Genomic DNA, 144,179 nt, shown 5'->3' on the forward strand with positions numbered 1-144,179 from the left:
TCCTTCCTATGAGTTTTAACCACAATGTCATCAACATAGGCATGGACGTTGCGTCCGATTTGGCCACGGAGGCAATTTTGGATGCACCACTGATAAGTCGCCCCTGCACTCTTGAGTCCAAATGGCATGGACACATAGCAAAAAGCCCCAAAGGGGGTTATGAAAGCTGTTTTCTCTTGATCTTCCACGGCCATCTTGATTTGGTGATATCCGGAATAAGCTTCCAGGAAGCACAAACGTTCGCATCCCGCCACTGAATCAATAATTTGATCGATGCAGGGAAGAGCGAAAGGATCCTTTGGACAAGCTCTGTTAAGATCCGTGTAATCAATGCACATACGGAAGGTACCGTTCTTCTTGAGCACCAGGACCGGGTTAGCCAACCATTTGGGGTGGAAGACCTCTACGATGAATCCGGCGGCTAAGAGACGGGCAACTTCCTCCCCGATTGCCTTGCGTCGTTCCTCATTGAACCTGCGAAGATATTGCTGAATAGGTTTTGCTTTTGGGTCAACATTAAGATGGTGCTCAGTGAATTCTCTTGGCACACCAGGCATGTCAGAAGGTTTCCATGCGAAGATGTCCCGATTCTCACAGATGAATTCGATGAGCGCGCTTTCCTATTTGGGATCCAGACCCGTCCCAATAGTGAACTGTTTTGTTGAGTCGCCAGGGACGAAATCCACTGTCTTAGTGTCATCTGTTGGCTTGAACTTGAGGGGCGGCTCAGCGTCTGTCGTTGGCTTCTTTAAAGGTGACATATCAGTCGGATCAACATTGGCCTGGTGATATTTAAGCCCTTCCGCAGCACATGCGACTTCTGCGTAAGCCGCATCCCCTTCTTCACACTCTCTTGCAATCCTCCTATCGCCATCAACCGTGATGGGTCCCTTAGGACCAGGCATCTTGAGTTTAAGGTAAACATAGCAGGGGCGAGCCATGAACCGGGCGTAAGCCATTCGCCCAAACGGCGCATGATAGGGGCTCTTTAACTTGACCAGCTCAAACATAAGCGACTCACTCCTGTAGTTAGACGTTGTTCCAAACGCAACTGTGAGCCTAACTCGGCCTATGGGATACGCCGATTTACCTGGGACAATCCCGTGGAATACCGTGGTTGAGGGCATCAAATCTTTCTCCAACAGGTTCATCCTTTGGAAGGTGTCGAAGTATAATATGTTGATGCTGCTGCCACCATCCATCAGTACCTTTGATAAAGTATATCCTCCAACTTGGGGAGCCACGACCAACGCTAAGTCGCCGGGATTGTCAACTCTTGGCGGGTGATCCTCCCTACTCCATGATATAGTCTGCTCGGACCAGTGGAGGTATCTGGGGAGTGCCGGCTCAGATACACTGTACGCTCGGTGACTCACCTTTTTATCACGCCTGTAGGCATTGGTGGTGAAGACGTGGTACTGCCCATTGCTTAACTGCTTGGGGTTGTTGTGGTAGCCGCCATTTTCGTCCTGCCCCTGTGAGGCCCCCTGTGGGGGTGGTTGTTGAAAAACTCCAGGCGGGTTATACCGTCGTTGGTGATGCACCGGATACTGGACACTGCTTGGCTGCGAGCCACCCTGAGCCCCGGGTTCGGGGAAGCCGCCGAAGGGGTTCTGGCGTTGATTAGATGCGCCAAATTGTTCCTGCCGCTGGTCCGGGTCACCGCCTTGCCCTTTCTTGATCGCCTCCGCCCGAAACTCCCGCATCACGTAACAGTCTTCCCAGGAATGAGCCGTCGGTCCGTCTGCCATGGCGTGGTGCGGGCAGGGGCCTTTGAATAACTCATTATAGTTGCGCGGCTTTTTGCCACTGTAACCCCTATTCTTTTTCTGGCGCTGATTGCATTATTGGTGTTGGTGTTGGCGACTAAGTCTGAAGACTCTTCCTGCTGCCTTCTCTTGCCATTCGCTCCATGATTATGGCGGGCGCGTCCCTGGAACCGGGAATGATTTTTGGATGACTCGCCTTTCCTTGGCGAATTGTCTTTACCACCATCCTCTCCGGGATCTTTGGTGTCGTCCACCTCAGCGTACCTAGTGAGGGTGTCCATTAGCTCCCCCATGTCTTGGACCTTTCGCTTGAGTCGCCCCAACTTCTGCACCAAGGGCTCGTAGTGGCAATTCTGCTCTAGGATCAGCACAGCCTGAGCCGCCGTAATACCGTCCGACGAGTGAATGATTTCCGCGACCCACCGCGACCAGTGGTGGGCCGACTCATCCGGGCGTTGAACGCAGTGCTGTAAATCGACTATTGTCATCGGGCGTTTGCAGGTTCCTCGGAAGTTTTTGACGAAACGCTCTTTTAATTCAGCCCAAGTCTGGATGGAGTTGGGAGGCAAGTTCTTTAACCAAGTACGCGTCGTCCCTTCGAGCATCATTATGAAGTATCTGGCGCAGACTCCTTCGCTTACATCGAGCATGTCCATGGCGATTTCGTAACTCTCGACCCACGACGCCGTCTCGAGGTCCGGAGTGTAGTTAGGCACCTTTCTTGGCCCTTTAAAATCCTTGGGCATTCGCTCGTTTTGAAGGGCGGGGGCCAAACATGGCACCCCCACTTGTCTGCCGCTTCCAACAAGAGGCGCTGGGGCGACTTGGGTGTCCGGGTGATCCCGACCTGGCGGGTCTCGATGATCAGGCGAGTTGACCTGGGTAAAGGGTCGCGTCCGTTGGTTATAGCGGGTTGGTCCTCTGGCCGACTCCTGGTGCGGCTTGCCTGGGGAGTGGAGTGCAGCCGATCTAGGCTGTGTGAGAACTGGGCATTTTGAACCACCGCCGTCTTCAACATCTCAATGGTGTTCCTTGCCTCTATCTCGGCTGGAGTGTTGCCGTGAATCGGAAGGGATTCTAAATGGCGAGTTGCGGCAAGGACGTTGTCCACCGGGTTGGAAAAGTGACCTTGAGGTGTCTGGAATCGGGGAACGCGATCCACAGCTGGCTGAAACGGCAGGTTCGGTGGTTGGCCCGGCCCTCCCCCCCCCCCCCCCCCCCCCCGGGACGGCTCCTGCCCCGGGAGTTCGTGGAGTGTCGAACACGCGGGTCGGGTTGAGATCAGGGGGCAAACGACCTTGATGCCTCCGCTGATGGACGGCATCAGATGCGCGCTGATGCCTTTCAAGCCACCAGTTCTCGGTATTCAAGCGAGCTACCTCAGCGGTAATTTGAGCCTGCAGGGTCTCGATCCTGGCGGCCTCCGCCTCAGCGTCCCGCTGAGCCTTTGCCACCCCCACTCTTAGCTTCGTCAGTTCCGTGTTTACCGCGTCCTGGTTTTCCGGTGTTATGGGGGTCGCCATGAGCCTTGTTATTTCTGCTGCTAACTCCACCAAGATCGCGGCCGGGCTTCTAGACGTTTCGCCAGTTCCATCTTCGCCTGCCGGATTTGGTGAGGGTTGAGTCGCCCCTGCCATGTAAACGGCGATCTGGCGGCGAGTCCGGTCAAGAATTTCGGGGTCCATGGCCAGTGACAAGCCCCCAAGGTAGCACCCGTGTAGAGACTGGATTGAATCTGAATCGCCCATGGACGATTCGTCATCGGTGTTGACCGGCGTGGTTTCCTGGGTCGCTGATTGTTCTGGTTCCTCAGATCCCTGCGTGAACCCAACAAAGACCGAACGGGTTAGGTTTGGCGTTACGACAGGGCGGACGTACCTGGCCGGCTCGACGATGTCGGAGGAGGTGTCCGGCTTAGGCATGGGCGATCCCATCATGCCGACAAAAACGCTGATCTTGCCGAAGGGGACCCTGTAACCGGATTCGATCGAATCGGCCTCGGGCCCCCATAGCAAGTTGTTGATGTAGTACTTCCCACGGCGGCTCCGATTCATGAGCCCCGCTGCGTAGCTGCCTCACCCTGGTAGGGCTCCCTTTGAGAACTCAACTCCACCGTGCGCAGGCCCCACGGTGGACGCCAACTGTCGTGGTTTTGTCACGGCAGATGTCCTCGTGAAAGGACTTACTGTTGGAGCCATCGCACCTTGGTGGCGACTCAAAGGGGTTATGCGGGAGCGAGACAGAGATTTACCCAGGTTCGGCCCCTCGTGAGGAGGTAAAAGCCTACGTCCTGCTTGGAGTTTGTATTGATGATGTTTCGATTACAAGGGTGCGTAACTCGCCTGACCTAGCACTCGATGATTTCTAACTTGCCCTCTCCTTCCCTGGGACTCGCCTTTATATACAGGTCGAGTCCTTAGGGTTTACAAGGGTCCTTTCCTTTACACAAATCGTGACTCTTTCGATCTCTAAGTCGCCATCTTTCCAAGACTTGGAGACCTTCTCTACTATGGACTCCTCCCGAAGGTCCTGAACCGCCATACGACTTCTTCCCTCACTGGGCCAAGGCCAAAACCACTTGGATATGAGTCGCCAGCTTTGATGACCCGACCCAACTAGGGCGGGTTACCCAACAGATAATATCCCCAACAAGGACAATTCATGCACATCAAGTAAAGGCCAATACATAGCATAAGCAGTTTCTTGCAATTTTATCGTATTGGAAACATAGAGAGGTGGAGATGTAGTTCCTCTCTCATAATAATTGCAAGTAGGAGCAGCAAGCACATGCATAGTATATTCATCAAAATCATCATGTGTAATAGTAGAAGGCAACCCCTCTATGCAATCCCTAATAAGAGCAAACTTCTCCGATATAGTGTAGTTGGGAGAGTTCAAAAAGATAATAGGACTATCATAAGTGGGTGCGATAGCAACAATTTCATGTTTAACATAAGGAACCATAGCAAGTTCATATTCATAAGCATCATTCATATTGGCATCATGGCCACACGCATAGCAAGCATCAAGTTCATCAAAAAGGGATATTTCAAACGAATCCAAGGGATCATAGCAATCAACATAGCATTCATCCTTCGGTAAGAACAAAGGGAGATTAAACAATGTATGAGTTGAAGAGTTACTCTCATTAGAAGGTGGGCACGGGTAGCTAGTCCGCTCTTCCTCCTTTTGTTCTTCGCTCTCCTCGTGATCTTTTTCATCTAATGAGCTCACAGTTTCAGCATTTTCTTCTTCCATAGTTTCCTGCAAAATATTAGTCTCTACTTGGGCAGCAGAGAATTTCTCCATAAATCGATAAATATGGGCATTATATTCATAATTAGTATAACAATAACGAAGCATAACCAAATTTTCAGATCGGTAAACAACATCATCATTATCATCACACTTTTTAAACACAACTTCAATTTCATAAGCACCCATAAAAGCAACAAACTCTTCTATTGTTCCACATCATAGTAATCATATATACACTTAGCATAAGAAGCCAAGGTTTCATTAGCATTAAATTGACAAGAAAAGGGAAGGTGTTTAGCCTTCATCCTAGAGCAACAAGTAATATCATATCTCAAGCATAGATCCCAAGCATACCATTTCAACATATGAATTTGATCCCATAATAGTTTCCCTTTTTGATTCAAGCGATAATCACTAAAGTATTCACGTTGATCCAACGTGTCTCCCATTATATAATTGAATGGGGTTTTCTCAGGATTATTAAAGAAGTGCATAATATTTGCGACATAATGACCATCGAGGGTTTTAGGAGGTTCCCCATCTCCATGAGTAGCATGTACACCTAATTGTTTTGGTATTTCGTGTTCCATATCCATAACTAAAGATAGAGAACAACTTAGAACAACAAATAAATCTACTTAGTGATAAAGCAAACAAGCACACACGAGAATATTCACCCCACGCTATTGCTCCCCGGCAACGGCGCTAGAAAAAGGTCTTGATAACACACAAGTATAGGGGATCAATTGTAGCCTTTCTCGATAAGTAAGAGTGTCGAACCCAAGGAGGAGCTAAAGGTAGGACAAATATTCCCTAAAGTTCTATCGACCACCGATACAACTCTACGCACACTTTACGTTCGCTTTACCTAGAACAAGTATGAAACTAGAAGTACTTTGTAGGTGTGATAGGATAGGTTTGCAAGAAAATAAAGAACATGTAAATAAAAACTAGGGGCTGGTTAGATAAAGAAACAATTACGTTAATTTAACGAGTGTGGAAAAGTGGTGGTAGGAGTTGCGGAATAGTCCCTAAGCAATTGACTACGTTACTAGACCGATAGCAAGTCTTATGTGGGAGAGGCCATTGCTAGCATGTCATCCCTTACTTGGAATTCTATGCACTTATGATTGGAACTATTAGCAAGCATCTGCAACTACTAACGTTCATTAAGGTAAAACCCAACCATAGCAATAAGATATATTGGTCCCCCTTCAATCCCGTATGCATCAATTTCTATGCTAGGCTGAAGCTTCTGTCACCCTTGCCCTCCAATACATAGTCCTATCAACATACTACTAACCCTAAGGTGTGATCCATGCGCACGCTCATATGATGGGAACCAAAGGACAGCAACATAACCACAAGCAAATAAAACCAATCATAGCAATTCATCAATCACCGATAGGACAACGAAAATCTACTCGGACATCATAGGATGGCAACACATCATTGGATAATAATATGAAGCATAAAGCACCATGTTCAAGTAGAGGGTACAGCGGATTGCGGGAGAGTGGACCGCTGAATATAGATGGGGGAAGGTGATGGAGGTGTTGGTGAAGATGACGGAGGTGTTGGTGTAGATCGCCGCCACACGATGATGTCCCGGGTGGCGTTCCGGCGCCGCCAGGAGAGAGGGGGAGAGAGCCCCCCTTCTTCTTATTCTTCCTTGACCTCCTCCCTAGATGGGAGAAGGGTTTCCCCTCTGGTCCATGCTCTCCATGGCGGCGGAGGGGCGAGAGCCCCTCGGAGATTGGATCTCTCTCTCTGTGTCCTTCTGTTTCTGCGCTCCCAGATTCTGACTTTCATCGTTTCTTAAATTCTCGGAGATCCGTAACTCCGATTGGGCTAAAATTTTAACACGATTTTCTTCCGGATATTAGCTTTCTTGCGGAGAAAGAAGGGCCCCGACCACCTTAGGGATTGGTCACAAGCCTGCCAGCCGCGCCCTAGGGGGGGCGCCTCCTCGGCTTGTGACCCCCTCGGGTATCGTTTCGCGTTGATTCTTCTTCCAAAAAATCATAAATATTCCATAAAAATCACCGTAGGTTTTTTATTGCGTTTGGACTTCGTTTGGTATGGATATTCCGCGAAACAAAAAACATGCAACAAACAGGAACTGGCACTAGGCACTGGATCAATATGTTAGTCCTAAAAATAGTATAAAAAGTTCCCAAAAGTATATGAAAGTTGTAGGATATTGGCATGAAACAGTCAAAAATTATAGATATGATGGAGACGTATCAGCTCGCAAGCTGCCCGACCGCGTCGTCGCCCTACCGTCCTCGAGCCCGTTGACCCTCACCGACGCTAGACCTCCTCGCGCGTCCTCTCCATCATTTCCGTGTGTCAACGAGCCCCCTCCTCGTCGTCGGCGGCCTCCATAGCTCCATCCCCGCGCCCCAAGTGAGCTCCCCCCCTTTCCCAAGCCCCCCTGCTACCACTACTCTGGCCATGCTCGCCCGTGCTGCGACTGCACCGGCCATAACTTTTTACATGTGCTCTGTCTTTTTAGATAGAGAAACAAATGTTAAATTTTGCATATGCATGATGAGTTTTGAAATGAATATGTGAAGCTTCCATTTTGAGAAATGAGATGTTTTGTGGAAATGTGCTCTATTTTTGAAATGAAAACATGAAGGTAGTATTTTTGTTAAATGAAAATATGAAGCAAGTCTTTTTTTTAAAATGAAAATGTGAAGCTATGTTTGACAAATGCTTGGGCTTATTATTAGGGACCATGAGGCGTAAGACATGCAAGGTTTGCCAAAATTCATGTCTGGACAGTCTTGAAACAAAAGTACAGTCTTGGGTATTTTTGAGAAAGGGATTTCAAAAATCAGTGGTAACGGTCTTTAACTTGAATTTGTATTGAATTCTGATCATTTGTTTAACTATTTTATTGACTTTATTGTTGATTATTAACTATTGCATAGTGTGTTCCATGCAACATAAGGGAGGACTTCAACAATTCATATGGTAATGTGTTGTACTTTGTGGATGATGAGGAGTGCGAATTTGAATTTGATCTGCGGAAAGAAAAGAATAAAAGCATCATATATGGTGATGGATGGGAGCTGTAGATTGTAGTGAACAATTTTAAAGGAGGGGAACTCGTAGCTTTTTCCTTAATAGGAGAGGTGAATAGCTTAAGTACATTATATGTCCAAATCGATGATGATGAAGATGACCACGATGACATCGTCAGCCAAGATGCCCAAGATGACATCAATAGCCAAGATGAAGATGAGGACATCCAAGATAAAAATGAGGATAACCAAGATGAAGAGGAGGACATCAAAGATGAAGATGATGGTCCTATCCTTTTTGCATTTTTTTTCTCAAAGTATGAAGAATCTTACTCAGGATGATAAAGCTAGTATGAAATAAATGTTACCATCATCTTCGGCATTCTTGGGGAGGCCCTTTGTGCACCATCTCACAAAAACAAACATGGTGGAAAAAGTTATGGTGAGATGTTTTATATTCTTTCATCTCTCTTTGGTCATAACCAAGTAGGGTGAGATGTTGGAAATATGCCCTAGAGGCAATACTAAATTGGTTATTATTATATTTCCTAGTTCATGATAATCATTTATTATCCATGCTAGAATTGTATTGATTAGAAACTCAAAAACATGTGTGGATACATAGAAAACACAATGTCCCTAGTGAGCCACTAGTTGACTAGCTTGTTGATCAAAGGTCAAGGTTTCCTGGCCATCGACAAGTGCTGTTACTTGATAACGGGATCACATCATTAGCATAATGATGTGATGGACAAGATCCAAACTATGAACATAGCATTTGACCGTGTCAGTTTATTGCTTCTGTTTTCTGCATGTCAATGCATATGTTCCTATGACCATGAGAACATGCAACTCCCAGACACCGGAGGAATACCTTGTGTGTATCAAACATTGCAACGTAACTGGGTGACTATAAAGGTGCTCTACAGGTATATCCGAAGGTGTCTCTTGTGTTGGCACGGATCAAGACTGGGATTTGTCACTCCGTGTAAAGGAGAGGTATCTCGGGGCCCGCTTGGTAATACAACATCACAACAAGCCTTGCAAGCAATGTGACTAAGGAGTTAGTCGCGGCATCTTGTATTACGGAACGAGCAAAGAGACTTGCCGATAACAAGATTGAACTAGGTATAGAGATACCGACGATCGAATCTCGGGCAAGTAACATATTGTCATGGTTTTGTCACGGCAGATGTCCTCATGAAAGGACTTAATGAAGGATCCATCGCACCTTAGTGGCGACTCAAAGGGGGTGAGCGAAAGCGAGACTCAGATTTACCCAGGTTCGGCCCCTCGTGTGGAGGTAAAAGCCTACGCCGTGCTTTGTGTAAGATTGATGTTGGTTTCGATTACAAGGAGGGTGTAACTCGCCTGACCTAGCTCTCGATGATTTCTAACCTGCGTTATCTTCCCCAGGGACTCGCCTTTATATACAGGTCAAGGTCCTAGGATTTACAAGAGTCCTAGCCACGCTACAGATCGTGGTTTTCCCTATCTCTAAGTCGTCGTGCTTTCCAAGACTGGAAACCTCCTTGGCAGCCTATCCTCCGTATAGCTCCTGAACCGCCATCTGGCTCCTGGCCCCCCTGGGCCAAGGCTTGTATTTACCAAAGGATGGGTCGCCCCTTCAGTGACCCGGCCCAGTTAGGGCGGGTTACACCGCAGGTAATATCCCCAACATTAGGCCCCAGATTGTCTTGAATATTCACGCCAATGAACTTTCACTCATTTTGGGGCCACTTGTATTAATCCTATCTTTTGACGAACGCCAAGCCGCCATCCATCATGAATTGTTTGAGCCGCCAAGCAGTTTTTGATGACATCACCTTATCCCTCCAATTTCGGGACTTAATGACGCCACCACCCAACGGATCTTTCTCACCGCCATTTATTTATCCCAAAAATCCAGGCGCCATCATTGCAAATTTTCAGTTTGTCGCCTCTATTCCCGCGCCTGCCGCCTCGATTCAAGTACCTGGCCTTTAAATAACCGCATGGGGGAGTGGGGCAATGTCACCTACACCCACTTCGACTTCCTTGTCAACCTTCGTCTTCCTCATGCCAGCGCCCCCGTCTCTTCGCCGCTCCCGAAGATTCGTCGCCAGCCATCGCGGCCCGGACATCTCCAAGCCAACCGAAGGCGCAGGATCTGCCGCAAACCTTCCGCGTCCTCTTCCGGGGATCGTCCTCCTTTCTCAGGTAAGCATTTTTCCCCATTAGGGTTAGACCTTGCCGCCATGTTTGTCTAAGTTTATCTCCGGAATGCAACGATGATCCCCTTTTCACTCTAGATCCATCAACCATATCTCCGATAGATCCTTCGTAGTAGTAAAGCACGGTAGCATCCCCGCATCTGTTGGTCATTTTGATGTATTTACCTTATAGATTCATGAGGCACCCCTGTCGCTTTTGTCCGTTCGTAGTCTTCGCAGCTTCGTTTAAGCATTATCTCCTTGATTTGATCCACCTGTAGATCCGTATTTCATTGCTTGCTTTTAGAAACTTGTTTATCCCACTCCGGGAATATCCCTACGGAAAGAATCTTTTCTGAATCGCCACTCGCCATCTTCCACCACAGCGAGTTAGAACATCGCCAAAGCTACGCTTTTGATCGCCGAAGGGCGAGTCATAACACCTTCGTAGACATACCATAAATCACTCAACTTGCGAGTTAGAATATCCTCATATCCAGGTTTTTAGTCACCTAATGGCGAGTCATAGGGCCTTTACAGACGTATCGTAGATATCCAACTGGCGAGTTACCACGTTTTATAGTCCTTAATGAACCGCCTTCTTTCTTCTTTTTTGTAGTCATGGTTAGCATCTCGAAATGCGATTGGCTACCAACCAAGATTAATGATGCCTTTGTCGAGAAATTTGTCAAGTCGGGTCACCTTGATTGTAAAGAAGTTATTGGTTGGCGGACTGCTCCACGCGAGGTGATTCCCAATCCCGCCGAGGGGGAAGTAGTTGTTTTCATTGATCATCTTGAACGAGGCTTCAAACCGCCCGGGTCAAAGTTCTTTAGAGACGCTCTGCATTTCCTCAACGTTCACCCTTAGGATCTCGGACCCAACTCCATCAGTAATCTCTATCAATTCCAAGTATTTTGCGAAGCATACCTACAGATAAAGCCCATAGTTCCATTATTTTGGAACTTCTTTCAACTGAACCGCCAGACCGAATTTTCCAACAGGCCCAACTTGGAACTCGGGGGGGTCAACATCCAGCGGGGCCGCGAACGTGGGTTTCCGTCCGTCCTCCTGCCCAGCCATCCTAAAGGTTGGGCCGAGTCTTGGTTTTATTGTCGTGACACTTCTCCTCCCGGTGAGAACCCACTTCCGGGTTATAGAGAAGATCGCTTACCCATGGACTTCAAGCTGCCAGAGAAACTTAACGAAGAAGAAGAATCGGAATTCATCCTCATCTTCTCCGAGCTACGGTCTTTAACCAATAATGGGCTCACAAGGGTTGACCTATTCCGTTGCTGGGTGGAGTAGAATATTCTTCCTCTGAGTCACCGAAATGGTCTGATGTGCGAATACGATGGCAGCGTGAACCATCCGCAATGCTTTCATCATAAAGGACTCCCCGAGAAAGACATTATTGACATAATCAAGAAGTTAACCGGCGAGTCCTTGGAAAACTGTGCCAAGGTCGGGCTCAAGCCTTTCTGCCTCACCAACCCGGCTCCACCGGTAACAATCTAAGTCGCCTCCTTCTACCTTTTTCAACATATGTGCCAGTGTTCCAGGTTTGAATTTTGATTCTATCCACCAGAAAGGTGATCCATTTTGGTCTCGACGGCCAAAGGTGACTGTCCAGAAAACAACTAAGCCGCCGCCAAAGAAGAAGAAGAAGACGAGCAAGGGCAAAGCCGCCGTCAACGAGTCATCCGTCGTCGACGAGTCCCAAGCCGGTGAAGAATAGTAAGAGGTAAAAATTTACCCTTTTGTTTATCATCATTATGTTCCGACTTATGCTTATATCATGTTACCTTTATGCGTAGGACGATGGCTATGAGAGTCAAGATGACGCGGTCGAGGTAATTTCCATTTCTTCCGACTCAACTTCCTCTTCACCTAGGTCGGCCGGGCGAGTTTGTGGAAAAGTTCCCATGTCTCACCCAAATGCTTATTTGGACCTTGATTTCCCTTTGAAGAAGGCGAAGTATGCTGCCAAACGTAAAACCCGAAGTCGTTCTGGCGACTTAGTTTCTGGGTTACCAGAAAAGACAATCGGTCGGAAGTGCACAAGTGAGGTATACTCCTGTTGAACACACTCTCCCACTTGTAGAAAATATGATTCACAACTCCTTCACTCTTTGAACTTTCATTCTTTCAGGTCTCTTCTCCTTCATCTGGCGACTCAGTGATGTCATCGGTAGTGTACCGGGAGTGTCGGGAGGGTACCGGGGGACCACCGGGATGGGTGTGACGACCCTAAGGGCCCATACGGCTGGAGTGGAGGGATAAGGGAAAAAGCCTAAAGGTGGAAAGAGTTTCCAAATTAGGAAGGAGTCCTAATAGGATTGCACTTCCCTTGTGGGAGGTGGATTCCTCCCGTGTTCGGTTCGGCCGAACCTGCTTGGAGTAGGGGCCAAGGCTGCCTCCTCTCCCCTTCCACCTATATATATTGAGGGATTTTGAGGGCAGCCCCTAACCCTAATTGCCACATGCTCCCCTCTTCTTCCTCTAGATTTGTTCGGTATAGCTTAGCAAAGCTCTGCCGGATCAACTTCACCACCACCACCACCACGCTGTCGTGCTGGAAAACTCATCTACCTCTCCGCCCCTCTTGCTAGATCAAGAAGGCGGATATTGTCATCGAGCTGTACGTGTGCTAAACGCGGAGGTGTTGTCCGTTCGGCACTATATCGGGATGGATCGTGATGGGATCACGGGACGGATCATGATGATATCGCGAGACGGGTTGTGATTTGGATCGCTAAGATGTTACACTACATCAACCGCGTTATATACGCTTCTGCTTAGCAATCTACAAGTGTATGTAGATTCACTCTCCCCGCTCGTAGATGATCATCATCATGGATAGGTATTGCGTGTGCGTAGGAATTTTTTTGTTTCCCCTGTAACGTTCCCCAACAGTGGTATCAGAGTTAGGTTCATGCGTAGATGATATCTTGAGTGGAACACAAAAGAGTTTGTGGGCGTTGATGTTCAATTTGTTGCCCTCCTTGGTCTTTTCTTGATTTAACGGTATTGTTGGATTGAAGCGGCCTGGATCAACATTACTCGTACGCTTATGAGAGACCGTTTTCATCAACTAACATGCAACTTGTTGCATAAAGATGACTAGCGGGTGTCTATTTCTTCAACTTTAGTTGAATCGGATTTGACCGAGGTGATCCTTGGAGAAGGTTAAATAGCAACTTCCATGTCATTGTTGTGATTTTGCGTAAGTAAGATGCGATCATACTAGATACCCATAGCAGCCACGTAAAACATGCAACAACAAATTAGTGGGCGTCTAACTTGTTTTTGCACGGTATGCATATGATGTGATATGGCCAAAGACATGATATGATATATCGGATGTATGAGATGATCATGTTGTAACAGTTAAATATCGACTTGCATGTCAATGCTATGGCAATCGGCAGGAGCCATAGGGTTGTTTTTAATTATTTTGCGCTTGGAGATGCTTTGCTTTATCGCTAGTAGTAGCTTTAGTAGTAACAGCATAGTTAGCACGACAACCTCGATGGCAGCACAATGATGGAGATCATGGTGTGGCGTCGGTGACGATGGAGATCATGCCGGTGCTTTGGTGATGGAGATCAAGAAGCACAAGTTCATGGCCATATCATGTCAGTTATGATTTGCATGTGATGTTAAGACTTTTCTGCACCTTATTTTGCTTAGGACGATGGTAGCATTATAAGGTGATCCCTCATAATTGTGTTCTCCCCGACTGTGCACGTTGCGTTAGTTCGTGGTTTCGATACACCACATGATGATCGGGTGACTCTACGTTCATATACAACGGGTGGAAAACAGTTTTCCACGCGGAACACTCGGGTTAAACTTGACGAGTCTAGCATGTACAGACATGTCCTCGGAACACAAGAGACCAAAAGGTCGAGCATGAGTCATATAGTGGATATGATCAACATAGATATGTTGACCATTGAAGCTAAACTCAACTCACGTGACGATCGGACTTGAGTTAGTGAATTAGGATCATGCGACGCTCCAATGACTAGAGGAATGTCAATTTGAGTGGGAGTTCTTAAGTAATATGATTAATTGAACTCATTATCATAAACATAGTCAAAAGGTCTTTGCAAATTATGTTGTAGATTGAGTTGTCGCTCTATTGTTTTTTATATGTTCCTAGAGAAATTTTAGTTCAAAAACGATAGTAGAAATTATGCGGACTAGGTCCGTAAACTAAGGATTGTCCTCATTGCTGTGAAGAAGGCTTATGTCCTTAATGCACCGCTTGGTGTGCTGAACCCCGAGCGTCATCTGTGGATGTTGTGAACATCTGACATACACATTTTTTATGACTACATGATAGTTCAGTGCATAATGCTTAACCAGCTTAGAATTGAGGCAGTAAAGACGTTTCGAACATCGCGGGACATACGAGATGTTCCAAGAGATGAAATTGGGATTTCAGGCTCGTGCCTGTGTTGAGAGGTATGAGACCTCCGACAAGATTTTTTGTCTAAAAAGTAAGGGAGAAAAGCTCAATCCTTGAGCATGTACTCAGATTGTCTGAGTGCTACAATCGCTTGAATCGAGTGGGAGTTAATCTTTCAGATGAGATAGTGATGGTTCTCCAAAGACACTGCCACGAAGCTACTGGAGCTTTGTGATGAACTATTGCATATCGGGGATGAATATGATGATCCCTGAGTTATTCGTGATGTTTGACACCGCGAAAGGTAGAAATCAAGTAGGAGCATCAGGTGTTGATGGTTAGTAAAACCACTAGTTTCGAGAAGGGCAAGAGCAATAAGGGATACTTCATGAAAGGCAAACCAGTTGTCGCTCTAGTGAAGAAACCCAAGGGTAAAGCCAAACCCGAGACTAAGTGCTTCTATAATGAGGGGAATGGTCAATAGAGCGGAACTACCCTTGTTACTTTGTAGATGAGAAGGCTGGCAAAGTAGATAAAAGTATATTGGATATACATGATATTGATGTGTACTTTACTAGTACTCCTAGTAGCACCGGGGTATTAGATACCGGTTTGGTTGCTAAGTGTTAGTAACTCAAAATAAAAGCTACTAAATGAACGGAGACTGGCTAAAGGCGAGGTGACAATGTGTGTTGGAAGTGTTTCCAAAGTTGATGTGATCACCATCACGCGGTTCCTCTACTTTCGAGATTAGTGTTGAACCTAAATAAATGTTATTTGGTGTTTGCACTGAGCATGAACATGATTATATCATGTTTATTGCAATACGGTTATTCATTTAAAGAGAATAATGGTTATTCTATTTGCTTGAATAAATACCTTCAATGGTTTATTGAATCTCATTGTAGTGATACACATGTTCATGATATTGATGCCAAAAGATACAAAGTAGTAATGATAGTACCACTTACTTGTGGCACTGTCGTTTGAGTCATATTGGTGTAAAACGCATGAAGAAGCTCCATACTGATGGATCTATGGCTCACTCGTTTTTGAAACATTTGAGACATGTGAACCATGTTTATTGCTATAAACGCATGAAGAAACTCCATGCAGATGGATCATTTGAACTCACTTGATTTTGAACACTTGAGACATGTAAATCATGCGAAATGGGCAAGATGATTGAAGGCCTTGTTTTTCCAGTGAGATGGAACAAAAAAGTAACTTGCTGGAAGTAATACATTTTGATGTATGCAGTCCAATGATTGCCAAGGCACGCATTGGATATCATTATGTTCTTACTTCATAGATGATTTGTGTAGATACTGGTATATTTACTTGATAACACGCAAGTCTGAATTATTGAAAGGTTCTAGTAATTTCGGAGTGAAGTTGAAGATCGTCGTGAAAAGAGGATAAAATGTCTATGATATGATCATAGAGAAGAATATCTGAGTTACGAGTTTGGTACACATTTAAGACAATGTGGAAATTGTTTCACAACTAATGCCACCTGGAACACCATGTTGTGATGGTCTATCCAAACATCATAGCCGCGCCATATTGGATATGGTGCATATTATGATGTCTCTTATCGAGTTACCACTATTGTTTTTGGGTTAAGCATTAGAGACAAGCGAATCATTTAAATAGGGCACCACATAATTCCGTTGAGATGACACCGTATGAACTATGGTTTGGAGAAACCTAAGCTGTCATTTCTTAAAAGTTTGGGGTTGCGACGCTTATGTGAAAAAGTTTTGAGCATGATAAACTCGCACCCAAAGCAGATAAATGCATCTTCATAGGACACCCAAAATAGTTGAGTATACATCCTATCTCAGATCTGGAATCAAAGTGTTTGTTTCTAGAAACGGGTCCTTTCTTGAGAAAAGGTTTCTCTCGAAAGAATTGAGTGGAAACTTGATGATGTTATTAAACTGTCACTTCAACCAGTGCGTAGCAGGGCGCAGGAAGTTCATGTGGCGCCTACACCAATTGAAGTGGAAGCTGATGATAGTGATCATGAAGCTTCAGATCAAGTTACTACAAACCTTGTAGGTCCACAAGGTCATGTGCTGATACAAAGTGGTATGGTAACCCTATCTTGGAGGTCATGTTGTTAGACAACGATGAACCTACGAGCTATGGAGAAGCGATGGTGGGCCTAGATTCCGGCGAATGGCGGGAGGCCAAGAAATCCGAGATAGGATCCATGAATGAAACAAAGTGTGGAATTTGGAAGAACTACTTGATGGTCGTAAGACTGTTAAGTACATACGGATCTTTAAAAGGAAGACAGACGTTGATGGTGAAAATTCACCATTAAGAAGGCTCTACTTGTCGCAAAGATATTTCCGTCAAGTTCAAAGAGTTGACTACGACGAGACTTCCTCACCCGTAAAGATGCTAAAGTCTGTTGGAATTATGTTTGCAGTTGATGCATTTTTCAATTATGAAATCTTGCAGATGGATGTCAAAATATTGTTTCCTCGACGGTTTCCTTGAGGAAAGGTTGTATGAGATACAACCAAAAGGTTTTGTCGATCCTAAGGATGCTGACAATTATGCAAGCTCCAGTGATCCTTCTATGGACTGGAGCAAGCATCTCGGAGTTGAATATACGCTTTCATGGGATGATCAAAGCTTTTGGGTTTATACAAGGTTTATGAGAAACTTGTATTTCCAAAGAAGTGAGTGGGAGCACTATAGATTTTTGGATTAGTATATGTGATTGACATATTTTTTATTGTAAATGATGTAGAATTTCTGGAAAGCATATAGGGTTGTTTGAAAAGTGTTTTCCAAAGGAAAACCTCGATTAAGCTACTTGAACATTGAGCATCAGGATCTATAGAGATAGATCAACACACTTGATAAACCATTCAATGAAATGCATGCCTTGACAAGTTTTTGAAGGAGTTCAAAATAGATCAGCAAAGAAAGAGTTCTTAGTTGTGTTGTAAGGTGTGAATTTGAGTAAGACTCAAAGCTTGACCATGGCAGAAGAAAGAGAAAGTACGAAGTATGTCCCCTATGCCTCAGTCGTAGGCTCTAAAGTATGCCATGCTGTGTACCGTACCTGATGTGTGCCTTGCCATGAGTCTGTCAAAAGGTACAAAGAGTAATCCAGGATTGAATCACTCAACAACGGTCAAAGTTATCCTTAGTAACTAGTGGACTAAGGAATTTTTCTCGATTATGGACGTGCTAAAAGAGTTCGTCGTAAAGGGTTACATCCATGCAAGCTTTGACACTAATCCGGATAACTCTGAGTAGTAAACCACATTCATATAGTGGAGCGGTCATTTGGAATAGTTCCAAATGGCGCGTGGTAGCATCGTCTACAGGATGGCATAGAGATTTGTAAAGCACACACGGATCTGAGAGGTTCAGCCCCATTGACTAAAACCTCTCTCACAAGCAAGATATGATCAAACCCCATGGGTGTTGGATTCATTACAATCACATAGTGATGTGAACTACATTATCGACTCGAGTGCAAGCGGGAGACTGCTGGAAATATGCCCTAGAGGAAATAATAAATTGGTTATTATTATATTTCCTTGTTCATGATAATTGTTTATTATCCATGCTAGAATTGTATTGATTGGAAACTCAAATACATGTGTGGATACATAGACAACACACTGTCCCTAGTGAGCCTCTAGTTGACTAGCTCAATGATCAAAGATGATCAAGGTTTCCTGGCCATAGACAAGTGTTGTCACTTGATAATGGAATCACATCATTAGGAGAATGATGTGATGGACAAGACCCAAACTATGATTGTAGCATATGATCATGTCAGTTTATTGCTACTGTTTTCTGCATGTCAATGTATCTGTTCCTATGACCATGAGATCATGCAACTCCCGGACACCGGAGGAATACCTTGTGTGTATCAAATGTCACAATGTAACTGGGTGACTATAAAGGTGCTCTACAGGTATGTCCGAAGGTGTCTGTTGGGTTCGCATGGATCAAGACTGGGATTTGTCACTCCGTGTGACAAAGAGGTATCTCGGGGCCCACTCGGTAATAAAACATCACAACAAGCCTTGCAAGCAATGTGACTAAGGAGTTAGAGTCACGGGATATTGTATTACGGAACAAGTAAAGAGACTTGCCGGTAACGAGATTGAACTAGGTATAGAGATATCGGCGATCGAATCTCCGGCAAGTAACATACCGAAGGACAAAGGGAACATCATATGGGATTAACTGAATCCTTGATATAGAGGTTCAACCGATAAATATCTTTGTAGAATATGTGGGAGCCAATATGGTCATCTAGGTCCTACTATTGGTTATTGACCCGAGAATATCTCAGGTCATGTCTACATAGTTCTCGAACCCGCAGGGTCTGCACACTTAAGGTTCGGTGATGTTTCAGTATAGTTGAGTTATAGGTGTTTGTGACCGAAGAATGTCCGGAGTCCCGTATGAGATCATGGACGTCACGAGGAGCTCTAAAATGGTCCGGAGGTAAAGATTGATATATGGGAAGTCCTGTTTTGGTCTGTGGAAAAGTTTCGGGCTCATCGGTAGTGTACCGAGAGTGCCGGGAGGGTACCGATGGACCACCGGGATGGGTGTGACGACCCTAAGGGCCCATGCGGCTGGAGTGGAGGGATAAGGCAAAAATCCAAAAGGTGGAAATAGTTTCCAAATTAGGAAGGAGTCCTAATAGGATTCCACCTCCCTTGTGGGAGGTGGATTCCTTCCTTGTTTGGTTCGGCCGAACGTGCTTGGAGTAGGGGCAAGGGCTTCCTCCTCTCCCCTTCCTCCTATATATATTGAGGGATTTTGAGGGCAGTCCCTAACCCTAATTGCCATGTGTTGCCCTCTTCTTCCTCTAGATCTGTTCAGTATAGCTTAGCGAAGCTCTGCCGGATCAGCATCACCACCACCACCACTACGCCGCTGTGCTGGAGAACTCATCTACCTCTCCGCCCCTCTTGCTGGATCAAGAAGGCAGAGATCGTCATCGAGCTATATGTGTGCTGAACGCGGAGGTGTCGTCCGTTCGGCACTAGATTAGGATGGATCATGATGGGATCGCGGGACGGATCGTGGTGAGATCGCTGGACGGGCTACGATTTGGATCACGAAGATGTTCCACTACATCAACTGCGTTATATATGCTTCCGCTTAGCGGTCTACAACGGTATGTAGATTCACTCTCCCCTCTCGTAGATGATCATCTCCATGGATAGGTATTAAGTGTGCGTAGGAAAAAATTTGTTTCCAATGCAACGTTCGCCAGCATGAGATGCCTAATATTCTGTGCTCTCTATTTTCTCATGGGGTCTTCAGAAGTTACCTTTGAAGATGTTTTACGGAGTGGACATTGATACATCCATTTTGCATCATGCTTTTATGTTGATATTTATCGCTTTATGGGATGTTATTACACTTCACCGTACAATAATTATGCCTTTTCTCTCTTATTTTCTAAGGTTTACATGAAGAGGGAGAATGTCGGCAGCTGGAATTCTGGTCTGAAAAAGGAGCAAGTTTGAGATACCTATTCGTCGCCATCGTCATCACCAACACTCCTCTCATGGAGAGGACTCATCATCATCAACATCTTCATCAGCACCATCTCATCTCCAAACCCTAGTTCATCTCTTGTAACCAATCTCCGTCTCGCGACTCCGATTGGTACTTGTAAGGTTGCTAGTAGTGTTAATTACTCTTTGTAGTTGATGCTATTTGATTTACTCGGTGGAAGATCATAGGTTCAGATCTCGAATGCTATTCAATACCTCTCTAGTCAGGAACATAATTATGCTTTATGAGTAGTCACTTTTGTTCCTGAGGACATGGGATAAGTCTTGCTATAAGTAGTCATGTGAATTTGGTATTCGTTCGATATTTTGATGTGTTGTATGTTGTCTTTCCTCTAGTGGTGTTATGTGAACGTCGACTACATAACACTTCACCATTATTTGGGCCTAGAGGAAGGCTTTGGGAAGTAATAAGTAGATGATGGGTTGCTAGAGTGACAGAAGCTTAAACCCTAGTTTATGTGTTGCTTCGTAAGGGGCTGATTTGGATCCACTAGTTTAATGCTATGGTTAGACTTTGTCTTAATTCTTCTTTCGTAGTTGCGGATGCTTGCGAGAGGGGTTAATCATAAGTGGGATGTTTGTCCAAGTAAGGGCAGCACCCAAGCACCGGTCCACCCACATATCAAACTATCAAAGTAGCGAACGCGAATCACATATGAACATGATGAAAACTAGCTTGACAGAAATTCCCATGTGTCCTCGGGAGTTCTTTACCTCATATAAGAGTTTGTCCAGGCTTGTCCCTTGCTACAAAAGGGATTGGGACACTTTGCTGCACCTTTGTTACAATTGTTACTTGCTACTTGCTACGAATCATCTTATCACACAACTATCTGTTACCGATAATTTCAGTGCTTGCAGAGAATACCTTGCTGAAAACCACTTGTCAGTTCCTTCTGCTCCTCGTTGGGTTCGACACTCTTACTTATCGAAAGGACTACGATAGATCCCCTACACTTGTGGGTCATCAGACATCCTCGCCGTCGGCACTGCTGAAGTAATCCTTGGACCAAGAGGGCTTGTCATGAACGTCCAATACAAGACAGACGACGACGGGCGCATATCATTCCACAAGGTCGGCTGGCAGGAGTTCATCAAGGAAAAGACAGAATTAAGGGTGGACACCCTTGTGGTAATCACTATAAGGAAGAACAATCGCAAGGTCTATCAGATGATGGTTGTTGTTGACCATGTTTAGAACTATCATTTGGAGAAATGTTAGTTAATTAATTAGTATGTTAAGATGAATGTGATACATTGATGTTATTTATTTCTTAAGTTGAACAACTTTCAATTGATATTGATGGTTCTTATTATATATTGATCATAATGCTGTTGTATAATGGTTCTTTCATTGCTATATGTATAGTAGGTAGCGAGTTGAATCAAAAGCATAAAATAAAATGGTAAACACCGAAATAAAGGGGGAAGCACAATATGAAAACCACCAGAGCCTGGCAGCTGCTGAGGCGTGGCTGCCTTTTAGTCCCGGTCGGTGTTATAAATTGGGACTAAAGGTCCTCCTGCCAGGCGTCCCAAGGCGACCACGTGGAGCTCCTTTAGTCCCGGTTAGTAAGCAAACCGGGACTAAAAGTATTGGGTATTAGTCCGATAGTTTTGTCCCCGATGCAGAACCGGGACTAAATGTCATCTGAAACCGGGACTGATGCATGTTTTCCACTAGTGACACATCATAATCTTACTCGAGTTTAACGAGCTTTTAATGAACATGGTCAAATTTTATATTTTGCTTGTTAAGCTTAACAAGCTTAATGAGCCAAGCCTTAGGGTTTAGGTCGTGTCAAACCAAAAGTGGACGCGAAACGGACGCTTTTCGGGTTTAGGTCGATGCGTTGGACATTCACTTTTGTCCGCGTTCACCCAAACAAATACGGGCGAACGATTTGGGTTGCTGCGTTGGAGTTGTTCTTAACTACCGTGATCTTATGGATTGTTGCCTTAACAACCGTGAGCAACTCGTTAATCTATCCCTGTATGTTTTCATTGTATAAATGAGCCGGCTCGTATCACGTATAGTTGATTTATCCTTTTCTGTGAAGGAACAACACTTTGATGCAAAACACGTCATATAGGAAATCGCCGCAACCCTCGGAGAGACAAAAAAGAAGAACAGCATACACACCCCATCATTACTGGAAAACAGGGCTTTATGGTCTTTAGTTCCGGAACACCAACCGAGACTAAAAACATCTCCACTCGCCCTCCCCTCCAATCCACCATCAGCCCCCCCAACGGGGCTTTTTTTGCGCGGACGGCAAAAAATCGGTCCAACCACGCCCCAACTTCACGTTTATCATCGGATTTAACTAAAATCATCCCGACGACCTCATTCCAAACTGGGCCTAAAACTGTTATTAAAATGTCCCGAGATATTCTTTGTAATGTACTTGCAATTATCTAGTAGTATGAGAGTGAAATGTTAGACTATGTTAAAATTAGGAACCCAGGATGTTGCACGGTGTTCTCTGTTCCAAAGTTCTGTCTGCTATTATCAGTGATCTGAAGTCTGAACTGGCTAGTGGTCGAGCCTGAAGTTGAGCCTCCTGAGCCAGACGGAGTGCAGGATCATGTGGAACATGTCGAGCCTCTCCGGCGGCTGCCGCAGCGTGAAGTGCCGCTTCACCAGCCGCACACCTTCCCGGAGCCGCTCCACCTCCGCCGTCGGTATGCCCTCCAGCACCTCCTTCAGCCTGGGGATGTCAACGACGGGCACGGACACCGAGAACGACTCCCACCGTAGCACGTCGGCGAATGGCGGCGCGTAACCTTCCGACACCAGCACGGGCACGCACTCGGCATGGATGGCCTCCACCACGCGCGGGCTCGCCACCTCGTGCCCGCTGGGGCACAGGCAGAAGCGCGAGCGGTGCATGTATGCGAAGTAGTCGCTCTGCCGGTCGCGGCCTCGCCGGTTGTGGCTGCCGCTGCTGTTGCCGCCGGTGGTGGACGGGAGGTCGTACTCGTACACGGGGAAGGTGGCCGGGTCGCGGCCCTTCCAGTGGCGGAGCAGCAGGTCGCGGACGTGGCCGTGCCGCCCGCCGGCGAAGAAGGCCAGGTAAGGCCGCGCCGACAGCCCCGGCGAGGGGCCCAGGAGCTGCCGCGGCGTGTCTCCGTCGTAGAGGTTGATCTCCGGGATGCTCACGTCCTTCCCCGGCCGGAACCCCTCCGACGTGTTGGCGTTGCAGAGCGCGCGGATGCCGTTCGCGTACAGCTCCGGGTCCCCCTTGGACGCGTCAGGACCCTACACACGGACAGTGAAGTTGTAGTTGTAGGACGGACACCTGAAGAAGAAACGAGAAATCTTATTTTGTGCATGCGCACGGCGTACCCAATCGTGGCAAGAGAGCATGAAGTGGTCGGCGCCGGCGGAGCGGTTCCAGAAGGGGTGGCGGGAGGCGACGACGCGGACGTAGTCGCCGACGAGGGAGAGGAGCGGCCCGCGGTCGTAGGAGAGTTGGCGGTACGCAAACTGCATCATCTGTGCGACGCTGAAGGGGAGGAAGAAGGCGTGCGCGCGGTCGGCGTCCCGCGTCCGGACGCCGGGCGCGGGCGGCGCCAGGAGCTCGAGCTGCTCGATGAAGCGGCCCTCGATGGTGTAGATGTCCTTGCAGGGCCCCGTGTGCAGGATCGGCGGCTCCCCTTCCTCGTACACGTACACCTTGAACCGCCTCTCCATCTCCACGTAGCTCCTGCCACGCCAGCCATGAGTACGCGCGCGTGAGTAATCGAGATCGGCCGGAGAAGGAACGCCGGATGCGGTTTGGTTTGGCATCGGCGGTGGGTGGCAGACGACGTCGACATACAATATCTTACCGGTGGAAGGCTGCCGGGTTGCGGTAGACCCTGGCGAGGAGAGCATACTCCACGTCGTCGCCGCGGAACCACGTGCCGGGAGCCGAGCTGGCGTTGTTGCCATGGCGCCGCGCCGCGCGCCGTATCGCTGCCCGCGCGGCGTCGAGCTCCCGCTCCACGCTCGGCCTCTCCACGCCGGAGACAGGGAAAACACCGCGGCCGCCGACCACGACCACGAGGATGGCCGCCGAGAGCGCAACGGCCAGCAAGCGCGCAGCAGCGGCAGCCATGTGCACAGCCCGAGCTGCCGGCCTCGACTAAACAATCAATCCCCGTCACAGTGCCTTATCGAGCACGTAGTGCTGGCACATCTGCCGGAGAGATCTGGACGGATAGCTGGATGGTCGGCCGGAGAGATCCGACGAGAGGGAGCAGGTTAACGACGATGAGCAAGGGAGGAGGTCATGAGTTCAGCGAGTGGGATTGAGTTAGCAGGGTTGCAGGTCGCGAGGGGTTGGAAACTGCCGCCAGCACAGCTAATAGCTACCAGGGATTGAGTTCAGCGGCGCCGTTCGTTCTACGCAAGCCTTCTACAAATTGGAAATCTTTTTTTTTGGATATTTTATATGCTAGAAATAGGGAATCAATAATGCGGTACTATGTATACAATTATTCCTTGGAAATACTGGTATTAATGCAGCGCGATTAATAGGAAATATTTTTGCTTCGATCTCCTCGGCCGTCTCGATCGACGCCCCTGCCTTCAATGCTCACTCGGTACTCCGTCGATCGGGCGGCTACTCCATGGAGGCGACCACGTAGTGCACAGATCACAAGGAGCCAGTGAGCTGGATGTGTGATGTCTGGGTCAATTAGACAAGGACCTCATAAAGTGTCACACGTCAGATACAAGCACATGACAACTTTAGCTGTTTTTTTATGATAAATTTAGTGACATAGGGATCGAAAATCCTTTTCGAGCTCGATCTCCATAGAGGCCTGTTTTTTCAAAATTCATATCTTTACATTTCAAGAAAATTCAAAAACAAATACAGGTACACATGAAGGCATAGCACACATATGTGTAAATTTTTAGGACGAAATAGGTTGAAACGATGTCTATGTAGAAAAACAAGTTTGTGGCTTTTTAACACGTGATACTATTCATCTCAAAAATACATGAATTTGTTTTTTTTTTTTGCATAGATCGCATATCAAGGTATTTTATTCTGAATTTTGCACACATATACATTTCATTCATGTATACTTCCAAAATATTTTACATTTTTTTGAAAGTGGAAAATTTGAATTTTGATTTTTTTCAAAAATAAAGGGCTCCGTGAAGGCCGAGCTTCAAAACACCCTACTCCATAGGGATGGCAATTTTAATTGCAAGTTACCGAGCATGGCAATTTTCGTGTTTTTGTTTATTTTTGACGCAACTTTATTGTGTGTCGCCAAAATTTGTCATCCTTGCATAACTGAAATTGGCATAAAAACAAGTCTGAACCGATGCCATGCACCTGAAGTGTGACACTTACCATTTTAATTAGACAAGAACAAGAACGAGAAGTGTGGTCAAAACGGATTAATTTCATTGGTCTCATGACCAATGACGTTGAGGACGTGGGTCAAGTTTACCACGTTTTTACAACAAATTGTGGCAAACCCAAAATAAATAAATATGGTAGTTATAAGTGCGAAAGATTAGGCAAAAGTGCTAATGATAAGTGTGGTATGCTCCAAAGAAATACTCACTTCGTTTCTAAATATGTTTTTTTAGAAATTTCACTACAGACTACATACGGATATATATAGACATATTACGGAATGTAGGTTCAATTATTTTGCTCTGTAGGTAGTTTATAGTGAAACTTTTTAAAAAAAACTTATATTTAGGAACGAAGGGAGTGTATGGCAGTGAAATAAATTGTTGCTGCAAATAGGTACCACACTTGTGGCTAAGCGTGGTTAGATGCGGCTATGATCCAAACAGACCCTATATAGTTTACGCTAGCGATGGATGGTGGATGGACAAAAATGTTTGGTCTATCGGTATATATAGTACACCCTATATGAATACAATGCTCCCTTTATTCAAAAATACTTGTCGGACAAATATATGTATTTACATGTATAGTTTTAGATATATTCATTTTTATTTATGTCACGACAAGTATTTTCGGACAGAAGGAGCGGTAACAAAACAACAAGTGAAAAAATGTTGAAAACATTTCAGAAATAAACTTGACCTTTCATTGTACTTGCGAATAAGATTGACAAAAAATCCCATTGACTTTTTTTTAGAAAACAAAATTTCCCACTAAAATAGTGTGAATAGTGACCTGTATATAATAGCAATAAATTAACTTTTTCCTGAAGTCATGCTGGTTTATTATACATGAAAATTTATATGTTAGTGCAAAAAAAGTTAAGTTTTATTTGAAATATATATTTTTAAATTTTTTAGAATTATAAATATTTTATGTCATATCAGGTGTTTATACACCCAAGAATCAAAGGGCAATTTCCGAGTGATGGATCCATTTTCTAGAAGGTATTTTTTGGGTGGAGAGAGCATTTAGATGCATCATCAAGTTTTTTTAGCAGACGGTGTCTTTCCAATTGTTGGGCATGTTTGGTTCCTGACCAAAGTTTGCCATGCTTTTCCAATTAGTTGTGCAAGCTTCAAAAAAGTGTGAAGAATAAAATGATTGTTACATATGTAGAAGATTAAGAAAAAGTATGAGTTAGTGATACGTGGGATACACTGCGGAAAATATGTGATGTCACAGACATGGCAATAAAACAAACAATTGCCACAAACAGCTTGGCACAATTTTGCATGGTTTTTTGTCTCCCAATGTCGCATGACTTTTTTCGTCTCTTCTCCCACCACCTCCTCTCACCCTCGTTCATCGGTTAGTTTTTCTCTCCTAACGTCTAACAAATCATGAATTTAACTTTCTTAAGTTATCCAAATCAATTGATCCTCTTATTAGTGCAACTTGTTTTAGTAACAAATAACATATTTTCAGAAAAAGATAATAACGAATTTTAAGGAAATTAGCAACTAAATCATGACAAACAAATCTTTACTCCTAATAGGAGACTTGGTAGCCGGCGTTCCAAGATTTCTTTCGTCTATCCTCTCACCTTTGTGTGGGGTTTTTTAGTCCTTCCTTCCACCGTCAACTATTTCATGTGGGGTTTTTGCATCATCACCTTTCACCATCCGATTCCTTTGGTTTTTTTTTTGCTTTACCTTCCACACAACGAAAAAAAAATCTAAAAGGATCCGAAATTTCCATGCGGTCATAAGTTATTTAGTAATGTCTTTATGTGAAAAAAAACAATCATTATTAATATTTAATGAATCTTTTAAGATCAAATCTAAATTAGTTAACCTTACCATAAGTTGCTCAATCATCTTAATTAATCTTTATATACATCATCAAAATTAAATTAATTAACATTACCATATATCGTCTAATCACATTAATGTCGCATGACACATCCTATCAAATCTCTATTTGGTAGCTTCCTTTCCATGTTTTTTTGTCTCACCTCCCTCCCTCCCTTCAGCTTGGTTTTTTTTTGTCTTTTTTTGCATCACCACAACCAGATCGCACTAAAAACTAGGGAAGGAAAGAAAAATACACCGTCATTTCCCCTCAATCCGGTTGCTTCCTCCATCTAGGAAATCCTAGGGCATGGTTTTGGGATGCCGCCGCTACCATCACCAGGGTTCCCAGCCTCCTCCGCCTAAGTTTGTGCTCCTCCATCGACCTCCGGGACCGCTGCCGCCGGCACCATCGCAACCCCAGGTCAGGGCGGGACTCAAGGGAAGTCGTGGCTCCCCCCAGTTTGTCTCAATCCCACCGCCTCGTCTAGGAGTACATGCAATGACAAGCGTTGACGCGTCGTCGCGAGTGATGGCAAGGAGGACGACCCGTGACAACCCCCGAAGCACCACCACGATGGCACCTCGTCGCGACCCCTCGGCATTGGTTGGCACTCCCTGCCAAGAGATGTGTAACCTCTCGTGATTCCCACTTGACCCCCTCCCCTACTACTTGTGAGCTACGTTGGGATTTCCCCGAAGAGGAGGGGATGATGCAGTACAATAGAGATAACTATTTCCCTCAGTTATGAAACCAAGGTTATCAATCTAGTAGGAGAAACAAACATAACTATGTAAACAACACCTGCACACAAACAACAAATACTTGCAACCCAACGCATAGAGGGGTTATCAATCCCTCAAAGATATTGAGATAGATTAAATTGCATAGGATTTGATAAATAGATCTAAGTAAAACACAAAATAAAAGAAATAAAATAAATTTGCAACAAGGTATATTTGGTTTTAGTATATGATAGAAAATAGACTTGGGGCCATAGTTTTCACTAGAGGCTTCTCTCGAGAAAATAGCATAAGATGGGTAAACAAATTATTGTTGGACAATTGATAGAAAAGCGAATAATAATGATGGTATCCAAGGAAATGATCATGTATATAGGCATCACGTCCAAGATTAGTAGACCGACTCCTTCTTGCATCTACTACTATTACTTCACACATCAACCACTATCCAGCATGCATCTAGTGTATTAAGTTCATGAAAAAAGGGTAATGCATTAAGAACGATGACATTATGTCGACAAGATAAACTCACTTACGAATAAATCCCATCTTGCTACCATTAATATCAACGATACATGTGTGTCATGTCTCTTTCTGTCACTAAGGTTGAGCATCGCAAGATCGAACCCATCACAAGGCACCTCTTCCCATGGCAAGATAAATCAATCTAGTTAGCCAAACCAAACCAATAAATGAGAGAAGAGATACGAGACTATAACAATCATGCGTAAAAGAGTTGAAAGAAGACATAAATAATATTCATGGATAGGTCAGATCATAAACTCACAATTCATCGGATCCCAACAAAAACACCGCAAAAAGAGTTACATCAAATAGATCTCCAAGAACATCGAGGAGAACATTGTATTGAAGATCAAAAAGATAGAAGAAGCCATCTAGCTACTAACTATGAACCCGTAGATGTGTGGTAAACTACTCACGCATCATCGCAACAAGGATTATGAAGAACCCCTCTGTGATCGTTGCCCCCTCCGGTAGAGTGCCGAAAAAGGCGTGTGGATTGGATCTCGTGGTTCTAGAACTTACGACGGAGGAAAAAATATTGTGTCGACTCCTCTCGGGTTTGCGAGATTTTTTGAGTATTTATAGAGTCTGAGGTAGGTCAAGGCAGTTCCCCGTGGACTCCACTATCCACGAGGGCTCGGTGGAGGCCCCTAGCGTGATCTGGTGCCTACTAAGCCCCACGGGCCTCCTCTCATGTCTTCGAGAAGCTTCCAAGGTCTCTTCTTCCCAGAAAAAAATCTCTAAAAAGTTTCATGGCATTTGGACTTCATTTAGTTTTGATATTCTGCAAAGTAAAAAACAAGCAAAAAAACAACTAACACTAGGCATTAAGTTAATAGGTTAATCCTAAAAAATGATATAAAGTTGTGTTAGTGCTCCAGGAATAGATGCACTACAGGAGGGGAAGGAGCTCCTCGTTGTTGATGAGGCTTATAAGTATCTCCTTGCTGAATATCTGGTTGTGTTCTCTCTCTACTTCATGTTTTGTCTTACAAGCAAATATAGTATGCAATTCATATTTTTTTATAGGCAGTAAGTGGCAATGTTTTGTTCAATTTTCATTTACAATCATTTGTATGTAGACACCATTTATTTGTCTGGTGCATTCTTAAGTTACAAAATTAACTATGGGCTCTAGCTAATGTTGTAGCGACTCACACTGTAAATGCAAGTCTGGCTTTTGGCACCATTGCATTAATATATATATATATATATATATATATATATATATATATACACCTTCTTTGTAGTGTACCATACTATTGTCAATCAAGTCTTTAGTAGCAACCGGACAACCATCTTGTTACATACATGTACGCTGGCAAGGCTCCACCATGTTCAAGGGTGGTATGTCGCATCGGAAGTGGCTTTTGTGAGAGTCCCACTGCTGCATCTCTCAAACGTCTAGATAAATGGTTTCCTCCGTGCGAGGCACATAAAAAAATGATTCGCCTGAACTTTTGGCAAAAAAACTAAAAGCTATGCTATTATGATTTTGATGCTCCCTTCTGATAGAACAAGAAAATGGCATGTTCATGAACTAGAGGTCGTCTCTCATCACGTTGCTACTACACTTTCCCCTGATTTCTTTTCAGTAATTTATAACATATACTTTTAATCTTTTAAGAATAATAGGACTGTGTAAATATACTCGTCGTGACAAAGCATAGAGTTGCTTAGTTGTTGTTTCTATTTTAGGCCCAAATAAACAAATATATATTATATACACTTATGTAGTGCATGAAACCATATGCAAGTATAGAACACCTGTACATCTTGCATGGACTGGGGTGCAGGTTAGCGTATTGTTCCTCCTCGAAAACCATGTTTAGTGGTTAGGAATATGGTGTTATTTCATTTTTACATACAAGATATATGTTTAGCTTCTAATAAATATAAATTCAATCACAAGTTATTTTCTTAGCTCACGTATCCTGCCTTAAATTTATCTGTAACTACATAAGTAGCATTTTGATCTAGCTAATACTGTTTTTATTCTATTTCCTCTCTTTGGTGTGGGGAAGCTATTATATTTTCTAATGAATAAAGTAGTGAACCTTTTCATGTAGTTCTTCTTATCATATGTAGCTAATAATTTTTGTAAAGAACATAAATCAACCTTTTTGTCTTTTTAGTGGAAAAGCCATGTCAAAAAGGGTTAATTCGCACAATAAGTGACCACTAGAAAGTTGATATATCTCTTATTACAATGCATAATTCTAACATGGTGTTGTTGCAAGTACACAACGAACATCATTCTCTCATTTCTCTACAAAATACGGCCTTTTGGCGTACATAACCTGCATATAATATCTTTAGACCTTCCTTTCTTGGGAATTTTCTTCAAAGCATAGTTGGCTAATGATGCTTATGGTTTAGGTATGTCATGTCCATGATTTTTCTCAGACCTCCAATGTATAATAATCTGAAAGTATGTGAGGTTAGTTCATTATCAGATATACTGGATACCAATGCATGTTTAACATATTGATCTCCTGGAGACAAGTAAAGATGGCACCAAAGTGCAGGTTGGTTGGCAAACATACTTGAGAACACTATACTTACGTTTATGCATCTCAACTGAATTTGGACCAAGCTGATATTGCCGGTTGTCTGACAATGTCTTATACTTACGTGTAAAGTATCGATGTCATGTTATGATCATCTACGTCATCCATAATCAATATGTTTACTTAGAAACTATCCCTGCATTCTCTTTATGGTTTACCCTATCTGAGCTTAAACATGGCCCTTTGGGGTACTACATTCATCACTCTATGGCTAAAAACGAAAAGTTGAAAAAGAAAAGGAACCTCAAATAGGCTGACCCTCGGAAACATTACCACCTTGATGTTGAGCTCCTCTCTTCTTAGGATGGCGGCGAAATAAATGTCATAGAAACATTATTACCCCAACTCCCAAGGTTGCATTTCTGCGGTGTGAACATATAGATGGTGTTCTTCACACATGAAAGCCTACAGTAGATTCAAGTTGTTGGTGATTTGCCAATATGGTGACATTTTTGTCCATAATAATTGAACTTATTCCTCGACAATGGAAAATGTTCTTGTATGGATGAATTTGGCTATATAGTTATTTGACAATATAAAAATTTGTTATAAATTTGATCTTGTGACAAGTGTGCTAATAGTTACTAATTTTGTGAAAGGTAAAAATTGACCCTTCAACCACCTCTGAGTTACTAATTTCATGTTGTTTGTTCCATAAGCATATCTAATTTTGTAGCTTGATTCCAGTGCTCTTGAATTGATTGATCTATAGAAAGTATATCTTTACAAGTATTTATATGTAGTGGTACCATTTCAGAACATTCCAAATTATAGGAATATTTGTTGCGTAGTCACATTCTTTATGGAGGTTAATGCTAGAATATTTATACGACAGATGAACAGTTTTCATGTACTCCCTCCTTTTCGGTTTATAAGGCTTGCACGTGTCTCTAGGTTGAGAAATAGACCAACGTAATACAACTTATATACCACAAAAAATATATCATTGGAAACTTCAAATCGTCTACTTTCTAATGGTATAATTTTTAGACTATAAAACTCAACTTATGTTGGTTAAATTATAGATCTAGGAATACGCGCAAGCCTTGTAAACTGGAAAGGAGGTAGTATTTTCAACTACATCGCTAGAATAGGACATCATATTTTGAGTATGAGCCTAGACTCCCTAGATATTTGTGTTGTTCCCGATGAAACGGGGTCGTATGCAGGCCTAGGTCAGTTACACGGCGTGGACGAAATGGGGTCTCACACAAGTCTTCTCTCGCAGGGCGTCAACTAGGGCAATTCCTATTTGGCGCTGCACGCGCCGATTATTTCGTTTTCTGCATACTGACGGCTGCAGCACACGCGGATCTGCTGATACTGGGTCGGCCCATATATGTGCTTTCTTTTTTGTTTAAACTAGTAAGCATGCACGTGCAACGCACGAATAACCGTACACAGAAAATTCCCTGCTCATAATTAGCAAAAATCACACATCCAAGGCAATCAACATGGTGAATTTCTCCGTAAAGAACATATGAGATATTTATTGTCTGTATACTCCCTCCGTGCCTAAATATATGTCTTTTTGAAAAATTCTATGCACTACATACGTATGCATATAGACATTTTTAGAGTGTAGATTTACTAATTTTGATCCATATGTGATTTATATTCAAAAATTTAAAAAGATTTATAATTAGGAATGGAGGGAGTAGTCAAAATAGAATCAAATATTCCATAATGTTTCTTTTCTCTAATGCAAACTTCATAGGACTCATTAGAATTCAAAAAACTTACACGTCTCATTAGAATTCAAAAAATGAATTCCTAAATCTCACAGTTTCAATCTACGATATTTACAATCATGCATGTGGAATGATTTTGGAGTGCATCCATTTACTCCTTGAGTTTAAATCTTGTCGACTTATCCTTTTCTTAAACAAACGATGGGTATGTAATCGTGTACATACAAACACACGTACTAATATATGTTATTTATGTGATTATAGAAGTACTAATTATGTATAAAGATCAACAGAGGTTCATAGACGCTCGCGTGTGGATCTGAAACCTCCATGCTCTATCCTTCTATAATATACAACTAAAAATAATATATATTTACGAAGACAAGAGAAAAGTCGGAAAAAGAAGAAAAATTCCCTTCTCTGATGACACAAACAGGTCAAGGTCAGACTACCATTTAGTGAGCAAGAAAGATTGATAGCATGACCAAAAATGATAGTTTGCAGACGACAATTGAAGATATGATCTCAAGGGTCCATGCACAAAATACTAACATTAAAGGTGAATAACAATGTATGATAAGAAGTGATAGTAAATCTTAGGTCAAGAAAATTACCCAAGAGAAAATATGTACCGATTGTAGAAAGAGCCTGACCAGCAGCAAACATCCATGGGAGATTTTACCACTAAAGAAGCTGCTCCATTTGATATGCTCTAAAAAGACTAATGAAATTATGAAGCACACCTCCGCAAGTTTGGAGATTTAGGTATACACACTGATTTTACAATGTGTCAGATATGTGACAAAAAAGCATAACCTACGGGAATAATGGAAGTACAAGTAAGTTATATGCATGAATAAAACACAACCTACAAGAACATAGGGGCAAAAAATTCAGAACACGGAAAATTTACATATGCCTAGAAGGTCACTGACCAAAGATTGAGATAAATGGTCAAGGATTCTTCTTAGTTGACCGGCGCTTGCTTTCCAGCTCACCCACCCGATCACGTGCTTGCCGGAGTTCCAACTGAAGGTTAGCAACATAAGATGCATCTTGCTGCTCATCCAGAAGATTTAGTTGGCTGGCTATCAGATAGGCATCATGTGATTCCATTCTTTTCATGTTATCAGGCTCCCATTTTGTTGCTTTCTCCATAGTGGTAACATGTAGCATAGGTGAAGCACCATGAAACTGTACCTGCAGAATTAAAGCGTCAGTTCTTACAAATAATTTTGCATACCACTACATGTGAAATAGTCAAGATTATAGTTGACTTCTGACTCACCTTGTGAAGCTCTTCACTCTTTCGCTCCAAAACAAAAATTGGGCTTGAAATCTCATTCTTAAGATTCTGGTGATGACCCAACGTGCTACAACAAATATTGGCATACAAATATTGCTACAACAACATCATGGCATGTAAATGAATGGCAAGAGATTATTGACCCACTTGTAAACCCAAATTTTTGTCGCTTCCCATCTCAATTAGAAGATTCCTCAGTTTAGACTCCACTTCAGAGTTAACAAGTGAGTCATAGATCCACTCGCTGTTAGTTGAGGGACTGCGTGTCATACTCCTGATATCAATGAAATCATAAATTAGCAAATTCGAAAAAGATGATCCCTACAAAGCTGATGCAAACATAAGCATGATGCGCATCTCACCCTAGCAAAGTTGATTTAGCAAATGGCCTCATCATGTCTAGATAAACTATCCTAACATTCAGTGAAGCCGAAAGCCCTGCAGGTATAAATGAAAAATTGCCACTGTGATGCTGGAAATATCAGAGGAATGTACAAGTTCAAGAGACCAAGACATGCCTCTAAGAAGATTCAAGACCCTCATGAAAATTATCGCATCCCCAGGGAAAGCGTCTGTTGGGGAACGTCGCATGGGAAACAAAAAATTTCCTACGCGCACGAAGACCTATCATGGTGATGTCCATCTACGAGAGGGGATGAGTGATCTACGTACCCTTGTAGACCGTACAACAGAAGCGTTTAGAGAACGCGGTTGATGTAGTGGAACGTCCTCACGTCCCTCGATCCGCCCCGCGAACAATCCCGCGATCAGTCCCACGATCTAGTACCGAACGGACGGCACCTCCGCGTTCAGCACACGTACAGCTCGACGATGATCTCGGCCTTCTTGATCCAGCAAGAGAGACGGAGAGGTAGAAGAGTTCTCCGGCAGCGTGACGGCGCTCCGGAGGTTGGTGTTGACCTTGTCTCAGCAGGGCTCCGCCCGAGCTCCGCAGAAACGCGATCTAGAGGGAAAACTGTGGAGGTATGTGGTCGGGCAGCCGTGGGAAAGTCGTCTCAAATCTGCCCTAAAACCTCCGTATATATAGATGGGAGGGAGGGGGGCCTTGCCTTGGGGTCCAAGGACCCTCAAGGGGTCGGCCGAGCCAAGGGGGAGGACTCTCCCCCCCCCAAACCGAGTTGGACTAGGTTTGGTGGGAGGGAGTCCCCCTCCCTTCCCACTTCCTCCCTTTTTTTTTCTTTTCCTTTGATTTCTTATCCTTGGCGCATAGGCCCCCTTTGGGCTGTCCCACCAGCCCACTAAGGGCTGGTGCGCCACCCTCATGGCCTATGGGCTTCCCCGGGGTGGGTTGCCCCCCCCCCCCCCCGGTGAACTCCCGGAACCCATTCGTCATTCCCGGTACATTCCCGGTAACTCCGAAAACCTTCCGGTAATCAAATGAGGTCATCCTATATATCAATCTTCGTTTCCGGACCATTCCGGAAACCCTCGTGACGTACATGATCTCATCCGGGACTCCGAACAACATTCGGTAACCAACCATATAACTCAAATACGCACAAAACAACGTCGAACCTTAAGTGTGCAGACCCTGCGGGTTTGAGAAATATGTAGACATGACCCGAGAGACTCCTCGGTCAATATCCAATAGCGGGACCTGGATGCCCATATTGGATCCTACATATCCTATGAAGATCTTATCGTTCGAACCTCAGTGCCAAGGATTCGTATAATCCCGTATGTCATTCCCTTTGTCCTTCAGTATGTTACTTGCCCGAGATTCGATCGTCAGTATCCGCATACCTATTTCAATCTCGTTTACCGGCAAGTCTCTTTACTCGTTCCGTAATACAAGATCCCGCAACTTACACTAAGTTACATTGCTTGCAAGGCTTGTGTGTGATGTTGTATTACCGAGTGGGCCCCGAGATACCTCTCCGTCACACGGAGTGACAAATCCCAGTCTTGATCCATACTAACTCAACTAACACCTTCGGAGATACCTGTAGAGCATCTTTATAGTCACCCAGTTACGTTGCGACGTTTGATACACACAAAGCATTCCTCCGGTGTCAGTGGGTTATATGATCTCATGGTCATAGGAATAAATACTTGACACGCAGAAAACAGTAGCAACAAAATGACACGATCAACATGCTACGTCTATTAGTTTGGGTCTAGTCCATCACGTGATTCTCCCAATGACGTGTTCCAGTTATCAAGCAACAACACCTTGTTCATAATCAGAAGACACTGACTATCATTGACCAACTGGCTAGCCAACTAGAGGCATGCTAGGGACGGTGTTTTGTCTATGTATCCACACATGTAAATGAGTCTTCATTCAATACAATTATAGCATGGATAATAAACTATTATCTTGATACAGGAATTATAATAATAACTTCATTTATCATTGCCTCTAGGGCATAATTCCAACAGTCTCCCACTTGCACTAGAGTCAATAATCTAGCCCTCACATCACCATGTGAATTACATTGTAATAAATCTAACACCCATACAGTTCTGGTGTCGATCATGTTTTGGTCGTGGAAGAGGTTCAGTCAGCGGGTCTGCTACATTCAGATCCGTGTGCACTTTGCATATATTTACATCCTCCTCCTCGACGTAGTCGCGGATGAGGTTGAAGCGTCGTTTGATGTGTCTGGTCTTCTTGTGAAACCGTGGTTCCTTTGCTAAGGCAATGGCACCCGTGTTGTCACAGAACAAGGTTATTGGATCCAGTGCACTTGGCACCACTCCAAGATCCGTCATTAACTGCTTCATCCAGACACCCTCCTTAGCCGCCTCCGAGGCAGCCATGTACTCCGCTTCACATGTAGAATCTGCTACGACGCTTTGCTTGGAACTGCACCAGCTTACTGCACCCCCATTAAGAATAAATACGTATCCGGTTTGCGACTTAGAGTCGTCCGGATCTGTGTCAAAGCTTGCATCGACGTAACCTTTTACGGCGAGCTCTTCGTCACCTCCATACACGAGAAACATCTCCTTAGTCCTTTTCAGGTACTTCAGGATATTCTTGACCGCTGTCCAGTGATCCACTCCTGGATTACTCTGGAACCTTCCTGCCATACTTATGGCCAGGCTAACATCCGGTCTAGTGCACAGCATTGCATACATGATAGAACCTATGGCTGAAGCATAGGGGACGGAGCGCATATGCTCTCTATCTTCATCAATTGCTGGGCACTGAGTCTTACTCAATCTCGTACCTTGTAAAACTGGCAAGAACCCTTTCTTGGACTGTTCCATTTTGAACCTCTTCAAAACTTTATCAAGGTATGTGCTTTGTGAAAGTCCTATCAAGCGTTTTGATCTATCCCTATAGATCTTAATGCCTAGAATGTAAGCAGCTTCTCCTAGGTCCTTCATAGAGAAACTTTTATTCAAGTAACCTTTTATGCTCTCCAAAAGCTCTACGTTGTTTCCAATCAGTAATATGTCATCCACATATAATATTAGAAACGCCACAGAGCTCCCACTCACTTTCTTGTAAATACAAGATTCTCCAACCACTTGTATAAACCCAAATGCTTTGATCACCTCATCAAAGCGTTTGTTCCAACTCCGAGATGCTTGCACCAGTCCATAAATGGATCGCTGGAGCTTGCACACCTTGTCAGCATTTTTAGGATCGACAAAACCTTCGGGTTGCATCATATACAACTCTTCCTTAAGGAAACCGTTAAGGAACGCCGTTTTGACATCCATCTGCCAGATTTCATAATCGAAAAATGCAGCTATTGCTAACATGATTCTGACGGACTTAAGCATTGCCACGGGAGAGAAAGTCTCATCGTAGTCAATTCCTGGAACTTGTGAAAAAACCCTTTGCCACAAGTCGAGCTTTATAAATGGTCACATTACCGTCAGCGTCCGTCTTCTTCTTAAAGATCCATTTGTTCTGAATAGCCTTGCGGCCCTCAGGTAGTATCTCCAAAGTCCACACTTTGTTCTCATACATGGATCCTATCTCGGATTTCATGGCTTCTAGCCATTTGTTGGAATCTGAGCCCACCATTGCTTCTTCATAATTTGCAGGTTCATTGTTGTCTAACAACATGATTGACAAGACGGGATTACCGTACCACTCTGGAGCAACGCGTGATCTCGTCGACCTGCGTGGTTCAACAGAAACTTGAACTGGAGTTTCATGATCATCATCATTAACTTCCTCCTCAACCGGTGTCGCAACGACAGAGGTTTCCCCTTGCCCTGCGCCACCATCCAGAGGGATGAGAGGTTCGACAACCTCGTCAAGTTCTATCTTCCTCCCACTCAATTCTCTCGAGAGAAACTCCTTCTCGAGAAAAGCTCCGTTTTTCGCAACAAACACTTTGCCCTCGGATTTGAGATAGAGGTGTACCCAACTGTCTCTTTTGGGTAACCTATGAAGATGCACTTTTCCGCTTTGGGTTCCAGCTTTTCACGCTGAAGCTTTTTGACATAAGCATCACATCCCCAAACTTTAAGAAACGACAACTTTGGCCTTTTGCCATACCACGGTTCGTATGGTGTCGTCTCAACGGATTTTGATGGTGCCCTATTTAAAGTGAATGCAGCTGTTTCTAATGCATAACCCCAAAACGATAACGGCAAATCAGTAAGAGACATCATAGATCGCACCATCTCTAACAAAGTACGATTACGACGTTCGGACACACCATTACGCTGTGGTGTTCCAGGCGGTGTTAACTGCGAAACAATTCCACATTGTCTTAAGTGAGCACCAAACTCGAAACTCAGATATTCACCCCCACGATCAGACCGTAGGAACTTGATCTTCTTGTTACGATGATTTTCCACTTCACTCTGAAATTGCTTGAACTTTTCAAATGTTTCAGACTTGTGCTTCATCAAGTAGACATAACCATATCTACTTAAATCGTCAGTGAAGGTGAGAAAATAACGATATCCGCCGCGTGCCTCTACGCTCATTGGACCACACACATCGGTATGTATGATTTCCAACAAGTCACTTGCACGCTCCATTGTTCCGGAGAACGGAGTCTTAGTCATCTTGCCCATGAGGCATGGTTCGCACGTGTCAAGTGAATCAAAGTCAAGTGACTCCAAAAGTCCATCAGCATGGAGTTTCTTCATGCGCTTTACACCAATATGACCCAAGCGGCAGTGCCACAAAAATATGGTGCTATCATTGTTTACTCTAACTCTTTTGGTCTCAATGTTATGTATATGCGTGTCGCTATCAAGATTCAATATGAACAATCCTCTCACATTCGGTGCATGACCATAAAAGATGTTACTCATAGAAATTGAACAACCATTATTCTCAGACTTAAAAGAGTAACCGTCTCGCAATAAACAAGATCCAGATATAATGTTCATGCTCAACGCAGGCACTAAATAACAATGATTTAAGTTCATCACTAATCCCGATGGTAGCTGAAGTGACACTGTGACGACGGCGATTGCATCAACCTTGGAACCGTTTCCTACGCGCATCGTCACTTCGTCATTCGCCAGCCTTCGTCTATTCCGCAGTTCCTGCTTCGAGTTGCAAATGTGAGCAACAGAACCGGTATCAAATACCCAGGCACTACTACGAGAGCCGGTTAAGTACACATCAATAACATGTATATCAAATATACCTGATTTTTCTTTGCCCGCCTTCTTATCCGCCAGATACTTGGGGCAATTGCGCTTCCAGTGACCCATACCCTTGCAATAGAATCACTCTGTTTCAGGCTTAGGTCCAGCCTTGGGTTTCTTCGGTGGATTGGCAACAGGCTTGCCGCTCTTCTTCGAATTGCCCTTCTTGCCTTTGCCGTTTCTGTTGAAACTAGTGGTCTTGCTCACCATCAACACTTGATGCTCTTTACGGAGTTCAGACTCTGCAACTTTCAGCATCGCAAACAACTTGCCGGGAGACTTGTTCATCCCTTGCATGTTGTAGTTCAACACAAAGCCTTTATAGCTTGGCGGCAGTGATTGAAGGATTCTGTCAGTGATAGCTTCTTGCGGGAGTTCAATCCCCAGCTCAGCTAGACGGTTTGAGTACCCAGACATTTTGAGCACATGTTCACTGACAGACGAGTTTTCCTCCATCTTGCAAGCATAGAATTTATCGGAGGTCTCATACCTCTCGATCCGGGCGTTCTTCTGAAAGATAAACTCCAACTCCTGGAACATCTCAAATGCTCCATGGCGCTCAAAGCGACGTTGAAGTCCCGGTTCTAAGCCATACAAGACTGCACATTGAACTATTGAGTAGTCCTCCTTACGTGCTAACCAAGCGTTCTTAACATCCTGATCAGCCGTAGCGGGTGGTTCATCTCCTAGCGCAGCATTAAGGACATAATCCTTCTTCCCAGCTTGTAAGATTAGCTTAAGATTACGAGCCCAGTCTACAAAGTTGCTTCCATCATCTTTCAACTTAGCTTTCTCTAGGAACGTATTAAAATTCAGGATGACTGTCGCGTGAGCCATGATCTACAACACAAATATATTCAAAGTGGACTTAGACTATGTTAAAGATAATTAGAGTTCAACTTAATCAAATTACATGCTAAACTCCCACTCAAAAAGTACATCTCTCTAGTCATTTGAGTGGTTCATGATCCACTTACACTATCCCAAGTCCGATCATCACGTGAGTTGAGTATAGTTTCAGTGGTAAACATCCCTATGCTAATCATATCAACTATATGATTCATGATCGACCTTTCGGTCTCATGTGTTCCGAGGCCATGTCTGCACATGCTAGGCTCATCAAGCTTAACCCGAGTGTTCCGCGTGCGCAACTGTTTTGCACCCGTTGTATGTGAACGTTGAGTCTATCACACCCGATCATCACGTGGTGTCTCGAAACGACGAACTGTAGCAACGGTGCACAGTCGGGGAGAACACAATTTCATCTTGAAATTTTAGTGAGAGATCACCTCATAATGCTACCGTCGTTCTAAGCAAAATAAGGTGCATAAAAGGATTAACATCACATGCAATTCATAAGTGACATGATATGGCCATCATCGCGTGCTTCTTGATCTCCATCACCAAAGCACCGGCACGATCTACTTGTCACCGGCGCCACACCATGATCATCCATCAACGTGTTGCCATCGGGGTTGTCGTGCTACTTATGCTATTACTACTAAAGCTACATCCTAGCAAAATAGTAAACGCATCTGCAAGCACAAACGTTAGTATAAAGACAACCCTATGGCTCCTGCCGGTTGTCGTACCATCCACGTGCAAGTCGATATTTCTATTACAACATGATCATCTCATACATCCAATATATCACATCACATCGTTGGCCATATCACATCACAAGCATACCCTGCAAAAACAAGTTAGACGTCCTCTAATTTTGTTGTTGCATGTTTTACGTGGTGACCAAGGGCATCTAGTAGGATCGCATCTTACTTACGCAAACACCACAACGGAGATATATGAGTTGCTATTTAACCTCATCCAAGGACCTCCTCGGTCAAATCCGATTCAACTAAATTTGGAGAAACCGTCACTTGCCAGTCATCTTTGAGCAAAGGGAGTTACTCGTAACGATGAAACCAGTCTCTCGTAAGCGTACGATTAATGTCGGTCCAAGCCGCTTCAATCCAACAATACCGCGGAATCAAGAAAAGACTAAGGAGGGCAGCAAAACGCACATCACCGCCCACAAAAACTTTTGTGTTCTACTCGAGAAGACATCTACGCATGAACCTAGCTCATGATGCCACTGTTGGGGAACGTCGCATGGGAAACAAAAATTTTCCTACGCGCACGAAGACCTATCATGGTGATGTCCATCTACGAGAGGGGATGAGTGATCTACGTACCCTTGTAGACCGTACAGCAGAAGCGTTTAGAGAACGCGGTTGATGTAGTGGAACGTCCTCACGTCCCTCGATCCGCCCCGCGAACAATCCCGCGATCAGTCCCACGATCTAGTACCGAACGGACGGCACCTCCGCGTTCAGCACACGTACAGCTCGACGATGATCTCGGCCTTCTTGATCCAGCAAGAGATACAGAGAGGTAGAAGAGTTCTCCGGCAGCGTGACGGCGCTCCGGAGGTTGGTGTTGACCTTGTCTCAGCAGGGCTCCGCCCGAGCTCCGCAGAAACGCGATCTAGAGGGAAAACCGTGGAGGTATGTGGTCGGGCAGCCGTGGGAAAGTCGTCTCAAATCTGCCCTAAAACCTCCGTATATATAGGTGGGAGGGAGGGGGGCCTTGCCTTGGGGTCCAAGGACCCTCAAGGGGTCGGCCGAGCCAAGGGGGAGGACTCTCCCCCCCCCCCCAAACCGAGTTGGACTAGGTTTGGTGGGAGGGAGTCCCCCTCCCTTCCCACTTCCTCCCTTTTTTTTTCTTTTCCTTTGATTTCTTATCCTTGGCGCATAGGCCCCCTTTGGGCTGTCCCACCAGCCCACTAAGGACTGGTGCGCCACCCTCATGGCCTATGGGCTTCCCCGGGGTGGGTTGCCCCCCCCCCCCCGGTGAACTCCCGGAACCCATTCGTCATTCCCGGTACATTCCCGGTAACTCCGAAAACCTTCCGGTAATCAAATGAGGACATCCTATATATCAATCTTCGTTTCCGGACCATTCCGGAAACCCTCGTGACGTCCGTGATCTCATCCGGGACTCCGAACAACATTCGGTAACCAACCATATAACTCAAATACACACAAAACAACGTCGAACCTTAAGTGTGCAGACCCTGCGGGTTCGAGAAATATGTAGACATGACCCGAGAGACTCCTCGGTCAATATCCAATAGCGGGACCTGGATGCCCATATTGGATCCTACATATCCTACGAAGATCTTATCGTTCGAACCTCAGTGCCAAGGATTCGTATAATCCCGTATGTCATTCCCTTTGTCCTTCGGTATGTTACTTGCCCGAGATTCGATCGTCAGTATCCGCATACCTATTTCAATCTCGTTTACCGGCAAGTCTCTTTACTCGTTCCATAATACAAGATCCCGCAACTTACACTAAGTTACATTGCTTGCAAGGCTTGTGTGTGATGTTGTATTACCGAGTGGGTCCCGAGATACCTCTCCGTCACACGGAGTGACAAATCCCAATCTTGATCCATACTAACTCAACTAACACCTTCGGAGATACCTGTAGAGCATCTTTATAGTCACCCAATTACGTTGCGACGTTTGATACACACAAAGCAGTCATCCGGTGTCAGTGGGTTATATGATCTCATGGTCATAGGAATAAATACTTGACACGCAGAAAACAGTAGCAACAAAATGACACGATCAACATGCTACGTCTATTAGTTTGGGTCTAGTCCATCACGTGATTCTCCCAATGACGTGATCCAGTTATCAAGCAACAACACCTTGTTCATAATCAGAAGACACTGACTATCATTGACCAACTGGCTAGCCAACTAGAGGCATGCTAGGGACGGTGTTTTGTCTATGTATCCACACATGTAAATGAGTCTTCATTCAATACAATTATAGCATGGATAATAAACTATTATCTTGATACAGGAATTATAATAATAACTTCATTTATCATTGCCTCTAGGGCATAATTCCAACAGCGTCAACCTGACAGCGAGAAAACCTCCATTTAACACCGGACTCTTGGTTGACAAACCCAACACAGCTTACAGGAAAGTAATTAAAGTACCAGGATGAGGATCTCCGTTGAAGAAACCGTCAATGTATATTTGATGAGCATAAGCACGGGTTATCTCTTCAACGAGTTTTTTCTTATCGACACCATATTCTTCCAATGAATCATTGTCATGTAAGCGAATTCCGTCCATGTATTCCAGAATCAGAATCTTTTCAGTAGACTGATACAGAAAAGAATGGGTCAGATGATGGCCCCGGTTCACGTGACTTGCAAACACTAATGCAAGACAAACAAAATAAAGTTTAGGCTGCCAGTTAATACCTGAATAATTTCTGGTATCAGTACATCAACATCACTAGAAACACTGCCACTCCCACCTTTGGTTTTCCAACTAAGATTCTTCGAGACGGTCCTAGTGTTCTCTGAAAGTAGATTTTGCACCTTACATTATCATGATGACCTCTTTATGAATGACTGTACCTAAGAATCTGAGCAAGGAGAAGTACCTGCTTCATGATTGAAATCAAGTTCCTTGGGTGCCTCCTTGCACCATTCATCAATCATTGGGTTGAAGTCATATTGAGGTTCTGCCCATGCAATCCATTCGATCAATGATTTTGCATTCTTCAAATCCTGATCACAGATGGAAAGTTGCAATAGCAATCCTACTTATCTTACAAAACACTATTCACAGAAAAGAAAAGAACCTCTAATATGATCTCTTTGATATCATCATGCTGAACTTTCACAACCATCTTCCAGAGTTGCACGATGAACCTGTGCTATCTGTCAAGAAGTGTTCATTCACTTGAGCATATTACGAATTTACACCAGTGAAAGTATAGTTCATTTGGGAGGCATGGAACTTACTGATGCGGTTGCAAGAGGGTCAAGGTCAAAAGTAGCAAAGAGTTCACTCATGGGTTTACCAAGTTCTTTTTCTATGGTTCCACGAACCTGCACACGACAGACAAAAACCAAGACTAAGATAAACTGCATTACAGTTATGCTATCTGATGATGCCAGTTTGATTGGTCACAAATGAATGGAAGTACAGTTACTTATGATACCATTTACTAATGAACAATTTTTTCTTTCTTTCTTGAGAGTAACTAATGAAGAGGAAATGCATACCTCTTCAAGAGGGCGTGGAGGAAGCGAGTCCTACAACTGCTTCAGGACCTCTATGTACGGCTCAGGAAGCACGTCCGCTCTGGTGAACAAATACTGGCCCATCTTCACCCACAAACCTTCTAGCTCTATCAACAGGAGTGAGTTCAGCGAATCAACTTGAATAATTCATGCGGCTACAAAGATACAAACTGTAAAGATGAACTGTTGTGGGAAGCGAGGCGGAGGAGGAGCAGGATCTGGGATGGACCTGTAGCTCGCGCCGGTGGGCTTCTTCCTGGACAGGGACGTGGCGAGCGGGGGAGGCGGATGGCGTCCTGCGGCGCGAGCGGGGGGAGGCGGGGCGAGCGCTGCACGTGGCAAGCGGGGGAGGCGGCGCGGCGTCCTGCGGCGTGAGCGGGGGGAGGCGGGGCGAGCGCGACCCGACCGGCGAGCGAGGCGAGCGGCGCGGCGCGGCGGCTCGCTCGCCGGCTGGGCGAGCACGTCGCGAGCGGCGGGGTGAGCGGCACGACGCGGCGGGGGGAGCGACGCGGCGACCTGGATGGCCGAGCGGGGCGAGCGGGGAGCGGCACGGGGGCGGCGGCGGCCAAGCGGGGCGCGACGCGGGGAGAGCGCAGCGGGGCGCGACACGACGCGGGGAGAGCGGGGTGCGACGCGGGGCGAGCGGGATCGGCGCTGAGAGGAGGGCGGCGGCCAAGCGAGGCGGGGAGAGCGGGGTGCGGCGCGGGGCGAGCGCAGCGGGGCGGCGATGGCAGGGCGGGAGAGGAGGGCGGCGGTGGCGCGGGGCCAACGGTGGCGGTACTCGGCGACGGGAGAGGAGGGTCGCGGCGGCGGGTCGGGAAAGGAGGGCGGCTCGGGGGCGGGGAGCGGGGGGAGGGGTCGCGGCAGCTGGGCGAGCGGGAGCGGCGCGCGGGGGCGAGTAGGAGCGGCGGGCGATCGGGGTGAGCGGGGCGAGGGCTTGCGGGAGCAGTTCGAGATCGGGGTGAGGGGGAGGCGGACGGGGAGGGAGAGTTGGACGCAGAAAATTTCGTTGGTGGAGTATGTTCAGCCAATTGTAATTGCTAAGTACACCGAGCAGACGGTGGATTAACGAGGACTGTTAGATTAAGATCTGTGGGATTAATCGTGAGGTGCTGATTGGTTGTTTTTTTGTGAGACGTTTGATGGGGTATCTGTAGTGTAATTCTTATTCGATTGTTTAATAGTAGTATAGAAGCGCAAAAGAGGTGTGTCCGCGACATTTGAACCCAAAACCTATATATTCTTCAGGATAGACTGCAACCACTATGCCAAACAAAGACTAATGTTTAAGAACTTTTTTCCTTCTTTTTATTTTATTCTGCGGCTGCGGGAACTCTTCCAGTTTTGGGAAGTTTCCCAAACCAGTTTTCCCTGTTCGCTCGTCATTATCCGGTACGTTTTTATAACATTTTCCTTTTTCTTTTAATCTTTTGTTTTTCTAAATTCGTGTCTTTTCAATCAATGATTTTTTCTTTATAATGCTTTATAAAAAACGACGAACTTTTCTCAAAATTTATGAACTTTTTTCAAATGCGATGAACTTTTTCAGAGTCAATGAACGTTTTTCATATTTGTAACTTTTTTAAAATCTAATGAACTTTTCTTCAAATTGACGAACTATTTAAAAGTTGTTGAACTTTTAAAAAATTATGAACTTTTTCCAAATTCCATGAACTTTTTCCAAAATTGAATGATTTTTCTCAAATTCAATGAACTTTTTTCAACATAGATGATTTTTTAAAACTCAATGAACTTTTGTCAAATTTATCAAAAAAATTGAAAATCGTTGAACTTTTTTTCTAAATCTTTGAACTGTTTTGAAATTAGTTCAAGTTCTTTACCCAATTCAATATACCTCTTTAAATATTTGACCAAATTCGATGAACTTTTCCCAAAAGTGATGAACTTTTTTCCAAAACCGATGAACTTTTTTAAGATTGCATGAACTTTTTCCATTGTTGATAAACATTTTTCAAATCGAATGAACTTTATCCAAGATTGCTGAACTTTTTTTGAAATCGATGAACTTTTCCAAAAAAAAAATCTTCTAAATTTGTCAACATTTTTTACCCTGTGAACTTATTTTTATGAATGATCTTTTTAATACTTGTTTTTTCGGAAAACATACACATATTTTTTTGAACGGTCAACTGGTCAGACCGGTTAATTGGTGAATTATTTGCTCAAATTAGTGATTTTTTCTAATTCAAATAGCGTGTGTACCTTAGTTCTTAAAATGTGCTCACATCATAAAATCATTAACAGCGGAATGGTGTGGTGGTAATTATTGTCTTGCAGGATAGAGTTTGATTCCGCACGACCCACACTCATTTTCTGAGATTTTGGGCTATAGTATTTATGTGTTCATGGGCTGGCCCACTAAGGTTTTCCTGTGCGCGTAGGTTAGGTTCGGGGGCGCTTAAGGCGCTGACTAGGACCCCCTCAACTAGCAAGGGAGCGCCTATTCCTCAAAAAATAGAAAAAAGAAACAAGCAATGGGAGTGCATATGCAGTAGCCCACGGGCCCAATAGCAGTTCGCTCCCAGTTTGTTCGCCAACATGGTCATTTTCCTTTCTCGCTCGCTAAAGCCAGGTAAGCTAAGTCACAGGCATAGACCGCTGAGTGTTGGACTTTCTAAAAAAGGTTCATGAAATTTTTAAAAAAAATTAAGAATTCAAAAAATCTGCTTACGAGTTTAAAAAATGTACTATTTTTTTTCTGAAAAGTTTAGGGAAATGAAAAGTATTTAGAAATTCAATAATAAGACCAAGATTTGGAGAAGTTCATAATTTTAAAAAATAGCAGAAATAACAAAATCAAGAATGCGCAAAATGTTTCACTAGGAGAATGTTCGTACATTTTTTAAAATACAATATCTTTTGAAAAATTTCATGAATTTGGAAATAATTCATGACTTGAAAAGTGTCATAAAAAACAAATAAATCTGAAAAGTTCATAGATTTGAAGGATGTTCATAAAGTTGAAAAAGATCATCGGATTTGGATTTTTTTACAAATATAAAAATATTTTCAAAATTAAAAAAGTTCACACGTTTTGGTAAAAAATTATTACAAGAAAACCGAGCAAAAGCTATGCTGGGAAAACCGAAAGAAAAAACTCCAAAAACCAAGATAACCTTCATGAGAAGGTTCCCAAAAAAGGGTGAAAAAAACCCTACATGGACCGGCCTAATTTGTTACGAAGTGCTGTCAAGGGGTGTGACAGAAATGCCTATATGTGATGCTTAAGGCACCAAATAAGATTTGGGAACTAGTAATCATGTCGAAGACCCACAACCACAAAGAAACAATCATATCAAAGTCCACTGAAGATTGCAACTACAACTTGTGAGTCGATAATAGTTAGATAATCATTGTCTCTTACTCCCATAGTTTGATATATGATATGCTAGTTTTGAAGGAAAAGAACATTGAAACCTTTGAACATTGCGCGTGTGTGTGCGCATGCGCGTGTGCATGTGCGTGTGAATCACCGGTTCAAGGAGAAAAAGAAAGGTAAAATGTCTATAAAAAAGCACAATGGCACTTTACATAAATACCAGTCAAAGAAAAGAAATTTTTAGAAAAAAGTTATCTTCCTCCTAGTCCCAACCATGATGCTAGCCCTGATTCTTGTGGGTTTTGCCAGCTACCACCTAGGATCTAATCGAGCACGTGTCCCAATGAACGGGATGAGGATGCAGGCACTATCTCCGGTGAAGATTTAGCATTTCGTCGAAGAAGCTTTATGCGAGTAATGATTAGGGATCACTTTGTTCCTGCATGCTAGTACATTCGTACATGGTCGATGATTGACTGGGACGTGTAAGTACACATTACCACTTTTAGGGACTAGGAGATCATGATTTGATATAATGTAGATTCAAGGTTTTAGACTTCCCTCAGTTTGCACGAAAGAGAGCAAATGAATAAGTAGTAATTTGTTACATTTTTCCGTTGGTTGTTGCATCATACTTCCTGACAAAAACAAATGCATAACTTGTAAGGGAGAGATCTTTATGGACACTTAATGAAGACTTCCCCGTTATCATCGACAAGTTCAAGTCGGCTCCGTTAGGAGAGAAGGGATGCATCGGTGGCTCGTTGTGACGGTTGTAGTGGTTGTTTGGTGTTCTCAGAATCTTGATGTGATATTTATTATGTTTGAGGTACTTTATACTTTCGCTAAACTTGGATAATAGATCTGAGTCATTTTTTTGCAAAAAAAGAAAGCATTCTAAGAGAGAGAGAGAAAGAGTTATGCGAGAAGAAAGCATAAATGATGGGTCTCAACTTTCCCTTTTAGTTTGCATAATCCGACGACCAAATCATCATTTTGACCTTTTGGCTAAAGTTTAACGTGATTTGACCCAATTTTGATAATGTTACGTTTCTTTTTGATTCATGCTCTGTCCTTTTTTGATGACGCTATCTAGTCTTTTGCTTGCTATGTACTCAAGATACCAAGGTCCATGACGTTTGATCCTCATTTAGCATCTGGTCCTCCATGTTGATTAGTCGACATGACATATGGGCGATGTTTGCTATTTGCCCTATCACACGATTAACAAAGCGAAACTATATGGGCCAAGGCCGAACACCATTGACTGCCAACGTTTTTTGTGCATCGCAAAATATCACGAGAAGGGTGACATCACCTAAAAGATCAGGTCATGAAAAACTTTTAAAGTCTCTACTATTAAAGGAGGATGGAACATCGTGATGGTTCGACCTCCCCTCCCACCCCTTGGTCACATGCAGTAATAAGAATCGCTTGATCCCGCCTGCACGAGAAAACCAGTCCACGTTCCCACCCGTTGTCGCTAAAAAGGAACAAATCGCCACCACACAAACACGTCCCACCCCCATCTCTTCCCACCCCTCGTTCTCGATATCGTCTCTCTCCTGCCAAAAAACATCGCCACTAGAGAGAGCAAGGAGCACGACCAAGGAATCGAGGAGGACGGGGTTGCCTTGCTCGCTCGATAATGTGCACTGCCACCCTACCGTTGTTGACGCCAAAGGAGAAGGCCAGGGCGGAGGAGGCTGCCGCCGCGAAGGCTACGGCCCCCGAGGTCGTGCTCACCTTACACGCCGAAAACTTCGGCGACGCCATTGCCAAGCGCCCCTTCATCCTCGCCGAGTTCTAGGCCCCATGGTGAGCCCTCGCCTCTGGTATCTGTGCGCGTGTGGAGTGTTCGTGCAGATCCGACGGGTTTAGATCGTGGTCGGTTTCAAGGGGTCTCAGATTCGTGAATTACGGACCACAGGGGATCTGGATTTGGTGATTGGTGCGTTTGGATCGCCGATTCCTCTGTAGTTTCGGTTGGATTTGAAGTTCCTCGAGGATTTGAAGGTTCTTGGGTTGGGATTCTATCGTGTCCAAATTTATATTGTAACTATGTAGTGCAAATTCTGCCCGTTCGACTTATTTCAGTACAATCTCTCTTAGTCTAGTCTAAATTTTGTCAAAGTTGTTGCTAATTCTTTAAAATTGATTCTTTAAGGTGTGGACACTGCAAGTCTGCAAGAGCCTGGCACCAGAGGTAATTCTTCTACATCCTTGGACCACTTACTTAGCACTGTGTTATATGCTAAATTTATTGATCTCATTCGTTGAATTTCTAATTGTGTGCTATTGCGGTATGAGAAGGCGGCCTAGCTGTTGAGCAAGCACGACCTAACGATTGTTCTTGCTAAGGTTGATGCCAACGATGAGAAGAACTAGCCACTTGCGGGCAAGTACGAGGTCAAGGGATTCCCTACCCTTAAGATCTTCAGGAACAGAGGAAAGAACATTCAGGAATACAAGGGTCCTAGGGAGGCTGGGGGAATTGAGCAGTACTTGAAGAAGTAGGTTGGCCCTGCTTCCAAGGAGATCAAGGCACTTGAAGATGCCACTTACCTTGAAGACGGCAAGATCCACATTGTAAGCTTCTTCTTTTGTCTATTCTTACTTTCATATAGCAATTTTCATATAGCCATGGTTGATGTTCTATGTGTGCTGACTAAGTAATGATGGCAATTACATAGGTTGGTGTGTTCATGGAATTGAGCGGCACTGAGTTTACGAACTTCCTTGAGGTTGCTGAGAAGCTGCGGTCTGATTATGACTTTGGCCACATTGTGCATGACAAACATCTCCCACGTGGTGATGCAGTAGTGGAGAGGCCATTGGTTAGGCTATTCAAGCCATTTGATGGGCTCGTTGTGTTGGAAATATGTCCTAGAGGCAATGATAAATAGTTATTATTATATTTCCTATTACAAGATAATCGTTTATTATCCATGCTATAATTGTATTGAATGAAAACATAGATACATGTGTGGATACATAGACAAAACAATGTCCCTAGCAAGCCTCTAGTTGGCTAGCCAGTTGATCAAGGATAGTCAAGGTTTTCTGACTATGTGCAAGTGTTGTCACTTGATAACTGGATCACATCATTAGGAGAATCATGTGATGGACTAGACCCAAACTATGAACATAGCATATTGATCGTGTCGTTTTATTGCTATTGTTTTCTGCGTGTCAAGTATTTATTCCTATGACCATGAGATCATATAACTCACTGGCACCGAAGGAATACCTTGTGTGTATCAAACATCGCAACGTAACTGGGTGACTATAAAGGTGCTCTACAGGTATCTCCGAAGGTGTCCGTTGGGTTAGTATGGATCAAGACTGGGATTTGTCACTCCATGTGACGGAGAGTTATCTCGGGGTCCACTCGGTAATACAACATCACACACAAGCCTTGCAAGCAATGCGACTAAGTGTAAGTCACGGGATCTTGTGTTACAGAACGAGTAAAGAGACTTGCCGGTAACGAGATTGAAATAGGTATGCGGATACCGACGATCGAATCTCCGGCAAGTAACATACCAAAGGACAAAGGGAATGACATACGGGATTATATGAATCCTTGGCACTAAGGTTCAACCGATAAGATCTTCTGAGAATATGTAGGATCCAATATGGGAATCCAGGTCCCGCTATTGGATATTGACTGAGGAGTGCCTCGGGTCATGTCTACATAGTTCTCGAACCCGCAGGGTCTGCACACTTAAGGTTCGATAATGTTTTAGTATAGTTGAGTTATATGTGTGGTTACTGAATGTTGTTCGGAGTCCCGGATGAGATCACGGACGTCACGAGGATTTCCGGAATGGTCCGGAAATGAAGATTGATATATAGGATGGTTTCATTTGGTCACCGGAAAGTTTCTGGCAATTCCGGCAGTGTACCGGGAGTGACGAATGGGTTCCGAGTGTTTACCAGGAGGGGCCCACCCACCCGGGAGTGAGCCCAAGGCCCTAGGGGGGCGCCACAAGTCCCTAGTGGGCTGGTGGAGTCATCCCAAGAGGTCTATGATGCCACATAAGAAAATACCAAAAGAAAAGAAAAAGAAAAAGGAAAGAGGGAGGTGGGAAGGAAGAGGAGGACTCCTCCTTCCCAAACCGAATTGGAGGAGGAGTCTGATACGTCTCCAACGTATCTATAATTTTTGATGGTTCCATGCTATTATCTTGTAAAACTTTGGATGTTTTTATGCCTTTTATATCTTTTCTGGGACTAACTTATTAACTCAGTGCCAAGTGCCAGTTCCTATTTTTCCGTGTTTTGACCCTTTTCACAGGAGGATTTTAAATGGTGTCCAAAGGAATAAAACTTCCGAAAAGATTTTTTCCAGAATAGAAGATACGCACGGGACGTGAGAACCAAGGCAGAGGCCACCAGGGGACTCCACAAGCCCCCTAGGCGCGGCCAGGGGGCGCGCCTAGCAGGCTTGTGGGCCACCATGTGGCTCGTCTGCCCTACCTCTTTCGTCTATAAATTCCTGAAAAATCCAAAAATGCGAGAGAGATCCACGAAAATACTTTTCCGCTGCCGCAAGCTTCTGTCTTCGCAAGATCCCATCTGGGACACGTTCCGGTGCCCTGCCGGAGGGGGGATTCAGATACGGAGGGCTTCTTCGTCAACACCATGACCTCTTCGATGATGCGTGAGTAGTTCACCATAGACCTTCGGGTCCATAGCTAGTAGCTAGATGGCTTCTTCTCTCTCTCTTGGATCTTCAATACAAAGTTCTCCATGATCTTCATGGATATCTACCCAATGTAATCATGTTTTGCGGTGTGTTTGTCGAGATCCGATGAATTGTGGATTTATGATCAGATTATCTATGAATCTTATTTGAGTTTCTACTGATCTCTTATATGCATGATTTCATATCCTTGTAATTCTCTTCGAGTTGTGGGTTTTGTTTGGCCAACTTGATCTATGATTCTTGCAATGGGAGAAGTGCTTGGTTTTGGGTTCATACCGTGCGGTGACCTCTCCCAGTGACACAGGGGCAACGAGGCATGCATCGTGTTGTTGTCATTGATAACCCACAAGTATAGGGGATCGCAACAGTTTTCGAGGGTAGAGTATTCAACCCAAATTTGTTGGTTCGCCAAAGGAGAAGCGAAAGAATATTCTCAAGTATTAGCAGCTGAGTTTGTCAGATTCAACCACACCTGAAAGATTAGTGTATGCAAGCAAAGTATCCGTAGCAAAGTAGTATGATAGCAACGGTGTCAGAAAAAGATTTGTTGACGACAGACTATTCCTAACTGTTGTATCAATGGCGCCAGTAGGTTGCACGTGAGCGAGTAACTATTCTTCCCCGACACTAGTGTCGGAAAAGGATCTTGCAACAAGTAACACCGAAGTAGCAAGGAACAGTAGTAGCAGCAGCAACAGAGTAACAGCAGTAGCAACAGTAGTAGCAAAGTGGCCCAATCCCTTTTGTAGCAAGGGACAAGCCTAGACAAAGTAACGTAGCAAGGACCAGTAGTAAAAGACTCGTAGGCAGTGGATCGGTGATGGATGAGTATTACGGATGTGATTCATCATGTAACAACTATAACACGGAGAGATAAGTAACTAGCTCCCGTTCGTCAATCTAATGTAGTCATGTATTCCGTATATAGTCATACGTGCTTAGGGAAAAGAACTTGCATGACATCTATTGTCCATCCCTCCCGTGGCAGCGGGGTCCTAATGGAAACTACGGGATATTAAGGTTCTCCTTTTAATAAAGAACCGGACCAATGCATTAACACGGTGAATACATGAACTCCTCATACTATGGTCATCTCCGGGAGTGGTTCCGGCTATTGTCACTCCGGGGTTGCCGGGTATAACACATAGTAGGTGACTACAACTTGCAAGATAGGATCTAAAACACATGTATATTGGCGACAACATAATAGGTTCAAATCTGAAATCATGGCACTCGGGCCCTAGTGACAAGCATTAAGCATAGCCAAGTAGTAGCAACATCAATCTAGAACATAGTGGATACTAGGGATCAATCCCCGTCAAAACTAACTCGATTACATGATAGATCTCATCCAACTCATCACCGTCCAGCAAGCCTACGATGAGATTACTCACGAACGATGAAGAGCATCATGGAATTGTCGATGGAGGAAGGTTTATGATGACGATGGCGACGATTTCCCCTCCCGGGAGCCCCGAACAGACTCCAGATCTGCCCTCCAGATGAAGAACAGGAGGTGGCGGCGCCTCCGTATCGTAAAACGCGATGAAACCTTCTCTCTGACTTTTTTCCGGGCGAGACGGAATAAATAGAGGTGAGTTTGGGGGCGATGGAGCCACGTGGGCCCCACAAGCCCTCAAGGCGCGGCTAGGGGGGGTGGCCGTGGCCTGTGGGGTTGTGGCCCACTGGCCCACCTCCTCCGGTGGATCTTTGCGCAGGTATTTTTCTTTTATTCCAGAAAAAATCTCCGTAAATTTTCAGGACATATCGAGAACTTTTATTTCTGCACAAAAACAACACCATGGCAATTATGCTGAAAACAGCGTCAGTCCGGGTTAGTTCCATTCAAATCATGCAAATTAGAGTCCAAAACAAGTGCAAAAGAGTTCGGAAAAGTAGATACGACGGAGACGTATCAACTCCCCCAAGCTTAAAGGCTTCCTTGTCCTCAAGCAATTCAGTTGACAAACTGAAAGAGACAAAAGAAAAACTTTGACGAACTCTGTTTGATCTTGTTGTTGCTAGTATGTCTAACTCATAACCAGAATTTCAGCAAGATCACAAGCAAACCACATAATAAAATGACATCTAGGTCTCACGGTAAACTCATATCAATGGCACAATCAACTAGCGAGCAAATAATAATAAGCCTCAAACGTCAACACTTCAATCAAAACAACATGAAGCAGTACGAATAGATGGTATCTCGCTAGCTCTTTCTGAGACCGCAAAACATAAATGCAGAGCACCTTCAAAGACCAAGGGCTGACTAAACATTGTAATTCAAGGCAATGAAGATCCAGTCATAGTCATACTCAACACAGTTAAAAGCAAAGCATAAAAATGACAGAGGTGCTCTCTAATTGGTGCTTTTGTAAGAGGAGGATGACTCAACAGGAACATAAATAGACAGGCCCTTCGCAGAGGGAAGCATTGATTTGCAGAGGTGCCAGAGCTCAAGCTTTGAAAACAGAGATAATAATTATGGGTGGCATGCTTTCATTGTCAACTCAATGACTAAGAGTTCTCAACATCTTCCATGCTACACATGCTATAGGCGGTTCCCAAACAGAAAAGTAAAGTTTTGACTCCCCCACCACCAATCAATCACACTCCACGGCTAGCCGAATCCTCGGGTACCGTCCATACCAACAACAATCCTGGGGGAGTTTTGTTTGCAATTATCTTTTCGATTTGAGCATGGAACTGGGAATTCCAATTACCGGCCCCTTTCTCGTGAATGATATTGAATAAACACATATCGAGGATAACACGCCTAACATGGAAGACACCAATAGCCCCCTGTCACCACATGAGCGGTTCGGGCATGCAAAACAAAATATTTCTTGAAGGTTTAGAGAGTGGCACATGCAAATTTACTTGGAACGGCAGGTAGATACCGCACATAGGTAGGTATGGTGGACTCATATGGAACAACTTTGGGTTTATGGAAGTGGATGCACAAGCAGTATTCCCGCTTAGTAGAAGTGAAGGCTAGCAAAAGACTGGGAAGCGACCAACTAGAGAGCGACAACAGTCATCAAAATGCATTAAGATTAACTAACATTGAGTGAAAGCATGAGTATGACACAAATCACCATGAACATGAATATCATAGAGGCTATGTGGATTCTGTTTCAACTACATGCGTAAACATGCGCCAAGTCAAGCCACGTGAATCATTCAAAGGAGGATACCATCCTATCATACTACATCATAGTCATCTCAACATTCATGTGGGCATCCAAGACAAACCATTATAAGCTCCTAGCTAAGTAAGCATGGCATAAGCAACTATGATCTCTAAGTTGTCATTGCAAACATGTTTCCCTCACAACAAAGCTGAATCAGGCATGATGAGCTAGTCATATCTACAAAAACAAAATAGATTGAGTTCATACCAGCTTTTCCAGGCTCAGTCACTTCATCATATATCGTCATTATTGCCTTTCACTTGCACGACCGAACAATGTGAACAATAATAAGAATGCTCATGCATTGGACTAAAGCTGGAATCTGCAGGCAAACACAACGGAGAAGACAAAGTAATATGGCTCTTGAAAACTAAACAGGTATGCATGTAAGAGCCACTAAACATTGTGACCAATATCTTCTACCTTGACCCAAAGAAAAAGAAAAATATCTACACGGGAAAGCTCCCAACAAGCAAAAGAAGAAAAAGAAAATCTTTTTGGGTTTTTCTCAAACTAGACAGACACATGAAAAGAAAACGAGAAAAAGAAAATAAACTCGCATGGATGATAAGTGGCAAAGTGTGAACACCGACTAACAAAGTGAAAGCATAAGCAAGAATGTAAAGTCGGTGAGAACACGTACTCCCCCAAGCTTAGCCTTTTGGCCTAACTCGATCTACTCCCATGGAGGGAAATAACCAGCTCCGGGGTACTCCGGAGTGGACTGAGGATGCCATTGCTGTGTGAGCTCATGTGGCTCCCACTGATAAACCGGCGTCTGGTACTCGACTGGCGGCTCGAGCACGGGCACCTGTGGTTGGGCTAAGCCCCAATATGCGTAGATGTCCGAGGGCATAATAATGTACCTACCTGCATGAAGATTGAACAACGAAGGAGCATGCAAAGTAATAGTCTCACGAGTACCCTGACTAAACACCAGGTTATAAATCATCCTTCTATTTATATCTCTATCAAGAAAGTCATGGCGAACCATGCTATCGTAATCTAGATATCTCTCGGGAAGAAGAATCTCTTCTTCCTCCTCCAGTCTAATAGGTATCTCAAAGTGTCTACCAAGACGAGTCGCATAGATACCTCCATAGACAACACCTTTAGAACGGTTTAGGTTCAACCGTTGAGCTACTATAGTGCCCAAGCTATAAGTCTTATCGTTATAAAGGGCTTCGCGCAAGACCGCGAGATCTGGGGAACTAAGTGACCCACCTTTCCCACGGTCAATCAAACATTTTCCCATAAATAGTGAGAAGTACCGAAGCACGGGAAAATGAATGCTAGCAGCTCTAGCGCAAGACACTCCTCTCTCTTCTCCTACAACAATTGTATTGATGAAAGCTTCCAAGTCCCGTGGACGAGGTTCATGAATATCCCCAACGTAAGGTAATTTGCAAACATTGCAAAAATCCTGGAGTGACATGCGCTCGGGGATATCATAAAGTTTAAACTCAACCATAGGAGGATTCTTCCTCGGATAGAAGTTAAAGCTTTGTACGAAGATATTAGTGAGGAGGAGGTATTGCGGACACTTATCTTCAACGAAGGCGGTAAGGCCTGCGTTCTACACCAAGTGATAACAGTCCTCATAAATTCCAGCGGTGCGTAAGAACACGTTGCTTGGCCACTCGCACGCTCGAACTTCCGCGACTCGAGGGACCAGATACTTTGGATTCTTCTCACTCCCATCATCCTTGGGGTCACGGCTTGACGAGCCTCTTAAGAACCTCCTCATCTTTTCCTTTTTCTATCTCTGAAATTTTCTGAAATTTTTCGTGATTCTAAGGAAAAGTGAATAAGGCTCAACAAAACTCGTAGCAACTACTCCCACAAGTGCCTAGAGGCCATAATACGCATCAAAACTACTTGGGACCAGCTAGAATTAGCATGCAAAGCTCAAGAAGATGGTCACCAAGGCAGAAAAAATACGCGGAGTATAAGGCACTAGAGCAAAAACTAATTGGACCAATGGAGGAGTCACTTACCAAGGAGTAAATTCCCCAAAACAGTTCGGAGAACGGTGATTTGAGCAAAGAGATCGAAAATCCCAGCAAGAGGAGCAAGAACACGGGTTTTGTTGGAAATATGCCCTAGAGGCAATAATAAATTAGTTATTATTATATTTCTTTGTTCATGATAATCGTTTATTATCCATGCTATAATTGTATTGATTGGAAACACAATACTTGTGTGGATACATAGACAAAACACTGTCCCTAGTAAGCCTCTAGTTGACTAGCTCGTTGATCAAAGATGGTCAAGGTTTCCTGGCCATAGGCAAGTGTTGTCACTTGATAACGGGATCACATCATTAGGCGAATCATGTGATGGACTAGACCCAAACTAATAGACGTAGCATGTTGATCGTGTCATTTTGTTGCTACTGTTTTCTGCGTGTCAAGTATTTGTTCCTATGACCATGAGATCATATAACTCACGGGCACCGGAGGAATGCTTTGTGTGTATCAAACGTCGCAACGTAACTGGGTGACTATAAAGATGCTCTACAGGTATATCCGAAGGTGTTCGTTGAGTTAGTATAGATCGAGACTGGGATTTGTCACTCCGTGTGACGGAGAGGTATCTCGGGGCCCACTCGGTAATACAACATCACACACAAGCCTTGCAAGCAATGTGACTTAGTGTAAGTTGCAGAATCTTGTATTACGGAACGAGTAAAGAGACTTGCCGGTAAACGAGATTGAAATAGGTATGCGGATACTGACGATCGAATCTCGGGAAAGTAACATACCGAAGGACAAAGGGAATGACATACGGGATTATATGAATCCTTGGCACTGAGGTTCAAATGATAAGATCTTCGTAGAATATGTAGGATCCAATATGGGCATCAAGGTCCCGCTATTGGATATTGACCAAGGAGTCTCTCGGGTCATGTCTGCATAGTTCTCGAACCCGCGGGGTCTGCACACTTAAGGTTCGGCGTTGTTTTATGCGTATTTGAGTTATATGGTTGGTTACCGAATGTTGTTCGGAGTCCCGGATGAGATCATGGACGTCACGAGGGTTTCCGTAATGGTCCGGAAACGAAGATTGATATATAGGATGACCTCATTTGATTACCGGAAGGTTTTCGGAGTTACCGGGAATGTACCGGGAATGACGAATGGGTTCCGGGAGTTCACCGGGGGGCAACCCACCCCGGGGAAGCCCATAGGCCTTGGGGGTGGCACACCAGCCCTTAGTGGGCTGGTGGGACATCCCAAGAAGGCCCTATGCGCCATAGGAAGAAAATCAAAGAGAAAAAAAAGGAGGAGGTGGGAAAGGGAAGAAGGACTCCACCTTCCAAACCAAGTAGGACTCGGTTTGGGAGGGGGAGACCTTCCCCCTTGGTTCGGCCGACCCCCTTGGGGCTCCTTGAGCCCCAAGGCAAGGCTCCCCCTCTCCCACCTATATATACGGAGGTTTTAGGGCTGATTTGAGACGACTTTTTCACGGCAGCCCGACCACATACCTCCACGGTTTTTCCTCTAGATCGCGTTTCTGCGGAGCTCGGGCGGAGTCCTGCTGAGACAAGATCATCACCAACCTCCGAAGCACCGTCACTCTGCCGGAGAACTCTTCTACCTCTCCGTTTCTCTTGCTGGATCAAGAAGGCCGAGATCATCGTCGAGCTGTACGTGTGCTGAACGCGGAGGTGCCGTCCGTTCGGCACTAGATCGTGGGACTGATCGCGGGACGGTTCGTGGGGCGGATCGAGGGACGTGAGGACGTTCCACTACATCAACCGCGTTCACTAACGCTTCTGCTGTGCGGTCTACAAGGGTACGTAGATCGAACATCCCCTCTCGTAGATGCACATCACCATGATAGGTCTTCGTGCGCGTAAGAAATTTTTTGTTTCCCATGCGACGTTCCCCAACAGTGGCATCATGAGCTAGGTTCATGCGTAGATGTCTTCTCGAGTAGAACACAAAAGTTTTTGTGGGCGGTGATGTGCGTTTTGCTGCCCTCCTTAGTCTTTTCTTGATTCCGCGGTATTGTTGGATCGAAGCGGCTCGGACCGACATTACTCGTACGCTTACGAGAGACTGGTTTCATCGCTACGAGTAACTCCGTTGCTCAAAGATGACTGGCGGGTGCCAGTTTCTCCAACTTTAGTTGAATCGGATTTGACCGAGGAGGTCCTTGGATGAGGTTAAATAGCAACTCATATATATCCGTTGTGGTGTTTGCGTAAGTAAGATGCGATCCTACTAGATACCCATGGTCACCACGTAAAACATGCAACAACAAAATTAGAGGACGTCTAACTTGTTTTTGCAGGGTATGCTTGTGATGTGATATGGCCAACGATGTGATGTGATATATTGGATGTATGAGATGATCATGTTGTAATAGTTAATATCGACTTGCACGTCGATGGTACGGCAACCGGCAGGAGCTATAGGGTTGTCTTTAAATTAACGTTTGTGCTTGCAGATGCGTTTACTATATTTCTAGGACGTAGCTTTAGTAGTAATACCATGAGTAGCACGACAACCCCGATGGCGACACGTTGATGGAGATCATGGTGTGACGCCGGTGACAAGAAGATCGTGCCGGTGCTTTGGTGATGGAGATCAAGAAGCACATGATGATGGCCATATCATGTCACTTATGAATTGCATGTGATGTTAATCCTTTTTTGCACCTTATCTTGCTTAGAACGACGGTAGCATTATGAGGTGATCTCTCACTAAAATTTCAAGACGAAATTGTGTTCTCCCCGACTGTGCACCGTTGCGACAGTTCTTCGTTTCGAGACACCACGTGATGATTGGGTGTGATAGACTCAACGTTCACATACAACGGGTGCAAAACAGTTGCACACGCAGAACACTCGGGTTAAGTTTGACGAACCTAGCATGTCCAGACATGGCCTCGGAACACATGAGACTGAAAGGTCGAGCATGAATTGTATAGTTGATATGATTAGCATAGAGATGCTTACCACTGAAACTATTCTCGACTCACGTGATGATCGGACTTGAGATAGTGGATTTGGATCATGTACCACTCAAATGACTAGAGAGATGTACTTTTTGAGTGGGAGTTCTTAAGTAATATGATTAATTGAACTAATTGTCATGAACATAGTCTAATGGTCTTTGCGAATTACGATGTAGCTTGCGCTATAGCTCTACTGTTTTTATATGTTCCTAGAGAAAATTTAGTTGAAAATTGATAGTAGCAAACTTTGAAGAGGATTGTCCTCGTTGCTGCGCAGAAGGCTTATGTCCTTAATGCACCACTCGGTGTGCTGCACCTCGAGCGTCGTTTGTGGATGCTGTGAACATCCGACATACACGTTTCTGATGAGTACACGATAGTTCAGTGCAAAATACTTAATGGCTTAGAAGCAAGGCACCGAAGACGTTTTGAAACGTCACCGAACATAAGTGATGTTCTAAAGAGATGAAATTGTGATTTCATGCTCGTGCCCTTGTTGAGAGGTACGAGACCTCCGACAAGATTCTTTGTCCACAAAGTAAAGGAGAAAAGCTCAACCGTTGAGCGTGTGCTCAGATTGTCTGAGTACGACAATCACTTGAATCAAGTGGGAGTTAATCTTCCAGATGAGATAGTGATGGTTCTCCAAAGTCACTGCCACCAAGCTGTGAGAGCTTCGTGATGAACTATAACATATCAAGGATAGATACAATGATCCTTGAGCGATTCGCGATGTTTGACACTGCGAAAGTAGAAATCAAGAAGGAGCATCAATAGTTGATGGTTTGTAAAACCACTAAGTTTCAAGAAAGACCAGGGCTAGAAGGGATACTTCGTGACACGGCAAAACAGTTGCTGCACTAATGAAGAGACCCAAGATTAAACCCAAACCCGAGACTAAGTGCTTCTGTAATGAGGGGAACAGTCACTGAGACGGAGCAACTCTAGATGCTTGGTAGATAAGAAAGCTGGCAAAAGTCGAAAGAAGTATATTTGATATACATGATGTTGATGTGTACTTTACTAGTACTCCTAGTAGCATGAGGGTATTGGATACCGGTTCGGTTGCTAAGTGATTAGTAACACGAAATGAAATCTATGGCATAAACGGAGACTAGCTAAAGGCGAGGTGACGATACGTGTTGGAAGTGTTTCCAAGGTTGATATGATCAAACATCGCACGCTCCCTCTATAATCGGGATTGGTGTTAAACCTAAATAATTGTTATTTGGTGCTTGCGTTAAGCATGAACATGATTGGATCGTGTTTATTGCAATACGATTATTCATTTAAAGATAATAATGGGTATTCTATTTTCTTGAATAATCACCTTCAATGGTTTATTGAATCTCAATCGTAGTGTTACATATGTTCATGATATTGGTGCCAAAAGATACGAGGTAATGATGATAGTACCACTTACTTGTGGCACTGCCGCTTGAGTCATGTTGGTATAAATTGCATGAAGAGGCTTCATGCTGATGGATCTTTATACTCACTTGTTTTTGAATCACTAGTGACATGCAAATCATAACACATGAGCAAGGCCTTGTTTTCATTGAGATGAAATAAGATAGTAACTTGTTGGAAGTGATACATTTTGATGTATGCAGTCCAATGGGTGCTGAGGCACGCAGTGGATATCATTATGCCCTTACTTCAATGATGATTTGAGTAGATACTATAATATTTGCTTAATGAATCACAAGTCTGAAATATTGAAAAGTTCAATTCTGTTTCGGAGTGAAGTTCGTCGTAACAAGAGGATAAACTGTCTACGATATGATCATAGAAATAAATATATGAGTTACGAGTTTTGGTACGCAGTTAAGACAATGTGGAAATTGTTTCGCGGTTCATGCCACCTAGAACATCATAGTGTGATGATGTGTCTGAACGTCATAGCCACACACTATTTGGTATGGTGCATGCTATGATGTCTCTTATCGAATTACCACTATCGTTTATGGGTTAAGCATTAGAGACAACCGCATTCACTTTAAATAGGGCACCGCGTATTTCCGTTGAGATGACACAGTATAGACTGAGGTTTAGAGAAATCTAAACTGTCGTTTCTTGAAAGTTTGGGGCATCGACACTTATGTGAAAAAGTTTCAGTCTGATAAGCTCGAACCTAAAGCGGATAAATCTTCATAGGATATCCAAAACAGTTGGGTACATCTCCTATCTCAGATCCGAAAGCAAAGTGTTTGTTTCTAGAAACGGATCCTTTCTCGAGGAAAGGTTTCTCTCGAAAGAATTGAGTGGGAGGGTGGTAGAACTTCATGAGGTTATTGAACCATCACTTCAACCAGTGTGTAGCAGGGCGCAGGAAGTTGTTCCTGTGGCGCCTACACCAATTGAAGTGCAAGCTGATGATGGTGATCATCGAGTATCGGATCAAGTTACTACAAGCCTCGTAGGTTGACAAGGTCGCGTACTACTACAGAGTGGTACGGGTAACCCTGTCTTGGAGGTCATGTTGTTGAACAACAGTGAACCTACGAGTTATGGAGAAAGCAATGGTGGGCCCAGATTCCGACAAATGGCTGGATGCCATGAAATCCCAGAGAGGATCCATGTATGAAAACAAAGTGTAGACTTTGGAAGAACTACTTGATGGTCGTAGGACTATTGAGTAAAGATGGATCTTTAAAAGGAAGACAGACGATGATGGTGATAAGTCACTGTTAAGAAAAGCTCGACTTGTCGCAAAGATGTTTCTGACAAGATCAAACAGTTGACTATGATGAGACTTCCTCACTCGTAGCGATGCTAAAAGTCTGTTAGAATTATGTTAGTAGTTGCTGCATTATTTATGAAATATTGCATGTAGGATGTCAAAACATTGTTTCCTCGACGGTTTCCTTGAGCAAACATTGTATGAGATACAACCATGAGGTTTTGTCGATCCTAAAGATACTAGCAAGTATGCAAGCTCCAGCGATCCTTAAATGGACTGGTGCAAGCATCTCGGAGTTGGAATATACACTTTGATGAGATGATCAAGGATTTTGGGTTTGTACAAGGTTTATGAGAAACTTGTATTCCAAAGAAGTGAGTGGGAGCACTATAGAATTTCTGATGAGTATATGTGGTTGACATATTGTGGATCAGAAGTAATGTAGAATTTCTGTAAAGCATACAAGGTTGTTTGAAAGGAGTTTTCAAAGGAGTACCTGGATTCCGCTACTTGAACGTTGAGCATCAAAGATCTATGGAGATAGATCGAAAGCGCTTAATGGAAGTTTCAACAAGATGCATGCCTTGATAAGTTTTTGAAAGAGTTCGAAAATAGATCAGCAAAGAAGGAGTTCTTGGTTGTGTTGTAAGGTGTGGATTTGAGTAAGACTCAAAACCCGACCACGGCAGAATAAAGAGAATAGACGAAGGTCGTCTTCTATGCCTTAGCCATAGACTCTAAAGTATGCCATGCTGAGTACCGCACCTGATGTGTGCCTTGCAGCAAGTCTCTTGAGAGGTACAGAGAGTGATCCATGATTGAATCACTAGCAGCAGTCAAAATTTATCCTTAGTAACTGATGGACTAAGGAATTTTTCTCGATTATGGAGGTGGTTAAAGAGTTCGTCGTAAAGGGTTACGTCGATGCAAGCTTTGACACTAATCCGAATAAACTATGAGTAGTGAAACAGATTCGTATAGTAGAGTAGATATTTGGAGTATTTCCGAATAGCACGTAGTAGTAGCATCTATAAGATGACATAAACATTTGTAAAGAACGCACGGATCTGAAAATTTCAGAACCGTTGACTAAAACCTCTCTCATGAGCAAGACGTGATCAGAGCCCATAACTATATGGGTGTTGGATTCGTTGGAATCACATGGTGATGTGAACTAGATTATTGACTCTAGTGCAAGTGGGAGACAAATGGAAATATGCCCTAGAGGCAATAATAAATTAGTTATTATTATATTTCTTTGTTCATGATAATCGTTTATTATCCATGCTATAATTGTATTGATTGGAAACACAATACTTGTGTGGATACATAGACAAAACACTGTCCCTAGTAAGCCTCTAGTTGACTAGCTCGTTGATCAAAGATGGTCAAGGTTTCCTGGCCATAGGCAAGTGTTGTCACTTGATAACAGGATCACATCATTAGGCGAATCATGTGATGGACTAGACCCAAACTAATAGACGTAGCATGTTGATCGTGTCATTTTGTTGCTACTGTTTTCTGCGTGTCAAGTATTTGTTCCTATGACCATGAGATCATATAACTCACGGACACCGGAGGAATGCTTTGTGTGCATCAAACGTCGCAACGTAACTGGGTGACTATAAAGATGCTCTACAGGTATATCCGAAGGTGTTCGTTGAGTTAGTATGGATCGAGACTGGGATTTGTCACTCCGTGTGACGGAGAGGTATCTCGGGGCCCACTCGATAATACAACATCACACACAAGCCTTGCAAGCAATGTGACTCAGTGTAAGTTGTGGGATCTTGTATTACGGAACGAGTAAAGAGACTTGCCGGTAAACGAGATTGAAATAGGTATGCGGATACTGACGATCGAATCTCGGGCAAGTAACATACCAAAGGACAAAGGGAATGACATACGGGATTATATGAATCCTTGGCACTGAGGTTCAAATGATAAGATCTTCGTAGAATATGTAGGATCCAATATGGGCATCCAGGTCCCGCTATTGGATATTGACCGAGGAGTATCTCGGGTCATGTCTGCATAGTTCTCGAACCCGCAGGGTCTGCACACTTAAGGTTCGGCGTTGTTTTATGCGTATTTGAGTTATATGGTTGGTTACCGAATGTTGTTCGGAGTCCCGGATGAGATCAAGGACGTCACGAGGGTTTCCGAAATGGTCCGAAAACGAAGATTGATATATAGGATGACCTCATTTGATTACCGGAAGGTTTTCGGAGTTACCGGGAATGTACCGGGAATGACGAATGGGTTCTGGGAGTTCACCGGGGGGGCAACCCACCCCGGGGAAGCCCATAGGCCTTGGGGGTGGCACACCAGCCCTTACTGGGCTGGTGGGACAGCCCAAGAAGGCCCTATGCGCCATAGGAAGAAAATCAAAGAGAAAAAAAAGGAGGAGGTGGGAAAGGGAAGAAGGACTCCACCTTCCAAACCAAGTAGGACTCGGTTTGGGAGGGGGAGACCTTCCCCCTTGGTTCGGCCGACCCCCTTGGGGCTCCTTGAGCCCCAAGGCAAGGCTCCCCCTCTCCCACCTATATATACGAAGGTTTTAGGGCTGATTTGAGACGACTTTTTCACGGCAGCCCGACCACATACCTCCACGGTTTTTCCTCTAGATCGCGTTTCTGCGGAGCTCGGGCGGAGTCCTGCTGAGACAAGATCATCACCAACCTCCGGAGCGCCGTCACGCTGCCGGAGAACTCTTCTACCTCTCCGCTTCTCTTGCTGGATCAAGAAGGCCGAGATCATCGTCGAGCTGTACGTGTGCTGAACGCGGAGGTGCCGTCCGTTCGGCACTAGATCATGGGACTGATCGCGGGACGGTTCGCGGGGCGGATCGAGGGATGTGAGGACGTTCCACTACATCAACCGCGTTCACTAACGCTTCTGCTGTGCGGTCTACAAGGGTACGTAGATCGAACATCCCGTCTCGTAGATCGACATCACCATGATAGGTCTTCGTGCGCGTAGGAAAATTTTTGTTTCCCATGCGACGTTCCCCAACAGGTTTGAGCTGCGAAACGATTTTTTCTGGAGGTAGGAGAACTAGATGAGAGCAAGAATGAGTGGAGGGGGTGCCTGTGGGCCCCACAAGCCTGGGTGGCATGGCCAGGGGGTGCCCGCACCCCTAGGGCTTGTGGCCCACTAGTGTGCCCCCCAGACAAACTCGTCGTCTCAGAATTTTTCAAAAATTCTAGAAAAAAACATACTTGATTTTCAGGACGTTCCGAGAACTTTTATTTTCGGGGTACTTTTCTACCGGACGCTAAAACAGAAAACAGGGAAAACTAAACTAAATCTATCATTTTTCTTCTAAGCAACCGAAGGTGAAAGCTTAAAGCAGAGGTTTGTGACTCCTTGATTCATCCATCTCATGGTCATCGAAAGAAAATCCGTCAATGAGGTTGATCAAGTCTCCTCGACAAACCTTTTCGAATCGCAAAAGAGAACGGAGAATTTTTGAATAGTCACTAGGTCACCTCAATGGGGATGTGTATCTCCCCAACAAGCAAATCATACTTCATCTTGACACGAGGAATAGGGCATTCAAAGCTCCCAATAAGAATCGATGAAGTTTTTTCGATAGCATTGATGCAATGTACTCGATATTGTTTCTTCGAAAAGTGCACCATATGATCATTACCGTTGACATGGAAAGTGACATTGCCTTTGTTGCAATCTATAACAGCCCCTGCAGTGTTTAAAAAGGGTCTTCCGAGGATGACCGCCATGGCATCATCCTCAGGAATATCCAAGATAACAAAGTCTGTTAAGATAGTGGTGTTAGCAACCACAACATGCACATCCTCGCAAATGCCGATAGGGAAAGCAATTGATTTGTCGGCCATTTGCAGAGAGATTTCAGTGGATGTCAACTTATCCAGTTCAAGTCTACGATAAAGAGAGAGAGGCATAACACTAACACCGGCTCCAAGGTCGCATAAAGCAGTTCTAACGTAGTTGCCTTTAATGGAGCAAGGTATAGTGGGCACACCGGGATCACCTAGTTTCTTAGGAGTTCCACCCTTGAAGGTATAATTAGCAAGCATGGTGGAAATCTCAACCTCAGGTATCCTCCTCTTATTATTCACAATATCTTTCATGTACTTAGCATACAGAGACATCTTGAGCATATCTTTTAAACGCATTTGCAGAAAGACAGGTCTGATCATTTCAACGAAGCGCTCAAAATCTTCTTCATCCTTTTTCTTGGATGGTTTGGGAGGAAAGGGCATGGGTTTGTGAACCCATGGTTCCCTTTCTTTACCATGCCTCCTAGCAGCGAAGTCATTCTTATCGTATCTCTTATTCTTAGGCTGTGGGTTATCAAGATCAACAGGTTCAATCTCCACATCCTTATCATTGTTAGGATGAGCATCTTCATGAACATCACTATTGATATTATCATTAGGCTCATGTTCATCACCAAATTGTGTTTCAGCATCATAGACAGAGGCATCGTTTGGACTCTCAGGTGTAGCAGGGTTGCTAGCGTGCAGGTTCCTATCATCTTTCTTCTTCTTTCTAGGATGAGTAGGTGCATCAGTGCTAACTCCTTGAGAATCTTGTTCAATTCTCTTCGGATGACCCTCAGGATGCATAGGTTCCTGGGTCATTCTACCGCCTCTAGTAATGACTCTGACAGAATTGTCATTCAACTCATTGAGCAAGTCATTTTGAGCTTTAAGTACTTGTTCTACCTGAGTAGTAACCATAGAGGCATGTTTACTCAGAAGCTTAAGATCATTGACATTTCTGTCCACACAAGCACTTAAATGACTAAGCATACGTGCATTCTTTTCCAATTGTCTGCTAACATAATCATTGAAACTCTGTTGTTTGGCAACGAAGTTATCAAATTCATCCATGCATAAGCTAGCAGGTTTATCAAAAGGAATATCACTCTCATCAAACCTACGCAGAGAATTTACTTCTACTACGTGTATCGGGTTATCGAGACCATGGATCTCTTCGATAGGTGGTAGATTTTTCACATCTTCAGATTTAATGCCTTTCTCTTGCATATATTTCTTAGCTTCTTGCATATCTTCAGGACTGAGGAATAGAATACCTCTTTTCTTTGGAGTTGGCTTAGGAGGTGGTTCGGGAATAGTCCAAGCATTCTCATTGCACAAGATGTTATTCAACAGAATCTCAGCTTGTCCTACGGTTCGTTCCCTAAAAACACAACCGACACAACTATCTAGGTGGTCTTTGGAAGCATCAGTAAGCCCATTATAGAAGATATCAAGTATTTCATTCTTCTCAAGAGGGTGGTCAGGCAAAGCACTCAGTAGCTGGATAAGCCCCCCCCCCCCAAGCTTGTGGGAGACTCTCTTCTCCAGCTTGACCAAAGTTGTATATTTCCTGCAAGGCGGCTTGCTTCTTATGGGCAGGGAAATATTTTTCAGAGAAGTAGTAGACCATATCCCAGGGGCTACGCACACAACCAGGAGCAAGAGAAGTGAACCAGGTCTTAGCATCATCCTTTAGCAAGAAAGGAAACAGCTTGAGCATGTAGTAGTGGCGGATCTTTTCCTCACTAGTGAATAGGGTGTCTATATCGTGCAATTTGGTAAGATGGGCTACAACCGTTTCAGATTCATAACCGTGAAAAGGATCAGATTCGACTAGAGTGATTAACTCAGGGTCGACAGAGAATTCATAATCCTTATCAGTCACAAAGATAGGCGAAGTAGCAAACTTCGGGTCGTATTTCATCCTAGCGTTCAGAGATTTTTCTTTCCACTTGCGCAGTAGTTTCTCAATGTCATAACTATCCTTACACACAAGAAAATCCTCAGCTATCTCTCCCTCCATAACATAGCGCGTACCAGGCATAACTGGCAATTCAGGCATAGTAGCAGGTTCTACTTCAATAGTATCAGCGGTTTCAGAAGTATCATCACATCTAGCAGCAACTCTAGCAATTTGTGCATCAAGGGCACCTAGTGGCAAAGCAGTATCAAGCATAGCAGGCATAGTATCAAGCATAGCATCATCAGGCATAGTATCAAGCATAGCATCATCATAAGCATCATGGGCAGCAGAAGTAGCATCATCAAGCACATGCGACATATCAAGATTTATAGCAGGAGGCGAAGTCGCAAACTTACTCAAAACTGAAGGTGAATCAAGTGCATAGCTAGATGCCAGTTCCTTACCTCTCCTCGTAGTGGAAGGCAAGATTTTAGTTCTTGGATCTTTCGGATTCCTCATAGTGATCAGCAAACGTCAATCCCAAGTGACTCAGAGAATATAGTTGTGCTTCCCCGGCAACGGCACCAGAAAAAGGTCTTGATAACCCACAAGTATAGGGGATCGCAACAGTTTTCGAGGGTAGAGTATTCAACCCAAATTTGTTGGTTCGCCAAAGGAGAAGCGAAAGAATATTCTCAAGTATTAGCAGTTGAGTTTGCCAGATTCAACCACACCTGAAAGATTAGTGTCTGCAAGCAAAGTATGAGTAGCAAAGTAGTATGATAGCAACGGTGTCAGAAAAAGATCTGTTGACGGAAGACTATTCCTAACTATTGTATCAATGGCGCCAGTAGGTTGCACGTGAGCGAGTAACTATTCTTCCCCGACAATAGTGTCGGAAAAGGATCTTGCAACAAGTAACAACGAAGTAGCAAGTAACAGCTATAACACGGAGAGATAAGTAACTAGCTCTCGTTCGTCAATCTAATGTAGGCATGTATTCCTTATGTAGTCATACGTGCTTAGGGAAAAGAACTTGCATGACATCTATTGTCCATCCCTCCCGTGGCAGAGGGGTCCTAATGCAAACGATGGGATATTAAGGTTCTCCTTTTAATAAAGAACCGCACCAACGCATTAACACGCGGTGAATACATGAACTCCTCATACTATGGTCATCTCCGGGAGTGGTTCCGGCTATTGTCACTCCGGGGTTGCCGGGTCATAACACATAGTAGGTGACTACAACTTGCAAGATAGGATCTAAAACACACATATATTGGCGACAACATAATAGGTTCAGATCTGAAATCATGGTACTCGGGCCCTAGTGACAAGCATTAAGCATAGCCAAGTAGTAGCAACATCAATCTAGAACATAGTGGATACTAGGGATCAATCCCCGTCAAAACTAACTCGATTACATGATAGATCTCATCCAACTCATCACCGTCCAGCAAGCCTACGATGAGATTACTCACGAACGATGAAGAGCATCATGGAATTGTCGATGGAGGAAGGTTGATGATGACGATGGCGACGATTTCCCCTCTCCGAATCCCCGAACGGACTCCAGATCTGCCCTCCAGATGAAGAACAGGAGGTGGCGGCGCCTCCCTATCGTAAAACGCAATGAAACCTTCTCTCTGATTTTTTTTTTCGGGCGAGACGGAATAAATAGAGCTGAGTTTGGGGGCGGTGGAGCCACGTGGGCCCCCACAAGCCCTCATAGTGCGGCCAGGGGGTGACCGCGGCCTGTGGGCTTGTGGCCCACTGGTCCACCTCCTCCGGTGGATCTTTGTGCACGTATTTTTCTTTTATTCCAAAAAAATCTCCGTAAATTTTTAGGACATTCCGAGAACTTTTATTTCTGCACAAAAACAACACCATGGCAATTCTGGTGAAAACAGCGTCAGTCCGGGTTAGTTCCATTCAAATCATGCAAATTAGAGTCCAAAACAAGGGCAAAAGAGTTCGCAAAGTAGATACGACGAAGACGTATCAGCCATCAAGGGTAAAAAGATGGGGCTTACATCATTGGTTTGAGTTTATCCCTCTACATCATGTCATCTTCCTTAAGGCGTTACTCTGTTTGTCATGAACTCAATATACTAGATGCATGCTGGATAGCGATCGATGTGTGGAGTAATAGTAGTAGATGCAGAAAGTATCGGTCTACTTGTCTCGGACGTGATGCCTATATGTATGATCATTGCCTTAGATATTGTCATGACTTTGCGCGGTTCTATCAATTGCTCGACAGTAATTTGTTCACCCACCGTAATATTTGCTATTTTGAGAGAAGCCTCTAGTGAACACTATGGCCCCCGGGTCTACTTCACATCATATTTTCAGCCTTACACTTTTACTTCGTTGCACTTTCCGCCTTCAGATCTCACTTTGCAATTAATCTTGAAGGGATTGACAACCCCTTTATAGCATTGGGTGCAAGCTCGTTTGTGTTTGCGCAGGTACTCTCGACACTTGGCTTGATTCTCCTACTGGATTGATACCTTGGTTCTCAAACTGAGGGAAATACTTACTGCTCCTGTGTTGCATCACCCTTTCCTCTTCAAGGGAAAACCAACACAAGCTCAAGAGGCAGCAGAGTCCTCCTCCTGGCGGCCGACGCACCTTGAGGGCCTTGTCCCTCAAGGTTAGACCCTCCCCCTCCCTCCTGTATATAGTGGTGGTTTAGGGTTTTTTGAGACACAACTTTTCCACATGCAACTCTAGCCTATTCCTCATAGTTTTACCTCTAGATCGGATTTGTGCGGAGCTCGGGCGGAGCCCTGCAGGAGTAGATCATCACCACCACCGGAGCGCCGTCACGCTGACGGAGAACTCATCTACTTCTCTGTCTTTCTTGCTGGATCAAGAAGGCCGAGATCATCGTCGAGCTGTACGTGTGCTGAACACGGAGGTGCCGTCTGTTCGGCGCTAGATCGAAACGGATCGTGGGACGGATCGCGGAACGGAGGTTCGTGTGAAGACGTTCCACTACATCAACCGCATTTCTTAACGCTTCCTGTTGTGCGATCTACAAGGATACGTAGATCTAATCTCCACTCGTAGATGGACATCACCATGATAGGTCTTCGTATGCGTAGGATTTTTTTTGTTTCCCATGCAACATTCCCCAACACGTTATTGATAGCAAGGTTATACATTGATCGCTCTATAAACTAATAATTACTCTCTCTGTTCCATATTAGTTATTACTGATTTTGTATAATTTAGTGACAACTAATATGGAATCGAGGGAGTGTTTATCTGTGTTCTTACTTCATACAGATTACAAAAAGAATGAGTTCCATGGGCACTAGCACCAAGGACATATTTTTAGAGGAGAATCCCACGCGGATGGTCTGCAAGGTAACACCATTGTGCTATTGCCACTGGGCTACTTCTCAGTCCTCACTTCATACAGATTATTAATGTGACCTTTTGCAGGATTTTGTTTTTTCTGCTTTAGAGAAATTCATTGATGCTAGAAGCACCTCGAAAGTTGTTACTTTTGATCAGAACCCTCACAACCATCCTTACCTGTTGAAATTCTTCCAGAGCAATGCTCCCAAGGTAACGACTGGCGCAACTTGCTTCTAGAATGCTAGCTTTATCATTTTTCATAATTGTATGAGTTCTGTATAGATGACTAATTTTTAGTTTATATGCCTAGCTGAGATGCCATCATTATGCAGAAGCTCTCGGTTATGGTGAGATAGAAACTTGAGAATTCCCCTCCTTTTTCTTCCAAGCTTCATATGCCTTGGTTGATATGATTTTTTAGGTTAGAATAAATGATGATGGTATATGCTAATCTAGTCCGAGAGCTTGTGCAGAAGAAGAAAGAATATGCTTCCCAATCAAGCAGGTTGGCAACAACAATGCCAACATTAAGTTCAGCAAGGAAGCCAGACAACCTTTTACAGCGTGCATTCTCACAACTCAAAAGTACTATGGTTGGTAGTTGAGTGCCCTCTCCTAATCAAATGAATTATGGATGTCTCTTGTGCCACTTATAGATTGGTGTGGTGGTTGGTGTTTTTTTCCAGGTCAGGTAAACAAGAAGGCAGCCAACTGTGTATTGCTTATCAAAATCTGGTATTTACTTATCGGATCCAAGAATTATTTTTTAGGATGAAATTTTAGTATTTAATCAATCCGGTCAAGCCACTAAATCATGATCGCTTAATGATGTACTGCAGCTCGGGTGAGATACTTTTGGTTGCATGCTTAACCACAACTTCTTGACATCACCTCAAAGTGGACATGAAGAAGTTTAGATTGGCAAATAGTTTATGCACCACACATGCGTGGAAAGCCTCCTATCACATGTTTGTTATCTCCTGCAAACTTCTCCTTTTATTTGTGCACCAACTTCTCACTATGTAGTTCATGTTGCTACACAGTTTTTCCATATGCAATCTATGACCTTCACACTGTGAAGTACAGTCAATGGCTCTATACTTTTTAACCTTTTAGCTACCTTGAAGCGAATATGATGATGAAAACTTAACATTAGTGAACTTCTCTATATATTGTGTTCAGACTATCATACTAGATCGCTAAAATGTTCAAATATCTCAGGTGAAAGAAATATCACAAGTGAAAGTATATGGCACTTTGAAGAACACTTGCCATGTAAATGAGTTTTTTTGCAATGCCAAGGTATTATTTTAGTAAACTTCATGGGCGATGCAGGGTAACAGAGGAAGGAGAGAGAGAGAGAGAGAGAGAGGGGTAGCAGCGTTAAACGTGCGTGCAGCTTCTCCGCCATCTCAGTAGAAATGGAAGACCCCGCCGAAGAAAATTGATTGTAGAGAAGTAGTGTGTGAGATGCGAGAAGACAACGATTTTCATGCCACATTTAATTAGTACGTGATACATCATCATGCGGCAATATACATAGTTAATAAAATGGCAGAAATTTCAAGAATGTGACATTTTAGTTAATTATATATTTTTAGTTGATTTCTCAATTATACATCATATATTTTATTCTTTAAATACATTTCTTGGCGCCACAAAATCATTGACGAATGTTTTTGTTTGATTATTTTCAACTATACAACATATGTGGGTTTCTTTATATTTCTTCCAGTCACGAAGACATTATGCTTCTAGCGCTCAATATAAAGAGAGATAAACATCAACATTGAATTGCATGCATAATTCATTTTTTGTTAATATGGCATAATTTCCATCTTGTTGTAAGTGAGATTTGCTAAGGTTGAGGAAGGTCATTAGTTCTTGTAGTATGTAAGATTTGCTAAAGTTAAAAAAGGTCTTTATGATGGTAAAGTGAGACGACATACTTTTAAATAAACAAAAATGGTATGACAATGACACATGAAGAGAGTAGATGTGAAGGAGAAAGAGGCGCTGCGAGACAAAAATGTTTTGTCTTCTTGAAGGTGGCCATAGACCAGGCCATCTTACCATCGCCTCAGGCCAGGCTAGAAGATTGGTGGACGACTCGGCGCAAGAAAATTCACAAGTTGGAACGGAAGGGTTTTGATTTCTTTGTTATGCTCATCCGCTCGACACTGTGGAAGCAAAAAAACGAACACATGTTTGGCACATGCACCATATGAAATGTTTGGGGCACGACTGAACTCATTTTTGAGGAACTACGATTGTGGGCATTAGCAGGAGGGACATGCAGTGGCGAAGGTATAGGCCCACCCTGGATTTACAGATCAGCCATTATATCATAGCAAAATAGATAGAATAACCAAATAAAAATAGTTTTTATGAGTGTATGCACTATTGTCCCACCCTGGCCCAATGGGTTGGGTCCGTAACTTCGGACAGGAGTGCAACGGTATTGCGAGTAGTTGGCTAGATGGGTTCGGAGTGGAGTTGGAGTGAATCGCCGGCTTGTGATGATCTACCCTGTGTCATCTTTATACCTTCTATAAAGCTAAGGCCTGTTGTTGGTGTACTCTCGAAAAGAAATGTGCAGTTGAGGAGCCATACGACGATGAACACGACAACAACAAATGGATAAAATAGAAAATTAGTACAATTATTTGGGTTAGTGTGTTTTTTATATTCCGTGGCAATGCACGGATATTGAACTAGTCTTTACTATTAAAGGGGCCCACACCCCCTTCGATCGATAGGTATTTCCTCCCACCCTCGATAGGTATTCCATCCCACCCTCGTACGATAGGTATTCCCTCCCACCCTCATACGATAGGTATTCCCTTCCACCCGCGTGTAAAAACAACAGCTTGCCCCATACGACGTGGCCCAGAAACAAGCCCAGACTTCCTTCCATCATCGATCGATCAGAGAGAGAAAAATTGTCGCTACACATGCACACACGTTTTCATCTCTTTGCTCTGGGTGCTGCCTTCCTGCCATGACCATGTGGTGTTATAGGTTGCAGAGTTTTGAGTATGCATACGTTTAGATTCAGGTTTGGTTATATATAGCTTCGGGGAGGCTTGGTTATATATACGTTCACATTCAGGCTTGGTTTATCGCAAAAAGAAAATAAAAAATGAATGAAAAAAGATTCAGGCTTGGTTAATTTGCATATGATTAGACTCAGACTTTATTGGTACGCTTAGATTCACTCCCCCACCTCCATCTATATTCCTCACCTTTGGCACAAAGCAGCAAAGTTTATTTCTGTTACTGGTGTAGACGAGATCCATCTCCTGCGATGGGTCGCACCTCCTTTGCTCGTCTCCCCACCCAGACCTGGTATCTTATCGAATGCCGCCACCCCCAGCTCCATCGCTCTCAATCCGTTGCTCGCTGAGGGGGCATACAAACGACCCCCAGGTCACCGTCACCTGAGGCCTCTGGCCCCAGCCCCACCCTCTCTCCATTTGTTGCTCGCCGAGGGGCAGAACAAATGACCCCCACGTCACCCATCACCAGCTCTTCCTCCGTCCTCCACATGCCTCCCAATAGTCTGTGTTCCGCCCAAACGCCCTCCCGAGAAATCAGTTGCTGTTGCTGCTACCTCCAGCCTCATCCCACCCCATCTGGAGCGCCGCCTGGCTCCCCTACTCCTGCCGCCCCGCCCGCTCCTAACCAATCAAGTTAATTTTCCCTCTTTTTTATTTTCTTTACACAGTGCATAGCAATCAGAAGTTGTGTATGTGGCAATGATGAATCGATGATTGGGAGTCCGCGGCGATGACCGACGGGGTTCATGTACACCTTGGTCATGATGACATGTACTGTTGGTGATGACGAATGAGTACAACCTTCTGTTCGAAGTGTACGGAAACAGAAGGCGATCGTGTACTGTTGGGAACAGAAGGTTGTACTCATGAGCTTGATAATGGTTTCATTTTTTCTGTGTTAACAAAATCAACTAATCGTATTCTTTACAAGCTACATATGTAGTCACAATGCTATTTTTTGCATGAATTGGATTAATTATGAGTTATTTGACGTTTTCTGTGCCTACGGATTGTTCCTTGTTGGGTTGCAACCTCCATGGCAGATGATACGAGGTACATGTTATGTTCTTTTTCTCTCTATTTTGAACAATGGGCAGGTTTGAAAATAATGTTCTCTCAATCAAATATATTAGCATGAACATGAGGCCCAACCATAGCAATGGTTTGGATTTTTCATTGGTCATCATGAATTGAGATAGTCACTAGGCTCCCTTGCGTAGTTCCAAACAGTCAGAGTCCCCCTTGGGTACTCAATAATGTTTATGTTGCAATAGTTAGTCAAAACTAAACATGGATGTTACACACAAATAGGAATATATTTCATGTCTATTGGTTGCTTTTTTGGTAATGTATGTACGTAGATGTGAGAGGTAAACTTGTATGGACGAAAGGTGCATCTTATATTTGTTCATTTTGTTCGGCTAAAGGAAGGGGACATGAGGGGGATGATAGAAAGGAGTGTGAGAACAATTGTTGGTCGTTGCTTCTTGATCTGTCCGGGAGAGAAGTAAAAATAGAGAGGGAGAACGGGTATTTGCAGAAGTGCTGATCTAATCCTAATTTTTATGGGAGATAGGTGGGAGAGACATAAGCAATATAAAATCTTAGAAACACAATTCAGTTAGCACACGATTCCCACAGAACATTTGCTCCACCCTAATTTCACCGACATTTGCTTGACGATGTGAACACCACTTGAGCTTGTTGTCCTAGATTTTACACCGCCTTAGGTGTTCTACTACCTATGGAAAAGCCTGTCTATGAGCGAGGGAGAACAAGGGATGACGGTGGGTGTGAGGCGATAACATATGTTCATGGAATTAGAAAAAACCGCCAACACCGACATGATGTCAGTATGTGGTGTTTTGGTAAAAACAGTTATGGATGATAGTGATCTTATGTCATTAATGGATCGACATCACATTTACAAAGATGGTGCAAGGGACCCGACTTATATCTGATAAAATCCTTCTGTTTTTAGCATCAAACATCTTAGCATTATTCAGTTTGCATTGAGTACTATTCTTATAATGGTGCAAATGGTGATTGATCAACTATTTAGGCTGACCTCATGCATGGACCTCTTGCTGTTCTAGGGAAGTTTGGTTTAGCATTTTATTTTTCTCTAAAGAAGACCATGTAATCTTATTTTGATCTCTTTGTTTTGCGGTAATTGAATTTTGCATTTGTAACGTCTGTTCAAGCCTAATAGTCAACATATACTGTAAAAGTTTAGGATATATAACTTCCTGATACATGCATGAGCCCATACTGGTGGATGTGTATCTCTTCATGGTATACTAAATTGGCATGTTGACGGTTAATGCTTCATATTTTATATAGGTGATCCATTCACATGACTTCATCCTCTAAAATCTTGCAGCATCGTGTCCTCCTATTTAGTATGGCAATACTCTGCTTTGGAGTTGAATTCATGTAGCATGAAGTTTTGCCCATACAATAACTACCTAATAGACTTTGGTTTGCCACAAAATGAATTAATGAACTTTTGGTTATGGCTAACCGGGTGCTCTAAGCCTTTCATGAGTTTTGTGGCTTAAACAAATCTTGCACTATCTGACATGAGATCTTCTTCTAGACAAGGGATTCGACTATATTTTTGTTGTTCTCAGATAGATTTCATTTCTTTGGGCCAACCAGAGGAGCATGTCTGGTCTGAGTGGCAATTTTAGCATTACTAACTACAATTATTTGACTAGGTTCATAACAAGAAATCCTTACCTTCATAATGTGTAGTAACTATACACCAAAACCAATATGCAGAGCTATAATTTCAACACTACACGTGTTATGTACTGATTCATTTTTGACTTCGGTCTTCGCCTTTCTATTAGAAGTTACTACAATCCTGACTATGAATAAGCAACGATGTATTTAAACCTTACCCTTCAGTTTCTTATGTGTTGTGTGTAGCTTTCAACCCGCCAGTGCACAAATCTGCAAGTGCCTAACGCCATATGCTCCTATGGATACTGTTGAGCTATGAAGTTACCGGTACTGCACGAGTTTAGAAACAAAGTATTTTGACTATGTGAGTTTTACATCATGTATGTGTTGTGAGACTCAACATTAATTTTTGGGACCGGGTAGCAAGCATGGATGGCATACACACAATCTATTCCAAACATGTCTAGAGTAAGATCATGGACATGCGTATGGATTATGAAAAAATTTGTAAAGTGAAATTACTTTATGGAATATTCCCTTTTACGATTGGCGAACCTGGCTCTGAGGACATTCCTTAGGAAGGTATTTCCCCTATTAGGCTCGTTGCTTCACTTATTAAAGATCAGAGAAGCGAATGCCTCTCGTAATTGATTGAAAAGTGCTCGCCTCTAGGCACAAGGTTTGTTAACCTCCACCTTTAGCTCATATTATTATGCACCTTTAGCTCGTGGATTGGCTCTCCGGTTTCTATCGCGACCTATCAATATTGGAAAGTCCCCAACGTCCAAGCAAGACCCCATCCAAACCAAATCCACCACTCATTGGGCGAGGCCTTGCTTTCTATGAACACCCACCACTGAATGAGAAACTTAGCCTCCGACCCAACCAAGAGAGAAGATAGGGTCAAGCCGACGCAGCATGATGGATCAGCGAGGAAATGGGAACAACGGCTTAAGCCATTAGGTGTAGGCGCTTTCCAAAGGTGGAAGATTTACGCTCTTCCTATTTGACCCGAAACCGATCGATCTAGCCATGACCAGGTTGAGGACTGTGGAGCAAATTGAGATTTGTCGGCAATCCGGTTCATTTTCATTTTATCCAGGGTTTTGGCTCCTACCAACAATAACTATATGGCAACCACAAAATAACCCGTTCTATTGATCGTATGAATTGTGTACTTCGAGGATCTCAGGGCCGTTTTGCCAACCACCGACATGAACGAAATCGAATTTCATAGCGGGGAATTAGGATTTCATGAGGGAGGAAAAGGGGGTGGAGAGTCAGATTCCTTTAAGGAGAGAAATTCATTGGTTTAGCCGTTAGGCGGAGCTTATTTACATGCCGGTAGCGAAACAACCCAGGCATCTTAACGACGACACCCGGTACTCGGGATGTCCTGCTTGAAAAAGCAAGGAATTTCTCAGGCATTCAGACTATTAGGCAAGCGGTCAAGTAGGAGGGTGACCATAAAGAGGCTGTCTTACACCGCATCCAGGTGCTGCATCATTACCAATAAAATCAAGAAAAAACTCAACACGACTAGTGGATACAAATTAGAGTCACTTGAGGGTTTCTTCAAATTGTTGTAGTGTAGTATTGTGGTTTTTCAGTAAAGACCCTGGTCTAAGCATCATATCTTTTTCTTTTCACTTCCCCCACATCGTCCAGACATCAGAAATAGCTGCATTAGCAGCATCTCGCTATAACTCCCTTGGCAACCCTAGCACCAATATTACGAAGATATCAATACAGCAAGAGTCACGAGGCTCGATAATGACCAATGGGTTAGGATCTGAGGAAGCTTAGTTTGGATGGTGAGACCCACAACAAAATAAGGGGGTGGGGGAGACTAAAGAAGGAACAATTTTCTTGAATGCTATGCTAGGATCAGCAGCTTCCAATATTTCAAAAATGAGTCGGGCACGAAGAGGAAGATCGGGCGGGGAAAACAGAGTTTGAACAAGCGGCTTCTGGCGTGAGAGACCAACACTCTGACCAACTGCCTCGCCTAGATCCGAGGGTTCATACCCTGCTGTAGCAGAGATGTAAGTCGTGCAGAAATATGGGAAGGGTGAGTAGCATTTTCAAATGCCAGTTTAAGTGAGACAATTTCTGTCTGGCCCCAAAAGAACAAGCAAGGGACGAACGCACGGGAGCGAAATCCGTTGTGCCCACGCTCATACGTTTTCTTGCTGGGTAAATTTTAAAAAAGTTTTTGTGTTGTTGATTGCCAATATCTAGAGTCCTGTTGTGTCGATAGAGCTCGGAAAACTCCTCTTTTAGTGATGGATTCTAGTAGCCCTATGCCTTGATTGCACAAGAACTACTCCACTTCTATATTGGAAAACACTGTGTTTGAGCTTCGCAGGATGAAGGAGTGAGTAATTACCATTAGGTTCCAGTGACCCAAGATGCGAGTGCAAGTGCATATCAAATTATGAGTTATCTCTTGCTTAACTTAGAAATGGGTAGGAGAACGAATCTTCTTCCATCAGACCAGGTTATTTATGATCGGAGAAAAGTAAGGGGCGTGCTTGATGTGTCACTAGGGAACCCGTAGGAAGGGGAGACGACCGACGCATGGCTTTCTCTAACGAAGCTAATGCGGAATTAAAGACCTTAAACGGAAAGACACACGAGGTGGCGAAAAATGGAAAAAAGAGAAAGAGCTTACAAACTTCTCTAAACCCACTAGCCATCGAGAAGCAAATTTGTGAGATGATGAACAAGGGCATTATCCGTCGTAGCACGAGCCCCTTCGCTTCTCCAGTGCTCTTGGTTCGTAAGAAGGATGGATCCTGACGCTTTTGAAATATCCTATGCCAATCGCGGGTGTTCTATGTCCGTTCTGCTTGCCGGATGTTGATAAAAACAAAGCAGCGACGGGGTACCCGCGAATCCACTATGCAATAGACCACTCGGGTAGTGTTGCCATAGGCGACACGCAGAGCCCGCACTGTCAGATGGGAGAGCGCCAACAACCTTTGGACGATGTAAGGAACGGGGGACCTTGAAGGATCAGGAAGAGAAACATCCGAGCCACTATCAGACTCGTCATCGTCGGAGCCAGCGTTGTCAGGCGCCTGAATAGCATGGATCAGTCCATCATTGCCCACAGCTTCACTTCACTTCAGTCCAGCTCAGCATACTAGGGAGACCACAGGGAATGTGAGAGTACTGTAAATTTCCTCATCCAACTCCCCATTAAGGAAAACCATCTGCCCATCTGGTGAACGAGAAGACCGTGCGAGGCAACCCATGATAGTAGTACTCGAATGGTGGTAAATCTAGCCATAGGTGAGCTTTGATTTCGTAGTTCAAGAGGATGGCGGGGGCAACCTCTCTACATCCATGGGCAAGTAGGCCAGCCAACTAAGTCTTCAAATGAAGAACTGATGACTCCTCAACAAAAATGGATGGAATTGGACCGAAAAAGCCATTCAGCCAAGAAATTTATACTCAAAATCATTCCTTTCAGAATTCTTTTCTTTCTTGAAGCGTCGGACTTCTACCTGAACAATTTCAGTACATATGGCGCAAGACGATTCCACATATATATCGAGGTCAGAATGGGATCGGGTGTTTTCATGCCTCACCACTTGTTTGTTGCCTTGTTCGACCGACACACAAGGTACCCCCTCTTTTTCTCTTTGCGAACCTACGTTGAGCTTGGGATAACGCATCTTTTTTTGATGGGAGGGTACTCCGAGTAGTGGGTACCTCGTAGGACCTAGACCCGCCTACTCAGGTCTTATATGGATACACAGGAAGGGGTGCTCCTAGGTGTATGTAGGGGGTGTGTTTGTTCGCGAGAATGGATTTAAATGTAGGCTACTTGCCAAGTCTTGTCTATATTAACCTTCATTTGACATGTTGTATTATATGATATGAAAATGATGCATATAATTTGCCGTTAATCATTTTGCAATAGTTGTGGTTATGTAAATGAAAATATATTCTATGTTTATAATTTTACTACAGTTTTTTTGGCTGCACTTACATTTGTGCAATAGAGTGGGGGTGGTGGAGGCGAGCGGTGAATAGTTGGAGTGGTGAATAGTTGGAGCAATGGAGAAGGAAGTGCTGCATTTTATAGTTACTATCCTGACAATTTATTTATATAGGCAATGTCGAGCGAAGTGATGACATATCATGGATGGAGTTGTAGAAAAAGTACTTGTTGACAATAATTATAGGGTTGCCTCCTAGATTATCCTTCATTCAACATGTTGCATTATATGATGTGAAAATTATAACATAGAATTTGAATTTAACATCATTTTGCAATAGTGGTGGTACTGCAAATAAAACTAAAATCTATGTTTAAAATTTTACTACATGGATTTTTTCTTTGCAGTTATATTTGTGCAATAGAGAGTGGGGGTGGGTAGTTGGAGCCATCGTGAGAAGCGATGACACATCATAGATGGAGTTGCGGAGAACTTTCATCTACATGCAAAGGTGAGGAAAGAAGGAGAATGCACATGGATACATAGTTTCTGCTCCCTAGCTAAAAATGAAAGAAAAAAAGGAAATAAATTCAAACAAAACTTAATTTGTTTTGTAAATAACATTGACAAAAGTTTTAAGTGCGTGTAAAAATTCGGCATGGAATAACATTCCTATAAGGCATGGCAGAAAAAATCGACACTCCGAAAATACACGCACCTAAAATTTTTGTTGATATTGTTGACAAACAAAATTTAGTTCTTTTATTTATTTATTTTAATTTTACTGTTCACTAAGCTCATTTGAGCTCCTGAGCAAAAGAGCACTTTCGTCAACCTGACGGGGTTATAGAAAGAGCTAGGTATCATAATGGTCGCCGGAGAAGAAGAATGTGATATTCCGTAGCAACGCACGGGCATTCAACTAGTGAGGTCTAATCACGCTAAACTCGGACAAAAATGTCAAAACATTTATTCTGGTCTAATAATCGGGTCCAAAATGTCAAAACAAAGGACTCTGGTCTAATCGGGCCGGTCGCACAGAAAAAGCAGGCCCAGCTCGACTCTCGTCCTCTGCCTCTACGGCCCATTATGATAAGTGGCCCTTGAGTTTTATCTATTTCAATTTCTCCTCCATCGGCTGAGCACACGGACAGGCGCAGTGTGCTTTTCAGGCAGGTGGGGTCGGGCGGAGCCGTCGGAGGAGATCGCCGCCATGGAGACGCTGGCCAGCGCCATGCGGCGCGACAACCGCCGCTTCAAGCCCCCATCCTCCTCCTCCTCCTCCTCCGCCGCCGCCTCCGCCGGCAGGGTCCCCCTCGTCATGGCCTTCCTCGCCTGCCTCGCCTGGGTGTACGTCGCCGGCCGGTACGCTCGCGCCCTCCCGCTCCTCCCCAGATCTCCCCTCCGCCCAGCAGCTCTGACCCCCCCTCGATTCGTCCGCAGGCTATGGCAGGACGCGCAGACCCGGGCCATCCTCTCCGGCCTCCTCGAGAAGAACACCGGCAATGTGCGGATCTCTCCTCCCCCTCCCCCTCTCGTTTTTTCTCGTTTTTTCCCTGACGGCGGCGCTTAATCGCAGCTCCCCAAGGAGATCTCGGTGGACGACAAGCTGAGGGACCTCGGATGCACGTAATTTCACGCTTCTCCACTGAGGATTTCTGGTATGGGTTCTTCTTCTGGTTTGCTGATTCGAAATGGGTTGTTTGGTGGCAGTGGGATTGGGAGGAAGATCGCCGAGGCGGAGATGGACATTGCCAAGGCGAAGAGCGAGGGGTACTTGTGGGGGAATGGGACTGGCGGTACTGGTACCGAGGGTTCTGACAGGAAGAAGATCCTTGCGGTCATTGGAGTTTACACTGGCTTCGGCTCCCGGCTCAAGAGGAACACCTTCCGTGGCTCCTGGATGCCCAGAGGTTTGCTCTTCTTGTTCTTTTTGTAGTATTACTCTTCTACTGACAAAATAAACCCACCCCTGATAACGCTGACCAGTTGAAAACAGAACACTGACTAGCTGAAGAGGATAACTGTGATCGGAACTACACAGATTTGGCACAGCAGATTGATAGGATTTGGTAAATGACCCAGCTTATATTTTACCGTAATGTAACCAAATTGCCGAACATAAACTAAACTAGGGCTCTTCTTGTTCATTTTGTAGTACTACTCTTCTCACTCACAAAATAAACCCAACCCTGATAACGCTGACCAGTTGAAAACAGAACACAGAACACTGACAATCTGTGATGGGAAGTTCAGTTATTTGAAACAGCAGCTTATATTTTTCATAATGTAAACAAAATTGATGAACATAAACTAAACTAGGGCTCTAATTTAGTTTTTGGCTTTCTAATTATAATTGCTGAACATAAACCAGGATCCCATTCACTCATAGGATAACAGTGATCACACTGACTAGTTGAAGAGAACAACTGTGACTGGAACTGCACTTCTTTGAGACCGTAGGTTGATGGCAGTTGCCAAATGAATGGACTTCTATTTTCTGGAATGTAACTAAAATTGATGAACGCAAACTACGGCTACTTAATTTTGGCTTTCCAATTCTAATTGCTGAACATAAATCAGGATCCCCTTCACTCATAGGATAATTCTGTTCTTCTACCTCACTTTAAATTTCAGGTGATGCTTTAAAGAAGCTTGAGGAAAAGGGTGTGGTTATTCGTTTTGTTATTGGCCGGAGGTTTTGTTCACCAACCATACCTTTGCTTTCTGCTAAGATCTTTGTTAGAATCCATCCATTTCATTCTCGTTTTTTCTGTTTATATTAAATTAGAATCCCCCCTTTTGTGCATGTCCTCTCGCTGAAATTTACTTTTTGGATACTGCAGTCCTAACCGAGGTGATAGCTTGGACCGTAATATTAATGAAGAAAGCAGAAAGACAAACGATTTCTTGATTCTGGTAAGGCTTGGTTAATAGCTTAATATCTAATATATAATAGCTCTTCTCAATATACCCTCAGAACTTCACTATTTGTGGTACGACGTGCATAAGAATTTTACCTTGATAGCATGGAAGACTACATTGCATACTCGAGAATCATTTCTATTTCATGCATTGATGATCCTGCAGCAACAATAAAATTCATATAGCTTGAGAGGATCACTAAAGCATTTTTGTCATGTTCATTTGTCAAACCTTGAAATTAATGCACCTTGTTCTAAGCCGATCAATGACCATTCAGGAAAGTCACGAGGAAGCTGCAGAGGAATTACCTAAAAAAGTTAAGTTTTTCTTCAGTGCAGCAATAGAAGCTTGGGATGCAGAGTTCTATATCAAAGTTGACGATAATATTAATCTTGACTTGGGTAATTTGGGTTTCAGTTTTTGTCTGTAAAACTGTTTTTCCCTATTTCCGATCAATTGATCTCAGCTTCTTTTTTCCCTGTCACCTTGCTATTGTCCATTAGCTGGGTTAATTGAGATGCTTGCTGGCCGTCGAGGTAGCCATGGGTTGTACATGGGCTGCATGAAATCAGGAGCTGTCGTTAGTGAAGAGTAAGTGCTTTCCTACCTATTATCATCATCATTTTTTTGTATTCAGACAACACAGATGGCATGTATTTAACTCCAACTAGAGCATCTAGTGGAAGCAGCTTCTACTTTTGGGGGTTAATTCAGGATTGATCCTTCCATGCTGACACCCTTCCTATGTTGTGGACACAGTGGAGCGCATTGAGCTGTAATCAAGGGACAGCTAGTAACAATAGTCCATAGGTGCTCCTATTACATTATTTGAAAAAAAGTGTGTAGTTCATTCGTAATTGCACCGTCTTCATGCTTACATCTGAGCGATATTGTAGTTTGAATGCGGCCTTCATTTGTGCTTTTGTTAATCAATCAGTAAGAAAGTATTGATGTCAATTTCAATTTCAGGGAGCAACAATGGTATGAACCTGAATGGTGGAAATTTGGAGATTCAAGGACGTAAGTAGCCTGGCATGTTCATATGTGTCTAATCAGCTCTTTTGTGTGCAGTTCATGCATATGGTTCTTGCCATTTGGAGATTAGCCTAGTTGCGCCTTAGTACCATAATGTTAGATGATTGTTAATAACTTGTGCCTAATGTCAGTGTTGAAACTTGGTGTGTGAATGTTGGTCAGAAAAATCTGACTTCATTTTATCCCTGAGGATCTGGATGACTGGGTGTAATGTGCATACAGACCTGAAGCATTTCAACCGGCTGAAATAATGGCTAGATGAAATAGTGCTATTTTTTTTACTGTGTTATGGCCTTCTGGGACTAGGTCTCGCTGATCTTGTGGATTCTATTCTGCCACGTGTTTAAACTGAATAGACCTGTAACAAACATTAAGTTGCAGTTCATTCTGGGTCATGTGCTTGTAAGTTGTAATTGCCGAGATTCAGTTATATGCTTGTTATTTTTAGTAATTGGACATGCTTAGCCTTTAAATTCCTTTCCGCCTGATGCAATGACCTTCTTTAAATGGTTCATCTGGGTCATGTGGAGTATGTTCATTCTATAGTTCTTGCTTTTCATTGCTTGATTTTTAATTCTCAGGTATTTTCGCCATGCTTCTGGTTCTTTATTTATCCTCTCAAACAATTTGGCTCGCTACATCAACATAAACAGGTAATTGGTGTGTATTTTATTTATATTTAGTCCTACGCTGAACCATTTTTATCAACACCAACCATGTTGCTCTTTTAGAATTTTTGGTTCATTTGATTGAACAAGATAGGGTCAGAGGGTACCTATGGGCCATCAATTTGCATCCATGGCTCAGAGCAATGGCAGTGTGTGTCGTCTCCTGAGATTTTTAATTTGCTCAATGTTGTATACATTAGCAGGATCAGCAATTTGAATGTCGTAATTAGGTCAAGTCTTTCTTGGTCGATCAAAAGCTCAATTGGTTTTCTTGGTTGATCAGAAGCTCAGTTACTTTTCTTGGTTACTTTATTCTCACATATGTAATTTCCTTAGGACATGCCCATGTGCACGTTTTAATCCATCATTTTGATATATTTAGCTTTTAATGAAATAATCATTTATCGCACTGACTATAGGCATTTGAGAAGAACTCATTTGTTGACATGCTATTACTGGCTAACTGACACATATAAAACAATATCTTTTAATATACTAAAATTTTATTTGGCATTCCATTCTTAAAAGTTGTGTGATAGATGCTACTAGCAATTGCTACGTGCTTAAAGGCCAAAACCTATCATTTTTGGGTCTTTGTACTTGCACAAACCAGGGTTCCTACTTTCAAGCTTCGATATGGCTAACTCTTTTCTTGTTCTCCATATGCAGTGCATCGCTGCAAAGCTATGCGCATGACGACATATCGGTTGGTTCATGGATGATGGGGCTTAATGCCACTTACGTTGATGACGATCGTCTGTGTTGCCTCAGTTCAGTACAAGGTAGAAGTTTATTGTTAATATGTTTTTCTTTTTCTTAGGGAAATTAGGACATGTTTTTTTGTTTGTTTGTTACTAACGTTGTATCTGTGTTATGTCTTCCAGAGAAAGTATGTTCCATCGGATGAGCGGAAGGACCAGCTGCCCCCCTTCTGATGGTGGCGTCCTGATGAAGAGGTGTTTTTGTACATTAGCCATTTTGTACACACCTATAGCAGGCAGCCTATGTGAATGAATGAATGAAATATATGAAGAAACTACTGTGAGATGAAAACATTCTTTTGCGGCTTTATGCTACCAGCATACTTCATTCACAGTTGACACAAAGTGTAGAAGAACAACCTGACCCGACTGTATAAGCATTTCTGTTTTCATAGACACCGCCATAGTCCATGGACTTCTTCAGGTTAACACTCCATCTTCTTTGCTGCCATGGACGAATTCCCCGAATTCCATGCAAACTACGGAGTAGTGAACAAAACGTCCATCTCTTTGTTGTGGACATTGTAAATCTTGCACGAAAACTGGATCCACAGGGTCTGTGCTTCACCATATATCTCGTCGACATAAATCCGCTTGGTCATCTCTGATCTGAATCCTTTCTCCGAGAATATTGGTACATGGGCATCCATGGGGTGCAGACCACATGCTACTTGGAGGTTAAATATGTGGTTGGCCATCTTCAAAAATCCAATATCCTGAAACTTGACCTTGCGCGGGTTAAAAATCCAAGCACGTGCTCCTGCCATCCTTGGAAATGTTGTAGAATTTATCGATGCACATCAGTCCCTGTCACTTTATCTCCAGAGTCGATCACGTTAAGTAGTACAGTTCAGATCACAACCCGATTCCAACTACCTTTGCTTCTGCGACCGGTGTGCACAGATGCGTCAGGATCATGCCACCCAAAGAGCAGAGCTCCACACAATCCTCTGGACCGAGCTCCACACAATCCTCTGGACCAGATCAACCACTACTCGTCTAACTGATCGTACCGATGCGGCGATATGGGTCACATCAGCCTATATGTATAACCTTTCTTTGAGCAAATTTGAGAGAGGTTAAGTTGGGACACCGAGTTTCTAAGCCCGAGCTCGTATGCATCCGTATGAAAAGTAAATCCGAAAAAGTAGCAATCTTTTTTTTTTTTGTGATAAACATTGATCAAGTGACATGTTTAGATGAAAATCGTCCGATTTGCTTGTAGTTTGTCTGGTTTGTTCAAATCTGATTTGAATGTATGCGGGCATGGTTGGATCGCTCATTCCCGTATCACTTTCCGCGGACGGATAACGTTTCTGTTTTAGGGGCCAGCTGCCCTGAAGGAGGCTTTAAATATCCCCATAGGTGTAGTAATTTCACACCTAAACTTGATAGTCTTATACTCTAGAACCTCTCAAAATCATTTTTCGATTCATAAACTCTAACATTGTCTACCAAGTTTTGTAGATATTTAATTTTACAAAAACTTGTGTGGATATTTAAGAACATAGTGGACAAATCACACATATAAGTGCATACGCTAAGAGGACAACTTGATTATTTTGGCTTTCTTAGAAACCCACTTCGATATAAATTAATTGTTGCAGCTCTAATGCAAATTTGGTACAATGTTGTACTAGAACTGCCACAATTAATTTGGATCGGAGGTAGTATAAATTTGGCAATGGGAGATTTTTCTTGCAAACTAAATTAGGAAGATGAAATAATATTAACTCAATAATATAAATATGTACCTCAATATGTGTATTAACTATGAGTGATATCCAATAATATTAACTAAATTAGGAAGATGATATAATATTAACTCAATCATACAGATTGAGGAAACAAAAAAGAGAAACAATTTATATGTCAATATGTGTATTAACTATGAGTGATATCCAATAAAGCATTCAAAAAAGAAAGACGCTTAGATACCCCTGCACCTGCATTACGAAATAAACTTGTATCTGTATACCCAATGCCATAGCTTTGAACAAGTACAAACTCTGCCTGAATTGGAATGTCATGGTGGAATGAGAGAGAAGTCACCCTTGGCTGGTAACAGATGGTGGTGATGTTGAGCACCCTCGATGGTGAACATCCTCCTTCACCATATGGATTGGTGTTGCTTCTTCCCTCCTTGGCCCTTTCCACGCATCAGATTGTAGCGATATTCCACTGCAATTGAGAAGAGATCCCTCTACCTGTCCGATGCTCACCCCCAACCACCGACCCCGCCCACATCGAGTTATTTATCCAAAACCATCACACTTGAGGCTAGGGTAACAACTTGGTATCACATTTGAGGCAGGGCACAAAAAAACCACCAACAACGAGTCTAATGTGTAACGCGGAGCACTGACGCCGGGGTTTGGCCACGAAAACAACAAAATTGATGGGTTGGGCTCACCTGTCGGGCTGAGTTGGCATGCCTACGTGGACAAAAAGCTGACGTTGATGGGGGACCCATCTGTCAACGTCACATATCCCCCCTCCCTTTATCTTTTTTATTACTCATCTCTGGCTTTCTCTTTCACGCCGCATCTTCTCCATGCATTCATTATTGATCTGGTTTTTTTTTCATCTTGCATTCTACATTCTTCGGCTTTGTTTCTAAAGAATTAGGCGTTGCTTTCCCTCTAATTTATTTTCTAATTGTACATGTAGTTGCATCGTTAGCCTCAATTATACTATGGAGTGCACGAATATCTATTAAGTTTCCTTCTATCAATAAATCGATGTATTCATCTTCCCAATACCAAAATGAGCATCCACCTTCCTACACAGATGAACATCTCAATAAGCTACCGAAATTTAACCAAATAAGTTGACAAAGCGGAAGAGGAAGAAGAGCATACCCCGTCGTTATTGCATTTGAAGAATACTCATCCGAGGTGCTGCAGTGTGCTGGATGTGAGCCACATCACTATTTCTAGGCAGTCGTCGTAATGTATGAGCGGCATCAGCAAGTGAACGAGCCGCTGCACGACCACCGAGCCGTTGCACGACCACCGAGCTCGGGCCACGGCCGGAAGAGTCCTTGACGGCAAACTGATGCCGGCGACTAGAAGATGAACCTGTATTTGCATGCGGCACTAGTGCTTTGCGGGGGCTGTGCGGGGTGCTCCCTAACCAATCCATGGCTTTGGCGCAGCCGTTGGTGGCCGGAAAAGCCAAATCTGGTGGCCGCGACAAAAGAGCTGCCGATCTGCATCTTTCCGGCCAACCCAGGCACGAGGGCATGGGGAGGTCGATCTAGGGCCTGCGGCGGCCCGCCGGCGTGATCCCGGCGGCTGGTATGGCCGGAATCGAAGGCGAGCCCCGACGACGGTGGGTGAGGGAAAAGCGCGGGTTGAAATATCCCATCAACCAACCGCTCTAGATATATACAGGGCACCGACGGGGGGGGGGGGGGGTGGGGTGGGGAGAACGTGCGTTTTCGTTGGTTGGGCTGGGCATTTTTCCGCGCCCCGCAAAAAAAATTACGGGTCGGACGCGGTTGCGTGGTCTGGTCTGGCATCATTTTCCGCCTGACCCGTATTTTGACGGTTATTTTACGGGTCGGGGCATTATACGGGTCTGTTAGAGATGCTCTTATTTAACTCCAGTGTAGTGTTAAAAAACATCCTACAATATTATGAAACAAAGGGAGTAGTAAACTAAATGTCTATCTGTTTGTTACGGACATTGTGCTTTGGTGGATCTACAGGGTTTTTAGTTCACCATATATCTCCTCCTCGACATAAATCTGTCGGGTATTCTCTTATCCGAATCCTCCGTTTGTTCGAGACTATTGGTTCGTGGGCATCCACAGAGTCCTTCGTTAGCCAGTTCCGCGGGCGTTGCTTCCGCTGCTTGAGCAAACGACACCGCCTGGCTGACTGCCGAGACACAGTGCACTGCATCATCTCCAGGAGGGCTGGGCACATCGGCAGTCGTTGCCCGTAGAAACCACTCCGTCCGGGTGGAGCTCGCTCGGCTAGAAGCCGGCTAGGCCCGCCGCCCCCTGGGCAGCCACTCCACGCCCGTCTTCACTACCCACCGCCTCCTGCCACCACCATGTCCTCGCTGCCACCGGCCATTCTGCACCACGTCGACCCTGTGCGCCGCCCCAGGGAGAGCCGATCGGTGGCCATCCCGTCTCCGGCTGTAGACCAGATGGTTTTTTTTCCTACGGAGCCATGCAGTCACCCTCACTGCCGCCGATGGGGTCAACGCCACATCCCCCATGGAGGTGGTGAGGGCCATGGAGGTGCAGCTCGCCGTTCCGGTGCACTCGCTGCGCGTCACAGCGTACCACCCGGAGTACTACTTCGTCATTTTCACTCAGCCGGCACACCAGGTCAATGTCGTGCGTCGAGGATCCATCTGGGTCGAGGGCGCCGTCTTCAACATCGCCTCCTGGCACGAGCATGACCACGCCTCCTTCGGCTCTCTCCTGCTGCATGTCCGTGTGGTCATCGAGAAGGTCCCGATGCAATTCTGGTCGGTGGAGGGGGAGGAGGAGATCCTGGGGAAGAGGGTCAGGGTCGACCGCCTCGACAGCAGGACGTTGGAGCGAGGCCACACCAAAACCTTCGCCTGCTGGGTCTGGATCGATGGCGTCGCCAACATCCCCACCAAACACTCTCTCGGGGTTCTGCCGCGCGGGGCGTGGCATGTCGAGGAGATGGAAGGATTCTCCCCGCCGGACAGACGGGTCGCTTCTCTACCGGCCACTGCTGAACACTCCATGCTCATCCACGTTGACCGGGTCGAGGACTGGACGCTGCCGTCCCCTCGTTCTTCCCACTCCGGCCAGAGCGGGCTCCCGTCTTCAGGCTCCGACGATGACGACAGGTCCATCCTGGCGGTCGCACCTGCCTCTTGGACGATGGGGGTTGAGGATGGGCAGCGCGCTGAGAGGCAGCAATGCCAGGCTCGCGCACCGGTGGCCGACCTGGGTTGCCGCGGCATGCCACGTGGAGGGTATGGGAGGGACAACGACGGTGACGACGGCTCGCGGGGCGGCGGCCAGCGATCCTGGAAAGACGTTCTCCTCCGACGCAGCCGCGCACCGGCACCGCCTACGCAAGCGCCTGCACCGCGTCAACGCAGCCGCTCCCCTCCGCCGCGACGTAGGTCCAGGGAGACCACATGCCGCAGTCAGGGCGACAGGAAGACTCCGGTGGGGGCTCGTCACCACGCGCAGCGCGGGAGGTTGATGCCTCTCCCACCACCTTCAGCCAAGAGGGCCTCGACCGAGGCCAACGGAGACGACAACAAGGGCAAGGACCTAGTAGAGGATTTTTTCAAGACGACGAGGAAGCCTGCGCTGGCCTCCTTCATCGCTGATGGCATGGCGACAAACGTCCAAGCGGTCGCGGATGTCGTAGTGGCTGCACCGCTGGAGTTCGACGAGGGGGCTCTGCTCGAGGCCGTGGGAGAGGCAGTCCAGTTGGATGCTTTCAGCCCCACGCTGTTTGCTTCAGCGTCCGACTTTGGCCACTTCAGCCGTGCCACCCCTTCGACGGCTCGCACGATGGAGGTGCAGCTGGGTGCAGTTACGAGCCGCGTCAGCCAGCTGGCGAAGTAGGGACTAACGAGCACCCGAAGCATCCCCTTTTCTATGGGAGCAAGCCGCCGCTTGTCAGTGCCCCTCCTGCACGACGTTCGGTACCCCGCCGAAGAGCAGGGCCTTCTTTGCTCCGACACGACAGAGTGCTAGGCAGGCGGCCAACACTTCGACGGTGCCAGTGGCGCAGCGCGCCTCCCTACGCATGGTCAAGGAGCTGGGACTGCTAGGGCCGCGGGAAAAGATGACGGGGGATGCGGCGAAGGCCCTGCTGCACCGGTTCTACGAGCCACTGACGGACGACGACATAGCGGTCATCGCCAAGCTCACTCGCCGGGACGGCGAGGCCCTGTGGGTCATGGCTCGCATGGCCGGCCCTGACGGAGTTGACGAGGAGGCAGTAGTGTAGTCATGTTAGACGACTACAGTTATCTACTCCGGTGGCTGCCGGCGAGTAGTCGGTTTGAGTTAGGTTTGTTTCAAGTGTGTTAGGTTAGGAGGTTTGTAGCTTATCGCCGACGCGTCTTGGGGCCTATTGGTGGGTGCCGGCGATCCCCTGTTATGTTGGAAGTGTGTGCTTTGGGCCTGAGGCCAAATAGATTTAGTCACGGAGACATGATAGTTTTTCCCATGTGTGACAAACTTTATCCGATCATGTGTTGGAACGTCCGAGGACTAAACCAACCAGGCAAGCGAGCCACCGTTGGTGAGATGGCCGCCTCACACCGTGCTGCCATTCTCTGCCTCCAGGAGACTAAGATCGAGGTTTGGTCCCCTTAGCTTGTGAGAGAGATTGGGGGATCACACCTCACCGACTGCATCGCACTTCTGGCGATCGGCACTAGCGGCGGGGCGGCGATTTTTTGGAATAAAGACCTAGCTACCATAGTCTTGCATGCTATTGGAGTGTTTGCTATAACGGCTAGGGTCGCTCTGCTAGGACAGAATCAGGGTTTCTGGCTCTCCTCCGTCTACGGGCATGCGGATGATGCCAGGAAATAAAATTTCCTCCATGACCTTTCCCTTTCGGTGCCACCGGCAGCGGAGCCATGGCTCATTAACGGTGATTTCAACCTCATTTATGAGCCCCGGGACAAAAACAAGCTCAACCTTAATCATAGGCTCATGGGCAAGTTCAGGGCAGCTATCGACGCCGCCGGATTGAAGGAAATTAGATGCTGGAACTGCGGTTACACGTGGAGCAACGAGCGTCAAAATCCAACCCTAGTAAGCATAGACAAATTCTTCTGTAACCAGGCATGGGAATGCAGCTTCCCCTCTGCATCGCTGCATGCGGCCTCCACGGCCACATCCAACCACTGCCCGCTAGTCCTGACCGACACAAGCGCCACTCCTCACCCCGCTATTTTCAAGTTCGAGAGCTTTTGGCCAAAGTTCCCGCGCTTCCACGACACGGTAGAACGGGCTTGGAGTAGACCGGTGCAATCTACCCGCGCCTTTCAAAGGCTCAACACGAAGATGGTGCGCACCGCACGGGACCTGAAGATTTGGAGCAAAGCCTTTTTCAGCGATGCAAAACTACAGTTCCACATGGCGGCTGAGTTAGTACTCCGGCTGGACGTAGCACAGGAAAACCGCCATCTTTCCGACGTGGAGTACAACCTTAGAAAGCTTCTAAAACTCCGACTACTGGGACTCGCCACGGTTGAGCGCGCATGTGGATGCCACGCATCAAGACTCACTTGGATGCGGCTTGGTGATGGGGGAACAAAATTCTTCCATGCCAAGATGAGAGCAAGGAGGCGAATTTTTTTCATCCACAGCCTATAAGTGGGCAACGACATAGACACGACACACGAGCATAAGGAAGACGCCATTTATCAACATTTCAATGACAGCTTAGGGAAGAAGGCTGACCGCACCATTGGCATAGACTGGAATATCCTAGATATGCCATCGGTTGAGGGGAGAAGCCTAGACAATCCATTCACAGAGGAGGAAGTGTGGGAAACGATTAGGGCATCGCCATCGGAAAAGGCGTCGGGACCGGACGGCTTCACGGGAGCATTTTTTAAAACCTGCTGGCCCCTAATCAAGGAGGACGTGATGCTAGTCTTCAGTAGTTTTTCCCACCTGGCGGGAGGAGATTTCGCCAAACTCAATACTACCATGGTGGTTCTTCTACCAAAAAAAGATGGTGCCACAAAGGTGCAGGATTTCAGGCCAATTAGCCTGATCCGCTCGATCGCTAAGCTTATAGCCAAGGTTCTCTCGAGACGGCTAGCTACGGTGATTAGTAGCATCATCTCGCCAACGCAACCAGCTTTCTTGTGGTCCAAGTCTACACAAGATAGCTTCCTCTACGTGCAGAATGTAGTCAGATCTCTTCAGCGAAAAAAGACTCCAACGCTGCTGCTTAAGCTAGACATTGCTAGAGCTTTCGACAACGTCTCCTGGGAGTACTTGCTTGAACTACTACATCAGCTAGGTTTTCCGGCTAGGTGGCGGGACTGGATGGCGCTTCTCCTGAGCACGACGTCATCTTCGGTCATGCTCAATGGAACGGTGGGCCTGCCGATTTGGCACAGACGGGGCCTGCAGCAGGGAGACCCGCTCTCGCCCCTTCTGTTCATCATCGCCATCGACACCATGCACAGACTGCTTAAGAAAGCTACTTAGCACCGCTGCCGGGTAGAGATATCCCGCTTCGAGTTAGCCTCTATGCGGATGACGCAGTCATTTTCGCAAACCCCAACAGAGAGGAAATCGACGCCCTGCTGGACATCCTTCGGGATTTTGGGCACGCCACAGGGCTGCATATGAACCCTGCAAAGTCAACCGTCTTCGCTATCCGCTGCAACGGGATCAACCTAGACGAGGTCCTCACCAACTTCGGTGGGGAGAGGGTGGGCTTCCCGGTGAAGTACCTTGGCCTCCCGCTCACCCTGACAAGGGTCCGCCTCGTCCACATCCAGTTCATCCTTGATCGGATTAGGGCCAGGTTAGCAGGATGGAAGGGGAAGCTCTTGAACATCGCAGGAAGACGGGTTCTGGTTCGCAGCGTACTCACCGCGCTACCAACCTTTGTCATGTCTGTACTACGAGCACCAAAGAAATTTCTAGACAAAATAGACAAGGTTAGACGGCGTTTCCTCTGGGCACAGGACGAAGAAATGAGCGGAGGGAAATGCAAAGTAAGCTGGCCCGTAGTATGTTCACCGGTTGAGAACGATGGACTTGGAGTTTTAGAAATGAACCGCTTCTGCAGAGCACTTCGACTGCGGTGGCTATGGCTGTCCTGGACGAGCCCAGACATGCCATGGAACGGCATGCAGCTGCCATGTGATGATGGCGACAGAGCGTTGTTCAGCGCCTCCACGACGGTTACCCTAGGCAATGGGGGCGACGCCTCTTTCTGGCACTGCTCCTGGACTGTCTCGGGGAATCTGAAGACGGCGTACCCAACGCTCTTCAGACACTCCAGAAGGAAGAACAGATCCGTGAAAGAGGCACTAGAGAATAACACCTGGATAACGGATCTCGCGCACGGTGATACTGCACATATCTGGGTGCAGGCGATCAGTTTGCACAGGTGGCTTCAAGCTAGGGATGTGCAGCTGCAAGAGCACACCAGGGACACCATCAAGTGGAGACATGAAGCCTCAGGGATGTGCATAGCCAACTCAGCATATAAAGCCCAATTTCTAGGAATAACAAGATCAAAATTTAGAAAGTTTATATGGGCTACTTGGGCACCGACCAGACTTAAAATATTTGCATGGCTGCTCCTGAGAAACAGGCTATGGTGCAATGACAGGCTGCAAAGAAGGGGATGGCCAAACATATACTTCTGTCAGTTATGCCTCCGAAACCTAGAATCAGCGGTCCATTTGTTCTGGCAATGCCCGATGACGATAGCAGTATGGACGCAAGCTGCATCACGCACTGGATGTGCTTCGCTTAGCCCAAGCACATGGGGCGGCAACACCACATCAGGAGACATCTTATTTAAGATGTTGAGCAAGGCCCAACCGAAACACAATCCTGATTCTCTTAGAAATTTGGAAGGAAAGGAACGGTTGCACTTTCAGAAACAAGGTTGCAAGGCTAGATAACATCACCGCCTCCATCACAAGAACCCTCAAGCTATGGAGGCAGGCAGGGGCGGTTTTCCTCGAGCACCCTTTTGGGGAACCATCGTGAAAATTTCCGTCTAGATGGTCGTTCTTAGTCTGCTTTTCGAAATCTTCTTTTTATATCCTTGATCTTTGGATCAGCCCACCTTTTATATTCCCGCCATGCTTTCTGCTATTCAATACATGCCAACCATCAGTTGGGTCTTTAAAAAAAAAAAACGAACAGGAAGAATATTACCCCTGACTAACTGACACACAATTTCGTAACACTATACTCTTTTTACGGCAACTGACAATTCAATTGACTGACCACATGGAATATGTGGTTAGCAATCTTCAAAATCCAATATCCAAGCACGTGCTCCTGTCATCCTTGAAAATACTGTAGAATTTATCGACAGACATCAGTCCCTGTCACTCGATCACGATAAGTAGTACAGTTCAGATCACCGCAGGCAGATCGTGATCGCGCAACCCTATTCCAATCATCTTTGCTTCTGCGGCCTGTGTGCACAGATGCGTCAGGATCATCTGGACCAGACCAACCACTACTCGTCTAGCTGATTGCAACCCCATTTTTCATCCATTTTCCTGAGTATTAGAGATCTCTGTTAAGTTCCCCCAAAAAAAAGATAAGTGTACAGCATGGACACCCATGCCGAGATATGGGTCATATCAGCTTATATGTACTAAGTTTTGTTTGAGCTAATTTGAGAGAGGTCAAGTTGCTGGTATCTCCGGGTTGGGTACACAATTTAATCAACTCACGCTAGGTGTTTGTGTAATTACAAATCAAACAAGCAACATTACACCGTACACGATTTGTGTTCTGCTTGATAATGCATGGTACACAATGATGTGGTGTCTACACCAAGTACGGAGATGCACGTTGTTGGCTTTTGAATGTGCGTATGCAGCTGTACAGGCGTGCCTACGCGATTCTTGCTTCGGCCGGCTACTTGACGGAACTTGCGTAACTAGCGACACGAATAAAACTGATCGATGGATTTGGTGGCTAAAGGCCCGTGTCGAGCCTTTGCTTTGTATTGCTTTTCGTTTTTCTGGTGTTACAATCAACACCCCTAGGGTGTTTTTTATACACGTCCACAAGGGACTATGGAAATAGATTAGGACTAGGAATCCTAATACTACTAGGACTCGGTTTGGCTTTCTTTCCTAATCCTAAAGAAACAACATGATTAACTTCTACATTCACCTCCTTAATCTTGTTGCTTGACTTCACTTCTTGCACTCCGACTTTCCTCCTCATCTCGATAAACTTCTGTCGACCGAGGGACTCGATGAAAATATCGGCAAGTTGGTCTTTCGTGTTCACATGTTGAACCTCGATCAACCCTTCTTCAATGCACTCCCGGATATGGTGGAACCGGGTATTTATGTGCTTGCTCCATTCGTGATGAACCGGATTTTTGCACAACGAGATTGCAGCTTGGTTATCCATCTTCAGTGACACCTTCTGCACCTCCCGCTTTGCAAGAATAGCTAGGAGTCTTCTCAGCCACACTGCTTGACAAGCCGCCGTGCTTGCCGCTATGTATTCTGCCTCGCATGAAGATAGTGCCACCACCTTTTGCTCCTGAGAATTCCAACTAATCGGATTCGGGCCAAGGTAGAAAACCATGCCCGTTGTGCTCTTTCGGTCATCAACATCACCTGCCATGTCGCTATCTGGATATCCACGAAGGACCAATCCTTCCTTTCCCTTTTTGTACGTGCAACCAAGATTAATGGTGCCTTTCACATAGCGTAGAATTTGATTGACCGCGCTCATGTGCTCGGTTGTCGGATTCTCCATGAAACGACTCACGATCCCGACTGAATAAGCCAAGTCAGGTCGGGTATGCACCAAATATCTTAGGCTGCCCACAACGCTTCGATACATTGTGGTGTCCACCGGCGGATTTGAGCTACGCTTGCTCAACTTGTGACGTTGGTCCATTGGAACTTGTGTCTCGTAGCAATCGGACATGCCACACTTCTCCAATAACTTGACCGCATAAGCCGATTGACATAGGAAAATCTCTCCGGAGCTTTGCTTCACTTCGATGCCCAAGTAATAGCTGAGTAATCCCAGATCACTCATGCTAAACTTGTTCTTCATTTGTGCCTTGAAACGTTCAATTTCTTGTACGCTATCTCCGGTGATAATCAGATCGTCGACATAAACTCCAACTAGCAGGTTTGAGCCTTTGGAGTTCTTTGTATAGACTGCGTGCTCGAGGGGACATCTCTTGAACCCGAGCGAGACCAGACTTCGGTCTAACTTTGAGTTCCAAGCTCTTGGTGCTTGCTTCAACCCGTAAAGTGCCTTCTTGAGCTTGTAAACTTTCCCTTCTTCGCCTTTCTTCTCGTAGCCGAGGGGTTGTTCCACGTACACTTCTTCTGTGAGATCGCCGTTGAGGAAAGCGGATTTAACATACATATGATGAACCTTCCAATCCTCTTGTGCTGCCAAAGCTAGGAGCACTCTCACCGTCTCGATTCGAGCAACCGGTGCAAACACCTCATCATAGTCAACTCCTTGACGTTGAACGTAGCCCTTTGCAACGAGTCTTGCCTTGTACTTCACAATGGCACCCTGCGTGTCCTTCTTTAACTTGTAAACCCACTTCAAACCTATCGCCTTTTGGTTTGGAGGTCGGGTTACCAAAGTCCACGTGCCATTGCTCTCAATCGCCTTCATCTCCTCATCCATGGCTTGCGTCCAACTACGACTTTTGCTCGCCTCTACGAAGTTCGCCGGCTCCTCAACTCTAAACAGACATAGTCCGGAGTACTCGAGTGTAACTGGCTTTGTGTACTTGTAGACTTTCTTGAGGGTCTTGTAGCGACGAGGCCCTGAGGAATCCGTTGTGGCTTGCGAAGGAGGCGACACAAATTGTGTCGGTGTTGATGCACTTGAGGAAGACGGCTGAGACCCTGGTGTGTCATCGACATCCGTGTCGTCGGCGTAGTCGTCGTGACCGTGACCATCATCTTGATTGTCGTCGTCACTATGCGCCTCGTTGTCGTCAAGATCTCCGCCTGTGTCGTGCACGGCGTTGTCGCTATCTCCTTGTGACCTATGCGCGTCGTCGTCGGTGTCGGCACCATGATGATCACTACCATTGTGGTCACCTTGGTTGGGCGTCTTGCCAACCACCTGGACATCCTCCCCTGCATCATCATCAGTTGGAAATTCAACCGTGAATATGTTACCGTTTGGAGCATTGTCGGCTGCTGCATTTCAATTCCATGCTTTGTTTTCTTCAAACACGACGTCGCGTGAAATCCATAGACGCTTGGTTTGTGGATCATAGAAGCGGTATGCCTTGGTGCCGGAACTCCTCTCGTATCCGATGAACACCATCTTGGTGCTACGATCGGCAAGCTTTGAGAGATGCGGCTCCGCCGTCTTCACATGTGCCACACACCCGAACGTCCGTAGATGAGACACATTCGGCTTACGTCCGTAAATTGCTTCATACGGAGTCTTGCCGACCACCGCCTTCGTTGGAGCCCGGTTGAGAAGATAGACCGCCGTCGAGACAGCTTCTCCCCAAAAAGTCCCCGGCAGGTTCTTGCTCTTGAGTAAACTCCTTGCCATATCAACGACGGTTCGATTGCGCCTTTCAACGACCCCATTCTGCTGCGGCGTGTAAGGTGCCGTGAGAAACCTCTTTATGCCAATCTTCTTGCAGTAGTCGTTGAACTCATTCGATGTAAACTCTCCGCCGCGATCTGTCCGTAGAGCGCGAACCTTTAGCTTGTGTTCGATCTCTGTTGCAGCCTTCAACTTCTTGAACGCTTCAAACGCCTCCTCTTTAGATCGTAGGAGAATGACCCACATATATCTCGAGTAGTCGTCTACCACAAGGAAGAAATACTTCTTTCCAGCGTGAGTTGCCGGGGTGATTGGGCCACATAGATCACCATGGAGCAGCTCGAGTGCATCACTTGCACGATAGGTAGACTGAGCAGGGAATGGCCTGCGGTGCTGTTTTCCAACCAAGCACCCGTCACATACTCGATCATCATGGTCGATAACTGGCATCCCGGATACCATCTCCATCTTTGACATCTTCTTCAAGGCGTAGAAGTTAACGTGTCCAAATCTAGCATGCCATAACCACGAATCATCATCACTCTTGGCAAGCCAACACTCCGGTTGAGATTGATCAAGGTTGAGGATATAGAGGCTATTCCGTGTGCGCCTAACACGAGTTAGCACGTTTCGGAGGTTGTCGAAGATCGTCATCACTCCGTTCTCGATTTCCACCTTGCATCCATTCTCGTCAAGCTTCCCGATAGAGATGATGTTGTTGCGAAGCCGTGGGATGTAGTACACACCGGTGAGTATGCGATGTTTGCCTGTGAGACCCTCGAAGTGGACAGATCCTTGCCCACAAATCTCCACATTTGAACCATCACCAAACTTGACCGAGCCTTCAACATCATATTCGAGCTCGAGAAATTTCTCCTTGCATCCCGTCATGTGGTTACTGGCACCCGTGTCGAGATACCACGACACGTTGTGATCCCCGGATAACTTAGGTGTCACATTCTTCTCATGAAGTAGCACCTTCCGGCTTGGTTTCACAACCACTGTTTCAGCGAGATCACAAACTTCAGCCATCAGAAGACCTGGACCTTCGTCTTCCTCCTTTGCCAAATTTGCCTTGATCTCCCGCTTGTCAGGCTCCGGACAATTCTTTGCAAAGTGACCCATCTCGTTGCAGTTATAGCACTTGACCTCGGACATATCCAAGTTCCGTTGCTTCCGCCCTTTAGATCGGTCTGCCTTACCACGACCTTGTGGTTTGCCTTTTCCTTTGCCTTCTCCGGTTTGTCCGCCGCGCGTTGCCTTGCTTGAGCCTTCGTTGCCATCATGCCTTCCTTTGCTACTTGGGGACTCCCAATCTGCACGCAAGTACATGAGTTGGTCACTACCTCCTCCGTTGCCTTTTCGACAGCCACGAGCATTATCTTCCCACGTCCGCAGGCGTCCGATCGCCTCCGTTATGGTCATGTCGTCGATGTCGTAAAGCTGCTCGAGCGTGCCGATGATGTACGTGAATTTGTCAGTCACTGAACTGAAAAATTTCTCCACAATCTCGGTCTCCTCGAGCTTTGCACCAAGCGCGCGGATCTCTCCCACCAAAGTAGTAAGACGCATGGCATAGTCGTTCACCGATTCAGTTTCCTCCATCTGCAACTTGTGAAATTGGCGCTTCAGCACTTGTGCCCGAGCCTTGGTGACACGATCTTCTCCGATCCTCATCTCCTTGAGTGCATTCCACGCCTCTCTTGCCGTCTCGAACTCCCCCAATGTCATTAGCACGGAATCCGGCACGGACTGGGCTATGGCGGCCATGGCACCTTTGTCGGACTCGTCATCGACGTCGTCGTCCGTGATTGCCTGCCACACTCGAAGGGTTCGGAGAATAATCTTCATCTTAAGCGCCCACACGCCATAGTTGGCGTCGGTGAGCATCGGGTACTGGATGGGGATGTTGCGATGCGCCTGGATGTTGGCGCCGCTCGTTCCTCCACCACTCGTTGCTGACTTGCCGCCCTTCTTCACCTTGTCGCCGTTCTTGTTCGCCTTCGGACTGCCTTTGCCGGACTTGACCGACTCAGCGTCGCTGTCCTTCATCGTAGATCGTAGATCATTGAGGTTCTAGATACCAATTGTTGGCTTTTGAACGTGCGTATGCAGCTGTACATGCGTGCCTACGCGATTCTTGCTTCGGCTGGCTACTTGACGGAACTTGTGTAACTAGCGACACGAATAAAACTGATCGATGGATTTGATGGCTAAAGGCCCGTGTCGAGCCTTTGCTTTGTATTGCTTTTCGTTTTTCTGGTGTTACAATCAACACCCCTAGGGTGTCTTTTATACACGTCCACAAGGGACTATGGAAATAGACTAGGACTAGGAATCCTAATACTACTAGGACTCGGTTTGGCTTTCTTTCCTAATTCTAAAGAAACAACACGATTAACTTCTACACACGTGAACAAAGAATAATTTTGGCACGCAAACGAGCACCGCCGACTAGCGAGAGCGGAAGAGGAGATTTGGGAGAAATAATCTGTTGTTACCTCACCTCATACAAAATTCTCTCTTTCACACCTAATCTTTTTTGGGGAGCAAACAAGAGTAGCGAAAGCCCCCTACTGTGTCTTTTTTATTATAGAAGATGGGGAAGGTACATATGGATGATATAGTGGACATATAAACTAAATGCAGTTGCAAAGAATCTACCAGGACTACATGACTTCCTTAAGGACGGGTCTAGCTCTAAAATGTAAAGAGGCTTTAAATATTGTCATACATTCAGTATTTTCACACCTAAAGTTGATAGCCTTATACTCTAGAAACCTCTCAAAATCATTTGTTAGATTCATAAACTCTAATACTCTCTACAAGTGTTATAGATATTTGATTTTAGAAAAATCTTGTGTAGATTATAAGAACACTGTGGACAGATCACACATATAAGTGCATTAGCCAATGAGGGCAACTTGATTATTCCGATTTTCTTAGATATAAATTTGGCAGCCAATTTTTTCCATATGGCAAACTTAACTAAGAAGATAAAAAATGTTAACTCAATTATATGAATATTAACCTTAATATATACTCCCCTAGTTCAATAATGTAGTGTGTGTATATTTGAAGGAAGTCAAACTACATCAACTTTGATCAAGTTTATAAAGAAAAGTATCTGCATATACTTTATGAAATTAATATCACTATATAAAACACAAGATATATTGTCATATTTTATTTGTTTTGTATTATAATTGTTGATATTTTTCTCAATAAATTGGTGAAACTTCGTTATGATTGACTATAAGGAAAAACCATACGCACTACATTATGGAATGGGGGGATTATGTGCTAGACTGCAATGTTATTTCTTTTGTTATAATTGAAAATATTTAAAACAGTATGTTGGAGGGTATACGAATACAAAATGTATTAGTGACAAGTTAATTTATGATGAAATAAAAAAAATTAGTATTAAAAGGTGAAAAGGGATGACCAACCATCGCACAATTGGAGCACATAATCTGTTCCACTTCCATCATTTGCCCGTCGGATGACCCACAAATGGAATACATCTATCCTATTACTTCCGCTGGACTTGTATGCCATCTTGGGGTGTAATAGTATGAAGACAAAGCAATGTTATCAAGGGAAGCATGTTTTAATCGTCGTGCCGATGGAAAGATAATGAAGAAGAGTGTCGGGACGCTATGGGATGACGACGTTGACATTAGGGCCTTGTGAGATGAATGATAACATATAGAACTAATAGACTGGGTTTAAGGCAGACCCTCAAAAAGTGTATACCATCTAAAGAGCCTAAAATGTGTTTGATTTAAACTCTAAACAAAGAAAACGCTACCACTAAACTAAAATAAAACCAATAACAAAGTAGTGTCAAATTAAAAAAAGAGTTGCTATAGTGAAGGACAGATTTTGCATTTGATGGTGGTGTCCTAATGATGTTGTGACATGGACATGTCTAATAGTTTATTCTCGTGGGATGGAATAACTTCCTTTACTATGTTCTATAGATTTTCACTTTTGATTTTCATTCCTTGATTATTAATTCATAGGTATTTTTACCATACTTCTGGGTATTTATTTATCTCAAACAAAATCTCGTTCAACACATCAACATAAACATGCAATTGTTGTGTATTTTGTTTATACTAAGAACTACAATGAACCAGTTTTACCAACACCAACCAAGTTGCTCTTTTTAATTTTTTAGTTCATTCGATTGAACTAGATCGAGCGACAGGGTGCCCTATGGCCACCAATTTGCATGCCTAGATTAGAACAATTATAATGTCCGTATCTCCTGAGATTTGGAGTTTTCGCGGTGTCATATACATTCACTAGTAGAAAAGAGGGCTTTGGTCTCGGGCCTGCAATCCCATTAGTGTCGGTTCACCCACGAACCGGGACCTATGGTATAATTGGTCTCGGTTCGTGAGGCCAGGGCACCAGCCGGGCATCGTGGGCCATTGGTCCTGGTTCGTGTCAACCCTTTGGTCCTGGTTCCAGACATGAACCGGGACCAATAGGCATGGACCATTCATATCCCCCTTTAGTCTCGGTTGGTGGATCAAACCGGGAGCAGGTGGACCGTTCGTATCCCCCTTTAGTCCCGGTTAGTAGATCAAACCGGGACTAAGTGGTGGTGGCAACTGTTCGTATGGCCCAGGACTAAAGGCCCAAACAGGTTGCCTCTCGCATCGTTTCCAGCGAAGAAAAGCACAACCAAAGCAGAGTCTCTCGCCATTCTCTGTTCTTCTCCTCTCTCGCTCTCCTTTCTTCTTCCTCTCTTCTTCCCCTCTCTTCTTCCCTTCTCTTCTTCCATCATGCCAACTCGCTACGAAGAGGTTCTCGCACATGGCAAGACCAAGCTCGATGTCGTGTACACGAACAACAACAGGGAGGTGCCGCATTTTCTTAGACAGTTGAAGGGATGGCTTGATGCCACGGTGGAGCATGAGAAGTTCTTGGGGCTTTATCTGGAGTACACGGCCGATCAACGAGGTGTTGCCGTCATCCAACTATGTATCAAACTCCATGTCTTGATCTTCCAATGGGCGAGGTATGTTTTGAGGCTTTCTTTGATCCAAGGTTATGAAAATTGCATATATATATATATAGTGATTTCTTTAGGTTCCATTGGATACCAATATGGAGTTTCTATATATGTTCCATTGGATAGTTAATTGAGGGTTTCTCGATCAATTCATAGGATATGAAAATTGCATAGGATCGATAGCAATATGTTCCACTTTGGAATACTATAAAGATAAATTTCTCTTTAGTTGTAGTGAAACAATTTTATGTGGCGTTCTTTGATCCAAGGTTATGAAAATTGCATATAGTGATCTCTCTAGGTTCTATTGGATAGCAATATGCAGTTTCTATATATGTTCCATTGGATAGTTAATTGAGGGTTTCTTGATCAATTCATAGGATACGGAAATTGCATAGGATAGCAATATCTTCCATTGGAAACCTATAAAGATCAATTTCTCTTTAGTGTAGTGAAACAATTTTCCACGGCGTTCTTTGATCCAAGGTTATGAAAATTGCATATAGTGATCTCTCTAGGTTCCATTGGATAACAATATGCAGTTTCTATATATGTTCCATTGGATAGTTAATTGAGGGTTTCTTGCATAGGATATCAATATCTTCCAATGGAATCCTATAAAGATCAATTTCTCTTTAGTTTGTAGTGAAATAATTTTCCTTGTTGCATATTTGCAAAACCGTGGGAGAATATATATATATATATATATATATATATATATATATATATATATATATATATATATATATATATATATATATATATGTCATAGTTAATTTACGGTTTCTTGATCAATTCATAGGATATGAAAATTGCATAGGATAGCAATATGTTCCATTTGAATCCTAAAGATAATTTTCTCTTTAGTTGTAGTAAAACATTTTTCCTTGTTGCAACAATATGTAACATTTGTTCCATTTTAATTTGTTGATGTTGCAGTGGTGACAAGCATTGTCCATAACTCATGGACTTCCATTGTAGCAGCATAAGTTTTGCTACCATTGACATAAGGAATGGCAAGTTGAAGATGAGGCACAACTTCGGTATTAAGATACCAGCTGATTGCCTCATTGATCTCCAACAGAAATTCAGGCTTCGACATGACATGACTTCGATGGCTCATATGGTAGTCACCTTGATCGATGAGGAGTATGGTGATATTGTAAGTGCATCTAGTGCCCCTTAGTGACTTTGGTGGTTTGAAGACTTATAGGTTAAGTATCTAATGTGTTTATAAGTGTACACAGGATCTATAAGTCATTGAGGAGTTTGAGATATTTGAAGAATATCAACCCCTAAAAATATATGTCTTTAGTTGAAGAAATTGGTCTGAAGCTGAAGAAATGAATCGCGAAGAATCTGCGATGAAATTGATATTCCTCATGAAGATATTGATATTGAGAAGATCGGTGGTTCATGAAGAAAATCGTTCTAAAGAAATTGAAGCGTGAAGATTTACGTTTTCTATTACTTTCTTTGCATTTGATGAATAGGAACACCGTACTGTTAAAGGGGGTCAAAGTAACACCATGGAATGGATTTCCTCATGATGCTCAACCCAAGCCAAATCCTACCAAAAGCCTCAAGTGAGGAATATGAGTGACATGAGGACTCTCACAGTTGAGGGTCCCGACCGTTTCGATAACCATGCCAAGTCACTGGTCTTATCCACTCCAACGGTCATATTATTTAAGGGCATTAGTGTCAAATCATGTCGGGATGCTCCCAGGCTATAAATAGCCGCCCCCCACAACCACTAGCTGGTTGGCTGCTCCGTTAGAAACTGACACTTGTCATAAGAGCAACCCAATTTCTCAGAGCCTTCGAGAATAAATCATCAGTGAGGAAATACACCACCCACCGAAACCACAAACCAAACCTAGTGATTGAGCATCACTGAAGAATTTGTTCCTGTGTGGGACTGAAGCCTTTTACCTTTGAGGACTGTGCATCCTCCAGACGGTTAGGCGTCATGGTCTAGAGCAATCCAGCAGTCAATTGTGGATCGCCGGGTGACCGAGTTTGTGAGGGTTTGGAAGTCTGCCCTGAAGACTTACCACGAGTGTTGGGCGAGGACTGTGTGTCCTTAGCTCAAGGAGAATACGGTAGGGACTGTGTGTCCCGGGACTGGGTGTCCTTTGGTTTCAATACCAAGCCGCTCCAAACCAGATGTACAACTGTCACAGCAGTTGGAACTGGGTCATCAACAACAGTCTTCAACAAGAATCGGGTTCTAATTCCTCAACTCTTTACTTTCTCTGTATTATGTGTTGATGACTTTCACTGTGACTGTTTGAAGAATTTGCTTAAGACTTTCTCTGAATTTCCTCAATCCCAAATTCTTCACAATAGTTAATCATCATCTGTATTCCGCTTGCCTGCTTACTGCGCAATCTGTTTTCACATTCTTCACTCTGAAATACTGCTGGTGTGAACGTTTGCACGTCTGATCCTTTACTGTTTCCGCTGTAAGTTAGTCATCAGTGAGGAATTTCCTCAAAAAGAATTTCCTCAGTGATGAAATTCTAAAAATCTCCTATTCACCCCCTCTAGTCGATATAACGCACTTTCAATTGGTATCAGAGCAAGGTACTCCCTTGTTCTGTGTGATTTTGGTTTAACCACCTGGAGTTTTAGTTATGTCGACTGCAGGCATGTTCAAGGTGAATGCACCATGTCCCACCTACGAAGGGAAGAACTTTCCTTTCTGGAAGAACAAAATGCAACTGCATCTGCAAGCGATTGACAATGATCTCTGGTATATTGTGGAAAATGGCGTCCCCCTCGTTTCTGCCAGTGTCACTGCAGCTGATGTGAAGAGATTTAAGCAACTCGATTCACAAGCGAAGAACATCATCTGTGGCTATCTGAGCCCGGGTCAATTTGGAAGAGTAAGTGCTTTGGGATCTGCAACACTGATCTGGGAGAGACTGTGCAAGGTAAATGAAGGAGTATCAACCCAGCGTGACTCTCGTGTTGATATTCTTCGCAATCTCTTCAACCGCTTCAAGAGACATGACAATGAATGCTGCCAAGACACCTTTGATCGCCTCACTGATATATCAAATGAACTGCAAGCATTGGGAGCTCGAGACATCACTGATCACGAAGTTGTGAAGAAACTGCTGAGATCCTTGGATCCTTCATTTGACACTCTAGTTCTGATGATTCAAGAAAGACCAGACTACAAAATGCTAGATCCAGCTGATATTCTTGAAAGGCTAAATACTCATGAATTCCAGCAAGAAGAAAAGAGAGATCTATATGAAACAAGCTATTCCAGACCACGAGCACTGAAGGCTAGAGCAATTTCCTCATATGAAGAAGAAACGGATGACAGCAGTTGTGACCCTGAAGAATTTGGACAGGAGCTCGCAATGCTTGTGAGGAAATTCCAGAGATTTACTCGCCGAGGTCAGTTCGGTAAATCATCAAGAAGAGACATGAAGAAATCAGAATCTGCATCTGAGGACTACAAGAAACGGACCTGTCACAAGTGCAAGAAATCAGGTCATTACATTGCTGATTGTCCCCGCTGGGGAAAGGAATCAAAGAAGAAGAAATACAAGGATGACAGTTCTGATGACTCGAAGAAGAAGAAGAAATCTTCAAAATCCTCATCTTCAAAGCCCTCTTCACACAAGAAGACTAGCTTCAGAAAGGCTCGGGCACTTATTGGCAAGGAAATGGATTCCGAGGCAGAATCAGAGGAATGTGATGAAGAAGAAGGCTCTGGAGAAGACTCAGAATCCGGACAGGCCAGTCTTGCACTAGCAAGCACTTTCGTTAGCAAGTCAATCTTCAATCTTGAAGAAAATGATTGCACCATCCATACTGATGAGTATGCTGATGACATTGCTCCAACCTATTGCTTCATGGCAAAAGGTTCAAAGGTATCAAATGATGCCTCCTCCTCTGATTCAAGTGACTGTGAACATAATGATTATAAGAAACCTAGTTACAGTAAACTTGCTATCATTGCCACTAAACAACAAACTGCTATGGAAAAGCTTCAAAAACTGCTAGACAAAAGTGATGATCTGTTGAATGATGAAATGAATGTTAATCAAATCCTCGCTGATGACATGAAAAATCTTCAGTCTAGATTTGATATTCTTCAGGATCGTTATGATACTCTCCTCACTGATCATGAGAAGCTTTCCTACGAATTTCTTCAAAGGAAGCTTGATCTTGAGAAACTGAGGATGTCTCATGATGATCTTCGCATGGAAAATGATTCATTACTAGCTCAACAGATCAGCACTAGTCAAGTTGAATTTATTCCTCCATGTCTTAAATGCATTGAACGAGAAACTGCTAATTCCTCACCAGAATCATTGAATGCTACAAATTCTTCAACTGCACCTGTTGTGTTCATTTCCTTACTTGAGGAAAACACAAATGTTACTGATGAAAATGCAGGGTTGAAGGAATTGTACGTGACAGGCATGTACAAAAGCCTCAAAGGACACCAAACCCTTTGTGATGTGCTCAAAAAGCAGATCTTGAACAGGAACCCGAGGAAAGAAGGAATTGCCTTTGAGAGGAAATTAAATGCTGACGGAACATATTGGAAACCTGAGCAGTATCCCAAAACCTCATGGGTTGCTGCTACTGGGCCTCCTTTTGATCCTTCTAATCTAACTGGCTTCTCATGTGAATTATCCTATTCCTCGCATGAGTCATTTGATTCCAACTATAAACTGTTCAAAAATCAATCTGGTGAAGTATTTGCTAGATATGTTGGAACTAACTGCAGGAATGGCCTTCCTTTGAGGAAAATCTGGGTTCCCAAAAGTCGTCTTGAAAATCTTCAAGTGAATATCCTCATGACACCACTTCTGAAGAATTTGAACCCCAGATCCAATTCCTCAGGAGGACCAAAGTCTTCAAGAGGATCAAAACCCTCAACTGGTCAAAACTATGCTCGTACCCGTGCTTATGCGTCTAACATGCAGGGAAACTACAAGGAATATGATTATGAGTGCTACTCCTCAAATCATTATGTTCATAAATCCTCAAACCAGTTCTCTGCATACTCATATGAGTACTTTAACCCCCCTACTGTTAAGAGAAGTGCATTAGCTTCAATGCAACCTTTCTCATATGGTGCTCGCAGGATGATGAACGCTTTGCCACCCCTTCAGATGTGGGTGGTGAAGAAATCAAACTAATCACTTCTGCAGGTCAGGTCTCCAGATGAAAATCATCATCTGAAGAATTTGCTGGAGACCTGAGGAAATGCTTGATAGGACACAAGCTAATGATTGATGAAATAGAAATATTTCACACGTCCTTATATTTCTGTTATGATGAAATCACTGAACTGTTGAAATTAGTATCATATTCTTCAAATCTGTTGGACTAGTTTTATTATGTACTGCTAGGACCAATTTATATATATCTAGTTTCTGTTTGTGCCATTATAGTTTCCAAATTTGAATGGTTTAGCCCTTTCTAACTACATTTGATACTTTTCATGGTATTATGCATTTCGACCACATATATATACAAAAAGTCTTTAGTTTAAATAAGTTCAAAAAATGAAATCCCTTTTGTAAGAGATCTATTTTTTTATTAAAACAGTCATTTAAAATAACCTAAAACCTACCAAATTGAATATAATGATAAAAACACAATAATATTTAATAGTAGGAAAAAGAATCACTCAAAAATCTATTTTTTAATAAAGTTATTCACAAAATAAAATAAATAAAGTAAAAAACGAAAAAAAAATCTAGATTTTTTTCAAAAAATGCCACCTACTGGGCCACCACGGCCTGAATACGACTAGAAACCAAACCAGAGAGTTGGGCCATGATTCAGGCCCGCGGAGGCCCAATAGGCCCACAGGGAGTGACAAATTAGGCCCGGAAGCGTGCACTTGAGAGGAGCTCGAGAAGGTGAGGGCACCAGCGCTTATACACCACTCCCAGACTCTCTTGGCTAACAAGGTGGGACTAAACATCCAACCGCACCGTGGCTGTGGCACGCACAGTCCTTTTGTCCCAGTTTGTGCCACCAACCGACACAAAATATGCCCTTTGGTGTCGGTTGGTGGCACCAACCGGGACTAAAGGTCTGTTCTTCTCACCCTAAAATCAAGACATGAAATACGCCCTTTAGTCCCGGTTTGAGGCACCAACCGGGACGAAAGGTAAATTTCAATTTTGGGTCATTTAGCTCAAAAAAATCAGTAAATGCATGAAAAATACCAAATGAACTCAGAAAATGTTGAAAATTGATGATGTGGCCTTGAATGATGCATTTTTAACACACAAAAAGTCTTGAGTTCAAATAAGTTAAAAATAAAATCCCTTTTGTAAGAGATGAGTTTTCGTAAGAAATGGTGATACTTCGAAACAGATTGTCCGATTTGGACATGAAGTGCATCCAGTTTTTTCCGCAACCCTCTCAACTTTTTAGCACATGCTATGTGGGTGAAATGCTGATACCATGCCAACTTTCAACCTATTCAGAGTTCATTTGTAGTGCTTTTCAATTTCTCGATCATTTAGCTCAGAAAATCAGTAAATGCATGAAAAATACCAAATGAACTCACAAAGTGTTGAAAATTGATGATGTGGCCTTGAATGGTGCATTTTGAACACACACAAAGTCTTGGGTTCAAATAAGTAAAAAAATGAAATCCCTTTTGTAACAGATGAGTTTTCGTAAGAAACGCTCATACTTTGAAAGAGATTGTCCGATTTGTACACGAAGTGCATCCAGTTTTTGCCGCAACCCTCTCAACTTTTTAGCACATGCTATGTGGGTGAAATGATGATACCATGCCAACTTTCAACCTATTTAGAGTTCATTTGTAGTGCTTTTAAATTTCTGGGTCATTTAGCTCAAAAAATCAGTAAATGCATGCAAAATACCAAATGAACTCAGAAAGTGTTGAAAATTGATGATGTGGCCTTGAATGGTGCATTTTGAACACATAAAAGTCTGGGGTTCAAATAAGTTCAAAAAATGAAATCCCTTTTGTAATAGATGAGTTTTCGTAAGAAACCGTGATACTTCGAAAAGATTGTCCGATTTATACACGAAGTGCATCTAGTTTTTGTCACAACCCTCTCAACTTTTTAGCACATGCTATGTGGGTGAAATGATGATACCATGCCAAATTTCAACCTATTCACAGTTCATTTGTAGTGCTTTTCAATTTCTGGGTCATTTAGCTCAAAAAAAATCAGTAAATGCATGAAAAATACCAAATGAACTCAGAAAGTGTTGAAAATTGATGATTTGGACTTGAATGGTGCATTTTGAACACACAAAAAGTCTTGAGTTCAAATAAGTTTAAAAAAATGAAATCCCTTTTGTAACACATCTGGTTTTTATTAAAAGAGTCATTTAAAATAACCTAAAACCTATCAAATTGAATATAATGTTAAAAACACAGTAATATTAAATAGCAGGAAATAGAATCACTCAAAAATCTAATTTTTTAGTAAAGTTATTCAAAAAATAAAATAAAAAAGAAACAAAAAACTAGATTTAAAAAAAATGCTACCTACTAGGCCACCACGACCTGAATACGACTAGAAACCCAACCACATAGTTGGGCCAGGATTAAGGCCCGCAGAAGGCCCAATAGGCCCACAGGGAGTGACAAATTAGGCCCGAAAGCCTGCAGTTGAGAGGAGCTCGAGATGGTTTGCGCACCAGCGCTTATAAACCATTCCCGGGCTCTCTCGGCTAGCGAGGTGGGACTAAACATCCAACCGCACCGCGGCTGTGGCAGGGACACGTCTTTAGTCCCGGTTTGTGCCACCAACCGACACGAAATACGCCCTTTCGTGTCGGTTATTGGTACCAACCGGGACTAAAGGTCTCTTCTTCCCCGCCTATGGGCTGCTGAAAATTGACCTCTAGTCCCAGTTTTCGGCACCAACCGGGACGAAAGGGGTGCATTGGTCCCGGTTTGTGCCTCGAACCGGGACCACAGGTTTTCGCATATAGGCGGGAGTTGTCGAGATTTCCCGCAAACTCTCCCATTTGCCCCCCGAGCCCGTCATCCTCGTCGTCGCCGCCGTCCCGAGCTCGTCGTCCTGCTCGTCGTCGCCGCCACCGCCTTGAGCTCGTCGTCCTGCTCATCATCGCCGCCGCCCCCGAGTCGTCGCTGTCGCCGCCCCCGATCCAGTCCTCCTCGTCGTCGCCCCGTCCCCGAGCTCTTTGTCGTTGTCGCCCCCGAGCACATCATCGTCGCCGCCCCGAGCCCATCGTCGTCGCCCCCGATCCCGTCGTTGTTGCCGTCGCCGCCCTTGATCCAGTCCTCCTCGTCGTCGCCGCCGTCCCCGAGCCCGTCGGCGTCGCTCGGAGCCCGTCGTCGTCGCCCTAGAGCCCGTCTTCGTTGCCTCCGAGCCCGTCGCCGTCGCCCCGAGCCCATCGTCGTCGTCACCGCCCCCCGAGCCCGTCGTCATCGCCACCCTGAGCCCATCGGCCCCGGTGAGCTCCTCCGCTACCTAATTAAATTGCTAGTTTTAGATGTATTTTAGTTTTAGATTTCATATTAAATTGGATGAGTCAAAGCTTTTACAAATTTTGGTTTAGATGTATTTTAGTTTTAGATGTATTTTAGGTTTAGTTTTAGATTTTCTTTTTTGCGGTAAAAGATGAGGGCTTTAAATATATTAATTCCAGATTTATTCTTTAAATAGTAGGGCTTTAAATAGTTCTAGAAATTGTTCTCGACGTCAATGATGCCAATCCCGCATCCTCGTCGTCGACTCGGTGGCGACCACCTGTTTGATAGGTGCCACCATGTGCGGGACTGGGCTCCGCCGGGCTGGCACTGGGAGGTGCTACCTTCTGGGGCGCACATCTTGGCGAGCAATCAGGCCCCCGTCGTAGACTCGGAGATTCTTTGGTGGCGGTCGCATGGGCCACTTTCGGTGCTTAGGCAGCCGCCCCCCGAGGAGGAGGTACTTCGCCGTGTGAGGGAGGAGGACGAGCACGTCCGTCGTTACTTGGTTGCATTGGACGCCAGGTTCTCCAATACCTGGCAGGTTCTTCAGGGATCTCACCCAAGCTATGACCCTGTTATGGTTCCTTCTATGTGGGTTTCCACCGCCCGTGCCTCAGTACAACGACACCTCTTTGGGTGATCAGTTTGATGATGAACCGCGAGTGGAAGAGGTTATACTAGAGATGTATTCGAGATTATATTCGATAAAATTCGACATGTATTAAGTTGATTATTGGTGGTAACTGAAAGAAACCCTTTTATCCTCTTGAGATCTATTGCATTACATATCATAACATACATCTATGAACTATTCAACATTTGGAAATGAAATATAAAAAAGTTTGTGCATGTTTAAAACATAGAAGTTCGTGTAATTCAGTTATTCATACAAGGACCTGAAATATTTGCAGAAACTATGGATCAAAGAGACTTGGAACAAGACTAGTTGTTGGGGGAGATAATCCTTGGCGGAGGTGATTTCTTGTCGTATCTCAACAATGAAATATTTCTGGAAGGAGAGGATGACGGCTTGGGTGATCGAACAATGGAGGAGGAAGGACATGATCATGATGGCTCCGGTTACCGAATGCCGGAGGAAGAAGGAGACCATGATGACGGCTCCGATGACCGAACGGAGGACGGAGCTGTTGCAAAGTCCGTGAGGTATATATATTAATTAAGCCCGAAGGTATGTACATATATTAACTCTTATTTCCTCTTTTATAGCTCTCCGCATCGAGCCAAACTTCGGTAAAGAGACGAGGCCCGAAGAGAAGGTTGCGCATGGATGAAAATTTCACGATCACAACACTCGCGAACGATGGCCTACCGATTGAACCCAAGCGGACCAAGGACGCATTTTCTGCTCAGTGCGAAGCTATTGTTAGGGGCAACATCCCGATCAGCATCAAGCAATGGAATAAGCCTACGGGCGATGACGTCCCTGAAGGTGATTATGTCACCGATAGGCAGAAAGATGATATTTGGACCGCGCTGAAGGCAAATTTCACCCTAGAGCCACATGAGGATCCGAATAAGCCAGTTATAGAGACACTAGTCAAGGCGTGTGCTCTTAATAAGATGGCACATCTATTTAGGAAGTGGAAGAATGATTTGAAATCAATGTTTGTCGACAAAGGGATGACTCCAGAATTCGTCGACCGATTTGAGAAGATAAGAGATCACTGGCCCGCATTTGTGGCCTACAAGACATCGGACAAGAGTAAGAAAATGTCAGAGACAAACAAGAACAATGCCGCAATGAAGCAGTATCACCATCACACAGGGTCAGGTGGCTACCTCAAAGCCCGGCTGTTCTGGGACAAAGTTGAGAATGACCTGATTGCTAAAGGGGTCGAACCACAAACATTGAACTGGCCAGACCGTTCAAGGACTTGGTTCTTCGTGGTTGGGGGAACTTTGGACCCTGAAACAGGGAATTGCCATTGGACGGGCGAGCAACTTGCAATACCCACCAACAAGCTTCAGAAGTATATCACCGGAGCGCAGGAAGGGGCATTCATTCCCGACAGAGAGAAGGACGAGCTGACTGAGTCCCTAGGGAATGTTGAGCACCCTGAACGAACACGAGGCACACCAGGCTCTGTTCCATGGAAGGTTGGGTTTCCCGACGCAGGCGGTTACATAAGCCGGGAGAGAAAGGGGAAAGCGGAGCTGAGGGACATGCAGAAGATCCAAGCAAGACTACAAAAGCTTGAGGAACTTCAGAGCGAGCGAGCTGCCGGCCAACCATCTCAGCGGCACGAAGCTACCCCAGAAGGTACCTCGCCATCTCAGCGGAGAAGGAGCGTGGCTTCCACGGAGCCCGTTCAGCATGACTTCACGGCTCCTAGCTACCCCGTGGATACTATCACGGAGGATCAACATTCGAGCTTATGATGAAATGTCGGAACCTCACTTTCAAGGCGGCTCTCGGCTCTGTTCCACCTCCTGAACCCAACGGAACGTTTCACTACCTTCCGATTCCACATGGCTATGCTGTTGTGATGGTGGATCAAGTAATGGTGGGATTTGAGGAGCTCGAGCTTGACCACCCTACAGGTGAAGGGGAGAATCAGCTGGTTCGTGCTCTGAGGAGTACATGTCTATGGCATAAGGAGTTCATCAAGCTTCCAAACTGGACGCCTCCTCCTCCTCCGGTGAGTGATCAGGGCACTCCGCGTCCTCCCACTCCTCCTCCTCCTCCGGCGAGTGATCAGGACACTCCGCCTCCTTCTCCGGCTCCTCTGACGTGTGAGGGCACTTTGCCTCCTCCTTCCCCTACTCCGGCGCATCAGAGTAGTCCGCCTCCTCCTTTGCCTCGCCGGCAACGTCGGAAGAAAAACGCCGCCGCTCCGGCTGCTCCGGCGTGTCAGAGCAGTCCGCCTCCTTCTCTCAAGCGGAAGACATACACCTCCTTCTCTCCGACGGCTAGCAGTACAAGCAGAGGCGGGAAATATGGTCCATCTCTCAAGCCTCTTGAAAAGTTACCATATGAGAGGATCAAGCATGAAAGCGAGGACATATGTCGTGCCGAATTGAGGGCCCATTTTGCAAAGAAAAATCCACCTCAGAAGGAGAAGCTAGATCCGGTGAAAGTGGAGCGCACTATCAATCAACTGAAGTGACCATCACTGCCTCCGCCAGATTCCAACTATAAGCGCATTCTTAAAAAGACATACGCACAAGCGCGGCGGTCGGGAACTACTTCCATTGATGCAAGGAGAAGAGGGAAAACAATTCCCCAACTCGGCCAACAGGAGAAGCAATCGTGCCCCCGCTCAAGGTGTCTAGCGATATCGTCGTTGCTAATCATCCGGGGATGGTGCCCGGTACCAATACTGATGATTACTTGGGGGATGAGGTAACAAAAGAACAATATAAATACGTGTGTGGGAAGCCTCTCGTCAAACCTGGTCATCCTCATCCAACAACGATGATGCAAAAATTGCATGAGTGGTACATGAAAACCCGCAGCGAGTGTGAGAAAGACGCTATATATGTGGAAGTGAAACCAGAGCACGAATTCATTGGACTTCCCGTGATTCCTATTAAATTTGAGGAGTTATTTCAGTTATTCAATAAACTCGGCCTCGACAAACAACTCATGACTCCCTACTGTCTGTAAATCTCTAGCTCAGTTCGTTCATTGCATGTATATATAATTATCCTCACTATATATATTATGCAGATTGAAGATTGTCGAATTAAAAAAAGCAGGAATCGTCGACGTTGGGTTCATTAGCCCAGATGCGTAAATGAATTGACGGTACGAAACTCAATCAAAGAGACCGAGGAGTACTTGCTAAACTCGTTCCTTATACATCAAAACAAAAGGGAAATAATCTTTCCTTACAACTTCAAGTGAGTGTTGATGTCTTCTCTGTATACTCGATTTCGCTTACTCGAGGTTAAGTAGTGTAATTGATGAATTACATATGCGTGCGTAGATACCACTTTATTTTGCTATCCATTGACGTTGGCAGGACATTAGTAACTGTCTTAGACTCGAGACGTAAAGCCGAAGAGGATTATGCGGACATGACTTCAATGCTCAAGAATAAGTCTAGTCAATACCGGGACCATGTTGGCATGCAACTTTCGTTCATGGGCTGATATCAAGTAATCATTTTCTTTGCCTGACAGGGTTTGGAAGAAGTTTACCAATAAGGATCCCGGTCTAAACAAAGAGTTGCGATTTACGCACCCCAACGTCAGTAGTACTAGCTAGTTCCGCGTATCTCTAATTGATTCGAATATATCATTACCATGCTTGCTTATCAGTTTCATTGAACTCTATTCTCGTAAAGTATATGTACCTGGAAGAAGGGACTGTTTTATGTGGATACTATGTATGCGAGTTCATTCGCTACTTGACCTCTGAGCGGGGCTTCTTTAAGGAACTATTTGAAGTACGTAAATAATATTCACAATTTTATTTTATATATTACCATCAATTGTGTTGAGTTTTGTTCATATATATGCATGTATTGACCCCTTCTTTAAATTAGATATGTGAGATGCGGGATGAACTCCTACCATATGATCGCATACGAGCAATTCAAGAGGAATTGGCGGGATTCTTTCTGGACCACGTCATACATAAAGATAGAGAATACCATGTGGATTTGTGATTAGATCTTAATTAGATGATGTTAGGGATTGTAGAAGATGTTATATTGTATATATATGTTAGGGATTGTAAATGATTTCCTTCATTTTCTTATTAGCTAGCGTCAAGTTCTTTATGTATGTATAGTAGCTCGTAGGCAATGGATCAGTGATGGATAGTAGCTAGCGTCGACCAAACACGCAGAAAGAGAGGCCACTTCTCTCTATTTTCTAGCTAACATAATATGAAACCACTAAATTAACCCTCCAAAACCCCCCAACCCCCCTCCCCCCATTCAAAAAACCCCAGCTCCGGCCAGATGCTGACGCGTGGATGCCATTTGGCCCCGGTTGGTGTGACAAACCGGGACTAAAGTTCCTCCTGCCTGGGCTCCCCGCAGCGGCCACGTGGAGCTCCTTTGGGCCCGGTTCATAAGCCAACCGGGACTAAAGGTTTGGGCCTTTAGTCCCGACCCTTTAGTCCCGGTTCCAGAATCGGGGCTAATGGGCCTCTGGAACCGGGACAAATGGGCTTTTTTCTACTAGTGATTAGTTGGTTCAATAGTTTGATTGTTGCAATTAGGCCGTGTCTTTCTTGGTCGATGAGAAACTTAATTTGTTTTCCTAGTTGATCAGAAGCTCAATTAGTTTTTCTTGGTTGACTTGTGGGAGGTTGATTTTATTCTCACATATGTTCCAGCAAAAAAATAATTCTCACATTTTTATTTTCCTTAGGACTTGCCCATGTGTTACGACATGCTAAGCCATCAGTTTGATAGATATAATAATCATTTATCACACTGACTATAGGGCATTTAAGAAGAACTCATTCATTCACATACTATAACTCGCTGACTAGCACATATAAAGCAATTCCTTTATAGATGATATAATTATATTTGGCGTTCCATTCTCAAAAGTTGGGCGAGAGATGCTACTAGCACCAGTAGAAAAAGGGTCTTTCTACCGAGGGCCAAAAGATCATTAGTCCCGGTTCAAATGAAAACCGGGACCAATGCGAGGCATTGGTCCCGGTTCGGTTTGCCGGGGCGTTGGTCCCAGTTTGGTTCACCTCATTAGTCCTGGTTCGGGGCAACACCCGGGATTAAAGATCCAGCGACTGCCACGTGGCGTGCCGCGGAGCATTAGTCCCGGTTTGTGGCAAGAACCGGGACTAAAGGGTAGGTTATTAGTCCCGGTTTTAGACAAAAAACGGGACTAGAGTGCTACCTATATATACCGTCGCCCTTGCCCACCCTCTCCTCTGTTTTTTGGCTGTTGAGTGCGCCATGCCATGCCCTTGCCACTCTAGTTCATGCACATGACGTGTTCGATGAAATGCCCAAGCCACACTACTTAAGCTTTCTCCTCTCCAAACTCGACCTCCAAACTCCATTTTCCTCAATATTTGTCTAGGTTTGGCCGTGCACCAACTACACAAGTGTTTTAAAAGGTTAGCTACTTCATCCTTTCATCTGTCACTGCTAGTTTAGCTCATTTCAAATGCTCAAATTAACTTCTTAGAGTCTGCACATGTGTAGGGTGCCGTCCCGTGCCCGTCCTCACCGTTGTCGATCGCCCCGCACCGATCTCGTCGCGAGCACCACCGTGGTGAGCCTCTTGTTCTTATCTTCTTTTTAAAGAAAAAAAATCTTACTTGTATGATTTAGATACATACTTGTATAAATTACTTACTTTCATTATTTTTGGTTATAATATAGTGCGATGGTTTTGGTATCGGCCTCCGTCGGCCCTCGTCCTGTCTATGATTCGGATGTGTTATATATTATCTTTTACAACTATTTGTTTTATTTAGTGTTTATGACAATTATGACGACCAACGTGACATATATTTTTTAATCTAGGAGGTATGTGAACCGGAAATTCCAACCCACATAGAAATTCTTGTCGAGAAGTTAAATTTGGTTGAAAAAGAAAACAAATACTTGAATGAAAATTTGAAAATAATTGAGGATAAGAATATGGAATTGGAGTTGCATGTCGTCGATGTCATCAATGATAGCAATATGAAGATCGATGCGATGTGGTTGAAGATGGATGTAATGCGCTTGAAGATGGATGAAGTGCGCTTGAAGATGGATGAAATGCGCTTGAAGATTAGGAATATTAGAAAATATGCCATTGATAAAGAGGCTTGGTATCATTATGTTGTTGGGTCAATTTTTACCTTAGTTGTGATTTCGATCGCATTTGTTGTTGCACTTAAATGTTTTACATAGTTGTATGTTGTTTTATGAGAGAACTTTATGTATTTATTTTTTGCAGTAATAACATTTGATCACTACTATGCTTTGGTTTTAATGTGATGATGAACTTGTATTAATTTGGTCATATGTTCTGCAATGGTTTTTTGATATACTTAATTTCATAATAGAGATGAACCGTCAATGGATGTACGGTGGCTGACGCACTTCGGAGTACATTACGAACCGGGACTAATGCCCGAGTCACACTTATGTTCAGACAAAATGGTATCCTCGACCAAGGTTAGCAACCTTATCCTTTTCATCTGTAATTGATGCAAAAATATTGCATGTGTCAATGTACGGTGGTCATTTTACTATTCATGTATGATGCCAGATCGATGCACGGAAGCGATGGATGTACGGGGAACAACGCGGTTTCGGATTTATAAAAGGCCTGCATAAATTTATCGATGTGGCTGAGGCAAACAAAGTGGATAATTTTATGCCTTGTCCATGTGTTGTTTGTCTAAACATGAAGGAGTACTCTAGCTCAAAAAACGTTCATCTCCACTTGCTTCAGAGAGGTTTCATGCCCACATCTTATTGTTGGACCATGCATGGAGAAAGAGGGGTTAGGATGGAAGACAATGAACAAGAAGATGATGATGACAACTATCCTATGTTCACTAAAGAATACGGTGATACTACAATGGAAGACAATGAAGATGAAGGAGGTGAAGAACAAACGACATCAGATGAGCCCCCTGATGGTCTTGGTCGGGTCATTTCTGATGCAAAGAGAGAATGCGCTATAGAAAAGGAGAAGATGAAATTGGAGGCCATGATAAAGGATCATAGAAAGTTATTGTACCCAAATTGCAAAGATGGCAGCACAAAGCTTGGTACCACACTGGAACTGTTGAAATGGAAGGCACAAACTGGTTTATCTGACAAGGGATTTGAGAAGTTACTGAAAATATTGAAGCCGAAGCTTCCAAAGGATAACGAATTGCTCGAGACTACGTACGAAGCAAAGAAGGCTATCTGCCCTCTTGGATTAGATGTGCAGAAGATACATGCATGCATTAATGACTACATCCTGTACCGCTGTGAGAAGTATGAGAATATGGATAAATGCCCGATATGCACTGCATGTCGGTACAAGATCAGACAGGATGACCCTGGTGATGTTGAGGGCGATGACGAGCCCCCAGGAAGAAGGTTCCTGCTAAGGTTATGTGGTATGCTCCTATAATACCATGATTGAAAAGTCTGTTCAGAAACAATGAGCATGTCAAGTTGATGCGATGGCACAAAGACGAGCGTAAGAAAGACAGGAAAAAGTTGAGACACCTCGCAGATGGGTCGTAGTGGAGGAAAATCAAGAGGGAGTGGCCGGACTTTGCAGATGACCCAAGGAACTTATGGCTTGGTCTAAGTACAAACGACATGAATCCTTTTGGGGAGCAGAGCTGCAGTCACAGCACCTGGCCCGTGACTCTATGTATCTACAACCTTCCTCCTTGGTTATGCATGAAGCGGAAGTTCATTATGATGCCAGTGCTCATCTGATTGGCACTCTCTGGCAATAGCTAGACGAATTCTATTCTCGATTGCTCAACAATTAGAAATTGTCTTGCAATAACCCACCAGCGTGTGGGATCGAGGCAATTTTTGAGGGTAGAGTATTCAACCCAAATTTGTTGGAGGATGCTCTCAAGTATTAGCAGCTGAATATGTCAGATTCAACCACACCTGAAAGATTAATATCTGCAAGCAAAGTATCAACAACAAAGTGGCAGCAGAGCGAGTAACAGCAGCGACAACAGTAGCAACTAACAGCAGAGCAAGTAGCAACAGTAGCAAGTAACATCACATCAAGTAACAGCAACAACAACAGTAGTAACAACAGCAACAACAGTAGGACAAACTCGTAGGCAATGGGTCGGTGATTTGTTTGGATGATATTCATCATGCAACAGTTATAACACAGAGAGATATGTGGTTAGCTCCCGTTCGTCAATGTGATGTAGGCATGCATTCCGTGTGTCGTCATACGTGCTTAGGGAAAAGAACTTGCATGACATCTATTGTCCATCCCTCCCGTGGCAGCGGGGTCCAAAAGGAAACTACATGATATTAAGGTTCTCCTTTTAATAAAGAACCGGACCAACGCATTAGCACTTGGTGAACACATGAACTCCTCAAACTGTGGTCATCATCGGGAGTGGTTCCGATTATTGTCACTCCGGGGTTGCCAGATCATAACACATAGTAGGTAACTACAACTTGCAAGATCGGATCTAAAACACATATATATTGGTGACAACATAATAATTTCAGATCTGAAATCATGGCACTCGGGCCCTAGTGACAAGCATTAAGCATGGCAAAGTAGTAGCAACATCAATCTCAGAACATAGTGGATACTAGGGATCAATCCCCGTCAAAACTAACTCGATTACATGATAGATCTCATCCTACTCATCACCGCCCAGCGAGCCTACGAATAGATTACTCACGAACGACGAAGAGCTTCATGGAATTGGAGAGGGAAGAAGGTTGATGATGACGATGACGACGATTCCCCTCTCCGGAACCCAAAACGGACTCCAGATCTGCCCTCCAGATGAAGAACAGGATGTGGCGGTGCCTCCGTATCGCAAACGCGACGAAATCTTCTCTTTTTATTTTTTCTGGGACAAAAGTGAATTTATAGAGCTGAGATTGGGGGCGGCAGAGCCACGTGGGCCCCACAAGCTTGCTAGCAGCCACCAGGGCGGGGGGGGGGGGGGGGGGGGGGTGGCGGCTACAGGGTTTGTGGCCCACTGGGCCATCCCCTCCGATGGATCTTTGCGCATGTATTTTTCTTATTTTCCAGAAATATTCTTCGTAAATTTTCAGGATGTTCTGAGAACTTTCATTTCTGCACAAAAACAACACCAAGGCTATTCTGCTGAAAACAGCGTCAGTCCAGGTTAGTTCCATTCAAATCATGCAATTAGAGTATAAAACAAGGGCAAAAGGGTTTGGAAAAGTAGATACGATGGAGTCGTATCAACCCCCCCAAGCTTAAAACCTTGCTTGTCCTCAAGAAACTGAGTTGACAAACTGAGAGAGAAAGAAAAACTTTGACAAACTCTGTTTGATCTTGTTGTTGCAACTATGTCTAACTCATAACCAGAATTTCAGCAAGATCACAATTTAACCACATAAGCAAGTGACTCAAAGGTCTCACGATAAACTAATATCAATGGCATAATCAGCTAATGAGCAAATAATAATGAGTTTCAAATACCAACAATTCAATGAAAACAAGCATGAAGCAATATGAATAGGTGCTATCTCGCTAGCTCTTTCTGAGACCGCAAAACATAAATGAGAGCACTTTCAAAGATCAAGGGCTGCCTAAACATTGTAATTCATAGCAACGAAGATCCAGTCATAGTCATACTCAATATCAATCAAAAGCAAAGCATAAAAATGACATAGGTTCTCTCTAATTGGTGCTTATATAAGAAGAGGATGACTCAACAGGAAAATAAATAGACATGCCCTTCGCAGAGGGAAGCATTGATTTGCAGAGGTGTGAGAGCTCAAGCTTTGAAAACAGATATAATAATTTTGGGTGGCATGCTTTCATTGTCAACGCAATGACCAAGAGTTCTCAATATCTTCCATGCTACTCATGCTATAGGCGATTCCCAAACAGAAAAGTAAAGTTTTAACTCCACCACCACCAATCAATCACACTCCACGGCTAGCCGAATCCTCGGGTACCGTCCATACTAACATCAATCCGGGGGAGTCTTGTTTTACAGTTATGTTTTCGATTTAAGCGTGGAAGTGGGCATTCCAATTACCGGCCTCTTTCTCGTGAATGACAATGAATAAACACATGTCGAGGATAACACTTCTAGCATGGAAGATACCAATAGCCCCCTGTCACCACATGAGCAGTTCGGGCATGCAAAACAGATTATTTCTTGAAGGTTTAGAGAGTGGCACTTGCAAATTTACTTGGAACGGCAGGTAGATACCGCAAATAGGTAGGTATGGTGGACTCTCATGGAAAACCTTTTGGGTTTATGGAAGTGGATGCACAAGCAGTATTCCGCTTAGTACGAGTGAAGGCTAGCAAAAGACTGGGAAGCGACCAACTATAGAGCGACAATAGTCATCAAGATGCAATGAGTTTGACTAACATTGAATGCAAGCATGAACAAGATATAAATCACCATGAACACGAACATCATAGAGGCTATGTTGATTTTGTTTCAAGTACATGCATGAACATGCGCCAAGTCAAGCCACTTGAATCATTTAAAGGAGAATACCATCCTATCATATTACATCATGGTCATCTCAAAATCTATGTTGACATTCAAAACAAACCATTATAAACTCTCAGCTAGTTAAGCATGGCATCAGAAACTATGATCTCTAAGTTGTCATTGCAAACATGGTTCTCTCACAACAAAGCTGAATCTGGGATGACAAGCTAGTCATATTTACAAAAACAAAATAGATAGAGTTCATACCAGCTTTTCAGTCTCAGTCACTTCATCATATATCATCATTATTGGCTTTCACTTGCACGATCAAACGATGTGAACAATAATAAGAGCGCTCGTGCATTGGACTAAGCTGAATCTGTAGGCAAACACAAAGGAGAAGACAAAGTAATATGGCTCTTTGAAAGCTAAACAGGTATGCATGCAAGAACCACTAAACATTGTAACCAATATCTTCTACTTTGACCCAAAGAAAAAGAAAACTATTTACACAGGAAAGCTCCCAACAAGCAAAAGAAGAAATAAAAATCTTTTTGGGTTTTCTCAAAAGGACACAAAAGAAGAAAACAAAATAAACTAGCATGGATAATACAGTAGCAAAGTGTGAACACCGACGAACAAAGTGAAAGCATAAGCATGAATGTAAGGTCGGTGAGAACACGTACTCCCCCAAGCTTAGGCTTTTGGCCTAGCTTGGTCTACTCCCAAGGACGGTCCTGGCGAAACCCAAAATCATAATGGGTGTTATACATGAGTGCTGCAGCCACTGTCTGAATAGCTGCCTCACGAAGTCGAGCAGCCGTCGCCTCCCTCTCATACTCCTCTGCCTCTCCTATGGTTATGTAGTATCTTTGTTTTACCTGAAAGTCAAAGAAAGCAGGAGCAGGAAGGGTAATATGGAAAACACGCTGCCGGTTAAATATCAAGCGGTATAGGAGGGATCCATGATCCCTCTCAAGGAACTGGTAGCGTGTTAGAGCGACACGATCAATGTAGGCTGTATGGAGAGGAGGATCTTCTGAACGGATGGATACTCCAAGAAAATTTGCTAAGCGTGTAGCATAAATTCCACCAATGAAATCCCCCTCAATGGCATTATTATTCATCCTCCTTGCTATTATAGCTCCCATATTGAAGCTCCTGTCACCTGTTACTGCACTCTTAAGGATACTAAGGTCGGAAGCGCATAGGTGACAATGTGCACCTTTGCCGTTAATGCACCAACCTATGAAGAGGGCAAAGTAGTGCAAGGCAGGGAAATGGATGCTTCCTATGGTGGCTTGCGTGATATCTCTGGTTTCTCCAACAGTTATACTGGAGGCAAAGTCTCTGACCGAAGACTTAGAAGGATCATTAATACTACCCCCATCGGGTATCTTGCAAATCCTATTGAAATCCTCCAAATCCATGGCGTAGGATTTATCATACAGATCGAACAGTATGGATGAGTCACGGCCAACTGAAAATTTAAATCTACGCACGAAAGAGGCAGTGAGCATAGCATACTGTTCACATTTATCTGAGAGGAATTCTTCTAACTCGGCATTGCGGACAAGTGTATCAAACTCATCCTTGAAACCTGCTTCGATCATGAACTCATCGGAAGGCCATTCACATGGTTGTACCGGTGCGTCCCTTAGTTGAAAAGGTTCGGGCTCCCCAAAATAAAGATGGAGACCCTTCTTACTTGAGGAACCACCATGAAACTTCCTCCTCAACATAATTTCCTTTTGCTGATTTTTTTTGAAGTTCAAGAGAAAAGTGAATGAAGACCAACCACACCTTGTAGCAACTACTCCTACTAGTGCCTAGAGACCGTATCACGCGCTAAAACTACTTGGGACCGGCTAAATCAACATTTCTAGCTCAAGAACAGGGTCACCAAGGTAGCAAGAATACGCGAAGGATAAAGCACTAGAGCAAAAACTAATTGGACCAATGGAGGAGTCACTTACCAAGGAGTAATTTCCCCAAAACGGTTCGGAGAATGGTGCTTTGAGCAAGGAGATCGAAAATCACAACCAAATGAACAAGAACACGGGTTTGAGCTGCGAAACAATTTTTTCTGGAGGTGGAAGAAGAGGATGGGAGCTGGAATGAGTGGAGGGGGTCCCTGTGCGCCCCACAATCTTGCTAGCCGCCACCAGGGGGGGGGGGCTGCAGGGCTTGTGGCCCACTGGTTTGGCCCCCAGGCCAGCTCTGAGTCCCAATATTGTTCAAATATTCGAGAAAAAATCATACTAAATTTTCAGGACCATCGGAGAATTTTTTATTTTCTGGCTATTTTTCTCCGGGACGCTAAAACAAAAAACAGGAAAAACTAAACTAAATCTATCATTTTTCTTCTAAGCAACAGAAAATGAAAGCTCAAAACAGAGGTATGTGACTCTTTGATTCATCCATTTCATGGTCATCGAAAGAAATCCATCAATGGGGTTGATCAAGTCCTCATGACAAAACCTTCTCGAATCGAACGAGAGAACGGAGAATTTTCGAATAGCCACTAAGTCACCTCAATGGGGATATGTATCTCCCCAACAAGCAAATCATACTTCATCTTGACACGAGGAATAGGGCATTCAAAGCTCCCAATAAGAATCGATGAAGTCTTTTTGATAACATTGATGCAATGTACTTGATATCGTTTCTTCGGAAAGTGCACTGTGTGCTCATTACCGTTGACATGGAAAGTGACATTGCCTTTGTTGCAATCTATAACAACCCATGCAGTGTTTAAAAAGGGTCTTCCGAGGATGACAGCCATGGCATCGTCCTCGGGAATATCCAAGATAACAAAGTCTGTTAAGATAATGGTGTTAGCAACCACAACAGTCACATCCTCACAAATGCCGATAGGGAAAGCAGTTGATTTGTCGGCCATTTGAAGTGAAATTTCAGTGGGTGTCAACTTATCCAATTCAAGTCTACGATAAAGAGAGAGCGGCATAACACTAACACCGGCTCCAAGGTCACATAAGGCAGTTCTTACATAGTTTCCTTTAATGGAGCAAGGTATAGTGGGCACTCGGGGATCACCAAGTTTCTTAGGAGTTCCTCCTTTGAAAGTGTAATTGGCAAGCATGGTGGAGATCTCAAGATCTGGTATCTTCCGTTTATTAGTCACGATATCTTTCATGTACTTGGCATATGGAGACATCTTGAGCATATCAGTTAACCGCATCTACAGAAAGATGGGTCTTATCATCTCAACGAAGCGCTCAAAATCCTCATCATCCTTTTTCTTGGATGGCTTAGGAGGAAAGGGCATAGACCTCTGAACCCATGGCTCCCTTTCTTTACCATGCTTCCTAGCAGTGAAGTCATTCTTATCGTATCTCTTAGGTTGTGGGTTATCAGGATTAACCGTAGGTTCAACCTCCACATCCTCATCATTGCTAGGTTGAGCATTATTATGAACTTCACTGTCCATATTGTCACCAAGTTCATGTTCATCACGAGATTGTGTTTCTGCATCACATGCAGAAATATCATTAGGTTCTTCAGGTGTGGTAGTATTTGGTGAACTGGCATGTAGGTTTCTATCATCCTTCTTCTTCTCCTTAGGATGACTGGGTGTATCGGCATTAATTCCTTGAGAATCTTGATCAATTCTCTTAGGATGACCTTCAGGATACAAAGGTTCCTGAGTCATTTTGCCTCCTCTAGTAATGAGTGTGACAGAGTTGTCATTTAATTCATTGAGCAAGTCATTCTGAACTTTAAGTACTTGTTCTACCTGAGTAGTAATCATAGAGGCATGTTTACTCAGAAGCTTCAGATCATTGACATTTCTATCTACACAAGCACTTAAATGGCTAAGCATACGAGTACTTTGTTCCAAGTGTCTGCTAACATAATCATTGAAACTCTGTTGTTTGGCAACAAAGTTGTCAAATTCATCAAAGCATAGGCTATCAGGTTTGTCAAAAGGAATATCACTCTCATCAAACCTACGCAGAGAATTCACTTCTACTACTTGTATCGGGTTATCGAGACCATGGATCTCTTCGATAGGTGGTAGATTTTTGACATCTTCAGATCTAATGCCTTTCTCTTGCATAGATTTCTTGGCTTCTTGCATATCTTCGGGACTGAGGAATAGAATACCTCTTTTCTTTGGAGTTGGCTTAGGAGGTGGTTCGGGAATAGTCCAAGCATTATCGTTGATCAAGATGTTATTCAGTAGGGTCTCAGCTTGTTCTACAGTTCGTTCCCAAAAAACACAACCGGCACAACTATCTAGGTGGTCTCTAGAAGCATCGGTAAGTCCGTTATAGAAGATATGAAGTATCTTGTTCTTCTTAAGAGGGTGATCAGGCAAAGCATTTTGTAGCTGGACGAGCCTCCCCCAAGCTTGTGGGAGACTCTCTTCTTGGAGTTGAGCAAAGTTGTATATTTCCTGCAAGGTAGCTTGCTTCTTATGGGCAGGGAAATATTTCTCACAGAAGTAATAGACCATATCCTAGGGACTACTCACACATCCAGGAGCAAGAGAGGTGAACCAGGCTTTAGCGTCATCCTTTAGAGAGAAAGGAAACAACTTAAGGATATAATAGTGGCGGATCTTCTCCTCACTAGTGAAAAGGGTGGCTATATCGTGTAGTTTTGTAAGATGGTCTACGACCATCTCAGACTCATAACCGTGGAAAGGATCAGATTCGACTAGAGAGATTATCTCAGGGTCGACAGAGAATTCCTAATCCTTATCGGTGATAAAGATAGGTGAAGTGGCAAACTTCGGGTCGTATTTCATCCTAGCTTTCAGAGATTTTTCCTTCCACTTGAGAAGTAATTTCTCAGCGTCATAGGCATCCTTACACGCAAGAAAATCCTCAACTATCTCTCCCTCCATAACATAACCCTCAGGTATATCAGGCAATTCATATCTAGGAGAGCTAGATCTAGCAGGAGCAAAAGCAGGTTCTATCTCAATAGTATCGGCAGTTTCAGAAGCATCACGAGCATTGGCAGTAACTCTAGCAATATGAGCATCAAGGAATACCCCTAGTGGAACATCAGGCAAAGTAGTATCTCTAGCAGTATCCAGCATAGCAATATCAGGCATAGCATCTCTAGCAGTATCATGCATAGCATCTCTAGCAGTATCAGGCATAGCATCTCTAGCAGTATCAGACATAGCATCTCTAGTAGTATCAGGCACATCAGCATCATAAGCATCATCAAGCACAGGCGACATATCAAGATTTCTAGTAGGAGGTGATGTCACAAACTTACTCATAACTGAAGGTGAATCAAGTGCAGAGCTAGATGGCAGTTCCTTACCTCCCCTCAGATCCTTGGTTTTCGTATCCTTCAGATTCTTCATAGTGATCAGCAGATATAAATCCCAAGTAACTCAGAGAATATAGCAATCGCCTCCCCGGCAACGGCGCCAGAAAAATGCTGATTGACACTCTCTGGCAATAGCTAGACGAATGCTATTCTCGATTGCTCAACAATTAGAAATTGTCTTGCAATAACCCACCAGCGCGTGGGATCGAGGCAGTTTTCGAGGGTAGAGTATTCAACCCAAATTTATTGGTTCGCCAGTAGGAAGTGAGAGGATACTCTCAAGTATTAGCAGCTAAATATGTCAGATTCAACCATACATGAAAGATTAATATCTGCAAGCAAAGTATCAACAGTAAAGTGGCAGCAGAGCGAGTAACAGCAGCGGCAACAGTAGCAAGTAACGGCAGAGCAAGTAGCAATAGTAGCAAGTAACAACAGCAACAACAGCAACAACAATAGTAACAGCAGCAGAGCAAAACAAGTAACAGCAAGTAACAACAGCAGAGCAGAACAAGTAACAGCAGCAGCAACAGTAGGACAAACTCGTAGGCAATGGGTCGGTGATTTGTTAGGATGATATTCATCATGCAACAGTTATAACACGGAGAGATATGTGGCTAGCTCCCGTTCGTCAATGTGATGTAGGCATGCATTCCGGGTGTCGTCATACGTGCTTAGGGAAAAGAACTTGCATGACATCTATTGTCCATCCATCCCATGGCAGCGGGGTCCAAAAGGAAACTACGGGATATTAAGGTTCTCCTTTTAATAAAGAACCGGACCACTGCATTAGCACTTGGTGAACACATGAACTCCTGAAACTATGGTCATCACCGGGAGTGGTTCCGGTTATTGTCACTCCGGGGTTGCCGGATCATAACACACAGTAGGTAACTACAACTTGCAAGATCGGATCTAAAACACATATATATTGGTGACAACATAATAATTTCAGATCTGAAATCATGTCACTCGGGCCCTAGTGACAAGCATTAAGCATGGAAAAGTAGTAGCAACATCAATCTCAGAACATAGTGGATACTAGGGATCAATCCCCGTCAAAACTAACTCGATTACATGATAGATCTCATCCTACTCATCACCGCCCAGTGAACCTACAAATAGATTACTCACGAATGACGAAGAGCTTCATGGAATTGGAGAGGGAAGAAGGTTGATGATGACGATGGCGACGATTTCCCCTCTCCGGAGCCCAAAACGGACTCAAGATCTGCCCTCCAGATGAAGAACAGGATGTGGCGGTGCCTCCGTATCGCAAACGCGACGAAATCTTCTCTTTTTATTTTTTCTAGGACAAAAGTGAATTTATAGAGCTGAGATTGGGGGCGGTAGAGCCACGTGGGCCCCATTCAAAAACACCAAGGAAATTCTGCTAAAAACATCGTCAGTCCAGGTTAGTTCCATTCAAATCATGCAAATTAGAGTCCAAAACAAGGGCAAAAGAGTTTGGAAAAGTAGATACGATGGAGACGTATCATCATCCAAGGACCGAAGCAACCCGGCAACGACATTAATGTGTACCTAAGGCCATTAGTTGATTAACTTTTGTAGTTGTGGGCCACACCAGGTGTACGTGTGTTGGATGAGCACAAACAGCATGAATTTGACCTACGAGCATTGTTGTTCGTAATCATCAATGATTGGCCTGCTCTTAGTAACATTTCAGGACAGTCAAACAAGGGATACAATGCATGCACGCACTGTTTAGATAAGACTAAAGGTACATATTTGGAAAAATCTAAGAAGGCTGTCGACCTGGGTGTCGTCAGTTTCTTCCGACCAATCATACCGTAAGAAAGAAAGGCAAGCATTTCAACAGTGAGGTAGATCACCGGAAGAAGCCTAACCTCCCTACTAGTGATGATTTATTGGCTATGGTCAAGGATTTGGATCAAATAGTATTTTTTGGAAAGGGTCCTGGCGGTCAATCTGTTCCGAAAGACGACGTTACCGGACACGTGCCCATGTGGAAAAAGAAATCTTTATTTTGGGACCTACCCTATTGGAAACACCTAGAGGTCCGGTCTTCAATCGACGTGATGCACCCGATCAAGAATCTTTGCATGAACCTCCTAGGCTTCCTGGGAGTGTATGGAAATACAAAAGATACAACAGAAGCACGGGAGGAGCAGCAACATATGAAATACCCATACGACAAGAAGACTGATAAAGTGCGTCAATACTTAAGTAGCTACACTCTTACCAAAGCAGAGAAGGAAATCTTGTTTGAATGCCCGAGCAGTATGAAGGTCCCCGCTGGCTTGTCGTCTAATATAAAGGGAATAATAAATATGGCAGATAAAAAATTCCAGAACCTGAAGTCTCATGATTGCCACGTGATTATGACGCAGTTACTTCCGGTTGCATTGAGGGGGCTTCTATCGAAAAATGTTTGATTACACATTGTGAAGCTATGTGCATTCCTCAATGCAATATCTCAGAAGGTAATCGATCGAGAACGTCTCGAGAGGCTACAGAAGGATGTGGTCCAATGTCTTGTAAGTTTTGAGTTGGTGTTCCCCTCGTCCTTCTTCAATATTATGACACATCTCCTTGTTCACCTAGTCGACAAGATTTCCATTCTCGGTCCTGTATTTCTAGACAATATGTTCCCCTTCGAGAGGTTCATGGGACTCTTAAAGAAATATGTTCATAACCGTGCTAGGCCAGAAGGAAGCATCTCCAAGGGCTATGGAACAGAGGAGGTCATTGGGTTCTGTGTAGACTTTCTTCCTGACCTTAAGTCGATTGGTGTTCCTGAATCGCGGCATGAGGGGAGACTAAGTGGAAAAGACACACTAGGAAAGAAAGCAATGATATGTAGGGACGGGCATTCTTTCACTTAAGCACACTACACAGTTCTAAAAAGTTCCACGTTCGTGGCTTCGTATATCGAGGAGCACAAGAATTTTGTACGCTCCGAGTTCCCAGGGAAGGCTATCTCCTAGATTGAATAAAAACACATGTGGAAGGTCCCTTTGTTTCAATGTAGTTGGGTGAACATGAATGGAGAAGGGGTAAAGGTAGACTAGTTGTATGTAATGACAACAATTGATCTCAAGAATCTTGGTTACAGAGACGAGCCATTCGTCCTAGCCAATGATGTGGCTCAGGTTTTCTACATGAAAGACATGTCCTCCAGACTGAAAAAAGAAAAAAAAAATAAGCAAAAGAATACATCATACGGTGAGCCAAAGCGCACATAGTTCTTTCAGGGAAAATAAACATCGTGGGGATCGAGGACAAGGCAGACATGTCAGCACATTATAATAAGTTTGATGAAATTCCGCCCTTCATAGTGAGAATTGACCCAAGCATCCCGTTAAATAACGAAGATGCTCCATGGTTACGGCCAAAGCGATCATAGGCAAGGGATCGAAATATAAATCTATGTAATTTATTAAACTTTATGTGATGTGTACTAATGTATTAAACTTTATGTGATGTATTAAACTTTATGTGATGTGTACTACGAAGTGCATCCAGTTTTTGCCGTAACCCTCTCAACTTTGTAGCACTTTCTATGTGGGTGAAATAATGATACCATGCCAACTTTCAACATTTTCAGAGTTCATTTGTAGTGCTTTTCAATTTCAGGGTCAACTAGCTCAAAAAAAAAGAAGAAAATGCACGGAAAATACCAAATGAAGTCAGAAATTGTTCAAAAAAATTGTGATGTGCCTTTGAATGGTGCATTTTAACACACAAAAAGTATACAATTCAAATAAGTTCAAAAAATGAAATCCCTTTGTAAAAGATGAATTCTCGTTCGAAACCCTCATACTTCGAGAGAGATTGTCCGTTTTGTACACGAAGTGCATCTAGTTTTTGCCGTAACCCTCTCAAATTTTTAGAACATGCTATGTGGGTGAAATGATGATACCATGCCAACTTTCAACATTTTCAGAGTTCATTTGTAGTGCTTTTCAATTTCAGGGTAAACTAGCTAAAAAAATTAAGAAAATGCACGGAAAATACCAAATGAAGTCAGAAATTGTTGAAAATTTGTGATGTGCCTTTGAATGATGCATTTTGAACACACAAAAAGTATGGAGTTCAAATAAGTTCAAAAAAAGTGTGGTTGAATTGACAACTCAACTGCTAATACTCGAGAATATTCTTCGGCTTACCCTTGTGTCAAATCAACACATTTGGGTTGAATACTCTACCCTCGAAAACTGTTGCGATCCCCTATACTTGTGGGTTATCAAGACTATTTTCTGGCGCCGTTGCCGGGGAGGCATAGCTCTATTCTCTGAGTCACTTGGGATTTACGTCGGCTGATCACTATGAGGAATCCGAGAGATCCAAAAACTAAAGTCTTGCCCTCAACTACGAGGACAGGTAAGGAACTGCCATCTAGCTCTGCACTTGATTCACCTTCAGTTATGAGTAAGTTTGTGACACCACCTCCAGCTAGAAATTTTGATGTGTCGCCTGTGCTTGATGATGCTACTTCTGCTATCCATGATGCTTGTGATGATGCTTTGCTTGATACTGCTTTGCCACTAGGTGCATTCCTTGATGCACAAATTGCTAGAGTTGCTGCTGAATGTGATGATACTTCTGAAACTGCTGAGATTATTGAAGTAGAACCTGCTATTTCGCTTGTTAGAACTAGCTCTCCTATATATGAATTGCCTGATATACCCGAGGGTTATGTTATGGAGGGAGAGATAGCTGAGGACTTTCTTTCTTGTAAGGATAGCTATGATCTTGAGAAATTACTGAGCAAGTGGAAAGAAAAATCTTTGAATGCTAGGATGAAATACGACCCAAAGTTTGCTACATCACCTATCTTTGTGACCGATAAGGATTATGAATTCTCTGTCGACCCTGAGTTAATCACTTTGGTCGAATCTGATCCTTTTCATGGTTATGAGTCTGAAATGGTTGTAGCACATCTTACTAAGCTGCACGATATAGCCACCCTATTCACGAGTGAGGAAAAGATCCGCAACTACTATATCCTTAAGTTGTTTCCTTTCTCGCTAAAGGATGATGCTAAGACTTGGTTCACTTCTCTTGCTCCTGGTTGTGTGCGTAGTCCCCAGGATATGATCTACTACTTCTCTGAGAAATATTTTCCTGCCCATAAGAAACAAGCTGCCTTGCAGGAAATATATAACTTTGTGCAAGTTGAGGAAGAGAGTCTCGCACAAGTTTGGGGGAGGCTTGTCCAGCTACTGAATGATTTGCCCGATCACCCTCTTGAGAAGAATGAAATACTTGATATCTTCTATAATGGACTAGCCGATGCTTCTAAGGACCACCTTGATAGTTGTGCTGGTTGTGTTTTCACAGAACGAACTGTGGAACAAGATGAGATTCTATTGAATAATATCTTGTGCAATGAGAATGCTTGGACTATTCCAGAACCACCTCTAAAGCCAACTCCGAAGAAAAGAGGTATTCTATTCCTCAGTCCTGAAGATATGCAAGAAGCTACGAAATCTATGAAAGAGAAAGGCATTAAATCTGAAGATGTCAAAAATCTACCAGCTATCGAAGAGATCCATGGTCTTGATAACCCGACACAGGTAGTAGAGGTAAATTCTCTTTGTAGATTCAATGAGAGTGATATTCCTTTTGATAAACCTGCTAGCTCATGCCTAGATGAATTTGATAACTTTGTTGCCAAACAACAAAGTTTCAATGATTATGTTAGCAGACAATTGGAATAGAATGCTCGTATGCTTAGTCATTTAAGTGCTTATGTGGATAGAAATGTCAATGATCTTAAGCTTTTGAGTAAACATGCCTCTATGGTCACTACTCAGGTAGAAGAAGTACTTAAGGCTCAAAATGACTTGCTCAGTGAGTTGAATGACAATTCTGTTAGAGTCGTCACTTGAGGTGGTAGAATGACCCAGGAACCTTTGTATCCTGAGGGTCATCCTAAGAGAATTGAACAAGATTCTCAAGGAGTTAGCACTGATGCACCTAGTCATCCTAGAAAGAAAAAGAAAGATGATAGGAACTTGCACGCTAGCAACCCTGTTGCTGTTACACCCGAGAATCCAAACGATGTCTCTGTTTCTGATGCTGAAACACAATCTGGTGATGAACATGAGCCTAGTGATAATATCGATAGTGATGTTCATGTTGATTCTCAACCTAGCAATGATAAGTATGTGGAGATTGAACCTGTTGATCTTGATAACCCACAACCTAAGAATAGGAGATACGATAAGAATGATTTCATTGCTAGGAAGCATGGTAAAGAAAGGGAACCACGGGTTCAGAAACCCATGCCCTTTCCTCCCAAACCATCCGAGAAAAAGGATGATGAGGATTTCGAGCGATTTGTTGAATTGATTAGACCTGTCTTTCTGCAAATGCGTTTGACAGATATGCTCAAAGTGTCTCCTTATGCTAAGTACATGAAGGATATTGTGACTAATAAGAGGAGGATACCTGAGGTTGAGATTTCCACCATGCTCGCTAATTACACCTTCAAGGGTGGAACTCCTAAGAAACTAGGTGATCCCGGAGTGCCCAGTATACCTTGCTCCATTAAAGGCAACTACGTTAGAACTGCTTTATGCGATCTTGGAGCCGGTGTTAGTGTTGTGCCTCTCTCTCTTTATCGTAGGCTTGAACTCGATAAGTTGACACCCACTAAAATCTCTCTGCAAATGGCCGACAAATCAACTGCTTTCCCTATCGGCATTTGCGAGGATTTGCCTGTTGTGGTTGCTAACGTTACTATCTTAACGGACTTTGTTATTCTGGATATTCCCGAGGATGATGCCATGGCGATCATCCTTGGAAGACCCTTTTTAAACACTGCAGGGGCTGTTATTGATTGCAACAAAGGCAATGTCACTTTCCATGTCAATGGTAATGAGCATACGGTGCACTTTCCAAAGAAACAATATCGGGTACATTGCATCAATGCTATTGAAAAAACTTCATCGATTCTTATTGGGAGCTTTGAATGCCCTATACCTACTGTTAAGATGAAGTATGATTCTTATTCGGTTGCTTAGAAGTAAAATGATAGATTTAGCTTTAGTTTCTCTTGTTTTCTGCTTTTTGCGTCCCGTAGAAAGTGTCCCGAAAATATAAGTTCCCCAAATGCCCTGAAAATCAAGTATGGTTTTTTCTGGAATTTTTGAAAAATTCTGAGATGGAGAGCTAGTCAGGGGGATGCGCTAGTGGGCCACAAGCCCAGGAGGCGCGGGTACCCCCCTGGCCGCACCTACCAGGCTTGTGGGGCCCACGTGTCCCCCTCCACTTATTCCAGCTCCCATCTCCTTCCCCTACCTCCAGAAAATTCATTCTACAGCTCAAACCCGTGTTCTTGCTCTTCTTGCTGCAATTTTCGATCTCCTTGTGCAAAGCCCCATTCACCAAACTGTTTTGGGGGAATTGTTCTTGGTATGTGACTCCTCCATTGGTCCAATTAGTTTTTGCTCTAGTGCCTTATTCGTTGCGTATTTTTGCTGCCTTGGTGACCCTCTTCTCGAGCTTTGCATGCTAATTTTAGTTGGTCCCAAGTAGTTTTGATGCGTGATATGGCCTCTAGGCACTTGTAGGAGTAGTTGCTACGAGTTTCGTTGGGCCTTGTTCACTTTTCCTTAGAGTCACTAAAAATTTCAGAAATTTTCAGAGAAAGAAAAAGGAAAAGATGAGGAGGTTCCTAAGAGGCTCTTCAAGTCGTGACCCCAAGGATGATGAAAATGAGAAGAAGAAACCCAAGTATTCGGTCCCCCCGAGTTGCAGAAGTTCGAGCATACGAGTGGCCAAGCGATGTGTTCTTACGCGCCGCCGAACTTTATGAGGACTTTTACTACTTGGTGGAGAACGCAGGCTTACCGCCTTCGTTGAAGATAAGTGTCTGCAATACCTCCTCCTCACTAATATTTTCGTTCAAAGCTTTAATTTCTATCCAAGGAAGAGTCCTCCTATGGTTGAGTTCAAGTTATATGATATCCTCCAGCGCATGTCACTTCAGGATTTTTGCAATGTTTGCAAACTACCTTATGTTGGGGATATTCATGAACCTCGTCCACAGGACTTGGAGGCTTTCATAGAAACTATTGCTGTAGGAGAGGAGAGAGGAGTGTCTTGCGCTAGAGCTGCTAGCATACATTTTCCAGTGCTTCGGTACTTCTCATTATTCGTGGGAAAATGTTTGATTGGCCGTGGGAAAGCTGGGGCCCTTAGCTCCCCAGATCTTGCGTTTTGCGTGAAGCCCTTTATAATGATAAAACTTATAGCTAGGGCGCTATAGTAGCTCAACGGTTGAACACGAACCGTTCTAAAGGCGTTGTTTGTGGAGGTATCTATGCTACCCGTCTTGCTAGATATTTTGAGATACCTATTAGACTGCACGAGGAAGAAGAGATTCTTCTTCCTGAGAGATATCTAGATTATGATAGCATGGTTCGCCATGACTTTCTTGATAAAGATATAAATAAGAGGATGATTTATAACCTGGTATTTAGTCAGGATACTCGTTAGACTATTACTTTGCCTGCTCCTTCTTTGTTCAATCTTCATCTAGACAGGTACATTATTATGCCCTCGGACATCTGCGCATATTGGGGGCATAGCACCACCACAGGCGCCCGTGCCCGAGCTACCAGTCGAGTACCAGACGCCAGTTTATCAGTGGGAGCCAGAGGAGCTCACACAACAGTGGCACCCTCAGTACACTCCGGAGTACCCCGGAGACGGTTATTTCCCTCCTTGGGAGTAGACCAACTTAGGCCAAAAGACTAAGCTTTGGGGAGTACGTTTTTCTCATCGACTTTATATTCATGCTTACGCTTTCACTTTGTTAGTCGGTGTTCACACTTTGCCACTGTATCATCCATGCTAGTTTATTTCTTTTTCTCGCTTTCTTCTCGTGTGTTCGTTTAGATTGAGAAAACCCAAAAAGATTTCCTTTTCTTCTTTTGCTTGTTGGGAGCTTTCCCGTGTAAATAGTTTTCTTTTTCTTTGGGTCAAGGTAGAAGACCATGGTTACAATGTTTAGTGGATCTCGCATGCATATCTGGTTATCTGTCAAAGAGCCATATTACTTTGTCTTCTCCTTTGTGTTTGCTTGCAGATTCCAGCATAGTCCAATCGACGAACACTCTTATTATTGTTCGCATCATTCACTCGTGCAAGTGAAAGGCAATAATGACGATATATGATGAAGTGACTGAGCGTGGAAAAGCTGGTATGAACTCGATCTATTTTGTTTTTGTAAATATGACTAGCTCATCGTTCCTAATTCAGCTTTGTTGTGAGAGAAACATGTTTGCAATGACAACTTAGAGATCATAGTTTCTGATGCCATGCTTAATTATCTAGGAGCTTATAATGGTTTGTCTTAGATGCCAACATGAATTTTGAGATGATTATGATGTAGTATGATAGGATGGTATCCTCCTTTGAATGATTCAAGTGGCTTGACTTGGCGCATGTTTATGCATGTAGTTGAAACAAAATCAACATAGCCTCTATGATATTCATGTTCATGGTGATTTATGTCCTACTCATGCTTGCACTCAATGTTGGTTAATCTCAATGCATATTGATGACTATTGTCGCTCTCTAGTTGGTCGCTTCCCAGTCTTTTGCTAGCCTTCACTTGTACTAAGCAGGAATACTACTTGTGCATCCACTTCCATAAACCCAAAGTTGTTCCATATGAGTCCACCATACCTACCTATATGCGGTATCTATGTGCCGTTCCAAGTAAATTTGCATGTGCCACTCTCTAAACCTTCAAGAAATAATCTATTTTGCATGCCCGAACCGCTCATGTGGTGAGAAGGGGCGATCAGTATCTTCCATGCTAGGCGTGTTATCCTCGATACGTGTTTATTCACTATCATTCACGAGAAAGGGGCTGTTAATTGGAATGCCCAGTTCCATGCTCAAATCGAAAAGGTAATTGCAAACAAAACTCCCCCTAGATTGTTGTTGGTATGGACGGCACCCGAATATTCGGCTAGTCGTGGAGTGTGATTGATCGGTGGTGGGGGAGTCAAAACTTTACTTTTCTGTTTGGGAACCGCCTATAGTATGTGTAGCATGGAAGATGGTGAAAACTCTTGGTCATTGCGTTGACAATGAAAGTATGCCACCCAAAATTATTTATCTCCGTTTTAAAAGCTTGAGCTCTGGCACCTCTGCAAATCAATGCTTCCCTCTACGAAGGGCCTATCTATTTATGTTTCTGTTGAGTCATCCTCTTCTTCCAAAAAGCACCAATTAGAGAGCACCTCTATCATTCTTATGCTTTGCTTTTAATTGTTATTGAGTATGACTGTGACTGGATCTTCTTTGCCATGAATTACAATGTTCAGTCTGCCCTTGGTCTTTGAAGGTGCTCTGCATTTATGTTTTGCGGTCTCAGAAAGAGCTAGCGAGATACCATCTGTTCATGCTGCTTCATGATTGTTTTGATTGAAGTGCTGATGTTTGAAACTTATTATTATTGATCGCTAGTTGACTGTGCCATTGATATGAGTTTACCATGAGACCTAAATGTCATTCCTTATGTGGTTTGCTTATGATCTTGCTGGAAATCTAAGTATGAGTTAGACATAATTACAACAACAAGACCAAACATAGTTCGTAAAAGTTTTTCTTTTTTCTCTTTCAGTTTGTCAACTGAATTGCTTGAGGACAAGCAAGGCTTTAAGCTTGGGGGAGTTGATACGTCTCCATCGTATCTACTTTTCCAAACTCTTTTTCCCTTGTTTTGGACTCTAATTTGCATGATTTGAATGGAACTAACCCGGACTAACGCTGTTTTCAGCAGAATTGCCATGGTGTTGTTTTTGCGTAGAAATAAAAGTTCTCGGAAAGACCTGGAAATTTACGAGGATTTTTTGTGGAATATATAAAAAATACTGGCGCAAGAAATTTACGAGGATTTTTTGTGGAATATATAAAAAATAGAGGCGTGGAGCGAGGAGCCCACAATCCCAGGAGGTGCGGGGCCCCCCTGGCCGCACCTAGTAGGCTTGTGGGTCCCTCGGGGCTCCACCGCCTCCAACGCCAGCTCTATTTAGTCCCTTTCGTCCGGAAAAAAATCAAGGAGGAGAGTTCATCGCGTTTTATGATACAGAGGCGCCGCCACCACCTGTTCTTCCTCTGGAGGGCAGATCTGGAGTCCGTTCTAGGCTCCGGAGAGGGGAGATCATCGCCATCGTCATCACCAACCTTCCTTCATCGCCAATTCCATGATGCTCTTCACTGTTCGTGAGTAATCTCATTGTAGGCTTGCTGGACGGTGATGGGTTGGATGAGATCTATCATGTAATCGAGTTAATTTTGATGGGGATTGATCCCTAGTATCCACTATGTTCTGAGATTGATGTTGCTACTACTTTGCCATGCTTAATGCTTGTCACTAGGGCCCGAGTGCCATGATTTCAGATCTGAACCTATTATGTTCTCGTCAATATATGTGTGTTCTTGATCCTATCTTGCAAGTTGTAGTCACCTACTATGTGTTATGACCCGGCAACCCCGGAGTGATAATAGCCGGAACCACTCCCGAAGATGACCATAGTATGAGGAGTTCATGTATTCACTAAGTGCTAATGCTTTGTTCCGGTTCTTTATGAAAAGGAGAACCTTAATATCCCGTAGTTTCCATTAGGACCCCGCTGCCACGGGAGGGATGGACAATAGATGTCATGCCAGTTCTTTTCCCTAAGCACGTATGACTACATACGGAATACATGCCTACATTACATTGACGAACTGGAGCTAGTTACATATCTCTGCATGTTATAACTGTTGCATGATGAATGTCATCCGGCATAATTATCCATCACCGATCCAATGCCTATGAGTTTTTCCTACTGGTCCTTGCTACGTTACTTTCCCGCTACTGCTGTCACTGCTGCTACTGTTACCGTTGCTACTGCTGTCACTGCTACTACTATTACCGTTGCTACTGTTGCTATCACACCGCTTTGCTACTGATACTTTGCTGCATATACTAAGTCTTTCAGGTGTGGTTGAATTGACAACTCAACTGCTAATACTCGAGAATATTCTTTGGCTTCCCCTTGTGTCGAATCAACAAATTTGGGTTGAATACTCTACTCTCGAAAACTGTTGCGATCCCCTATACTTGTGGGTTATCACAAGTGCATCTAGTTTTGCCATAACCCTCTCAAATTTTTAGCACATGCTATGTGGGTGAAATGATGATACCATGTCAACTTTTAACATTTTCAGAGTTCATTTGTAGTGCTTTTCAATTTCAGGGTCAACTAGCTCAAAAGAAATAAGAAAATGCACGAAAAATACCAAATGAAGTGAGAAATTGTTGGAAATTTGTTAAAATATTTAATAGAAAACAAAAAAAGAGCCAACTAAAAAGAATCAAGTAAAACATTAACTAAAATGAATGAATTAAAAATAATCAACTAAAATAATCAAAGTGCTTATTTGTAAAAATTAATCAAGTAAAACATTAACTAAAAAGAAACAAAAAAAAGATAAACTCAAAAGATTTTTCATAAAGTTTTGTTGTTAAAATCTTTAATAGAAACTAAAATAGAAGAGAAAAAAAATTGAAAATATATGAGAATTTATAGAGAAATTCAACCAAAATTTAAAGTGAGCTCACTCACTTTGAATTTAGGTTGAATTTGGTCTTTAAATTAACATATATTTTTAATTTTTAAATTTAGGCAAAGAGAGTGCATTTAGGCCCGTAAGCCTGCTTTAGAGAGGAGCTCGAAAGAGCACGCACAACGGTGCTTATAAAGCACTCCTAGCACTCCTCGCTAGGCGAGGTGGGACTAAAGGTTGCGCTACGCTACGCCAGAGCCAGCCCAGCCCTTTAGTCCCGAGTCGTGGCTCGAACCGGTACTAAAGACCCCTTTAGTCCCGGGTCGAGCCACGACCCGGGACTAAAGACCCTCGTTTCCCGCCCCTTCGCCTGCCAAAA

At 44.1% G+C, this 144,179-nt stretch overlaps 2 protein-coding genes, 2 long non-coding RNA genes and 1 pseudogene across 4 annotated transcripts; 2 read left to right on the plus strand and 3 right to left on the minus strand.

Moving 5' to 3' along the window:
• Window positions 1-22,551: 22,551 nt before the first annotated feature.
• LOC123411082 (probable glycosyltransferase At5g25310) lies at window positions 22,552-24,663 on the minus strand. The gene is made up of 3 exons (XM_045104001.1): window positions 24,082-24,663; window positions 23,597-23,957; window positions 22,552-23,509 (listed from the first exon to the last, which is right to left on the minus strand). The coding sequence occupies exons 1-3, from the start codon at window positions 24,348-24,350 to the stop codon at window positions 22,784-22,786; spliced, it is 1,356 nt and encodes a 451-aa protein (XP_044959936.1). The 5' UTR covers window positions 24,351-24,663; the 3' UTR covers window positions 22,552-22,783.
• A 19,566-nt stretch (window positions 24,664-44,229) lies between these two features.
• LOC123412105 lies at window positions 44,230-44,588 on the minus strand. The gene is made up of 3 exons (XR_006613409.1): window positions 44,567-44,588; window positions 44,366-44,492; window positions 44,230-44,281 (listed from the first exon to the last, which is right to left on the minus strand). It is a non-coding gene; the product is annotated as an uncharacterized LOC123412105 (long non-coding RNA).
• A 21-nt stretch (window positions 44,589-44,609) lies between these two features.
• LOC123412448 lies at window positions 44,610-45,089 on the minus strand. The gene is made up of 3 exons (XR_006613516.1): window positions 44,994-45,089; window positions 44,730-44,816; window positions 44,610-44,645 (listed from the first exon to the last, which is right to left on the minus strand). It is a non-coding gene; the product is annotated as an uncharacterized LOC123412448 (long non-coding RNA).
• Window positions 45,090-49,999: 4,910 nt separating this feature from the next.
• On the plus strand, window positions 50,000-73,349 carry LOC123408257 (annotated as a pseudogene).
• A 10,461-nt stretch (window positions 73,350-83,810) lies between these two features.
• LOC123410558 (hydroxyproline O-galactosyltransferase HPGT3-like) lies at window positions 83,811-88,381 on the plus strand. Its single transcript, XM_045103499.1, has 12 exons — window positions 83,811-84,047; window positions 84,126-84,189; window positions 84,262-84,311; window positions 84,396-84,595; window positions 85,320-85,380; window positions 85,529-85,601; window positions 85,885-86,008; window positions 86,111-86,198; window positions 86,577-86,627; window positions 87,224-87,295; window positions 87,980-88,092; window positions 88,195-88,381. Exons 1-12 carry the CDS (start codon window positions 83,896-83,898, stop codon window positions 88,215-88,217), a joined length of 1,071 nt encoding a protein of 356 aa, XP_044959434.1. The 5' UTR covers window positions 83,811-83,895; the 3' UTR covers window positions 88,218-88,381.
• Window positions 88,382-144,179: the final 55,798 nt, after the last annotated feature.

Source organism: Hordeum vulgare, chromosome 7H (assembly GCF_904849725.1).
Source record: "Hordeum vulgare subsp. vulgare chromosome 7H, MorexV3_pseudomolecules_assembly, whole genome shotgun sequence".
Taxonomy (NCBI): domain Eukaryota; kingdom Viridiplantae; phylum Streptophyta; class Magnoliopsida; order Poales; family Poaceae; genus Hordeum; species Hordeum vulgare.

Coding starts and splice junctions, on each gene's coding strand:
- LOC123411082 (XM_045104001.1), bottom strand. CDS start 24,350: ATGGCTGCCGCTGCTGCGCGCTTGCTGGCCGTTGCGCTCTCGGCGGCC. Junction 23,958..24,081: donor AACCCGGCAGCCTTCCACCG/GTAAGATATTGT, acceptor CTGGCGTGGCAG/GAGCTACGTGGAGATGGAGA. Junction 23,510..23,596: donor TGCTCTCTTGCCACGATTGG/GTACGCCGTGCG, acceptor GTCCGTGTGTAG/GGTCCTGACGCGTCCAAGGG.
- LOC123410558 (XM_045103499.1), top strand. CDS start 83,896: ATGGAGACGCTGGCCAGCGCCATGCGGCGCGACAACCGCCGCTTCAAG. Junction 84,312..84,395: donor CTGAGGGACCTCGGATGCAC/GTAATTTCACGC, acceptor GTTTGGTGGCAG/TGGGATTGGGAGGAAGATCG. Junction 85,381..85,528: donor CGTTTTGTTATTGGCCGGAG/GTTTTGTTCACC, acceptor TGGATACTGCAG/TCCTAACCGAGGTGATAGCT.